Here is a 143,432-nt window from a genome sequence, read left to right as displayed (position 1 = left end):
CACAGGCCACAGAACAGCACCCACCCACTCCTAGAGTATGCCCTCAACTTTGCGGGGAGGGGATAGCTCAGTGGTTTGAGCATTAGCCTGCTAAACTCAGGGTTGTGAATTCAATTTTTGAGGGGGCCATTTAGGGATCTGGAGCAAAAATCTGTCTGGGGATTGGTCCTGCTTTGAGCAGGGGGTTGGACTAGATGACGTCCTGAGGTCTCTTCCAAACCTGATATTCTATGATTCTGGCTGAGTTACTAAAGTCCTCAAATCTTGATTTAAAGACTTCAAGTTAAAGAAACTCCACCATTTACCCTAGTTCAAACCAGCAAGTGACCTGTGTCCCATACTGCAAACAATGGTGAAAATCCCCAGGGTCTCTGCCAGCCTGACCTATAGGGAAATTCCTTCCTCCAAACATGGTGATCAGTTAGACTCTGAGTAAGATCCACCAGCCAGAGACCTGGGAAATAATTTTCTGTAGTAACTCAGGGCCCTCTAGTGCCCCATCTCTGGCTGTCAGACATATTTGCTAATAGCAGTCATGGATGGGCCATATGGCAACTTCATCATACCATTCATTCCATAAACTTTATCAAGCTCAGTCTTGAAACAAGTGAGGTTTTTTGCCTCCACTACTGCCCTTGGAAGGCTGTTCCAAAACTTCACTTGCCTGATAGTTAGAAACCTTCATCTAACTTCAAGCCTAAACTTATTGATGGCCAGTTTATATCAATTTGTTCATATGCCAGCACTGGCCCTTAATTTAAAGAAACCCTCTCCCCCACCCCCTCTGATGCGTAGGTGCCGACTTCCCCTTTTCCCGGTGAGTGCTCGACCCCTCCCTGCCCCAGGCCCGCCCTCCACCGCCTCTTTCCGCCCTTGCACCACCCTCATCCCGCCCCCATTCCACCCCTTCCCTAAAGTCCCTGCCCTCATTCCACCCCCATCCCCCAAGTCCCCGCCTTGCTCCGTCTCTTCTCCGCCTCCTCCCCTGAGTGTGCTGCATTCCCACTCCCCCTCCTCTGGAAAGTCGAAAACATTGCCAGACAGCTGTTAGGAAGCAGAAAGTGGAGAGGGTGGGGGGAACTTGGCTGCCTGTGGGTGCAGAGCACCCGCTAATTTTTCTCTGTGGGTGCTCCAGCCCCGGAGCACCCACGGAGTCAATGCCTATGCTCTGATGTATTTATAAAGATTTCATTTCACTGAGTCTCTTCAAATCATCAAAACTAGTCTGGATGATTCAGCTGAATGCATGTATTTGATGTCTAATGCTTGTATTCAGCTGAAAATAAATGTATTTGACATCCAATATGTATATTCAAACTACTCACTTTGAGATCAAATTTCAAACCTCAAACACTGAATACATCAGGAACTGTGCAGATACTTCAGAGCTATTATTTGTTAATTTCATAGATTCCCATGTTATGGGATTGATTTATAAAGAGTTTGTGAAGAAAGAAAGAAAGAAAGAAAAGCTACAATTCACTCATTTTTTTGTGTTTAGGAACTAGTGTTTGATCAGGTGAAACTGGGGCAGGTGAGAATAAAGTGGTAGGCTTATAAAAATATAAAAACAGCCATATTATTAAATTAACTATGTGGATGGTGAGATTATTCAAAACAATTAGAGTTGCAATTTCCTCCATGCTCAGTTTGGAGGTCTCGTGTTTGAGAATCTTAGGAGAAAGGCCAGGTTAACATTATGTGTAGTTTAGCCTGGCCATTTGAAGAGTGGACTCTTTTCTAAAATGGCTGTTTTTATGGATTTTTATATTGCTGAACTGGTTTTATTTTGCTGCTCTTTTGTGGTTTCATTTTACATCTGAGGATGTTGTGGAACACTTTTTTTCACTGAAGATATTAAAATTTGTGGGTGAGATCGTAACACCCAAGTCATTGGACTTGAAGTCAAAGGAGCTATGCTAATTTACATCAGCTGAAGATTGGGCCCACTCATCTTTCTGTCACTCAGTTTATTCAACTTAGGTTTTTTCTTTTTTAATTTCTTAATTATACTGATTTAATTTTTTTAAAAATGAAGCTCTACAGCTTAGGGACAAATTTTCACAAGTGTTCATCCAAGCCTAATGAATTGCCCCCACAATTTTCTGAATGTAAAAAATAATCTACTGATCTGTTTTATACTGTCACCCATTACTGTAGTATCTGAGCTCCTTCCACATGTGATTAATAGCAATGCTAAATTCCATAGTCGACTTCCTGGAGAAGTAATAGAACCTAGATGCCTGACAGTCTGATCAATTCAGGTGTTCAGGTGTCTGCATTTTATTATTTGTGTTTGTAAGTGATTGCACTTAAAATTGCAGGCACAAAACAGCAGGTGCCATTGTAGAGGCTGTTTTTGAAAATATGACCCAAATGTTTATAGGTTGAAGTAGATCTGAGCTCTCACTTTTATAGATTGAAGTAGATCTGAGCTCTCACTTAAAATATGATATGAAAGGCTTGAGACATCTCTTAGTCAATCACATTGAGCAATTTATTGCCTTATTACAAAACTAAATAATGGCCTTATTGCTAAATGGTATAACAGAATCCTCTTTTAAGAAATATCCCATTAAATTTGATATGATGGTGAAAAAAAAATCTGTAAAAACTGCATGATTAAGCTAGCAAAGTATTAACCTTTCCCAAGTAAATAATTCATTGTGTACTATTGTTGCTTTTTTCAAATGTCCCACCTACCTCTTTTTTATTTATAACTAAAATAAGCTTCTGATCTTGACAGAATTGCAGCTGGGTTCTGTTTTCTTATTTCCTGGAAGGGAAGTTAATCAGTTTTTTGCACAGCAAAATCAATTTGGGGAAATGAAGATATCTAAATAAGAATATAAGAATGGCCATACTGGGTCAGATCAAAGGTCCATGTAGCCCGGTATCCTGTCTTCCAACAGTGGCCAATGCCAGTGTCCCTGCCTGCAGGTATATGGGATCTTGGGGAGCAATTACCACACAGGTGGGGTGCCAATTAATTTCTTTATTAAAGGAAAAAGGAAGTGGTGGGAATTTAACAATGAAATACGATGGGATGAGGTGTATAGGGTCTTTACAATAGACGATGTGGGGGTTCTTATTGAACAGTGTAGGGAGTTCTAACAGTGGGGTACAGTTCTAACAGTGGGGTACAGTAAGTGGGATTCAGCACAATGGGATACAGTACAGTCAATAAGCGTATCAAAAAGAAATGCAAAATAAAATGGTAGCTTCTATATAAAATGGTCAACAATCTTAGATAGAATGTATTAAGTGGTTAGTGGCCTTATACACAATGTAACACAATGGTATCAGTGCAAATACAAAGTATATCAGAAAAGTGGAAGTAACCAATGGGGTGTTATAATTACAAGCAAAATGCGAATCACAATGCAATAATACAATATGGGTGATAAGTGAAATTATGCAATGTAACGGTATAAAAGAAAATCAATGACTTAATTTGTGAGGCTAGGATAGCAGATAATCTGCAAGAGTGTACCTAAAGGCTGGGTCAAGGAACAGGAGGGGAGAAGGGAGTGAATGATTAGTGGCAACTGATGAGAGGAGAGTGCGGCTGGAAGCAGCGAGAGACTCTGAAGCCCTGCAGGGTAAGGACAATGGAGCAGTGTGATGGTGATCTTCGGTAGGGGAGGGGCAGCGGAGATGTGTATAGAAGGGCTAGAGAGAGGTTTAAGCAACAAGCGGACACCAAAAACAAAGGAAAAAAAGCAGCAAAGGGTTTGGGAAGTTTCACAGGGGGAGAAGCAGCAAGGGGTTTGGGAAGTTCAGAGGGTGATGCAGACGCGGGGGGGGGGGGAGAGCAGCAAAGGGTTATAAGAGGGAGACACGGAGAAGCACACAGAGGGGGAGATTGCACCGGGGGAAGAACAGACACGGGAAAGTTCAGGGAGAGATCGGGACAGCGGGAAGACGAATTTAAGCAGCAAAAACCTTATCTATCTTAACCAACGACTAGGCAAAACAACGAATATCACAATTCTAAGCAAAACTATAACAAGCAACTATACGGAGCAACAAAACAGTAAACTATAACAAGGCAGGTGAACTTACAAGCTCTACAATCTTAACAAACTATGACTTATTAAACTAAAAAAACCAAAACCTACGGTGCACCTTATGCTATGGGGAAGTTACAGAAGGCAGAGTGGTATGTGCCCAGGATCCAGCTCCCAAGGAAGTCAAGGGATGGTTGCTACAGCAGTGGATACAGCTGAAAGCAGAGAGCCCCGAGGCAAAGCCCACAGGAGCAGAGCTTAGCAGGGGCACAAACTTATTTTTAGTGGCAAAGCGCCGCGGAGTTTAAGAGAGGTTTTAAGTTACAGACCAAGGTTTAGCTTGAGTCCGTGTGCTAGGGAAACAGAGCCAGCAGCTAAAATAATAAAAGTAGGGAAAGTTTCACAGAGGGATTCTTACCAGTCCCCAAGGCAGCAGCAAAGGCAGAAGCAGCAGCAACATCAGAAGAAGCAAGGAGAGCTCGGTATGGTCTCGATAATCAGGAGATCTCTCAGGCAGCAATTCGTTCTTCGTGGGGGGGGTTTCAAAAAACGGGAGTACGCTCAAAAAATAAAACGAGAGCTGAGAAGGGACCCCCCAGAACCCCTGGCTGATCAGACCAGGCAGCAATGAAGGAACCTTTCTGATGTTTGTTTCAAAAATGTCTGTTTTTAAAGGCAAACTTAGGCAGTCTCCCGCCAGTAATCCTGATAGGCTCCCTCTGTCACAGGGAAAAACTGTGACAATCTGAGCAATTGTCATAGATTGAGGTTTGGTTTTGGAACAAATTGATAAACTTAACAGTAATAAGTCACCAGGACCAGATAGAATTGGTCTTCGCAGCTGAGGATGTGAGGCAAATTCCCAAACCTGAGCCATTCTTTTTAGGTGACAATCTGAGCAATTGTCATAGATTGAGGTTTGGTTTTGGAACAAATTGATAAACTTAACAGTAATAAGTCACCAGGACCAGATAGAATTCACCCAAGACTTCTGAAGGAACTCAAATGTGAAATTGCAGAACTACTAACTGTAGTTTGCAACTTATCATTTAAATCAGCTTCTGTACCAAATGACTGGAGGATAGCTAATGTGAGGCCAATTTTTAAAAAGGGCTCCAGAGGTGATCCTGGCAATTACAAGCCAGTAAGCCTGACTTCAGTATCAGGCAAACTAATTGAAACTATAGTAAAGAACAAAATTGTCAGACACATAGATGAACATAATTTGTTGGGGAAGAGTCAATATGGTATTTGCAAAAAGAACAGGAGTACTTGTGGCACCTTAAAGACTAACAAATTTATTTGTAAAAGCTTATGCTCAAATAAATTTGTTAGTCTCTAAGGTGCCGCAAGTACCCTGTTCTTTTTGCAAATACCATATTGACTCTTCCCCAACAAATTATGTTCATCTATGTGTCTGACAATTTTGTTCCTTACTATAGTTTCAATTAGTTTGCCTGATACTGAAGTCAGGCTTACTGGCTTGTAATTGCCAGGATCACCTCTGGAGCCCTTTTTAAAAATTGGCCTCACATTAGCTATCCTCCAGTCATTTGGTACAGAAGCTGATTTAAATGATAAGTTGCAAACTACAGTTAGTAGTTCTGCAATTTCACATTTGAGTTCCTTCAGAAGTCTTGGGTGAATTCTATCTGGTCCTGGTGACTTATTACTGTTAAGTTTATCAATTTGTTCCAAAACCAAACCTCAATCTATGACAATTGCTCAGATTGTCACCTAAAAAGAATGGCTCAGGTTTGGGAATTTGCCTCACATCCTCAGCTGCGAAGACCAATGCAAAGAATTAATTTAGTTTCTCCGCAATGGCCTTATCATTCTTGATTGCTCCTTTAGCATCTCAATTGTCCAGTGGCCCCAGTAGTTGTTTAGCAGGTTTCCTGCTTCTGATATGCTTAAAAAAATTTTACTGTTACTTTTTGAGTCTTTGGCTAACTGTTCTTCAAATTTTTTTTATATTTTTACACTTCATTTGCCAGAGTTTATGCTTATTTCTATTTTCCTCAATATGATTTAATTTCCACTTTTTTAAAGGATGCCTTTTTGCCTCTCACTGCTTCTTTTATTTTGTTGTTTAGCACAGTGGCACTTTTTTTGTTCTCTTACTATTTTTTTTTAATTTGGGGTATGCATTTAAGTTGAGCTTCTATTATGGTATCTTTAAAAAGTTTCCATGCAGCTTGCAGGGATTTCACTTTTGGCACTGTACCTTTTAATTTCTGTTTAACTAACTTCCTCATTTTTGTGTAATCCCCCTTTCTGAAATTAAATGCTACTGTGTTGGGTTCCTCTGGTTAGGTGATCGGTAATATATCCCTACTGCTATATTCTTATTATTAGATCATGGAATTACTATCCATAGAAATTCTGTGGTACAGTTTGGTTCATTTAAGACTTTTACTTCATTTGATTCTAAGCTTTCTGTCACATATAGTGCCACTCCCCCACCAGCACGACCTGTTCTGTCCTTCCTATATATTTTTACCCTGGTATTACTGTGTCCCATTGATTATCCTCATTCCACCAAGTTTCTGTGATGCCTATTATATCAATATCCTCATTTAATACAAGGCACTCTAGTTCACCCATTTTATTATTTAGACTTCTAGCATTTGTATACAAGCACTTTAAAAATGTCACTTTTTAGCATTCTGCCATTACATGATGTAATTGAATGCCATTCTTTTTCATTTGACTGTTTCTCATCAGATCCTACCTGTATTTTATCATCTTCCATTCTCTCCTCTTTACTAGGACATAGAGAATCTCCATGAATAAATCCTCCCCTAAAGGATGCCTCTGTCCAATCCACCGTGCTCCTCTGCACCTATCAGCTTTCCCCCAGCCATTAGTTTAAAAACTGCTCTTTGACCTTTTTTATTTTAAGTGCCAGCAATCTGGTTCCATTTTGGTTTAGGTGGAGCCCATCCTTCCTGTATAGCAGGGGTGGCCAACCTGAGCCTGAGAAGGAGCCAGAATTTATCAATGTACATTGCCAAAAGAGCCACAGTAAGATGTCAGCAGCCCTCTATCAGTGCCTCTTTCTCCCTCCCGATCAGCTGTTTCTTGGTGTGCAGGAGACTTGGGGGGGGAGGGAAATTGAGGGCATGGCAAACTCACAGAGGGGAGGGGAAGAGGTGACATGAGGGCAAGGCCTGTGGCAGAGCCAGGGGTTGAGCAGTGAGCATCCACGGCACATTGGAAAGTTGGCGCCTGTAGCTCCAGCCCCAGGGTTGGTGCCAATACAAGGAGCCGCATATCAACTTCTGAAGAGCCACATGTGGCTCCAGAGCCACAGGTTGGCCACCTCTGCTGTATAGGCTCCCCCTTTCCCAAAAATTTCCCCAGTTTCTACTAGATCTAACCCCCTCCTCCCTACATCATTGTCTCATCCACGCATTGAGACCCTGCAGTTCTCTAACTGTCTAACTGGCCCTGCACGTGGAACTAGAAGCATTTCAGAAAATGCTACCATGGAGGTCTTGGACTTCAATCTCTTACCTGGCAACCTACATTTTGCCTCCAGAGCCTCTCTCCTATCTTTCCCTGTGTGATTGGTACCTACATGTACCACAACCACCAGATGCTCCCAAGCACTACACATAAGTCTATCTAGACGTCTTGAGAGATCTGCAACCTTTGCACAAAGCAGGTAAGTCACTACGCTGTTCTCCCAGTCATTGCAAACCCAGCTATCTATGTTTCTAATGATCAAACACCCATAAATAGTACCTTTCACCCATTCTTTGATCAGAACCTTTTCTCAGACTTAATGGGTATTCTTTTCTAGTGTAAAAAGGACCTTAGAAACTGGGAAAACAGCAGTGCCTGGAGGATAGCAGCATATAGCAGTGAGGTTTTGAATATGATCTGGTCTGCAGCTGGCACCTGAGTGTCTAGACATCTTGGACACTAAGTGCTGAGAGAATATTTGGTAAGAACACATCACAATCTGCTTTAACAATTCCCTTTCTGAGTACCCACAACTTGCTGGCAAACACAATGCAGAGCTTCCAATGGAGGCACTTTGAAATTTCCCCTGCAGGGGACTTGCCCATGGTCATACAGGAAGTCTGTAGCTTCAGCCAGGAATAGGATGCTGATCTCCAGGCTTCTAGTACTGTGCTTTAATCACAAGATCATCCTTCTCCTCTAGGTCATCTTAAATAAATACAAATACAGTCTGATAGTAGAACTACAGTGGCTATCTGGAGATGTGCATTTCTATTAATTGAACCTTTCTGTACATAAATATTGCATACTCTACCATCTATCTTCTACGTTTTATTGTTTGTTTCTCATTCAATGTATATGTACAGAAAAAGCTTGGCAAGTGTACAATTAATTAGGTATATTTTTAAAGGTAAAATGTAAATCTAAGATGAAGATATCTATTTCCCTCTAGATGCACAAGGATTATATGTAGCTTCCTGCATGTTGAGATCATGTGTATATTCCTAAAGGAGAACAATAGTATTTCTTGTACAATCCACATTTCTAAATGCACTGTTCAGGGGAGGTCTAAGGGCAACAGACATATTAGTCCAGCTCTACTGACATCAACAGAGCTTTAGTGATTTACACCGGCTGAGTATCTCTCCCTAAATGTGAAAACACATCAGGAAAGATAATTTCTTTGGGGAAAAAAACGGGTGAGCAGGGCAGATAAAGTATTCCACCAAGAATTTGTAAAATATATATTTTTAAAGTGTTTTGGCCTGGTTGCCTGAGTTCCTCCTCTCTAGTGATAAACACCCCAGATTCCCATTAACTTCAGCTGAATCTCATGGTGGTCAGCACCTTATGAAGGTGCATGATATCTTGCAGCATTGGGCCATTCTAGATTGTGCCTATAGCAACACTTACAGTTAAGGATGTCCGACAACTTCCATTATAAAACCCTGTTTTCAATTGCTTTTAATATTGCAAAACTTTACCCATTGGGGCTTAAATTTGGCATGCTAGGTGTATGTTTCCAGCTGACTTCTAGAAAACTTCTGCAATAACAATTTAGGCATTTCTCAGAATGAGGCTAGGGAAAAATACATTCTTTTGCTCATGTTAAAAAAAATTCTTATATCCTTTTAATTGAGAAGCTCTATGCATGCCCCAAACATTGGAACGAGAAGATGACCTTTGGTAGGGAGATTGCTCTGATGTTAGGGATGACCTTCTGCTTTCCCCATGGAAATCTGATGAAATTTGCTCAAGGTATGAGCTTCTGAAAATCTCAATTTGCACATGCTCGGAAATATCTTTCCAGTTTGGCAGCTAAATTCTCTGAAGATTCTGTCTAAACTGAGGATGCTCATTCTGAAGGTTGTGGGGGCTGAGCAGGATTTTCCCTGCTGTGGCACTGGGCACAGGATCTGAGTGCAGGGAGATTCTTTCTCTTATGCTCTCACTGCTTCTGCTGCTGGTGCCCAGGCAGTGAGGAGGAGAAGGAGGAAACTGCTTGACTGGAATACGAATGCTGAGGAGCCAGGATGGGGGAGACCGCTGAGGGGATGTGACGGGATCCCCGGGGTACAACCTGGAACTAGGGTACTGCTCTGCCCTCTTATCTCTCCACCCTGGGCTGTTTCTTTCAATCTTTTGCTAGTGACAAACAGCAAACCCCTCCAGGTGCTGTTATCACTCATGTGGAGCCCCACACCCAGCTAAATTACATGGATGCTCCCTGAGCCACTCATGAATCATATGGAGAAAGGTACCAGTAAATCTCCCCAGCCCTGTACCCCAGAAGCCTAGCCAGTATGAGTTCATTACCCAGTCTGCCTCTCCCTCTATGTGGAGAGGACACATGCTAGTCTTCGTAAACTGAGCAGAGATTTCCCAAGCACTTCAACCAAAACATACTGTTTTAGGTTAAATATATAATAGATTTATTAACTACAGAAAGATAGATTTTAAGTGGTTATAAGTGGTAGGCATAAAAGGTCAGAGATAGTTACCAAAGAAAATAAAAAGGTAAGCATGCAGTCTAAATCTTAAACTTTATTAGTCTAGACAGTATTTGGGCCAAGCAGTTTTTCTCACCCCACTGGATGTTTCAGGTAGTCACAGTTCCTATTACATGGGCTTCCCCTTTAAGCCTGGGACCAGTCTCCTCAGTTCAAGTCTCTGTTTTCCAGTCTTCTTGTTCCCTCCAGAGTAGGGGGGGAGGAGAAAGGTAAAAACCTGATGCCGCTGTCCCTTAGTTTATATCCTCAGTCCGTGTGCCTGGAAAACACTAGCCCAGACATAGAATCATAGAATATTAGGGTTGCTAGGGACCTCAGGAGGTCATCTAGTCCAACCCCCTGCTCAAAGAAGGACCAATCCCCAACTAAATCATCCCAGCCAGGGCTTTGTCAAGCCTGACCTTAAAAACCTCTAAGGAAGGAGATTCCACCACCTCCCTAGGTAACCCATTCCAGTGCTTCACCACCCTCCTAGTGAAAAAGTTTTTCCTAATATCCAACCCAAACCTCCCCCACTGCAACTTGAGACCATTACTCCGTGTTCTGTCATCTGCTACCACTGAGAACAGTCTAGATCCAGCCTCTTTGGAACCCCCTTTAGGTAGTTGAAAGCAGCTATCAACTCTGCCCTCATTCTTCTCTTCTGCAGACTAAATTAGCCCAGTTCCCTCAGCCTCTCCTCATAAGTCATGTGCTCCAGCCCCCTAATCGTTTTTGTTGCCCTCCGCTGGAGGTGTGCTCTGCTGAGTCACATGGTTGAGCAATCCCCCATTGTGTGGTGCTTGCACAATTCTTTTACAGCATTGTAAATCCCTTGATTACAATTCCCCTGCTGATTAATGATCATTTAACACCTTCCTGGGAGTGGGTTACTTTCTTTATTGTCACTGGAGAAGTAGCTGTGGAGACGCTCAAACTACAACATATTTCAGTAACAACCATACAACAAAATCTCATAACTTCCTACACACTAATGATGTATATATTTTGACAGAACAATGGGTTTCAGCAGATCATGACTTTTCATTTGATATCTTACATGGCATGCTTTGTATGAAATATAATTATATGATGGGTGAATAAGGGGTTTCCGACATACAGCTTTGAGGTACACAGTGCCACAGGGGGAGACTGGGATGAGGAAGTGGAAGGTAGGGTATCTGAGACAAGGAGTTGGAGAATTGTGTCAAGGCACTGCGGGGGTTGTAGACTGAGACTGGGATTTGGACATGGAGAGGAAGGACATGCCAGGGGCAGAAGAGGTCAGGCATTGAGGGTATGGGGTAGAGGATCTGTAACCAGTAGAGCACCTACCCCTAGAACCTGTAATAAAAGCCAGTATTCCTGGGCCTCAATATTCATCCATTGTCAACAAACAGTTGTGAAACCAACTGGCAAGTTGGTGCTTCATTTTCCTCTAGTGGTTGGCCCATGCACAGGATGGCAACCTACTGATATCAGTTACTCCACTACCTCAAGTGACAGAGGTCTGTGTGGTGGATCCAAAGGTACTAAACTTGCTGATGAAATGTGTGAGCATCAGTACAGTTCTACATGGTAGATTTTTTTCAGTTTGTTTTTCTAAACCTAGAAAATTACACACAAAATATGACATTTAAAGAATATTAAGGTTGCAAAGTCAAGCATTAAAAAGTTAAGAAATGGCAGAATTAAGGTTGCCTGTGCATAAACTTTACAATACAGTCTTTAATCACATGATCAAATATTATTTTTTCCGCAGAACCTTGCCTGTCATTAAGATTCCTTCTCTTTTAAATGAAAATCGATTACTGATTTGTCTATGCACCCTGAATAACCAAGTCATTCTTAAATTCCCTTCTGTATATTGGCTATCCTTCTCACTCAACAAATGCTATCCCCTTGGTGAGAATTCCATCTTCCATATCATTTAGATATGTGATAAAGTCAACTGAATAAAAACATTCTAGTTCTTATACCCTGCCTCATCCTGAGCAATTTCTTCTTTCAAAGTACATCCTGGTTTTGATATCCCAGTCAGAAACCTAAGGGAGTTAGATACTCAACTTCCACTGAATTCCAGTGAGAGTTGGGCACCGGTTTCCTTTAGTATCTTGAAAACCTCAGTCCCATTGTTCATGTTCCTCACCGTAATACTATACTTTCTGTCTCAGGTTTGTCTACACAGCAATTAAAGATGTAATTGCCATGGGGGTAGATGTGTGTGACAGATATTAAAACCGCATGCAGTATTTTTGGGGGAACATATTGTATGTAGTTTATGTATCACAGTGGGCCAGGGATTGTATGTATGGTTGTGTTCTGTTCCATGGGGGAGGGTTATCACAACTCCTTCAGGAATCAAAAACAGTAGGGGATGCTCAAGGTGAATCACTTAAGTTTTAAGCACCTCCAGACAAGTACCACCCCCGGAGAGTCTTGCATATACTTGCTCAGACTGGGTTTTTCAGAGACCAACAGACAAAGAAAGGGCTTTGGCATAAAAAAGGCTTCATTCAAATTGACTCAGCAGCTTCTTTCTGATCCAGAAAACAGACAGGACCTTCTGTCTAAGCGAAGGTCACAACCCTTGCAGAAGGATTGGAAAGACTTTGGCCTACTAGGGCCCCATAAGATTGATGGGAGACCTCTGGTAAGCTGCTTGCATGCATATAGGAACTTCTGTTTTTTTACGTTTTCTCTATAATACTTTTGCCTTAAGAATAAATGGGCTTACTTAGAAAGAGCTGTGTGGTAATTTGTGACTATGGCAATAACCTCAGAGAGAAAGCACAGCACAGGCCTGGCCTTTTGGCAGACTGGCTTGCTTGGGATATCACAGTGTAAGGCTGGGAGATGTGCAGCCTTAAAACCTACTCGGAAAGGAGGCAGATCCGGGTCTTTGCCCAAGAGAGGTGACATCTGGGAACCAGAAATCTTATGTGGGTGCCCTTCAGAGACCATATAGAAGGAAGACTTGTGCACTTAGCCTGAAACTGTGACTATAGATAGATAGATAGATATTAGTCTTGCTGGTAATACTGAATCTCAGCTGAACTCATCAATGTGGTGTAATGGGGTATCCAAACACCACACTGGGCTGAAAGAGGTTAAAGGACAGTACTGGGCCCAGGTAGCCCCACCCCTCCATCTCTGCAGACCAGGCTCGAACTGGAGAAGAGGTTGAAAAGGGAGCAACCCCATTCAGAAGGGGGAGGCTGAGGAACAGGACAGACCTATCCTGAACGCTCCTGAGAAGGGTGCTGGAGAAGCCTCCCATAGGGAGTGTGACTGTATGCTGAGTCCTTTTGGGGTAATGGTTTGGTTACCTTTTCCTTTTCTTTTCACTGTATCTGGGACTGACTGCTGAGAGAGGAAAGCAGCAGCAAGAAGTGACCCAGGGGAGGTAACTCAGAGGGCACCTTTGGGGGCCAGGCACTGTTGAACCTTTTAGGGCCCTGGGTCAGAGCCTAGTGGAGAGGGTGGGCTCAGGCTCCCCTACCACTGCCCTTACTAAAGGAGGGACTTGAACCACCTGTACTGCTCACTGTACCTCTAGTAGAAGTGAGCCAGCACTGTAAGAGCGATCCTCTGGGAGAGGGTAGTAGGTGTGCTAACCACTAGGCCATCTTAACACGCAAGGCCCCGATAACAGCTGGTGTTATGGGGCCCTGAAGGAGGGTAGATGTTTACATATAAGAGAGCAGTAAAGTCACAGCAATATGGTAAGTGACTGAGGTTAGGTTTACACTTGGAGGTGGGGGAGTTGACCTAAGATATGCAACTTCAGCTACACAAATAGCGTAGCTGAAGTCGGCGTATCTTAGGTCGATTTACCTGGCCGTGCGGACAGTGGCGAGTCGACTGCTGCCACTCCCCCATCAACTCCGCTTTCACCTCTTGCCACTTTGGAGTTCCAGAGTCGATGGCAGAGCACCTAACAAAAGAGGACATTGCTCTTCCTGTACATTGCTATCATATCATTCTAACATTGCTCTTCCTCCACGATGTCCCTAAATTCACATACCCTCACAATCACTTTCTCAACATGAATAGTAAGAGGTATAATTAAATTCTTGCAGAGTCCAGATGTATTCTGGGAAATTGTTAGGTACAGGTGCAGAGAATATGTTTACTGATGGTGAAGGGCTGTCCCATGCCATTTGTGTGGCCAACTAGTCTTTTACCTGTATAGTTATAGTTCAAACCAAGGACTTAAAAGAAATTAATTGGATACAGTTCTAGCTCAGGGACACTAGGAATATGAAGACTGGGAGCCAGATTCTGATTTTTTACATCCTTATAAATTCAGAACAAGTTCATTGACTTCAAGCGTAAATAAAATCAGAATTTGGCCCTCAGAAATGCAAAAGGAGAAACCTATGGAGAAACCCACCTTAAAGGATAAATAAAGCTCTGTGGTCCTGCTCCTGCTCACTGAAGTCGATGGGAATTTTAACACTGATATTAATGGGAGCAGAAGCATCCACTAAATGCATTGAGCTGTAACAGACTGAGAAATCTGCATATGCTTACTCGGATAATTATTCAAGGAATCAGGTAGAAGAAGAGTAGCTAATCTGAGAGTTACTATACTCAAGGAGAAAATATTTTTTTCTGCTAATCTATTGTGCCTCTTTTCACAGTGCATATTTTAGTCATGTAAGCAAGGGGCTGTATAAATGCATATTCTTACTTATGACTATGGAGTGTATGTTCTGTGATGCTGTACCCCATAATGCTTTATGGGAATATGACATAACTGGAATATGTTTTATGCTACCTGTGCCATATAACATATCTCTGTAAAGGTTATGGTCTACTATATTGATTAGACTTAGATTTGCATGTTTGATTTTATATTACTTGGTAATTCTCTTTGGTCTGTCTGTTACTATTTGGAATCACTTAAATCCTACTTTCTGTATTTAATAAAAATCACTTTTTACTTATTAATTAACTCAGAGTATGTATTAATACCTGGGTGAGGGGAGGCAAACAACTGTGCATATCTCTCTATCAGTGTTATAGAGGGCAAACAATTTATGAGTATACTCTGTATACACTTTATAAAGGGTAAAACAGATTTATTTATTTATTTATTTATTTAGACCCCATTGGGAGTTGGGCATCTGAGTTAAAGACAAGAACACTTCTGTTAGCTGCTTTCAGTCAAGCCTACAGCTGTTAGGGGACGTGGTTCAGACCTAGGGTCTGGGTTTGCAGCAGTCTAGCGAGTCTGGCTCAAAGCAGGCAGGGCACTAAGATGCCACGGCAGGAAAGCAGGGGCTTCAGGTGGCAGCTCCCAAGGGAGTTTCTGTGATCTAACCCGTCATATGTTTCACTTTGATTCTATGCATTTTGACATGTGGCAAAGGATTATCTATACTGTTTTTTTCCCCAGTATGCGTTAAACTACATTTAATCCAAATTTTCAACTGAAAACTTACCTCCATGCTTAGGAAGTGCATCCTCACAGAAAAATATTTTTAGTGGGGGAAAGCATAGTATTTCCTGACTGGCGATTATGCACAGGTCAGAAAATCTGAAACCCAATGAGAAATGCAGGAGAGAATTTTCCCACTTTGACTTCCAGTCCTCATGCCAAAGCCCATCCAGAAACACTTCTAGGACAATGTGACTTGAACCCTCGAGGATGTTAGGTGCTAAGGCACTTTAGGAAATCCCACGCAGTACCTATCTGCAGCTTTCAGCACCTACATACCCTTAAAAATCAGGCCCATAGTGGCTGCTCTTGTTCCAAAACGGACGAGGGCCCATGGAATAGAGTTTTCAAGGGAAGTGGTGGGAGCCCCATCTCTTGAGATTAAAGCCAGGAGGAAAATATTCAGCAGATAATTTTTGAAAAATAATATATTTGAGTATTTATATTCAATACATTACCTGAGGATAATGTCTTTACATTTTTTCCAGGATCCATAGATTTTAAGGACAGTAGGAAAGGACTATTATGATCATCTAGTCCAGTGGTTTTTAACCTGTGATCCATTGATCCCTAGAGGTACGCAGACTATGTCTAGGGGGTCCGTGAAAGGTTGGCATTACCATAGAACAGTGGTATTCAACCCATGCTCAGCAGACCCCTGGGGATCTGCAGACTATGTCTAAGATTTCTAAAGGGCCACAGATCCATTGAAAATTTTTTAGGCGTGTGCAAATGAAAAAAGGTTGAAAACCACTGATCTAGTCTGACTTATATAATTCATTTGCCTAGATTTACTTTAGACACAAAGAGCTTTACTTTAGACACATGATTAGACTAGACAAAACACTAGATATTGCATTAGAGGCCAATCCTGCCTTGAGTATGGGATAGACTTTCTATCGTAACTCCATTGACACAGAAGACTTCATAGATTGTAGGGCTGGAAGGGACCTCGAGAGGTCATCTAATCCAGTCCCTTGCCCTCATGGCAGGACCAAATACTGCCTAGACCATCCCTGATAGACATTTATTTAACCTACTCTTAAATATCTCCAGAGATGGAGATTCCACAACCTCCCTAGGCAATTTATTCCAGTGTTTAACTACCCTGACAGTTAGGAACATTTTCCTAATGTCCAACCTAAAGCTCCCTTGCTGCAGTTTAAGCCCATTGCTTCTTGTTCTATCCTTAGAGGCTAAGATGAACAAGTTTTCTCCCTCCTCCTTATAACACCCTTTTAGATACTTGAAAACTGCTATCATGTCCCCTCTCAGTCTTCTCTTTTCCAAACTAAACAAACCCAATTCTTTCAGCCTTCCTTCATAGATCATGTTCTCTAGACTTTTAATCATTCTTATTGCTCTTCTCTGGACCCTCTCTAATTTCTCCACATCTTTCTTGAAATGCGGTACCCAGAACTGGACACAATATTCCAGTGGAGGCCTAACCACCGCAGAGTAGAGCAGAAGAATGACTTCTTGTGTCTTGTTCACAACACACCTGTTAATGCATCCCAGAATCATGTTTGCTTTTTTTGCAATAGCATCATACTGTTGACTCATATTAAGCTTGTGGTCCACTATAACCCCTAGATCCCTTTCTGCCATACTCTTTCCTAGACAGTCTCTTCCCATTCTGTATGTGTGAAATTGATTGTTCCTTCCTAAGTGGAGCACTTTGCATTTGTCTTTATTAAACTTCATCCTGTTTACCTCAGACCATTTCTCCAATTTGTCCAGATCATTTTGAATTATGACCCTATCCTCCAAAGCAGTTGCAATCCCTCCCAGTTTGGTATCATCTGCAAACTTAATAGGTGTACTTTCTATGCCAATATCTAAGTCGTTGATGAAGATATTGAACAGAGCCGGTCCCAAAACAGACCCCTGCGGAACCCCACTTGTTATACCTTTCCAGCAGGATTGGGAACCATTAATAACTACTCTCTGAGTACAGTTATCCAGCCAGTTATGCACCCACCTTATAGTAGCCCCATCTAAGTTGTATTTGCCTAGTTTATTGATAAGAATAGCATGCGAGACCGTATTAAATGCCTTGCTAAAGTCTAGGTATATCACATCCACCGCTTCTCCCTTATCCACAAGACTCCTTATCCTATCAAAGAAAGCTATCAGATTGGTTTGACACGACTTGTTCTTTACAAATCCATGCTGGCTATTCCCTATCATCTTACCACCTTCCAAGTGTTTGCAGATGATTTCCTTAATTACTCGCTCCATTATCTTCCCTGGCACAGAAATTAAACTAACTGGTCTGTAGTTTCCTGGGTTGTTTTGATTTCCCTTTTCATAGCTGGGCACTACATCTGCCCTTTTCCAGTCTTCTGGGATCTCTCCTGTCTCCCATGATTTTCCAAAGGTAATAGCTAGAGGCTCAGATACATCCTCTATTAGCTCCTTGAGTATTCTAGGATGCATTTCATCAGGCCCTGGTGACTTGCAGGCATCTAACTTTTCTAAGTGATTTTTAACTTCTTCTTTTCTTATTTTATCTTCCAAACCTACCTCTTCCCATTAGCATTCACTATGTTTGGCGTTCCTTCAGACTTCTCGGTGAAGACCGAAACAAAGAAGTCATTGAGCATCTCTGCCATTTCCAAGTTTTCCTGTTACTGTTTCTCCCCCCTCACTGAGAAGTGAGCTTACCCTGTCCTTGGTCTTCCTCTTGCTTCTAATATATTGATAAAAAGTCTTCTTGTTTCCCTTTATTCCTGTAGCTAGTTTGAGCTTGGGTGCAGTGTTCTTCTTACAGTCTGCCTTTATCATTATTAACACCTAAATGGAAACCTCTCTGTAATTTTGTGTGAATCTTATTTATTTGTACTCTTTCATGAAGGAAATGCATGACATATAATGCTTAATGGAAAGCATGACTCTTGTGTACTGTGATGCCCTTTTCAGCTTAGCTTTGGTGTCTGGATAATGAGGAAATCATGTGAATGATCAACACTGAAGACATAACAGGAAAGGAATTTGAAATGAAATCAATACAAGAGAGCAATTTTGAGGAACAGGAAACTGATAATAGAAGCAAGTTGAAGGAGCAGAATTATTTATTTCTGTTCCAAATTAACTTTTCTAATTACACTGTTGTCATATTAGAATAAAATAATAATTATTAAATATTTTTCTGTAGCACCTTTCAGTTAAGCATTTTAAAGTGTTTTACAACATCAAATAATTACACCATCCATTCCATTCCCCTGGGAGTGCAGGATCCCTACAATAAAAGTTACCCACCTATACAAGGTGTCATAAATATAGAGAGAAAGATAGCATAAAATTCCTCCTTAGGAGCTGTACTGATTCACTTTTCCTGTAAGGGATCAAAAAGCTCAAATAACCTAATTGGCACCTGACCAGAAGGACCAATGAGGAAAAAAGATACTTTCAAATATGAGGGGGGGAGGGGGAGAGGAGGATTTGTTTGTGCTGTCTCTTTGTTGTTCCCTTTCTGGATGGAGGGAGAGACCTTGCAGGTACAACATCTCCTGAAAATATACCTGGAAATAGATCTAAAACCACAGGAATTGTAAGTAAGCAAGGAAATGCGTTAGGTTATCTTTTGTTTTAGCTTGTGAATTTTCCTATGCTATAGAGGTAGTTTTATTCCTGTTTTTGTAACTGTGAAGCTGACCCTAGAGAGGAATCCTCTGTGTTTAAAATCTTTTTATTGCCCTATAAAGTTACCTTTCATCCTGATTTTGCAGGTGTGATTCTTTTACTTTTTCTTTATAATAAAGTTCTTCTTTTAAGAACCTGATTGATTTTCAGTGTCCTGAAGACAAAAGGTCTGGTCTGTGCTCACATTGCTAACCAATTGGTTGGTATATTATTCTCAAGCCTCCCCAGGAAAGGGAGTGAAAGGGCTGGGAGGGATATATTGGTGGGGACAGGGATTCCAAGTGACCCTTCCCTGAATTTGTATGTAAATCACTTGGTGGTAGCAGCAATACTCTCCAAGGACAAGAAAAGGAATTTGTGCCTTGGGAAAGTTTCAGCCTAAGTTGGTAAAATATAAGCTTAGGGGGTCTTTCGTGTGGGTCCCCACATCTGTATCCCAGAGTTCAGAGTGGGGGGAGGGACCCTGACACAAGGTAAAAGCTTGAGAGTAACATTTAGGCATCCTGAAATTTTTCTAAACTAGAGAAAAATTGTAGTTAAGCTGTGTTTTCAGTACTTGTATTTGCAAATGTAATACAGAGGCCTGGAGAATTTCCATGGATGAATATTATTATTAGCTGGCCAATGCATTGATAGGGATCAGGACAGAGCTATGGGAAGTCAGAGCTGCTCTCTGTATCTCTCCTTCTGGGGGGAAAGAGAAAAAGAGCACCTCTCCCAAATGTCTCCCAGTTATGTAAAACAAAACATATTGCTCTCAATTCTGACCGACACCCTGTGCAATTCCATGGGGGAACAATGAGTAAGTCAGCAGAAGCTGGCTCATGTTCTGTTAGATATTGCTGTGCAGCTTAGCCACAAAGAGATCATTAGTCAAACAGTATGATTGTTAACTTTTATTTTCTTTTATTGTTGTGTAAGGATTTTTAGGGGCCTATCTGACCAGAAGACTTCAGGGAGCCTTACAGTATACCTTCCATTGGGTCCTCCCTTAAGCCCATCTATCAGAGCTGGAACAAAAGAAACCACCACATGGATGTAAACTCACAACCACACTTTATTTACTAAAGGAGAGGGAAGGAAGGGGAGGGGGATGGATTAAAGACTCTGGAGATTTGGAATAGAAACACATGCACACACACTTGATAAGGCAAAGGTGTTCTTCTACCTTCTTCAGGTGCTGTTGATGGAGAGGCTGCAGAATCTGGATTGGCAAGGTCAGCGATGGATACCAACAGTGCATCACAGGTGTAGAAGACAGGTATGTAACCCTATCTCAGACCCCTCGCTGTGTCATTTATGGGTGTAAGTCTGAACTAACTAATCAGACCGAGTCCGCACATGCAGGTCTGCTTCCCAAAAGAAAATAAGAAACAAACCGCAAAACAACAGCTCTGTTTAGTGAGTGGCTACTGCAGGCCAGTAACCAGTGGAAAAGGATGTACCACACCACAGAGGGAGAGTGTTGGACACCTGAGCCCCCAAAGACTCAAGATCCCCTGGCCTCTCCCCTCATCTGCCTTTATAGGAACCAGTTGCTTAGCAACAACAGATTCCTGCTCTTTCTACTTTCTCGTCTTTTGCTCTGTGTAGGGGAACAAGAACCTGGAGGTCACCTTGTTTTTATCCCAGATCAAGATGGCCACCTAATAAACAATTCATTAAAATCCAACTTTGGTATGTGTGCCTTTCCCAGTAATTTGGAAGGGGCGAAGCTGCGACTAACAGTTAGACTTCATATCATGGACTGAGCATCTGTGAATTACCAACAGGAAATCAATTTGAGTCCTATGAAAATAATAATTCTGATATGAAAGTAAACTTGTGCTCATTGAAGCTGAGGATCTTAACTTCACATGAATCATTATGAATTGCTAATTAAGCTACAATGAGCTTCCATACTTTTGTATCAGTGTTTTCTACAAGAGCTTCAGGTCCTATTGTTTCCATAATGTTACAAGTTCTGAATAGATTTTGTAAGCTTGAAGTTGCTGTATGCAATTAGAATTCCTTGACTGGTATTCATTCAATGCTTTGTTTTTAGCCTATTGTATCTGCTTTATAAATTATTATATTGATCTCTGAAAAATTACTAACAATTAAACTAGTTTGAGTGTGAGTGCTCAGAAGATGCGGTAGTTCACTGTTCTCAGAGGATGGACGGTGAGGTCCTAACATTGGTTACAGAAGTATGGCAATTCTTTCTGATTGTTCTGTTTTGCATTAGGGGATTTACCAGTGTTTCCTCTGGAATGTGGAAGTTCACTCATTATGTAAAGCTGCTACTAATGCAAGCTGGGCTAATGCAATCTTTGACTTTCTCTGCAAAGAACCTTGAAATCCCACTTTGAAAACTTTTTTATTTTGTGCAACAGCATGATTACCTAATATCCTGTGCTATTATTGTCTAGTGGTTAGAGCAGAGGAATGGAATCTAGCATTTCTGCTTTTCATTGCCAGATTTGCACATGACACTCTGCAACCCTGGACAGTTTTTTTATTTAACCTCTTTGCACCTCAGTTTAGAGCCTCCTATACAATGGATCTAAAATTACCTGCCTCTCAGTGGCGTGGAGAGACTTAGTAGTGTTGGAGGTGCGCTTTGAAAACCTCAGGTAAAAGGTGTGTAATGAGGGGGTGAGGTCTCCCTCCCTGATGGAGCGGAAGAGAGCTGCGATTGCCCTCTGGTGAGCAGAGTCGGGACACCCATGACCGCCCTGCTGGAAGCAGAGGGGTGGGACAGGTACTGGAAATATAAAAGTCAGGCCCTCCAGCTCAGTTGGGGCAGAATTACCAGAGGAGCAGGATGTCTCCTCTCTGTTGCTGGAGCTCAGATCCGATGGAGGCCACTACAGTGCCGGAGACCTGGAGGGACTGCTGGAGCTGCCAGGCACCGGGGACAGCGAGGAGCTGTTGGGCTGCCACTAGCCGTTTACCCCAGCAAGATGAACGATGACTCCGGAACGCAGGTACCCCCTGACTGAGAGTGTAGGAAGGAGCCCAGGGAAGTTGAATAGGGTTTGGCTGTATTACTGACTGCAAGCTGCCCAGCGTGTTGCGGCCGGATTCCCTGCTGACCCAATGGTGGACCACTCCGCCGCTGTTAGGGCCCTGGGCTGGGATGCAGTGGAATCAGGTGAGCCTGCATCTGCGTACCTCCCTGCCTCTGGGGGTGGCAGCCTCCCCAAGAGGCCTGCATTGGTTTGTGGTCCATATCAGATGGTTTTGCCATCTGCCCTGCCAGAAAGCTCATCCCTCTAAACTGCTGTGTTGCTCTGTCTGACTGCAGGCCGGAGCCATTAACTATTTGCTGTCCTGTCCTGATTGAAGTTCCTGGGCCTATAGCAGGGGTAGGCAACCTACGGCACCTATGCCGAAGGTGGCATGTGAGCTGATTTTCAGTGGCACTCACACTGCCCAGGTCCTGACCACTGGTCTGGGGGGTTTTGCATTTTAATTTAATTTTAAATGAAGCTTCTTAAACATTTTGAAAACCTTATTTACTTTACATAAAACAATAGTTTAGTTATATATTATAGACTTATAGAAAGAGACCTTCTAAAAATGTTAAAATGCATTACCGGCACACAAAACCTTAAATTTTGAGTGAATAAATGAAGACTTAGCACACCACTTCTGAAAGGTTGCTGACCCCTGGCCTATAGACTCATTGTTTCTCAGCCTGACTGCAGGCCAGAGCCCTTCATTGTTGGCTGCCCCACTGTGGTTGAGGGCCGGGGCTCACAGACCCAATTGCTGCCTGGCCTGGACTGCAGGCTTGGGCCTTCTAACTGTTGGCTATTTGCCCCCTGAACTAAGTCGCTCCAGAGGCATTGTAGCGAGGGGTCATGGTCTCCTCCCTGATGGACAGGGAGAGAGCCGTGACCACCTTTCAGGTGCCATATAATTGTTACTGTGATGGGGTTAGCTTCCCTCAGGCAAGAGCTTGATCATGGGCAAAGTTACGGTGTTAATAGTCATCCCTAAGGTAGTAAGCTAAGGGGGTGAGGTGCCTCTGGCTTTCTGAATGACCATTCACTCATTCTGTGTTTCTTTCTACATCTCCTTTTCTGAGCCTGCCAAACCATCATCTTGATTTCTCTAGGTCCAAGTCACTATTGTGCTGCACTTTGTGTAGTTATTCACAGCAGTTGCAGAGTGGGCGTAAAATGCTACCAGAGTAGAATGAGAGAGTTTTACACCTACTTTGCACTCAATTGCAATGGTGTAAATGATACACTCAGGGCAGGTCTACACTTACAACGCTGCAGCCTCATGGCTGCACCTGCTGTAGTGCTTTAATGGAGACACTCTATGCCAATAGGAGAGAGCTTCTCCAGTCACTGTAGTTAATCCACCTCCCTGAGAGACACTCTCCCACTGACATAGCACTGTCTACAGCAGGGGTTAGGTGAGTGTAACTGTGTAGCTCAGGGGTATGGATTTTCCACACCCCTGAGCAATGCTGTTATACTGATATAAGCCTATAGTGTAGACCAGACCTAGATGTTGGGCAATTGTGATTCAAAAACCACACATGCATCCGATGAAGTGGGTATTCACCCACAAAAGCTCATGCTCCAATACGTCTGTTAGTCTATAAGCTGCCACAGGACTCTTTGCTGCTTTTACAGATCCAGACTAACACGGCTACCCCTCTGATACTCAAAAACCTCTGTTTCTCCTTTTTGTGCCATCTTCTTTCTCTGGTAAAGTTTTACTGGTTATAACAGTATAGTTATGGTTTATTCAAGTATAAGGGAGCTTTTTTTATTTTAGCTTAAACCCCTTCCTAAGCGTCATAAGCTAAAAAAAGGCCATTCTGATACTGGAATATGAGTATCCACATGGAAGTTATATCGGTATAACATACCAGTTTAAATTCACACCTTAGCTTATCCTGATATAACTTTCCGGTGTAAACAAACCCTGAGTTCTTTCTTATGTAAGCACGATCTGAATGAATGCTTCCATGACAGCTTGCTGGGAGGGGAAGAGACTATGGGTGTTATGTAAATATTAGGGCTATCAAACGATTAAAAAAATTAATTGTGATTAATCACACTGTTAATAATAGAATACCATTTATGTAAATATTTTTGGATGCTTTCTACATTTTCAAATATATTAATTTCAATTACAACACATAAAACAAAATATACAGGGCTCACTTTATATTTATTTTTTATTACAAATATTTGCACTGTAAAAAACAAATATTATATTTCAATTCACCTAATACAAGTACTGTAGTGCAATCTCTTTATAATGAAAGTTGAACTTAGAAATGTAGAATTATGTACCAAAAATAACTGCATTCAAAAATTTAAACAATGTAAAACTTTAGAACCCACAAGTCCACTCAATCCTACTTCAGCCAATCACTCAGACAAACAAGTTTGGTTACAATTTGCAGGAGATAATGCTGCCCACATAATGTTTACAATGTTACTTGAAAGTAAAACAGGCGTTCGCATGGCAGTGTTGTAGCCAGCATTGCAAAATATTTACATGCCAGATGTGCTAAAGATTCATATGTCTCTTCATGCTTCAACCACCATTCCAGAAGATATGCTTCCATGCTGATGACAGGTTCTGCTCAATAACGATCCAAAGCAGAGCAGACCAATACATGTTCATTTTCAGCATCTGAGTCAGATGCCACCAGCAGAAGGTTGATTTTCTTTTTTAGTGGTTCACATTCTGTAGTTTCCGCATCGGAGTGTTGCTCTTTTAAGACGCCTGAAAGCATGCTCCACACCTTGTCCCTCTCAGATTTTGGAAGGCACTTCAGATTCTTAAACCTTGGGTTGAGTGCTGTATCTATCCTTTGAAACCTCACATTGGTACCTTCTTTGTGTTTTGACAAATCTACTGTGAAAGTGTTCTTAAAATGAACATGTACTGGGTCATCATCTGAGACTGCTATAACATGAAATATATGGCAGAATGTGTGTAAAACAGAACAGGAGACATACTAGTCTCCCCCAAGGAGTTTAGTCACAAATTTAATTAACACATTTTTTTAACGAGCATCATCAGCATGGAAGCATGTCCTCTGGAATGGTGGCCAAAGCATGAAGGGGCATATGAATGTTTAGCATATCCGGCACGTAAATACCTTGCAATGCTGGCTACAAAGTGCTATGCGAACACCTGTTCTCACTTTCAGGTGACATTGACATAAGAAGCAGTCAGTAGTATCTCCTGTAAATGTAAACAAACTTGTTTGTCTTAGCAATTGGCTGAACAAGAAGTAGGACTGAGTTGACTTGTAGGCTCTAAAGTTTTACATTGTTTCATTTTTGAGTGCAGTTATGTAAACAAAACAAATCTACATTTGTAAGTTACACTTTCATGATAAAGAGATTGCACTACAGTACTTGAATGAGGTGAATTGAAAAATACTATTTATTTTGTTTATCATTTTTACAGTGCAAATATTTGCAATAAAAATAATAATATAAAATGAGCAGTGTGCACTTTGTATTCTGTGTTGTAATAGAAATCAATATATTTGAAAATGTAGAAAAACATCCAAAAATATTTAATAATTTTCAATTAGTATTTTATTATTTAACAGTGCAATTAATTGTGATTAATGTTTTTAATCACAATTAGTTTTTTTGAGTTAATTGCGATTAATCGACAGCTCTAGTAAATACAGTTTGCTCCTGCTCTGTTTATATATTCATCATTTACAGCTGTGTCAAAGGATCAACTTTGGCTAGTGTTGGGTACAAATGACCTTAGTACTGGTTGCAGAGGTAGTGAAATATGGTGACCAATGTTGTAATTATTGTAGCAATACAGGAAAGCAGGACTGTGCTTAACCTGTCCCAAATGAGGATGGACACCCTCAACTGAAATAATATCTTTAAGCAGGGGCTTGAATGTCAGAGGCCTGTGAAAGTAAGAAGGGTGGGGACAGGAGTCCTGGTGCCCTGGTCAGGAGGCTGCACAACCTTTGGGTGGGGGGGGGAGGGGTCCTCTCTAGACTGACTTACCCTGTTCTTCCCCACTGTTCAAAGAATAGAGCTAAGTAGGCTTCATTAGGAGCCTCTTTTGTTATTTTAAATGCTCAATCAGAGCTGAAACCAGTTGCTGTAAGACTGTGTTTATGCCCTGCCTGCAAAATAGCTGAAAATCAATGAGACTGATGTGCAGAGGTCACAGCAGAGAGGCAGAAGGTGACTGACAGCCAGCAGGGCAGCAGCAGAGAGGTGTGACGAGCGGCCAGCAGGGTGGCGGTGGAGAGGCGCGACAAGTGACCAGCAGGACGGCAGCGAAGAGGTGTGATGAGCAGCCATTAGGGCAGCGGTGGAGAGGCGTGATGAGCAGCAAGCAGGATGGCTGGTGGAAGGACATGGTGAGAGCGGTGAGCAGGTGGCAGTGAGCGGCCAGTGGAGCAAGTAAGATGTCTCTTTACCCCCCATCCTTGATGGGATGTGAACTCTGCAGATGCACCTCTGAATTCTGGGTCTTCACTGACCAAGGACAGCAACTGGGAGTGGGGTGCAGAGAAGGGTCGGGCATGTGAAAGGGACTTTTGGATTGCTAGACTTAAGAACCTGAGAGGAAAAGGGCACTGCCCAACCTACTTGGCAGTGGGTCTTTTACTCATGGTTTATGTTTATGAACCCTGTTTGCAGTGTTTTCCCAATTTAACTCTGAATTATTTCCCTCCTTTTATTAAAAGTTTCCTTGCCATACTCAGACTCTGTGCTTGCAAGTGGGGAAGTATTGCCTCTCAGAGGCACCCAGCACTGGTGTGTAATTTTCCCAGGCTACTGGGTGGGTGCTTGAGCTGGTTCTGTATTGAATCGATGGAAAGGACCCCCTAGATATTGAACCCAGCCCTGGTTCCTGCTGGCTCCACCTGGCAGAAGGGTTACACCTACATAGGAAGAATAGGGAGAGGGGAAAGGCAAAATCAGTTGCCACTCATCTACATTTTTGTAGATACTAAGTAGAATACAGCTGAGTCCATTTTCTAGTTTCAAAAAGAACAAAACTTGTAGTACTTATTAGAGATTGACAAATACCATAAACAAATTTCTATAAATTTAAATGAATTCATTTGGCCATTTTTGTGCCACTTTCCTGTTTGCTGGATCAAGCAATCAAGTTTTACTAGCATGAAAGTTCATGAAGTGTAAACTTCACAGTCAGATGTGCAAAAATTGCAGACACTGAATTTTAAGTTCATATGCAGGAATATTTTCACAGGAAGAGTTTGCATGTTCAGTCAAGGAGCAGAGACAAAACTATGTTTCTTACCTAACCAATCACAGCTAATTAGCTCAGCTCAATGTCTGAAAATCAAATACAGAGAACTGTTCACCATAAACCCTCAGAGCTCACGCACAGTTTGCCAACAAATTTGTTGAATCCATGTATGTAATGAATAAATTCTAGGGAGTTGCCATCTGCTCATGGTTAATCCACAAAAAGTGGCTACATTAATCAGATATAATAAATGCAAACCAATCACTCTCTTGCAGTACATACCTGTTCCAAATCAGATTCCATTGCAGCACAGGATCTTGCTCTAAGATAATCCGGTTGCAGAAAAGTACAGTAAGTCCTGCATGGTTTTGTGAATAAGCCAGAATCCCAAAATTACTGTGAAATAGACTAAGTACAGACTCTTGAACCTTTTAATTACTTTAAAAAGTAGAAAACATTTTTGTCCTGCAAGTACCCACAAGAGTATGAAACTTCAAATGATCTTTTAAATGCCTGTGAATCACTTACCAGATGTAACTATTATGGTCCGATTCTATGGTTCACTTACATCAGTGTTTCTCAAACTGGGGCCGCCGCTTGTGTAGGGAAAGCCCCTGGTGGGCTGGGCCAATTTGTTTACCTGCCCCGTTGGCAGGTCTGGCCGATCGCAGCTCCCACTGTCTGCAGTTTGCTGTTCCAGGCCAATGGGAGCTTCTGGAAGTGGCAGCCAGTACGTCCCTTGGCCTGTGCCGCTTCTAGCAGCCCTTATTGGCCTGGAGCGGCGAACTGCAGCCAGTAGGAGCCATGATCGGGCGGACCTGTGGACGGGGCAGGTAAACAAACTGGCCCGGCCCACCAGGGGCCTTCCCTACACAAGCAGTGGCCTCAGTTTGAGAAACACTGACTTACATTATAGTTCAAAACCCACTGATGACAACAGGAGTTTTTCCACTGACTACAGGAGCTTTGGCTCCAGTCATCTGTCTTTCTAACTTAACAACCATTGGCATCTCACTTCATTTCATCTGGTGTCAAGTCCTGTCTTTCTCTACTTTCCAAGCTGTGTGTGTCTATTTTCCTTGCCAGCTTGGGACTTCAGTACCTTGCCTTGTTTGAGCCAGACACGCTTGCCTGCTGCAAACACAGATCCAAGTCTGAACCATGTCCCCTACAAGCTACAGGCTTAACTGAAAACAGCTTAAGAAGTGCTCCTGTCTCCAGCACCCAGACACCCAGCTCCCAATGGGGTCAAAACTCCAAATAAATCCGTTTTACCCTGTATAAAGCTTATACAGGGTAAACTCATAAATTGTTCGCCCTCTATAACACTGATAGAGAGATATGCACAGCTGTTATCCCCCTCAGGTATTAATACTTACTCTGGGTTAATTAATAAGTAAAAAGTGATTTTATTAAATACAAAAAGAAGGATTTCAGTGGTTCCAAGTAATAACAGACAGAACAAAGTAAATTACCAAACAAAATAAAATAAAACACACAAGTCTAAGCCTAATACAGTAGGAAACTAAATGCAGGTAAATCTCACCCTTACGATATTCCAGTAAGCTTTTTTGAGAGACTAGCCTCCTTCTAGTCTGGGCCTAATCCTTTCCCCTGGTATAGCTCTTGTTCCAGATCAGATGGTAGCTAGGGGATTCTTCATGATGGCTCCTCTCTCCTTTGTTCTGTTCCACCTCTTTATATATCTTTTGCATAAGGCGGGAATCCTTTGTCCCTCTCTGGATTCCCACCCCCTCCTTCTCAATGGAAAGACACCAGGTTAAAGATGGATTCCAGTTCAGGTGACATGATCACATGTCACTGTAAGACTTCATTGCCCACTTGCCAGCACACAGGTGTACAGGAAGACTTACAAGTAAACAGAGCCATTTACAACCAGTTGTCTTAGTTAATGGGAACCACCAGGATTCCAAGCCACCATTAATTGCCCACACTTTGCATAATTACAATAGGACCTCAGAGTTATACTTCATATTTCTAGTTTCAGATATAAGAATGATACATTTATACAAATAGGATAAACACATTCAGTAGATTATAAGCTTTGTAATGATAACTTTTGCATGAAGCATATTCCAGTTACATTATATTCACATTCATTAGCATATTTTCATAACATCATATGGAGTGCACCGTCGCCCCCCCACCCCCCTTCATTTATCACAGGCACACAGCGGCTGCTCTCTCCCGATCAGCCTCCGGCCACGCTGCCTGCCTGGGCTGCCCCTGGCAAGCAGGGTGGCCAGAGGCTGCCTGAGAGAGTGCAGCTGCTGCTTGTCATGCCAGGCAGTATGACCAGAAGAGGAGGCTGGAAGAGGAGAGGCTCTGGCTCCGCCTCTTCCCTTCTGGCTCTGGCCCTGCCCCTTCATCTCCCCAGCTGCAGGCCTTGCCACCACCCCTGCATTTTGGAGAGGGTCATGTACCTCCCCCCTCATTGCCATTGCGAGTCAGCATCTGTTAGCCAACAGTTACAGGCAAGTGAAAAGTTATGTTATAAAAGCAATAATGCATCAAACTGTATTAATGTACTCGTACTTCTCACTGGTTTGAGCCCTATCTCCCCTACAGTGCACCCAGACATGACTGCTAGCAGTGCTTATTGACTTCCACATTAACAGTGCTATTCTAAAGCAAGATAATATCCCCCAAGTGCATTACTTTCCATATTTGTTTGCTCTTGTTAAAATGATTATGGCACATAATTGGGTTCAAAGTTAGAAGGGATGGTTTACCTTGTTGAAAACATAACTAATTGTTTATGCATCCACACAAGCAAGTCCCTTAAAGTTATAATGAACAGAGGAACAGACTACACTGGTAAATGAATAGTGTTAATTTTACTACCAGTTGCAATGCATTTCGCCTGAGATAAATAATTAGTGCTTTGAAACTCTAGAGGGCAGCAGACACAGCAAACTAGCTCCAATACAGTTCATACTCAGCTTGAGGTTGAGCTTGCAGTTTCATCGGTATCTTTGCCTGGTCCAGTGTGTAGCATTCACAGTGTTGTATAAAGAGACCTGATATGGGGGCATAGGCAGGCATCAGCTAAAGTGATGAAACAAAGGGGACTACAATGGTAGTTCAGTGAAGTCCCTTCTCTGCTATTTTGGGCCTCTATCTGTAATATGTAGAAAGAAAAAGAGTCAGTGGTTTGCTGAAGTCACAAGAAGCTTTTGGACTGATTTAAGAGGAAAGGACATTTGTATTAAACCTAGCTGTATTTCTAAGGGATGTCAACTGAAGCATTATTTGGATGAATTTAGGGACCTTTGGGTAATGTGATCATTTAAAAAAAGAGATGGAGTGGGGGAGGGGAGGAAGAAATGCCTTCATATTTTTAGGAGATAGGCATCATTCTTACCAGAACACCATGAATTTCAAAATATTCCATTTGCAATTGCTGCAAATTGTCAGAGGTGTTTCAAAGAACTCAAGCTATGGGGTTTAAGTGACATACAAATATTTTTGAGACTCATACATAGATATGTGACAAGAGAGTTTGCTTATTTGTCATTTTACTGAAGCTGCACTTATGTTCTTCTCTAGAGATAATGATGAAGAACAAATATTAGAGGCCATTTGCAAATCATTTGAATGACTGCTCGGTGTGTACGAGTTGGTTGCTGAGAAATATACAACACCACAGAGGTCAGGCCCACAATTATTAAAATGTACTCAGCCTGTATTTGTTCTTTAGAAATTCTTTAAAACAGTACTAATTGGGTGGCTGTTAAATGTAAAGTTGTGACACAGCCAGCCTGAATGACTGTACTGTCAGAACTGCTGCTTAGGAACATAACCAGACAGGTGTATTCAGAAAAGCATGGGATACTAGGCAGGAAGAAGGTTTAGAAGCAAGTAATTCATTACATTTCAGATCTCTCTGTAATACTTGGCTCTCCAAATTCCTGAAAAGTAAAATCAGTTGTTAACAACAGGTATAATTCTCATGTTGTTAATATATGTAGAAATGGTCCCTAAAGTCTGCACAGAGCAGAGTATAAAATCTGCACCACTTTCAGATTGTCAGAGAATTTTGGGATATAGATCATGTACGTCTCCTCTTGATTTATTTTTTTCTTTGCTCATTTCTTGTTAACATGTCTGTAGTTTGCTCAGTGTAATTTTGCATTAGTCCAAATTCTTTGTACATGTGGGTTGTCAAATGAAGCCACTGTGGATTAATGAACATGTACAGGTTTATCCTCCCACGAGATCCACAGGGAGCATATGAGATCAGCAGCAGACAAATTAATTTAGCTCAGCTGCAATGTGGACATGGCTTCTCTGCATTCACTTGGCATTGACCAGAAGGACAGCACTGAGGGCTTCTATAGGCTGGGAGGCAACAGGACATTTCATTCTTGGAGGCTGGGGATGGCCGGGGCTGGGACTGTAGTGTCCTCATCAGAGATCACCAGCCAGCAGGGATGGTATAAGTCTTAGGATGGCCTGAATGGGATTCACTTTGGAGATGGATGCAGCATGTGTGCATTCAATACAAGTTTGGGCACAATGGTGCCTGGTTTCAAAAGCCAGCAAGGCACACACAAGATAACATCTTTCACTTGGGAAAGGATTTAAAAAAAATAATATTTTATAAAGCAGCAACACAATGGTGTTAAAACAAAATCTTTTATTCAGAGCTCTATAGTTGGGGATTGCATGGGCTTATGTTGTCTCCTATATTTTTATGCTGTTGTTAATAAGTAAAAATCATGTTTAAAAATCAACACTGTGGAGGTTGATATGTTACAGTGACTTTATTTTTGCAAAACACACCTGTTCGCAAAACACAGGCAAAGCATAAGGAGCTTTTGTTTTGCTGCTTTACTTTAGCACTTCTGGCTTGAGAGACAGATGGCGCATTTCCCAGTTACAAATGCATTCTGGACCCAGCATAACAGAAAGAACCAATTTAAGTGAAAACAGAAGCCATGTATTTGACTTCTGTCAGCTACTGTAAACATAACTACCTCAATGGAGGGTAGCATTTCTCCATTTGAGCAATAAGGCCCAGATCCAAAAAAGTACACAAGCATGTGCTGAACTATAAGCATGTGAGTAATTCCATTGATTTCAGTGGCCCTGCTCATGTGCTTAAAATTAAGCACATGCTTAAGTGCTTTGCTGGATCAGGGTCTGAATGCCTTGGAAAGACCTTTTGGGAGCATAGGTAAGCACATTATTGATGAATCATTTCCATGTATAATGTATCTGCTTCGCTCAGAATTATATGATGAATGAATTTCCGTAGCTGATGTAAATTATAGTGTAGCATAGATTATTTGGGTTTCATCACATGATGTGTCCTATACATAGCGAAGATTAGAAGTTATGACTTATACGCCCAGCTGCGCCTAATACTGAACCTATCAATGCCAGAACAGCAGAACTAAGAGCCAGAAGGGATAAAATCCCCACCCCCCCATTCTTTTCTTTACTGTAAAAGTATGGAGCAAGAAGTTGGCACTAATGACGTTAAGGAGTATCATATAGGACCTGTTAAAATGATTAACTTAATTCAATAATTTAATCGCATGATCCCAGATTCTGTTAACCTTTCTCATATTAAATAATACTTTACTCTTCTAGTAATGCCATTTCATTTCAGTGAGGCTGCCTGTGGAGCAAGGGCACAGGCCCATGAGTAAGGGAATTGAATCTGGCCCTAGAACCCTATGAATATGGGGAAAGAATATGACATCAGAAAAAGTAAAAGCACATCAATAAACATATGACCAAATGGTACTCCCATTAAAAAGTGGTTCAATATGGTTCAATACTATTAAAACAAGCTACATACTGCAGGCTTTAGAAAAAAATTTGACTTTGACTTTACAGATAAATGAATCCACAATAAAAGGTGATGATTGAATAGTTAAATTCTTGAGGGAATTAGTAGATTGATTTGTGTCAAACTTCAGAATAGAGCCGTTCAAAAATAAAAATACATCAGCTTAATGAAATGCTAAAACAAGTTCTAAGGCTCACAAAGGACCACTAAGATCGCACCCAAAATTAGACGTTATGAAGACCCTTTCATTATGTCTCTAGATACACTGGCAAAGTAAATGAGTGATTAGGCTGAGGATATCAATGGGAAAAGTTGAGCGCATGTGTCAGTCTTTGCAGGATCAGGGCCTAATTGCACACAGAAGCCTCAAGGCTGCAGTTCCTGGAGTTGGGACTTCATGTGGGCACAGGGCTCCACCTGCTTGGAATTCGTTGCAGGATCAGGGCCATGATCACAGAAGTCTGAGAATACAAGTGAAGCAAATTCATTCAAAACTCCAACAGATATTGGCAAAAAATGTTTCACATTCTTTTCTCAGATATGATTATTTCCCATAGTACACTTTGTGTTATTCAGACAGGCAGTTTTTTTGTGCAGTTTAGGTAATGCTGCATGTATGAGTTGTCATGAAATCGCACTTGCAATTTTTGCACACAACTCAAGCTTCTGGTTTTAAGCATTTGTCCTAAATTTTTTTTTTTATTTTTAAGTAGCCACATGAAGCAAATTTTAACATTATTTCGCTCTTCTCTTCGCTCCACACCTTCCCTCTTCTAACTCCTATTTTTCTTTGTTGCAATTGATTAATGGGCATTGATTTGTCTGGTAAAACATTTTGCAGCAAGCAGTATTGAGCTCTGCCCTCTGCTGTGATGCAAACCTTTCTGGTTTTGCTTAGGATGAACATGGGTGAAAATGAACTGGAAAAAATGACTCTTGCATTTTCCCAGAAGTAGCAAAAAACAAACTGATCCTTTTGTGTCACAAAGCTTAATTACCTGGCTCACCAAAAACAGAGCAAGTCTTCCAAACCTAAATTTCATAACCAGAATGTTCTCCTGGGTAGAGATTACCTCATAAGGAAAAGCATCACCTGAGGTCAAGTCTGCTTGTTCTGTTCCTAGCTCTGCCACTGACTTACTGGGTCGCTTTGGGTGTTTCATCTTATCATCTGTGCCTCAGTTTACTCTTCTGTAAAAGGAGTAGAATTAATAATTATGCAGGTCTGTTGTGAGAATTAATCTTTGTAAACCTAGAGATCTTTGGTGAAAAATGGAACTGTGTTGATTACGCTTTGCCATTGTTATGGTTGGCATAGAAAAACCCTCAAGTCAAGAGCGGTCCGGGGAGATGAAAACTCTATGGCGTTTCCCTCAAGGGCTTTTCCCCATATTGATCTGCCAGAGGGAGAAGGTGTTGCCCTGTCACAAATGGCAGAATTTTGGCGCCCCGCAGCCACAGATCAGCCGAGATCTATCGTGTGCTTCCCTTGGGGGATGTGTCAAAGTAATGGCTCTACATGTGGAGGTCTGTGTCTGCCCTGACTCTTAGCTCCCTTGGGCCCTTGGCTGTCTCTGCAGTTATTGCTGTATTGCAGGATCTCCTGACTCTAAGAAGATGCCCCCAGGATCCTGGGCTGTGCTACAGGAGCACTCAGCACAGCTCAGGAGGAAGGAGTGAAGGGATGCAAAGGGGGCTTTTGACAACCTTTGTGCTTCCATAATCCTAAGGCTGGTGAGTGCTAGGCCAGTCCAAGACTAAGTTGCACTGAGTGTCAAATGGCCTGCAGCAGTCCACTTACAAGCTCTATCCCCTTACTCTCAGCCATGCCACCGGCACTCACAGCCAGGATAGGGATCGAGGTAATAGTGAGTATAGTGTCTTTGAGCCACCCGGGGATTCCCTATGCAGAGGGAAACTTCCACTGGCTAGCTTAGGGAAGTTTTGCACTACCATAGTGATATCAAACTCCAGTAGAGTCTCAGGGGCTCAAGCCCCTTTTGGGTACCATGGGCACTTGGGCACCAAACTTTGAGTTTGTAATGGCAAGTGCTGTATTTGAGAGGGAACCCCAATCAAAAGAGACTGCAAACACCCTGACCTGAGTTAATGTGATAATTAAAAGGGAACTGTGAGTGCCTCTGTTATTTCCCTAGCACAGAAATCAAGAGATGCACATTTGATTTTTTTTGTTATTATTTTTTTTTAAAACAATGAAGGTCTCAATCATCCCCTAAGATACCCATGCAGACAGGGACCCATCCCTGCCCAAAGAGGAGTGACCAGGGCAATCATCCATCTCTGCAGCACCATTTCCTTTTTCTCACACCTTATAGAGGGGATGGTTCTTGCACATGGGGAGAAAGTGGGCAGAATGTCAGAGAGATGGACCTCATCCTTTCCAGATCTGCAGGGAATCTACTCAAAACTTCATGCATTCTGGGACATTAACTTTTCCATGGCCTTTTCCCTGTGGAAGAACCTAACTTTGTGAGAAGAGGTCCAGTGGAAGACGTCTAGGAATCAGAGAGAGGACTCCTGGCTGGTGCAGATGGTCCTGGCCTCCTACGTAGGGCAACCATACCAGTTTTGGCTGGGACAGTCCCCTTTTAAGCCCTGTCCAGGACGTCCTGACATTTTTTGGCAAAAATGGGGATTTGTCCAATTTGGTCTTGACAACTGATGATCAGCTGGCAAGAGCATATGGAACAAATGCCCAATTTTCTCCCAAAATTAGAGTGCAGACCCCCAGGGGGTGCAGATGAACATTTTTTGGGGGGGGCGGGGGGATCGAATGGCAACACAAGGCTGGGTGGCAGGGCTCAGACTGTTAGCCCTGGGCAGCATGGGATTTGGGCAGTCAGCCCCAGCCTCAGGCTGCACAGGGCTCAGCCCCAGCCCTGAGAGGCCCGGGGCTCAGGTGAGTGGCAACAGCAGGTGGCTCAAGCCACCCCACACGGTATCGCATTTTTACTTTGGGAAATATGGTCACCCTACTCCTAGAGTTATCCCAGAATCTGTGGATTCTGGAGGCAGAACGCTCTGGTAAGTGATCACAGAGTCACTTTTTTCTGACACTGAATAAGGAAATTTATTAGCATGTTCTCAAGACTCTTCTGCCTCTTTATTAGTTTCACTGTAAAGCTTCTGCCCAGATCACTTCAGCCCCCTGCCACCAAACTTCCTGTTTAATATTTAAAGGAACAGTGCACATATGCTTAACCCCCATTTGTTCCAAACTGTGAGGGGCCTTGTTCCCTACCCCAAGGAATGATTATGGAGAAATGCATAAAGGGAACCCTGTAGGATTTCCTTCCCCCAGGATTCCCTCCTGTCATTTTTTTCCACACAAAAGGAGAATTTTTTTGCCAAAACTCTTGAAATCTCAGTGTACCCAGAAGTCAAGACAGCATTTTTTCTAGTCCAGGTAGACATTTCTGTTAAAGGCACAGTATAAAAGCAGATAAACAATGTTAAACGGGGATGGGGGAGAGTGAGATTTTCAGAATGTACCACTGCTTCCCAAGGTTCCTGTTTATTTTTATGACCTACAAAATAATATCAGACACTGGGACAGGGTGTGCTATTGACAAACAAGAGTACATAGGTATGTGATTTTGGTCTCCCATTTAGCTCCCCATTACAGAAAAAATGGATCACCAATATGTCATTAGCAGCTCAGGTTTGGTGTCCTTTGGGCATCTGAATCCAAAAATGGGTCATCGATTAGTCCAGCAGCAGCCTGGGGCCCTCATATTTTAATTGCTTGTGCTGTATGTGCTAAATTCATCCCTCGTGAAACATCACTGCTTCTAGTGAAACTAAATCATGGAGGAATTTGGCCTTCTGCGTTTTGCCCTCCATTTTATTAATGTATCAAACAAATACCCTGCTTCCCAAAATGAGTGCGAGCGTAGCCCCTAAAGTCAGTGGATACCTATCCCTGAACCTTCCCAACGGCCACACCGGCCACTGCAGTGGAAGGAACTGTTCTGAGAAGAAATGCCCAAGTAAAAAATCAAAACCCCCTGCAGTTCAGAGATGGTAGTTAATGACATCTCTCTCTCTCTCCATTTTATATTCCCCTCCCCACCCCGCTCCCTGTGGTAGCTGAGTGCCTAGCATGAAAAGTAAACACAGAAATAGCTCTCTCTTCTGCTTCTGACCGCAGGAGAAGACGACAAGCTATTGCTGGAATTTATTATTGAGATGCCCTCCATCCTACACCCTCCAGTTGCATGCTTTGTTAAATGATTGCATTAGCTGGTTGTAGTTATATTTGGTGGATACTCTGCTTTGCATTTGGTTTACCAAAGGGAAGCAAAGGTATTATCTATACTAGTTCTCTGTGTAAGCACTAGAATTGGGGGGCTGGGGCCCGAAACAAGGTACCTTCAGCAGTGCTGGAGGATCCAGGTTTTACTGTTGCCTCTGGGTCTGGGGCTCAGGGGCGGCTCAGGCACCAGGGCTCCAAGCACGTGCCTGGGGCGGCAAGCCATGGGGGGCGCTCTGCTGGTCACCGCTAGGGCAACAGGCAGGGTGCCTTAGGCGGCTTGCATGCGGAGGGTCCACTGGTTCTGCGGCTTTGGTGGACCTACCGCAGGCATGCCTGCGGAGGGTCTGCTGGTCCCGTGGCTTCAGCGGACCTCTCGCAGGTGTCGCCGAAGCCACGGGACCAGCGGACCCTCCAGACTTGGGGCGGCAAAATGTCTGGAGTTGCCCCTGCTAGGGCTTGGAGGTGCAGAAGGAGCAGTTACACTTGTTCTCCATTTAGGCAATGAAATTTGGGTGGCTGAGGCCCAAAGCGGAAAGGATCCTGCTTTTTTCTCTACCCTTCCCCCATATACACACAGAATCACACACACACACATTAAGGGTTTGTGAGGCTTTCCTGTAAGCAAACACTAAGCACTTTGTGGCTGAGTGCAGACATTTCCTGTGTGCAAACCTGGCCCTGCTCCCCAGCTCTCTGGGGGTTGGGATTCGCAAGGATGCTCAGTGGCTCCTGCTTTCACACCCATCCACGCAAGTAGGGCAGGCTGCATTCTGCAGGGCCTGTTAGGCATAAGCCCTGCCCAGCCATTCAGGGTCAGAGCAGCCGCAGCAGCATCAGCAGCAGCCAGGAGCTGGGAAGCAGCCAGCCATCAACTTTCCAGGGTGGACGGCTCCCAGGGCACATGGAGAGGCAGAGGCTGGGATGGGAGGCTGCAGCAGGATGGATGCTGGGGCCCTGCCTTTCTTTGCTGCTGGTTGCTCCTGTGGTCAGTGCACTCCAGGGACCATCACTGCTGCTGCCCCTCGAGGACAGTGGCCCAGAGAATCCCAGCTGGGGGTCCCAGAAAGCCCAGGATAATGAATCTTCTGTGCACACAGTCTTCTTCTCCCTGGATTATCAGCATGTGCAGGTCCCCTTTGAAATAACACTCTGGATCATGCTAGCTTCTCTGGCCAAAATAGGTAAGAAGCCATGTTTCTTCTGGGCTGCAGCGGGAGGAAGAGGAGAAGGGCAGAGCTCAGACATGGGAGGGATACTCTGAAAACTTCCTTGCATTGGGCATCTGTTTGCCAAACCCCAGCTAGAGTGGAAAGTCCTTGCCTAAAACCCTCCCAACCCCTAAATCAGTCTGTGAAGTTTCCAAAGTCTCTGAGTGCCCATCCTGCCCAGTGCCTGACTGAATTGCCCTTGGCTGGGAAAGATAGGCAACACATGCACTTCCCAGCCAGCTTTTCCTAACCTGGGGAAGCTCAGGTGGGAAGTGAGTTATCAATAATATTTTTAAATCTTGGGCTAGATAGAAGAGAACAACTTTCCTTTATGGTACTGTGCTGCTCAAACTGACTGCATTTCACCTCTGCAGCATCAGGTAGGGCTGCTTGTAGACAGGTTATCAAACTAGATAGCCCTCTGGGCTCATTGTTTCTTTATCTCTTCCTTTCCCCCATACAAACACAGAGATACACACAGACACACAGAGTTTGTGAGGCTTTCTTGTAAGCAAACGATAAGCATCTTGCAGCTGAGAGTGAGACTTTCCCTGTGTGTGAACCCGGCCCTGCTTCCCGGCTTTCTGGGGCTGGGTTTCAATAGAATACTGTACATTAAATTACCATATTTGCAAATGGAAAAAACCCCCACACAATTGCTTGTCAGCTTGTAATACTGCAGCTGCAAAGGACAGTGACATTTCCAAAGCCATGTGTAAGTTTATACATGCAAAACTTAAGAACTGCACACGTGTATCCAGGGGAGAGGAGAGTCCAGAAAGGATAATGGGAGTAATTGTGTAATTATATAACTGAAGTGACAAATTACAAATGTGAATAATAATCCTGAACTGTGTGCCTGCTTTCACAACTTTTCTGCACAAAGGTCTCTACTCATGTCAGCGAGAGTTAAGAATGAGGAGTGGGTTGGATCAGGCCCATCACAATGAATAATTTGGGCCTAAGAGTAATATGGTATAAGAAGAGAAATGATAAATACAGGCTATGAACTCCATTAGTACTGCAGAAGCCCCTTAACCTTAATTTAGTTATTCAAAAATATGAAATATCTGATGCTTATTTACCCTGTAAGGTCTTTGGAGCAGACATAGTCTTTTGTTTGAAGTCTTTATAGCACCTAGTACCCTAGGGGCCCAGTTCTGGTAATACAAACAAACAATAATTAATATGATTTTTTTCTAATTTTTCCATTTCAGTTTGGTTTATTTCAGTTTATGTCTTTTCATGACTTATGTTGTATGAATTTTTCTTTAAAGTCTAGATCTGTGCAAAGTAGCTGGATGTACTACTTGTCTGGAGATGCTGAGCTCACTTTTTACAACATTGTATTCTAACTGTTTAAAGAGCTAATGATTAGTGAATATTAAGATGGCCTCCTGTATAATTAATAAAAAGGCCTTCTCTGACAAAGAACATTCGTGGGAAACATGGAACACAATTTGTAACAAAAAAGAACTGTTGCTCTCCACTTTTGTAGTGCTGGAAAGTATGCTATTTAGACCCTCTGCCATCTGTTATCCTGAATTCCTTCATGTAAACTTATCTTAGGTAGATTATTTTCAGGGCCTACTGTACTGTTGTCTAAAATATATAGCTTTTAACCATTTGTTGTAATGAATTGAGGAATATGCCAAGTGTAGTTATTAAAAATCTCCTGGCACTTTTGGCAAAATTAGAGGCGTGCTAGCCAAATTCCAACATAGGTAACTATACTCCACCTATCTAAATTTTCCCTCATATTTTGAATCCTATATGCTATTCTTCAGCTTCTCTTTAAACAAATGTTGTCTACTGATGTGGTGTAGCAAAATGGCTGTGTTTCACCCTAGGTGTGGCTGTGTTTCAACAGAGTATATAAAACTGTAAAGCGCTTTGGGATCTTCCTGGATGAAAGGTGCTATAGGATGCTATTTATTTATTAACTTTTCATTTTATCAACATTTACAACAAATTTTTTTAAATTCACTTCATGCTCACCTAAAGAATCCTACTGGTATTAAGTTGGAAAATTATTATTTATGATAAACAGCATCAGTTCACACCCCACAATGCTCTATGCTAAAAATGACAATGTGGAGAAATTCCTCTTTTGTATTATAAAAAAGTGTGATGAAATGATGATGTCAACATATTATGCTGATTCTGGATAATGATGTCATCTCTTTACTGTTCACCAGCATTTCATCTGTTTAACAAACTACCGTCAGTTGTGCCTGAAAGCTGCTTATTGATATTTGTGGGGCTCATCATGGGAGGAATCATCTATGGCTTAAATGACAAGTCCCCACCCGTCATGGACAGTGATATCTTTTTCCTCTATTTACTGCCACCTATAGTCCTTGATGCAGGGTACTTCATGCCCAGCCGTCCATTTTTTGAGAACATTGGGACTATTCTTCTGTATGCTGTAGTGGGAACGATATGGAATGTGTTTGGGATTGGCTTCTCACTGTATGGGATATGCCAAGTGAAATCCTTTCACCTGCAGGATATATCGTTGCTCCATAATCTCTGGTTTGGCAGTCTGATTGCTGCAGTGGATCCTGTAGCCGTGTTATCTGTGTTTGAAGAGATACATGTCAATGAAAAGCTTCACATTTTGGTTTTTGGAGAATCACTTCTAAATGATGCGGTTTCAGTGGTAAGTACTGTCCCTTATGTTGGTATTTAGTGTACAGAGGAACGATGATCCTGTGGCTAGTGCTGGCCTGGCACTCAGGAGACTCACATCAATTCCCTGTCCTGCCAAAGACTTCCTGTATGACCGTGGGCAAGTCCCTTGGTGTCTCCCTGTTCCTTAGTTCCCCAGCTGTATAATGGGAACAACAGTACTTCCCTGCCTTACAGGGATGTCGTGGAGCTGCAAGCAGTGGTGATTACAGTAGTGTAAGTTTTTTTTAGAGTGGAATTGTACATATACAACTGTGTAGTATCTACAGTCTTTTCTCAGTAACATTCCCCTAGAGTCAATATGTGCACATGAAGACACTAAGATATGAAGAGAAAAAGTAAATTTGCAGAGAAGCCTAACAGGTTTTGTTTCAGAAAAATCAATATTAGAATTAAACTGGCAAAATGGGGGTGGGGGGAGAAGGAGGCGGCTGGGAGAGGGAGGGGAACTTTTCCGGTGAACAAACTATAATTAAAAAGTAAAACAAAAATATCTTGTTGCTACTATTATTGGCTACAAGAAAGTATGACTCTGGGGCTGAGCTGCCTCATCTTCCATTGAAATCAGCTGCTGTCAGGGATGAGTCATGCAGGAGGTCAGACTAAATTATCATAATGGTGCCTCTGGCCTTAAAACCTGAGAGTCTATAAAGTGTTCTTTGGAGCCAGCTCAGCATCCTGCAGGATCAGGCCTAAAATTGTTATTTATTTAAAAAGTTTTTATTGACACTTACTGCATTGTCATAATAGCAGGAGACGTGTTTTGAGAGGACAATCTGTTACTATTGTACCTTCTTCGTCTTTCTACTATGAAATAAACCCCAGTCCTCTTAATAGTTACTTTATTTAAAATAACAAGAGTGACTTTCCTTTGTGTCCATCTTCAGAGGAGGAAAATCCAAGCCTGGTCCCTGATTTAAAAAATTTCTTATTTAATATAAAAATTAATATAAACTGCAGAATCCCATTCCGAACTCATTTAGGGCCTGATCCAGAGCCCACTGACTTCAATGGGGGACTTTCCATGATGCCAAAAGACTGTGGATCAAGGTCGTAGAGTCCACAGAACAGTGAACATGTCTGCAGTGGTGAGCTTTTACACAAGAGCAGTCCCACTGACTTCAGTGTTCACTAGGGTGGGTAAAGACTGCACAATTTAGCCCTTGAATGGTGAGATCCCTGAGGTGGGAAACATCCTCACATTTGTACAATGCTGAGCAGACTATCAGCACTCAATACATTATAGTAATAAATAAAGCTTATCAGATAAAGTGTCTCTATTGTTATCTAATGTGCTCACTCCTTTGTTTCTTGTGACGTTTGGGCATGGAGAAATACAGGATTGGATCTAATATGCTGACTCAGTAATGCCAATTTTCATCAGGTGGGTTCAAAATAAGATTCTGCAGCTGGAGTCAGGCACTGCCTTTCATATTACACAGTGTCTTTTATGCTGCATAGGGTACTCTTTTATACTGAAGAATTCTAGACAGGAAAACACTAATTTAAGGTCTATTTCTCAACAATTTAATTTCCTTGTAAATAAAAGGGAGAATAAAAAATCAGGACCTGTAACCCCCAATACTTCTACATCAAATTTGGGTTATAGAAATAGTTTAGCATGAAATTGTCCATTTTAATCAACAGCCAATACTTGCAGGAAGATATTTAGGTCCAACATCTCTGCAAGCTCCCCACTTCAGGAATATTCAGGGTCTGTTGCAAAGCCCATTGATGTCGATGGAATAATTTGCCTTGACTTAAGCAGGCATTGGGTCAGGTCCTATCTGCATGCCAGTAGGGTGATGCACCAGATTCACCACTCATGGTAGTGCACTTATTGCCTTCAGTGATTGATTTAAAACTGCAGGTATCATTGGCTGCATCAACAGTCTGATGTACAACTAAAATTTGACTTGATGGAGTTACGGTTAATATTTAGGATTTTAACTGCACTGGCACGTGAGTAGAAGGAAGATAGTGAGAAATAGTATGTATTTAAAAATTTTGATTAAAGATACACAATATCAGTGTGTTTGGATTTATAATCCTTCATGGAGGGGCAGCAAAGGTAGGAGTTCACCTCTCCCTCCGTTCATTTACATGAATGAGGGGCGAATTTCATAGTCTAAGTGGAACCATTACATTCAGATGTTCTATCCCACAGGCAAATTCTTATTGCTAGTTTCTTTCATATAACAAATCTCCAGTGGAGTCTTAGAGGGAGAAAATCTCCATGCAGATCTCCTTCCAGAGCACCTCTCCTATATCATTCTATGGGGATGGTGGGGTTTGTCTCCCATGTGATAGGCCATGGAGAAAGCCTGTTGTTCCCCGGGAGATCTAGGGCAGCCCGTCAGGAAACTGTATGCCTTTACACCTGACCAAGCTCCTGGTAGGGCCTTCCACATCCACTGAATCCCCAAGAGCCAAGGCTTAGGATGTTTTATCTTTTCTTGGAAATCCTTGCAGGGCCATAGGGTAGATGATGTACTTATGAGGCAAAACCAATTGGTAAAAAGAACACAGTGTCATTGTCACAACTCTAGGGAAGCATTTCACCACATTGACAGAAGTGTGTCAGACATTTAATGGTGTGTCTGTTGCCTGTGGTCATCTCTAGCTAATGTTTGTTTTTCTCTCTCTTTTTCCTTTTATTTTTCTTCTAGGTGCTGTACAAGCTGTTTAGATCCTTTTGCGAAATGTCAACAATCAAAACTGTGGATGTGTTTGCAGGAATTGGGAAATTTTTTGTGGTTGGAATAGGAGGGGTCTTGGTAGGCCTTTTATTCGGGATGATTGCTGCCTTTACCACACGATTTACCAAGAATATCCGTGTAATTGAGCCGCTCTTTGTCTTCCTGTACAGTTACCTATCCTATCTTACTGCAGAAATGTTTCACCTCTCTGGTATTGTGGCGTAAGTATATACATGGGTTTTCTTATTCTTGCAATTAATGCTTTTGGCTATATTCAGAAAAGAATCAGTCATGATTACATCAGCGTTGCTTAGTCTGAGATGTATGATAAACATTTATGAACTAAGTGAAACAAAAAAATGTAAAAGCCTTTGAAATAGTACTGGGACATAACTATATCACATGCATTATACAATTCCACATAAATGGTGATATGCATTCTTCAAATACGCTCACATTTTTTGAGGATTTAAAAAACAAAGAAATGGCCTTAGCAGTGTTTCACAGAACAGATGACATCTAATTTTAAATTATTTGAAATGCTAAAGGACTTAAGTTAAACAATACATTTCAGGGTGTAGAGATTGGAGCCAGCTTGTGTATTTTAAAACTGGAAATCATAAATAGTCCTGATTATTAGAGATGGACAAACTTCAAATGGTTCATCAGTTCAGTGAGGCATCCAAATGTTTGGATACTTATTCAAGCTTGGTTTAGTGTCTTTGGTCTGGAAAAATTGCACGGTTAGTATGTCTGAGACTTCGTGTGCTTTGTGATTTTGGCTGGGCCAGAACAGGCTTTCTAGTAGTCTTTTGAGTTCCAGTCAATACCAGGATGTGAAGAGGTGCACTAAGTGGTTGATTGGATTCTTTGAACATCAGAAAAGCTGGGTTTGATCTGGGTTTTGGGCAAGACTTGAGTCCATTCTAATTTTATCTCCAGTGATTTGCCCATCCTTACTGATTAGCTTATTTAGGTCTATATCCTGCCTTTACTTTCTGATGGTATGATTGGGCAGGCAGGATTGCTCATGGTGACTGGGATGACTTTGTGGTAGGTTGCACACTGCTTCTTCTTTAAAAAAAGGACAATATTGCACACCTTCTCCAGCATATGTGGTATCTGGCCAAGACCTAGATGCATCCCTGACCAGCAGCCCTTGGGGCTGTAGCACTTCAATGCACAGTAGCCAGTCCCGTAGCACTCTGTTGAGTGTTCAGTATCCTGCCATACTGTTGTAAGGTGATCAGCTCAGGTCCCACCACCATCTTCTCCCCGCAGCATGCCCCTGCTCAGGCCAGGGCAAGAACTGGCTCTTTGTGTTTTAGCTTAGTTTTTCTAGATCAACTCAATTCACAGGTATACTTTCACAGACGGTGAGTGTCACAGAACAGCATCATCAATAGCTAGCAGACAATGCTATCCACGATCACCAGTTTCCCCCTACACTTAGATGATGAAGTGGCAATGTACGCAATGACTCTTTGATTGTAGGTAGACAGATAGACAGGCGCACACCCAGTGACCTTGATGCTATCATGCATGGTCAGGGGCTGGATTTTTCTTTCAGTTAAATGTAAATTCAGAATAACTCCACTAACCTCAGTGGAATTATACCTGATTTTGGTGGTGTAACTGAGAGCAAAATCTGGCTTGTAGCTCAGTGTGTATGGACTAGAATGAGTGTGTAACTTGTCTAGCTGGTGCGGTGATGCGTTCTATGGGGATGTGATTTGTTACATGCAATGTCTTACTGCACATTAAGTGGTTCGTGTAGACTCGTGGCTCTCAATCTTTCCAGACTACTGTACTCCCTTCAAGAGTCTGATTTGTCTTGTGTACCCCCAAGTTTCACCTCACCTAAAAACTTACACAATCAGACATAAAAATACTAAAGTGTCACAGCACACTATTACTGAAAAATTGCTTACCTTCCAATTTATACCGTATAGGTATAAAATAACTCAATTGGAATATGAATACTGTACTTACACTTCAGTGTGTAGTATACAGAGCAGTATAAACAAATCATTATCTATGAAATTTTAGTTTGTACTGACTTTGCTAGTGCTTTTTATGTAGTCTGTTGTAAAACTAGGCAAATATCTAGCTGAGTTGATGTACCTCCTTCACTGGTGCTTCTGCTGCTTCCCTTGACTGTCATTCTATGTTGCATTCCTGACTTTGGCCCTGATCCCTCAGTAGGCTCCATATGATCAGACCACTGTGCCAATGTGAAGCCCTGCAGCCACTGGGACTCCATGCAGTCTCAGGGGTCAATCCATGCAGGATGTTTGCAGATTCCCAACTCTTGTGATTTCATCACAAGTCTCTTGATATTCAGTCGTTTTTGTAAAGTTCCAGCACCTGGAGTCATAGGATTACTGACTGTCGGTAGAAAACCGAGGGATAAATAAATGCATGTTGTTCAACTTGCAGTTGATCAGCCCAGAGCAGGGAGCACTGAAGATGCCTTCTTTAGAAGTGGAGAAGGCTGTACATTTGACTGTACAGAAAGAAATTATCTTTTCCATAACTGAAAGTGCATGGGAAAGTGGCAGCACTGAAAGGTCACAAGGCTATTCAAGAGGAACATGGTATTTGTTGAACTATCTATATCTACATTTTGTTTCTGAAAATATTGGAGGTTGATAGCCAAGAAGATAAATGCAAAATATTGATGTCTGATCTACAGTTAAAATATGTGGATCCTTTAATAAAGATTTTTAAAACTCGAAAATTATTTTTGTTTAAATGTTGCAAAATCATTTCTGTACGTTCTTTTCAGCATCAGTCTAACAAAGAATTCAAGAGACTGACTCATCTCAGGAATGGAGACACTTTCCTTTACAAAACTCCCCTCCAAGTCTCCAGGGAAGCTAACTGGAGCTATCATGGTTCTTTAAGTACAGCCTTATACAGTAATTGTGAGATACTAGTTTTTAATTTGAAGAAGTTGACTTTAGCCTTTAAGAACATGATTAATTGTGGGCTAAATCCTTTAATCTTGAATCAGACACCAAAACTCCCACTAACATCAATGAGAATTGTGCCTGAGGAAGAAATGATTTAGCCCTGCAAAACTGGATCCAATATTTCTAATGGACAAAGAGATCTTACTTTAGAATCAAAGACAGAATAGATGGAAAAGACTCAGGAGGTCATCCAGTCCATCTCCCTGGCAGTGGTTGCAATCTGCTAGCTCTGACCCTGACTCAGGAAACGGACTCATCTAGTGCTGACAATTGCAAAAGTAAAGATATTTAGTATTTCCCTAACGACTGTAAAATGCACCTAGACTCCAGTGATATTTGTCTTATAGACAACTCCAATATTGATAATACTGATGATGAGAAGAAAATGAACAATTAAACATCCAGTCAAATACAACAGTGTCTGGATGATCTATTTTGAAACCAATGATACTATGTTGTATATAAATAGGAATCTTCTATACTTTGCAGACTTTTGTTTCCTAGAATGGCCCATACAAAGCAATGTTTCAGTATTGTTGAAAACAATTATAGTTCATGGGAAAATGTAAACTAAGGATCTGTTATAGTATCATGAGACTGAATAGTGAAATAAATGTGCTGCATAATCAGCATGAAAGGAGAAGGCATTCAGACTTAATGGTGTTTCCTTCTGTCACAGTGTACTGTACCCGTTATAGAACCTATTTTCTTTTCTTTTTAATAATGCATTGGTTCTGGATCAAAATGATGGCGTGGACAGCTAATTCCTTATCATAAGAAATTGAGATTACAGATAGTGGTATATTTTAAGATTTAAATATAAGTACAAAGACTCTTATGGCTCATTTGTGTTTTCTAAGCCTTTTACATTTTTTTGTATTGTTCTCTTGTTTTTGATACCAGCTTAATATGCTGAAAATATTTTCTCCATACTAACAGTATTTTTATTTTGTGCTTTGAAATGAACATCACTGTTGTAGTTAACTTCATTGTTTTCCTCTGTAAATATCTGCACAGCTGGGTCAATAAGAGTTTGTTAATTACCTGCTGCTTAGCCAATAGAGGGGGGAAGATCACAAGAAGAGGAGCCACATTTTGCTCTTGCTAACAGCAGTACAAACCAGGAATAACTGTGTTGAAATTAATGGTGTTTTACTAGTAGAAGAGGACAGAGGAGGCTGGTGAGAGGAGAATCAGGCTCATTGGTTTTCCATGGGTTGCAGAAAAATAGTCAGGTGAGATCTCATCTCATGGAAACCTTGGCCATTGCTGCTGTTGTCATCCTTCTGTTCAGTTGTTGAAACACGCTATTTGCTGCCCTTACAGATAGTGCTCCCTTCCCATGTTATTAATACTCAGTACAGAATCTTCACATCCAGGCTTCCCAGTGGCCACATATTTCCCCTACTTAGAAAAATTGACAGTTTCCAACAGAAAATGATCACATTTATTCCTGAGGCCCTCTCTAGTCCCACAGTGCGCTAGGATGTGCTTTGCTCAATGTTTTGGCAGTGAACACAGAAAGGACAGATGAGCTCCTCTCCCTATCTCATTTCACTGCAGAGAGTTGCAGTTTAGAAGTGGAGGCAAAAAAGTGGTGGGTTTTTTTTGTCAGTTTCCTGGGACTCACATATGAAATAAGAAAGGGTGCAAATTACAGGTAAAATAAGACTTAAAAATGATGAGATTAAAATCAAGGGAGGGAGGAGAAAGTTGGACAGAAACATTCTCATTCTCTTTCTTTTTCATGCCCATAGCTGCACTGTATATTCACTGGGAGCTGGCACACAGTTGTGACTTTGCCAATAAGGCCCAAACACCCAGTCAGTGTATACCTCTTTCCACACATAAATTTGTCATTCTGTGGTCCCTGTATTATATGCTGCATGACCACCAGCTGAGAGCATGTACTATGAATAGAATGGACCAGCAGTAGCCTATGGCTCTTTGGAAAACTATGGAGTGGCAGTCACCAGTAAAGTAAAATTTAAAGTCAATAGGCTAGATCCTATGTAGATCACACCAATTTATCTCAGTGTAATGAGCTTCAGGGGAGTTACTCCTGGTGTACACGGATGTAGATTAGAAGAAAACGAGGCCCTTTGCTTCAGAGAGTTGTTGTCAAAATAGCAATGGTGACCAGAATTCAGAAACTGATATTTCCCTTGCCTTCAGGAGTTAAACCGGTCCTTTAGTACAATGTGTTTCAGTCAAAGTAACATATGCCCCTCTCCCCAGTGCTTTGACTCTTTGATTTCAATTGCTTTGACCTTCTGAGATTGCTAGGCTGAAATTATGCTGATTTGAAAAGCTGATGAATTAGGCTAACCACATGTATCCTGTAGTTTAAATAACCAATTATCCATGAACAGTTAAAGGATAAAAGTTTTAATTGTTGCTTCACACTTCTAAAATGATCTTGTATGTACAATACACCAAGAGGTAAAATGTTACTGCTGTAGTGATATTCTCTAATTTCCTCAGAAGCACAGTGGTCCAGTTGAAGGCCTGTTCTGTGTTCATCGCCCAGCCTAGTGAATGTTCAGTAAGATTTCTTTGATATCAGTTGAGCTCTCTGTAGTCCTTCAGCTGATTTAAGGGGTCAGCTCCTCAGCTGTGGCCAAAGAACATAGCAGCTCAGGATGCGGATAGGAATGTAAAATGTGCTTCCCTCATCTTGGGTCAGTCCCTAGTGTTAGTTAGAGTTAGGCTACTCGTATGCTATGCTGGCTGCCCGTGGCCCCAAGAGTCTGATACAGCAGCCACAGATCAGCCAGATTTGAAGAAGCCCTTTTCACACCCCTCATGCCAGCAGCACAGGAGCTGCTACGTCAGGTCTCTGTATTCTGAAGGTCCCTCCATACTGGGATGATCTTCCTGTGGCTGATTATGATGGTTTTAGGGCCAGAATTCTCCAGATAGGCTTCCCAAAGCATGAGAGAGCAGTGCAGAATCTGGACAAACGTCTTTGTGTGTGACGTTCTCCTCATCACAGGCTACTTCTCAGTGCAACCCTCAATGTATGGAAGCTGTGAAAGGGCAATAAATGCTCAGCTCATCAGCATTTTCCTATGTGCCATACTGATCTGTGGGCACATGGGGTGGTGCGGGAGTGGAGTTATAAAAAGACATGATATACAGAAAAACACTGGGAAAGCTCTGAAGATTTTTTTTTTAAATGAGTTCACTATTATACTTTTAAGAGATCAAAATTTTATGGGCCAGATTCTGGCCTCATAGTGGTGTAAACTCCATTGAATGAGCTGAATTACTTCAGATTTACACTGGTGTAACTTATGATGGAATTTGCTCCTATTCCTTTTCTGTAATTCTTGTCTCTTCAGTATTGTCTCATGATTTCCTTATGCTCCGTACTGCCAGTTTGCTGCATTCACCCACTGTCTCTGATCTTGCACTTGGGCTGCAAACTCTTCAGGGCACGGACTGTCTCGTTGTTATGTGCTTCTACAGAACCTAGAACAGTGGGGCATGATCCATAACTGGGACACTAGGGCATCATGGTAATACAAATAACAGTGTGTACTGCAGAGAGCAATTTGTATTGTGTATAGGGAACAGTCCTGCTATGACAGGGAGATGAACTTGGTTATTATCTAACAAGCCTTTTGCATTTCTAATATTTATGAGTCTTTGATTCCAAAAATTGAGATTAAATCTTGATTAGAATCTGTCAGTGTTGCACTGCTGATGGCAAACAGATGACAGGAAGTGGATACATGCAATATATTAATAATGATATATAAAACTACATTAAAAGAATGTTACAAAGTTGCAAAGTAAAACACTCAAAAGTTAGGAAATGCTAGAAATAAGGTGGCACATGGAGGAGGTGCTAGATCTTCTCAATGAAATGTGTATAAGAATATTTTAACATAAGCAAACAAATGTATTTTTTCCCCTAACCTCATTCTGAGAAACAGCTGAAACTTTTTTGCTGAAATTTTCCAGAAAACATCAGCCTGAGGCAAACACCCAGGATTGAAAATTTCAGCCCAAATGGTTAAAGTTTGGCAAACTTACAAGGAACTGAAAACAGGGTCTTATAATGGAAAGCGTTGGGCAACATTAACTATAGGTGTCGCTACCTCCCTACAATAAATGTAATACCATAGCATTTATTTATTAAGGGCCAGATCCAAATACCCTTACTCACACAGAGTAGCCTCTCTCTGCACAAGTGGTCTCATTGATTTTTAATAGAATTACTTGGGGAGTAAGGTACTACTTAGTGAGTCAGCGTACCAGAATCTGACCCTAAACTAAGTCTTACGTTGTCTTGGAAAGGCTATGATATAATTTTTGCCTATCTAGCATGTTCCTCCAACCACCCTATGTACCATATGTAATTGCTTTATTTTCTTTCTTCAGTATTATTGCTTGTGCCATGGGCATGAAACGTTATGTGGAGGCGAATATCTCTCTAAAGTCTCACACTACAATCAAATACTTTATGAAGATGTGGAGCAGTGTTAGTGATACCCTTATCTTCATCTTTCTTGGGGTCTCTACCATTGGAGACAACCATGAATGGAGTTGGTCTTATATTTGCTTTACCGTCATTTTCTGTCTTATTTGGAGAGCACTAGGTATGGTGAAAAAAATGGTTTTTCTTTGCGGCAATGAAATGTACAGTCTTGGAGTTTATTATGTATCTCATTTAAGTGTAGGAGGGGAGTGACTCTTTGAAAAGTACTGGTTGCCTAACATTCAGAACATAACCTTTAATTCTAACTGCTGGTTCATTTAGTACTTCCCTTTGTATTTCTATCGTGTTTCCAGTTCACTTTATCACATCCTTCAATGGAAAATGTGATTGACTCCCTTTGTTCCTGTACTGGATAAGATAAACTGGTTCTCGAGCTAATAGGGGGGATCTTGTTTTTGGAGCTGATCGTTTTGGGCATGAATCGTTGTCTCTTCTTAACATGGTTGCAGGATTGGCTTGGACTTAGGGTGACCAGATAGCAAGTGTGAAAAATTGGGACAGGGGTGTGTATGTGTGTGTGGGGGTAATAGGAACCTCTATAAGAAAAAAACCCAAAAATAGGGGCTGTCCCTATGAAATCGGGCCATCTGGTCACCCTAAACTCCTGATAACTCAGCTCCTCTAGAGTGTATTCAAGGGCAAATGCTGTCTTAACTGGAAGAAATAAGTCATATATTGGCTTGGTTGCATGTGAATCATTTCCCTTGGCTGGGAAGGTGATGGACTGGATGTTATGTGTAACCAGTTCTCTCTGCTGGCTGAGCTAATGAGCTGTATTATTAGCTGGAGAAGCAGAGGCCTGTGTTTTGTAGTGAAATGTGGATCCCCATGCACATCTATACAGCTGGGCGATCAATTCAGAGTCCTTATACACAATGTGTAGTCATCTCTTACAGTAGATGTGGGATGGAAGTATTTTAAAATGACAGCAGTAACTGTACTTAAACCCAGGCCAGATTCTGCCTGGCCCTTACCTGGGTACAGTGGGCAGAGAGCATGTGAGAAGCCCATCACTTGCTTGTTTGGTAACAAGAATTCCAGTTCCTGCACTCACAGTAGCACAGGGACTGCACCCTCCTACTGCCCTGGGACTTGCTCTGTGTCCCAAAGAGGATAGGGAGGATGGAGATCCATAACTGTATCTGTCTGTGCACTGTCCAGCAGAGCTGGCTACCTATGCAGGAGGAGCAAGCTGTATCCCATAAAGAGACGTCACAGCTGGCACACAGGATCTCTCTGTCCTGGAACTCCTGGGTCATTCTGCTTCCCTGTGGAAGAATGTCTTCCACTGAGCTGGTATAGAAGATTACTGGGGCTTTGAAATGGAGGTGGGCAGCAAAAATGTGAGAAGCCTGGGGTTTGGTAAAGTTTTGAGTTAACATGTCTAAGAACATAAGCAAACAAGGGAGCTGCAGTTACATCAAGATATTTTTTGGAGAGGATAATCCACACTCTCTGCAGCACGGGAGGGAAATGATATGAACCAAGACCTCAGCAGCTGTAAATTCTCCTGTAGGAACAGCTGGGAAATGTTAGTGGGCAAATGGTATCCTGGAAACAGAGCAAAAGTGGAGATTAATCTAGGCTTCAGAGCTGAGCACAGCAGTGTTCAGAATAAGAGTCTGTGAATAACAAATAGTGGATGAACACTTCCCTTGATGGTGATATGGAAGCCCCATGATTACTTTTTCTCTCATCTTATATTTTTAAAGCAGAGGGCTAGACCTCTCCTTTACTCAGCAACCGTAGGATACTCCCAACATTACTTTTTTAGGGATTCTTCCTTGCCGTAAAGGCACACAACACATGCTCCTAGCCCAGAGTTCGGAGACGATATATAAACAAATAATATGCAAATATAGAAACTTAACATATAGCCTAGTATTGTGCCCTATTGTTCTATGTCTTTGTTCTTTTTTCTTTACCTACCTGGGCACAATTTGTGGGAACACAGGGATTTTCCCTCTCACTATGGCCACTCTTTGCTCCGTAAAAGCCCCTTGGCCAGCAATAGGAGAATTCCCCCCGTGCAGTTATGGGAAACACAGAGTCCCTTGCTAGTCCCAGTATGTTGGGGTGCACCATGCACCATGCTACAGCAATTCTGAGCAGCTCTGGCTGTCTGTAACTTAGAGCAGCTCCTTCAGACACCTAAATAATGCTGGGTACTCACCAGCCCAGAATTCTAATGATGTAAATGTGGCTTAAAGCCTTAAAGTGAGGAAGTTTACACTGCTGCTGCCCAGGCATTTCCTAAGCTGTAGCTAATAAGAGGACTTCCGTCTGTGGGTTTGTCAGTCAGGCACCTTTCGCAACCACTTCAATTCAGACAGACAGTTTGTCAGAGAAACAACACACCTTTTTTCATATAGAGGCATGACAGTTATAACTCAGGCATGCTAGGGAAAGGTTAGCCATTTAAATGGGCAAGTTAAACAAGATCCAGGGCTAACTTGCTCTCCCTGTCACTAGCTTATAAACACACACCTGAGAATACAGAGTCACTCATGGGTGGAGAGACCAAGACTAAGTTCTAAATGAGAGGGTAGGGGTAGGCCCAAAATCCTTTCCTAACACACTTGGAGTTGAAAATTATCATATAAAATCCTGAAAAAAGGCGTGCCCTAGATATTTGCTGACTTTTACAATAACCAGACAAAAATCAGACCACATGTAAGCAGTGCAACCCCCAAAGACATTTTCCAGTGTTTGTAAATGGTCAGGAAAATGGGTGAAAGTAGTAAAAAAGTGTAACTTGCACTGATTTGACATTCAGGGAGCATGATTCTCCACTGCCCTGCACCACACGAAGTCACTGACACCTGTGCAAAGTCGAGGAGGGGTATCTGATAACCACTTTGCACAGGTGGAAAGGAATCCACAATGGAGTGGAGAATCAGGCCTCTTGATACTGGGATTTAACCCTGGAGCCCATAGCTACCGTGCAGTCTCTTTTCTCTTCTAGGGATGTCTTTTATAACTTAATCTTAAATTAATGTACAAAGTTGTCATAAGCATAGTATATTTTTGAGAAGAAAGATGGCACCTAGAATTGTGAAAGCTGCTTCATAAGGTGTCTGTTTACAAACCACTAAAGCAACCAGAAATACCTTTGTGGTTAAAACTTGACCTGAAGTTAAATAGGCTCATCAAACAAATTACTTAAATTGGATTCTCAGTGATTAACAACAAGACATGGCAGGATGTGCTTTATTAGCTATTAACACATGACTAGATTTGCTGTTAATGACTAAGTGCCATAAATGTGCCTGAAAGCACATTTATTGGTTAATTATGCACACCCTCGAGTGTTTTACTATGAGAAAAAATGGTTTCCTTTGTTTAAAATGTTTGTTTTCAATGAAATGAAAAAAGCATTCTGAATTATTTGGGTTCTCCTTGTTTGAAAATATCTGATGGCAGGAGGGTAACAAACAATGTCAGTAACAATCATTAAAGCGCCTAACAAACTATTCTGGTGTTCCAAGAATAGGCAGTAAACCTCAAATTCTCTATTTACTTTTATCACATTACCGGAAAGGGTTTAATATTGTAAACAGAAAGAGCAAAGAAAAGATGACATCAAAATCAGCCCTGGAATAATTAGGTGTAATTCCCATTGATTTCAAAGGATGCTAGGCCTACATTCATCCAGGGCTGAATTTCATTCAACATTTTGGTCTCTGGCTCACCTATTTACAATATTTAGGGTATTGCTGTGCTTGGAGCTGAAGGAGACATAACTTACACTAGCTCTCATCAAGCTAGCATACTAAAAATAGTAGTGTAGTTATGGTAACTCGGGCAGGGGCTCGGGCTAGCACCCCTGAGTGCGTATCCATGGGGGCCTGGTGGATTTGTACTCAGAATGGCGAGCCCCTCCTGCCACTTACCACTACTCATGCTTCTTTTCTTTTCTGTAAGAACCTTTGTTGCTGTTTTTTCTTGCAACCTGAGGACCCTAAACCTGAGAATAAAGCTATTGTGAAAAGGTCTTTGTGGTGAGAAGTTTTTGATGTTATTGGAGCAGCTGGGCCAATTCAACCAGATTCCAGGACCTCATCCCACTAGTGGAGCCACTCTGATTCTCTCGCTTATGCTGCATTAAATCAGGAAGGCAGCTGAGTGGAGTCACACTGGCATAAGTTGGAGGAGGTCTGAAAAGTGCAGAAAAATGAAGCAACTATGTGGGTGACAGCAGCTCCCAGGGCACCAATATTTTGCCATTCTTTAAACAAGTTAGAAATTTTCTGCTGTCTGTTTGTTATGGTGCTTCTCCAAAAGGAGAAATATTTTGGCCCAAGTAGTTAATGATATTCTACGTCTTTAACCATATGACTATGTAAATGTATTCATTACTAACCACTCCTACTTAAAGATGGCACTTGAAATTAATTCGAGTGTGAATTACTGGCTGTGTTTGGCTCTGGTCTAGTTGTGAAATACATTTCTATGTAGTATTTTTTCAAACTAAAAGTGTTATTGTCAGTTAGATAGAACGTTGAAAATGAAAACTGGAGTTTTTATCATCTGCTCCTCTTGGCCTTATTTCCCGGGCGCTCCTGGATCTGGGAATACATCATTGCCACAGTTCCCGTTAATCATGTTCTCTGTTACTGAATATTCCAAGATTTCTTGTCTTCTCCAAATTGTTCCTCTGTATGATAGAAATTGGTTATTCCAAGTTATCGGAAGTGTGTGGGGAAGTGTTTGTATAATGTTGTTTTTAAAGTTTATTTCCCAACAAATGAGGTGGATGATGTCTTTAAAACATTAAAAAATAAAAAGCTGTAGTGATGTGAGGGGGCAGGGGAGAAATTCATGACCCTCTTATGTCATCAATTCTCAAACTAGCCATTAATCTTAAAGATTAATCTTCAAGAAATGAAATGTCTAGGGTCCCTGTTGTTATTGCTTAATTATAGTCACTGTTTCAGAGTTTAAGGACCTGATTCTGATCTCATCTGTATAGGTTCCATTGGTGTAAATGGAGTAAGGCCTGATTTACACAGATGTTAAAGAGGTCAGAATCAGGCCCTAGAAGTTTAGAGCCACGTACATGTTTCTTTCTCAGTTTCTGTAACAGGATATTGTCAGATTAATAGACCCACAATGTGACCTACTGCAACTTTTTGCTTCTGTTTAATTGCAAATGATTATCAATTGCATTAATTGCTGTGGCACCTTTCATTAACTTAAAGTTCACACAGTATTACTGTCTATGAATTAGAGACTGCCAAATACACAAGTTTAATGCAATTACAAAACATAAAATATTTTGTGTACCCTGGCAGTTGCTTAAAACCAAATGCAGTTCAAAAGGTAACCTGTAACTAAATTATTAAAATAAACCAAATTGCCAGTTTGCCCTTGAGAGAGTATGTATCACCCAGAAAATCCAATCATTAATTACCAATTAGAATGAATCAACTACTCTTTAAGTCAATTCCCAGGGTCAGTTCCCATATTATTATACTAATGAATATGAATTCTTGGACCTGTGCATTACTGTTAATATGAAACAAAGAGTGAATTTTAAAATATTTTTTTAACTGCCATCAAAACAAATATGTTAATACACTGTATTGTATTATAATATGTTTGTTTATTACTCAGTTAATACTTAGCACTTATTCACTAACCTAACTGGTGTATTTTAGGAACACCTCAGTGATGGCTATGTACATAAACTAAAACTCTGGGTCAAACCTCATTCTTGTTCTAAAAGGAGCCCCAATTTCAAGACTAGATCTTGAGGACACACAAGGATGATGGTATCCAACATGGGATATTACCAAAAGATCAGTCTAACATCTTATAGGTCTTACGAGACCTACCAAACTGTGGCCATTCAACACTATTTCCTGTCTCTTCCAAGTCAGACGTAACTGGGTCTGCATTCTTAGCTTTTCTGGGGCTAGTACCAGACAGATAGAAACCCAGTGGATCTGGCCAGTGAAGGAGTGTAATATATTACCAAATTCTTCCCTGCTCTATTCTTGCTGGTGTGTAATTTGTTCACAGTGTAATAGCCACTTATTTTAATGCTGTGTAAGTTCTCTTCTTGCTTGCTAATTTTCCATCTTCTTTCCTACTTTAATAGGGGTTCTTGTATTGACTTTCTTCGTGAACAGATTACATGTGAACACTGTTACCAGCAAGGATCAGTTTATTATAGCATATGGGGGTCTTAGAGGTGCCATCTGTTTCTCTCTGGTTTTCTTGCTCCCTGACTTCCCTAGAAAGAAGCTCTTCATTGCAGCCACGACTGTACTTATTCTCTTCACTGTGTTTGTACAGGTAAGAATACTATCAATATGGTAGAATGCCTACATCAGTCCAGTTATGACATAGTGTGTGACAGTGTTTTTGTTTCAGATACATGGCTGATGCTGACACTCTTTAGATTTAGTGTGGACTCTAATTGGACAAAAGAATTGAACATAAAACTATCACACCTTTCCTTGTATCTGGTGTACATAGGTTAGAATTCTTACTGAACGAGGCAGGAGTTGGGAGAATGTGTCTTATATTTGTGTGGTTGACAACGGTTGCTGAGTAACACTGTTAGGTCTTGTCTACGTGAGTCTTTTTCATGTTGACAAACCCCATCTTTGCACTGGTGTAGTTCTACTAGGGGTAATAAAGGTGAAGAGGTAGTAGGAAAAAGCTAATGTAGATATCCCTTTAAAGCAAGGCCCTTAAGTATTTTACCAGGAACAGAATGAGCACCAAAGTAAAATGCACTCTAGGATTTGATACCCGATTAAGGAGAAAAACAGGTGTTATGTTGGGTATTGTCACAGGGCTGCCATCTCAGAGCATGCCCTCCTGGCATGGGATGACCCTGCAGGAGCTTTTACCTCAGTTTCCTCTTCAAAGGGCTCCTCAAGAATACTTCTCCAACACACTCTGGACTATGAGATGGGTTAATTTATTAATATCATATCACAAAATTAACATCAATGCCATAACTCAAAAGGTTCTGGCTTCATTGTCTCTGATGACCTGAGGCTCTTTGTGAGTCTCAGTTGTGCTTTAGGCTGGAGGACTCTCATGCTTGCCCCCCTGAAGTCACCCACTAGAATTCAAAAGCTCAAATGAAGCAGTAACACAGATACTGCCCATCCAACCTGGGCTTAGTAAAAGCCTCACGTTCCTCCTGGGCTTTTCCCAGTTCCCTGCTTGTTGTACAGGACAGAGGCCACAGTGGCACTCCCCAGTGCTCCTTCTTGCTCCAGCGGCTCCTTCTCCCATTCCCCAGGCCACCCAGCTAGTGGCCTGTTTCCCTATTCTCATGGACTGCCTGCAGAGCTTTCTGCTCTCTGCATTCATTCTCTGAGGCAGTGAAAGCCCCACATCTGCTCTTTCTGCCCTGACTCATCCAGATTCCCCTGCTCTAGGGTCCAGCTGCCCTCTCCTAAGCCCTCTGAGCATCAGCTGACCATCACAGGTGCACCAGCCTCTTCCCTCTTAAAAGGCCAATGCTGTCCTGTGACAGGCATATTTGGATTTTGTAGTAAGATGGAACTTCAGTTAAACACTGCTCCAGACAAGGTAAATTCTCACTACACCAGGGGAGAGAGCAAAGAAATGGAAGCATTCTAAACCCACTTAACACTAAGGGCAAGATTTTTAAAAGTAACTAGTGATTTTGAATATCTCAGTTTTGAGCATGAGACAACTTAAAGGGGCCTGATTTTGAGTGTGTGGTACCGATTTTGAGAGGCTCAGTACCTTCTGAAAGGCAGGTCTCTTTATGATGCGCACGACAACTGGGGCAATCAAAATCACTAGTCACTGGAAAATCTTGGTGTTAGTATTTATGTCAGAGATAGCTTCACATACATACTAAAGGCAAGTGTTAGCACTTTATGATGTTTCATTGAAAGAAGGCCCTGCCCTTGCGATAGTTTTAAATTGGCATATTGTCTAGTGTTTATATCTGTAAATATCTGCATTCGTGGACCAGGTTTGTGGATCGTGGATTGGTGCAGATCCAAATTTTATATCTAGAGCTCTGCAGATCCGTGGATATCCCCTTTATGATGTGGATGTGGATATCCACGGACCATGTTTGCAGATTGTGGATTGGATGTGGATACAAATTTTGTATCCAGGCAGTACTCTACCAATTTAAATCAATGGAGCTTTCGTTATAGACTGCAAGAGAATGGGGATCAGGTCCCTTGAATTTTAAGAGTAATTAAATGGCCCTTCTGTTAAACAGGGGTGCTGGAAAAATTTGTATAGTGGGGGTGCTGAGAGCCATTGAATCAAACTGTAAAGCCTGTATATAATGAAAACCACTTCAATCCAGGGGGTGTGGCAGCACTCCCCTCATCCCAAGTTCCAGCACCTATTCTGTGAAATGATCTAATTTGACATTGGGATTCTAATGGCAATCTTTTTTAAAACGTTAGTTTCAAAATTCTTCTATCTATATGCAAAAATAATGAGTCCTTGTGACACCTTAGAGGACTTCTCGATGTTTTAGCTGATACAGACTAACACGGCTACCTCTCTGAATTCTATCTATATGAAATTTCTTGCTTATATGTTTCTGTTTCACTATATCTTGTTCTCCCTTGTTTACAATATCCCACTTTTAGTTTAAAATGATTCCTAATTCCCCTTTCTTATATGTAAATAAAGGTCAAAGATTTCCCATCATTTTAGTGTATGCTAATACTGAAGGTTATTAAGACCTACTTTGATTGTGGGGTCCGTTTATAACTTGTGTGCTTCCCTTTAAGGAAAAATGCGCATTGAGAATATCTCTTGGCATTCAAGTGCCATCTAGTGGTTAAAATATTCCTAGACACTTGTAGTTTGCTAAAGATTTTGGCCCCAATTCTCTGCTGCCCTGCACCCTGTGTTGTCATCAGGTTGCAGCAGCAGTGACTCTATGGTTGCAGCATGGTTCCTGATTAAAGCCCAGATTTCATAATTCTCTAAAATGCACTTGCACAGTTAGTTCATCTTGAAAACTGGTATGTCAGGTCAGGGCCCAAAGTGAGTTTGTGGTGCAAATTTGGGATTATCTGGTCAAGGAACTCCCTAAATTGTCCTGTTTTTAAAAGTACAGGGTTAGGTTCAGGGCCTTTTTTTCTGCATAACTGCTTGTGGGAAGCACATGATGCTGATACTCTTGCTTCCTGGAATGAACATAGCCTTATCTTCCCACCTTCCCCCATTCTCTTGGCAGAGTTGGATGAGCAAAGCAGCACAATAGATCCTAGGACAGTTTTTCTGCATGTATCTATATGGGGCAAGATTCAGGAGGTCAGTGAAAGAGGTGGCACCATTTAGTACAGCTCCATGGGGGCTTCTTGCACCTGTGTGCACAAGCTCCATACAGATTCACCAATCCAATGCCTGCCCTCCTCCCTCCACCCACTCCCCACCCTATAGAAGATTTAAAGCAGCTGTCGAGGCTTCTGAAGCCACATTTAGAGGTGCAGAGTGGCTTCACTGCTGATCCACACCCGGTGGGAGAGAATTTCTTCCACATGGACCCTGCTGAACTCTCCAGCACACTGCTCATGCTCAGGCTGCATAAGAAGTGAAGATTCACACTGGTATGTTTTACAATTGACCCTACGCAGCAAAGCTTCCGTGCCTCCTCATATTTGAAAAGATCAATTGGGCAAAACCAGTAATGATCTTGATATGCCAGTGTGACTGGGCCTGGACCTGAGTCGGACAGGCAGCTGGATCTCTATTGTGGAGCATAATTTTCAATCCTATCTGGCAGACTGAATGGAGTGAGTGGAGGCCAGGGGTGGGAAAAGGGGAGTTGGGTTCCGGTTGACAGGTTTTAAGATGCAAATGTGGGTCAGAAATTGAAAAGATCCGGTCACTTGGCAGGACCGCTCCTGCAGAGAGACTGTGAGTCCCTGACAAAGGTTGCTCTAAGGCAGCAGTTTCATTTTGCAGAAGCTTCGTAAAATAATTCTCAGGATGGTGGAAGGGCTTTTGTGTAATCTCAGAGCTCAAATGGTGATGTCATCTCCATGCGAAAGGGTGGGACTCCCCTGTGGGTATGTGTCAATAGAATGACCCTTTGACCGTGAGTCATTCAGCAGACACTTAGTATTCATGAAGACTAGCTTGATTCAAATTCTGGGTACCTGTGGCATCATGTAGCAGAGACAGTTAAAAGAATCAGAAAATTAAAGCTTGGTTAAAGAAACAACAATCTCGACATGCCTCAATGTAAAAAAAAATATAAAAATGATAGATCAGATATTAAAGAAAATCTTTAAAAAACCACCAAGTGTAAATTGATCCCACACCTTATGAAGTCAACGGGAGTGTTTCCAGTTACATCTGTGGATGCAGAGCTGGGCCTGGAACGATTACTTCAGTGTCCCAGCATTCTTCATAATGCATTTCACCTTGGATGGAAGGGGGAAGAAATAAATTATTTAAAAAAATAACATTCAAGTCGCTGTAATTTTTAAAGCTTTTTCTTTATTGATGTACATCAGCAGCTTGTATTAACAATGCTGCAAATCCTGACCTCAGGCAGAGCTTTTGTGTGAGTAAAGACTGAGTAAAAACTTCAGGGCATAGTGTAGTTAGCCTTGATGCTGGTGCAGAGGGGTAAAGGGATGTGCAAGAAATCTTGAGGGAACACAAATTGCTTCTTTCTCTTGGAAGGCCCCAGTTCATTATTTGGCAATGCCTTTACTAGACCTAAAACATGATCTGTAAGCAGTTAGGTGTGGCCATGCATGGCTATATTCATGCAGTATATAACCCAGTCACAATGTCTATTTTGGTCTATCTGAACCTATGGCAAAAGTATCTTCATCATTCCTGAATTTACACAGCAGGAGTGATCAGTAATTTTGTGAAATTTTGGGGGCAATTGACAGATGCTCAGTGCTCCCAGGCTGGCCTGATGTATGCCACTTGCACCATAAAGTCCTCAAAAAAGCCTTTGGTTTGTCTTGAATGCCACAAAGGAATTTCATTGTTTTTTTCTCTCAGTGTCCTTAAAAACTAAATGCCATGTTCTCCATTTATAGTTCACTCTCTCTGCCTATTCAGACCATGACCTCCATGGTGAAATTGCTAAGAAGGAACTGTTAAATTGTGAAGGGTTTGGGGTTTTTTGTGTGATGTGGACACTTATCCATTAGCAACTGGATTGACACCAATAATACATTTCACACAGGTTATATACAGCCAGCAATCCGTACTAAGGCCACGATCCAGCAAGTTTATCCATGTGGCTGCAGGAGTCTACCCCAGCCCCATCCCTCCACCAGAACTCTGTTGAAGTTAATGGGGCTCTGCACAAGCACAGGGGCCTGCTCATATAAAACAACACTCAGGATCAGAGCCATAGAAATCTCTTTCTGTTTATATGAGAAGTTGGGAGTTGTGGTCACAGAACTCAGTACTGTCAGTTTAAAATGAAAACAAACCCAGCTGATTATCCAGCAAAAGACAAGAGGCCAAATTACATAGGCGCTGCTTAATTTGCAATATGTGTTATTTCTAAATTTGTAAGATTTATATTATTTACACTGAATGTTGATGAATTCTGTATTGACATTAGTGGTTAAAATGACACATTAATTGTTCTTGCAATTAAAGCTGTCCTCCGTGCCAACTCTTGTGACATTCAAGAGAGTCATGAGCATCAGCTACTGTATCATTTTTGCTGCAGGCATAGCATAGGAAAGTAATTTCTTAAAGTGGCAAACGTAAGAGATATAATGGATTGTAATCACAGCCATGGGCAGCTCCAGGGCGCCATGCTGCAGGGGGGGCTCTGCTGGTCGCCGGGAGGGCGGCAGGCAGGGTGCCTTCGCCAGCATGCCTGCGGAGGGTCTGCTGGTCCTGTGGGACCAACGGACCCTCCGCAGGCATGCCTGTGGGAGGTCCACCGGAGCAGTGGGACCAGCGACAGGCAGAGCGCCCCCTGTGGCATGCCGCCATACTTGGGGCGGCGAAATGTCTAGAGCCACCCCTGATCACAGCAGAACTTCAGAGTTTCTCATTCATGAGTTCCATGGAAAGATTTTTTTAAACTTTTTTCCCCATCCCTCACCAGTTAGTCATAGATAAATCACAGATGCTGACAGTAAGACTCCTGCAAGGTGCTCAGAACTGTCATCAGTTATGTTTACATTTCAACTAGACCGCTTTCTACAAGACATGCTAGTTCTCAAGCAGGAGTTATAGGCTTTACAGCTGGGTGAAATTTGTCACTGGAATACTTTATTCACCAAAACAGGAAGCTTCAGGGTGACCAAAACTGTTTAATGGATTCAGGTTGAATTTGGCAAATAGTTTTGGCTGAATGAAAAATGAAAAAATGTGGTTTTTTTTTTAAAAATCATAATGAACTGTTTTGACATTTTTGAAATATCATGCTTTGACTTTTCATTTGGAAATGACATTTTCTTTCTAAATTTAACAAGATTTGTTTTATTTTTTTTGCAAAGGGGGAAAAAAAAACCCACCTGAAAATGTAACACAGTAGAATGAACAAAAATATTTTTGGAGTGAACAATATTTTTTATCCTGAGATGTTTTTTTAAAAAAATCCTTAGGTGAGAAAAAAATAAAAAATTCAGTTTCAATTACACTCCAAATGTTCTCCGCCCCTAGATTTTTTCAGTTTGGCCACCAAACTGAAAAAATCAATCAATTGTGCAGTTTTCGTAGACTTGAGGCAGAAATTACTGGGATAGAAATTATTACTCTGTATAATACAAGAGGTAATGCAAGTCCCTTTAGCCTTAAAATCTATGAATGTGTGAGAGGACTGGGATCATTAACATAGCTTGTCTGTTGGTAAATAAAGTTTTTCGGTTGCAAACAGGTACAGAGTTTTTCACAGACAATGGCTTCACATATTGAAAAGAGCAAAAAAGCTGAGGAGAGAGACTGGCCCAAAGAACTCTTCTCACTGGAAACAAGTCAGGATTTAGCAGCAGGAAGTGGTTTGCTATGCTAATTTTCTGTTGACGTTGGTGATGCTGTTCAACAGCAAATTTTCAGCACAGGCTAAAAGATATTTAACTAGAAAACACGCTGGTCCTTTGAAAAGTTGCTGTGTTGTTAAGAGACCCTTATTTGTGTGTCTGTCATTATGTGCAGGGAATGACCATCCGTCCTCTCGTTGACTTATTAGATGTGAAGAAGAAAAGAGAAAGTGCTCCCACAGTGGGGGAACAGATTCACATCCGGGTAAGTGGCTCAGCAATTTGTGCCTAGCCAAAGGGTGGGTGTGATTACAGCATTTCAATTTGCTTTGCTAATAGGCCTGATCCTGCCAAGCAATTTGCCTGTGAAGACCCTTGAGTCCTTGCCGAGTCCTATCAGTTCAGTGGGGATTTCTGAATGCAGATTCCTTTTCAGGCTCAGGGTCATACGAAGGTAATATGCTCTGCTATTCTTATTGCAGTAGCACACAAGCACCTGATCAGGATGCCATTGTGCTAGGTGCTGTATCTGCCCCAAAGAGTTTATAGTCTAACCTAACCCCGTCCTTTCTGCCTATCTGGAAGAATCAAGGAGGCAACGGGGGGGGGGGGGGGGGCTTTCCTAGTTGGGGGAATGATCCAGCATTGGTGCCCTGTGTACCAGGCACTAGCCCCAGCTCTGGACCTAGTGGTAAGAAGTTAGCATATAGGTTTAGCTGTAGTTCTGTTTTTTGTGTTTCTGTGGGGGTTCTGGCTGGCCACTAATAATCACCAAATGCTAGAAGGACACCCTCCAAAAGAAAAGAGCTGACACCAAAGGAAAACACAGCCCCAAACGTGGGCAGAGCTCTGAGTTGCAGGAGCTGGCTGGGACATGATAGCAAGTCTAGTGGTCATGTATTTGGATATATTCATATACATGGCAATCAGGGCCGGCTCTAGCAATTTCGCCGCCCCAAGCACGGCGGCATGCCGCGGGGGGCCCTCTGCAGCTTGCCGGCTCCCATGGCTCCGCATGCCTGCGGATGCTCCACCGGAGCCGCGGGACCAGCGGACCCTCCACAGGCACGCCTGCGGGAGGTCCACCGGAGCCGCCTGCCACCCTCCCGGAAACCGGCAGAGTGCCCCCTGCTGCATGCCACCCCAAGCACGCGCTTGGTGCACTGTGGCCTGGAGCCGGCCCTGATGGCAATTACATCTCTCAGCTTCGGTCCCTCAGCAGCAGCCTGCTCCAGAGCCCACTGAAGTCACTGAAAACACTGTAATTTGATTCATGCTACAGAAGTAAGAGCAATTGATCCTATAATTGGGATGAAGATGCTCCTGACACAAAGAAGGGCTGCTGTGTAGTAGTTTTCCATGTCTATGTAAGTTGGCTTTAGCCCACATAAGCACAGATAGAACACACACAAACATATACATTGGAAATGCCCACGTTGCAGGCTTTGCAAACATAGAGTGGGCAGTGGCTGAGAAATCCCTTCACCTGGTTTATGCAGAACAGCTACCACGCTATTTGCTACCCTGCTTGTATGCACAAGTAGCCTGCAAAGAGTTGTCATGTGAGCCCCAGAGCAAGACTGGGCCCCAAGGAAGTGGTAAATTTAATTGGATGTTAATTTGTAGCTTCAAATTGCAAGGGATTATCACACTCAAAAAATCAAACATACATTGTTTCCCTAACACAGTGGTACAGAGTTCTAAACTAATTTAATTTGGTGGACTTGGCTCACTTCCTACTTGAGGTTAAATATTAGGGTGGGGGAAGGGATAGCTCAGTGGTTGGAGCACTGGCCTGCTAAGCGCAAGGTTGTGAGGTCAATCCTTGAGGAGACCATTTAGGGATCTGGGGCAAAACAAAATAGTTGGGCATTGGTCCTGCTTTGAGCAGGGGGTTAGACTAGATGCTCTCCCAACCCTAATATTCTACAATCAGCCATTTCTATAAGCCTTCATGTAATTAGAAAACTTAATTTAGTGTGTTTCAGCATTGGTAGAGCTGATTTGGTGTAATATTAACAGTTTCTAGAAGGGGAGAAGTGAAAGCACTGCAATTACAAACATACACTACCTGAGGTCACCTTTAGACAGCTATACAAGAGAGAAGCACGCACAGTGAGGCTAAGTGACTAGCCCATAGTCATGCAGCAGCTCAGTGACAGAGTCCTCAGTAGACCCCATATGTTTACGCTCCCAGGCCAGTTCCTTTATCTATTCCTCTAGGACAAAATGGGCTACATCCTCAGCTATGACAAATTGCAGCCCAGAACAGCTGTAGGGAATTGTGGAGAGACTATGGTGGCTTTACACTTGGCCCAGTCTCAGGGCTGGTCTAAGTTCCCATGGGGTTGTTATGCCACCTGGGGATTGCTGGAATGCAGCATTGCTTGGACAAGTTTCCTTCCACCTCTGATATGCCCTTATGCTAAGGGGCCAGATAGGGGTGATGTAGAGCTGGCTACACCAGCTACGCAGACAGAGGATTCCAGCTTGCCAGGGGACTCCTCAGCTGCCCGTTCAGCATAGTTTAGCATACCTTGGTACCACTGCAGCAGCCAGAGGGATTGCAGTGTGGGCCAGAATCTAGCGCAGTGTGTCTTACATATCCCAGCAAATAGGATGTTTAAACATCATTTAGAATCTAGTCAGTTTAAAAACTTGAGTTAGTAGTAATTCCAGGTAATACCCTTGTTTCTGAATCTCACTGCCAATACTGATGGTATTACAAATACAAATCAAACAAATAGGTGAACTGGTATGCAAAGAAAACAGCTAGTGAAAGTACAGAAAATCCAAACTTGCCCATGAAACAAACTGGAGAGGCTTTGTTTTTTTGTCTGGTCAGCCAAAGTGTTAGTATCGTGGCAGTGGGATTTTTTACTAGGCAGTGTCCTTGAAGCGTTTTGTCAAAGGTGAAGTATTAGTTATGAATAGAATTTTTTGAAGGCAAATCATTTTTACCTGAGCACTAATTGCTAAGGAATAATTCTTTTCTCTTTTTGACAATAACAACAAAGAAAAAGAAAACACAGGTGTTTGCTCTGAAAGCACTTGTAGGAAACAGGCTTGGCATTCTCTCAATTAGTATGTATTATGGGGCTTTGTCTAAGGTTAATGGAACAGTTCAATAGGCTGAAGAGGCTTTTCCTATAGCAAACAGGAACCACTTCCTTCTTTTGTGAGAGCATGAATGGTAAATCATCTCTTAAGATGTGTTTATTGGGTAATGTGAGCTGAAAACAGCTATGTACTAATTAAGTAGACATGGTAACAATACAGGTAGCTAGAAAGCAGGCACTCAGGAACCCAGAGGAAGCTTTCTTCCTTTAATTGATTTCTTCAGAGAGGATAATTGTAATGCTCCGTCTGGGATCCCTTTTTACCATTTTGACTGAAAGACACAATTTAGGATTTTTTAAAACTAAATATTTGCAGTGTTAGTGTTACAACGAGTGGGCCTAATTCTGCAGTCCTTAGACAGCCTAAACTTTTGCCTAGGCAAGAATGAAAATGGATATCCATAAATATGAATAGATGTGCCGATCTGCTGCCTTGGTGGATCAGTGACTCTCTGTGACAGTGGCTTAGTGTGAACTTCACCCCATCAGCGATGGTGATGCACAGTCACAAACGGAGAGCTCCATACTCCTGCCTTGCTGGCTTGGCCTGGCTGCCCCGGCATCTTCCCATTGTTCACCTTTTTCACTTAAAGCTTCCCCTGCGGGTTGTTCATCCTTCATTCTGTAGCATGTTCTCCCCTAGCTCCACTTTTCCTGCCCCACCAATCCCTATTTCTTGCTGTTTCCTAGCTGCCAGCTCCCCCTAGTTCTAACTCCTCACAGATCAGCACACTTTGAGTAAGAACTGCCTCTCCCTCTTGACAGTCTGGCCGCTCCTCCCCTCCCAGCACCTTTCCAGCCAATGTACAGAATGTCTGGTAGCCACCCTACACTGGGAATCAGTTGCCTGGCAGCACCATTCTGCTGGTGCTGTACAAATAATAATAATTAATAATTAATACCTTCCTGTCAGTGATTCTGGCTTCTGATCTTTGCTGATTTGAAGGCAGAAAGTGTAAAGACGGGACAGAGATGTAGTATTTGTAGACATCCCTTAAGATTTAAAGGGTATATGCAGGGCTGGCTCTAGCCATTTTGCCGCCCCACGCCCGGCGGCATGCCGCGGGGAGTGCTCTGCTGCTCGCTGGTCCCGCGGCTCCAGTGGACCTTCCGCAGGTGTGCCTGCGGAGCGTCCGGTGGTCCCGCGACTCCGGTGGACCTCCCGCAGGTGTGCCTGCGGATGCTCCATCGGAGCGGTGGGACCAGCGGACCCTCCGCAGGCACGCCTGCGGGAGGTCCACCGGAGCTGCCGGCCGCCCTCCCGGCAACTGGCGGAGTGCTCCCCGTGGCATGCCACCCCAAGCACGCGCTTGGCGCGCTGGGGCCTGGAGCCGGCCCTGGGTATATGATTCACCTCTTTCACTTACTTATCCAAAAAGCCAGGGGTGGGGGCTCAAACTAAACTCAGCCTGGGAGACCAAGTATTGTCTCAGTAGCATTTATTACCACTAGCTAAAGGAAAAATGAAGACCTATCTAAATGTAATAGGAGAGAAATGAGAAGGAAAACTTCTGTGGCATCAAATGTCATGGACTCCCCCTCCCAAACCACCTTTTAAAGGTTCTGGTTTGATGGGCAAAAAAAATGTGCTTTTCAGTTGTGTTAGCTCACTCGAGTTAGTTTAATGTGACAGGGTATGTCTAGAATTACCAGGGGATTGAAGCATGGCGATTGATCCACCGGTGGTTGATTTAGCAGGTCTAGTGAAGACCTGCTGAATTGACTGCCGATCACTCTCCCGTCAACTCTGGCACTCCACCTGAACGAGAAAATATAAGGTAAATCAATGGGAGAGTTTCTCCAGCTATGTCAGTGGTGGACAACCTGAAGGCTGCATGCAGCCCATCAGGGTAATCTAATTGCAGGCCGCAAGACATTTTGCTAATGTTGACTGTCCGCAGCCACGGCCCCCTGCAGCTCCCAGTGGCTGTGATTCGCCATTCCTGGTCAATGGGAGCAGTGGTAAGCCGCAGTCCCCAGGGACTTATGGGCTGCCACTTCCCGCAGCTCTCATTGGCTGGGAACAGAGAACCGCAGCCACTGGGAGCTGTGGGGGGGCAGTACCTGCGGGTGGTCAACATCAGCAAAATGTCTCATGGTCCGCAATTGGATTACCCCAATGGGCCACATGCGGCTCACAGGCTGCAGGTTTATCCACCATTGAGCTATGTTAGTCATGTAGCTGGAATTGTGTAACTTAGCTCTACTTAGCCCCGTAGTGTAGACCTGCCCTGAGAAGCCCCAGTAAGGTGCAGTCTAGCACATCTGAAGCCATATTAGGTTGCTGTGTGTAGCCTCAGGGGAAGTCAAAGAATGGAGGAGGCTGGTTTAGTGAGCACTGTCACATGATTAACACCTACTTGCTGAAAGCTTAGTATATCTCTGTGTGCAAAAGGAGATTTCTCTAATTAGAGCTGGTTGAAGCTGCACAGGAACAATTGTATGATGGAGGTAATGAACAGTGGCATAGCAGAATCTGCTGCTGGTTGTTCTGGTAACAACATCTGGGGAGGCAATTTGAGAAATTCAGGAGACTTTTTAAGGTTGAAATTTTTCCTGTTCAGAATTTTTAACATGGAAATAAACTGCTTGTGTTTAAGATGATTTTATTTAGTAGCATGGGGGTATTTATTATTCCAGGAGAAGCTCCAGCCCTATGTAATCAGCACCTATCCACCAAATATATCTTTCTCATGAAACACATTGCTCTCCAAACATTCAGTATGAGCTTCCAGTTTTTGTCAAGTCACATTATGCAGGGCATGCAAGGCATTGGCCAACTTGCATGTTTCATAAAAAACAAATCCATGTCCCTCGGTGATTATACCCCTGAAAGAAAGAAGCCTCATTGCATTTTAGAACCAAGGAATAAGCATGGATGATTGAATGGGGAATTATGCAGACAGATCCTGTTCTTGTTTACTGCACCTACCTGAAAATGTCCTGCATTTTGTCTGCTGGCTTTTGATGTTATCCAACAGAGTTCATCATATATGCAATAATACACTGGTGTATTGCATAATCCTCTCTTCTGTTTAGTTCTTGGATCATTTGCTCGCTGGCATAGAAGATATATCGGGACACTGGGGACAATATTACTGGAAAGACAAGTAAGGATTTGCCAGAAATACAACTGTGTACATGTTTGAAAAAAAGAGTCTGGTTTCTGTTTCCATAGGGTTCCACTGGGGATAGCTGAGCTTCATTCATCTGTGTGTCATAAAGCAGATGACAACCACAAACAAAGAGGGACAGTTTTTCTTTTCTTTCCTTAAGCTCAAAAGGTGAGACCAGGTTGTCTGGGCACCAAATCAGAACAGACTGTCCATGTTCCTCTTTCTGTCTTCCCCCCATTTGGATGTCATTTATGGTGGTACTTCACTGACAGAGGACTCCTTTCTTCTCTTCCCAAAACCTTTCCCCTCAGTCAAAACAAAAACATGGAGATGTTGTACATGAAGGTCCAAGGTGTCATGTCAACACCCTACATAACACTGGTTGCTTCAAGGATTGGTCTGTTGGCACATTCCTGTGTTGTGCTGGTTAGAGCTCTGGTCCTACAAACACACACATACATTGAAGGGGTTACTCACATGTGTAACATTAAGCACATGTGTAACAATTTGCATGGCAGGAGCTATAGACCTTCCTTTTCAGGGAACCAGGGCTTCCTGATAGGGTGTGCTGGTTTGATATAGCATGGACACTACCAAAGGGCCGTCACCATTTGGGCTCTTTCATATCCTGGTGGGACAAGTCACAAAAAATCATATTGCTCATTTACTTTGGTTTTAATGGTCCAAATAACAAAGAGGGACTAGTGTGCACCAAAAGTAAAGACTAAAATACCTTCCTGAACCAGGGTTTATCTCCCTAGAAATAGCTAAACCTTAGAATATTGATGTCTTTCCAGTGTGTTCAGTATCTCTTGGTTTGGCTATTTGTATTATTTTTTTTCTGCTTTATTTTAGCTTTGTATGTATGAGTATTTCCTGGCCACTTTTTTTGCTATTTTATGGATAACTGGGAATGGGGGGACACAGACTAGCTTATTTTTCATTCTTTAAAGAGTTTTAGTTTTGGTTTTAATGGAACATGCATTTCCTTTAAAAATAAAAACTGAAGATAAAGACAGAAAAGATGGGATGCCTATCCACTTTTGGTGATCCAGTATTTGACCTACCCAAGTGCAATATGAAAGAATTAACCATAGCAGAGTCACTACTATACTGTTTTATCACCGCTAGTGAGGTGATAAAATGTAAAAATATGTATTTTAATGAGTAGGTACAAAAACAGTGGTATTATTAGTAGGGCTGTTAAGCGATTGAAAAAATTAATCTTGATTAATCGCACTTTTAAAAAAATAAATCTCGATTAATTGCATGATTAATTGCCTTGTTAATAATAGAATACAATTTATTTAAACATTTTTGGATTATTTTCTACATTTTCAAATATATTGATTTCAGTTACAACACAGGATACAGAGTGTACAATGCTCACTTTATATTTATTTTTTATTACAAATATTTGTACTGTAAAAAACAAAAGAAATAGTATTTTTCAATTCATCCAGTACAGGTACTGTAGTGCAATCTCTTAATCATGAAAGTTGAACTTACAAATGTAGAATTTTTTCCAAAAAAAACTGCATTCAAAAAAGAAAAACTTTAGCTCCTACAAGACCACTCAGTCCTACTTCAGCCAATTGCTCAGATAAATGAGTTTGGTTACAGTTTGCAGGAGATAATGCTGCCCACTTCTCATTTACTGTGTCACCTGAAAGTGAGAACAGGCATGTGCATGGCACTGTTGTAACCGACGTCTAAAGGTATTTAAGTGCCAGATGCGCTAAAGATTCAGATGACCCTTCATGCTTCAACTGCCATTCCAGAGGACACGCATCCTTGCTGATGATGTTTTCTGCAAGATAGCGATCCAAAGCAGAATGGACTGACACATGTTCATTTTCATCATCTGAGTGAGATGCTACCGGAAGAAAGTTGATTTTCTTTTTTGGTGGTTCAGGTTCTGTAATTTCTGCTTCAGAGTGTTGCTCTTTTAAGATTTCTGAAGATTCCTCCACACCTCATCTCTCTCAGATTTTTGAAGGCACTTCAGATTCTTAAACCTTGGGTACCTTTTTTGTGTTTTGTCAAATCTGCTGTGAAAGTGTTCTTAAAACAAACGTACTGGGTCATCATCTGACACTGCTATAGCATGACATATATGGCAGAATGCAGATAAAATAGAACTGGAGACATACAGTTCTCCCCTCAAGGAGTTCAGTCACAAATTTATTTAATGCATTATTTTTTTAACAAGCATCATCAGCATGGAAGCATGTCTTCTGGAATGGTGGCCGAAGCATGAAGGGGCATACAAATGTTTAGTATATCTGGCATGTAAATACCTTGCAACACTGGCTAAAAAAGTGCCATGCGAATACTTATTCTCACTTTCAGGTGACATTGTAAATAAGAAGCAGGCAGCAGTATCTCCCATAAATGTAAACAAATTGTTTGTTTTAGGGATTGGCTGAACAAGATATAGGACTGAGTGGACTTGTAGGCTCTAAAGTTTACATTGTTTTGGTTTTGAGTGCAGTTATGTAACAAAAAAAATTCTACATTTGTAAATTGCACTTTCACAACAGTACTTGTATTAGTTGAATTGAAAAATACTATTTTTTGTTTATCATTTTACAGTGCAAATATTTGCAATAAAAATAATAATATAAAGTGAGCACTGTATACTTTGTACTCTGTGTTGTAATAGAAATCAATATATATGAAAATATAGAAAAACATCCAAAAATATTGAATAAATTTCAATTGATATTCTGTTGTTTAACAATGCAATGGATCGTGATTTATTGTTTTGAGTTAATCATGTGAGTTAACTGCCATTAATAAACAGCCCTAATTTTTAGCACTGTTTGTTATTTGTTATCGCTTATCTTTTATCACTTCGTATTAGGAATCTGTATATTTGTTTGAACCTACGGCTGTTCTTTACACTTAAGGTTTAATTATATTTACTCCTCCTTCCTTTCACTTGTCCAGCTCTCCTCTATCCTGCCAGTGCTTCTGCTTTCATCCTTGTATTTAGATCAGTGAAGAGCTATGAATCTGAAAATGTAGCTTTTCCTTGTTTTTCTTGTAAATAACATAAGATCAATGCTGGTTGAAACAGTGATTGAAGACTGTTGTGTTACGTTAAGGTACTGAAAAAAAATGGACCATCCACTGAGATTTTCATAACAAAACGCCAAATTTTCATTAGATATGAGGTAGATTGTATTTTCATGTCAATTTTGTTGTTGTAAAGAAAAAGACCTTTAAAGTACACTGATAATAATCTACCATCTTTTACTATTTGCTCTACAAACATGCACACTTGATTTCATGGTAAGGATTCTTGTATGTGTAATCTGACAGATACTTCTTTTCTGAAGAATGACTGTTTTTGGAATGACCACTAGATGGTGTTGAAAACACTGTCTACTAAGCAACTGAGGACTGGATCCTTCTGAGTGTAGCACCTAGGTTAAATTGCTGGCTAGAGAGAGACACATGGGGCCAAACAATGGCCAAACTTGAGTATCTGTACTGGTATGTGAAGTGAACTAAATCTCCTTCAACCACTGAGCTGGGATCTGCTTTGAAACGGGATTCTGAAAGTTGCTGGTTTGATCCCAGTCGCTTCTGTTTGATCTAATGTAATAAGCAAAGGTAATGGAGTTCATGGTCATTTTGGCCCTTTGGAGGCATTTTATTGCATTACAAATTGCATTCTGAGAAGCTCTAACTTGCTTCATGTGCCACATTATAGAATTATTATAGAACACAACCCTGTTTTCTTTGCACACCCACAAAGCAAGACGTCTAAAGGAACAACATCTAAACTTGCTGAAAAGCAGACATCTAAAGGAACAACAGCCAATCTGCCAGAACCAGTTCTGGGTCCTGGGGAGGAAAGAACGAGACAGTGCAATTTTGTTCAAAGAAAGAGCATTACCGGTTCAGCACAGCAGTGTTTTATTTTTGTTTTCTTCAAGTCATGAGCATTACAATATCAGTACAGCAGTGTTTGTTTGTTTTTTGTTCCTGAACAGACTGGAATATTTCAACAGCAAGTATCTTCAGAAGTTCTTACTCCGGGAGTATGACCAGCCAAAATCAAGTATTGTGCTGCTCTACGAAAAGCTAGAGAGAAAACATGCCATTGAGTTAGTAGAAGCAGGGCAGTTTATTCATGAGCCGTCCCATTCATCTTTGCTGTAAGTGTTTTCCTAGCCTGGTGTAATGACACAAAGTACTTCAGAAAAGCTGATGGTAGGTTGATTCCCTGCTTGGGAATCCTGACTGCAGGCTCACTGTATCCCTGCTTGTAACGCAGACATTAGCATGTTTGTGGCATTAGCTAAAATATAAATGACTAAAAGAAATATTTTTTAAAATTGTTGAATTTTGTTGATGTTTTCTTGTTTAACCATTTGAACCAGGTTCAGTCAATCCATGTTTGGTTTGTCCAAGCTGTGTGACTGGGCCCTTAAAAGATTAGAGTGCTAGCCAATCCCCTGGCACGTAATGGTTGTATAATAACTTTATACCAGACCCCTTTAACATCTTAATTGAATGGAATGGGATGTGGGCAAGGAACCCTCACACATATCAAATTCAGGGGTGAAAGTAACTTAAGGACTTGCCGGTACTCCAGAGTCCTGCAGAGGGGGAGGGGCCTCAACCGGAAGAGGCGTGGCCTCTATCAGAAGAAGTGGGGCCTTTAAATCCCAGGGCTTTTAAATCAGGATTTAGAGGGCTCAGAGATTCAGCTGAAGCTAGGAGCCGGGCCCTTTAAATCATCCCCAGAGCTACCAGCAGCAGAGGTGGCTGAGAGCCCTGGGGTTTGGGTAGAGGTGAAAGTAATTTACATTTCTTACCCATATGGTCCAATCGCAAGCAACCCACCTCTCCTACATACTTCATGGATCCCTCCTATTGCATGACATAGATAGAGAAAATAAAGCTACTATTACCAGGGCCAGCTTTAGGAAGTGCAGGGCCCAATTCAAACAGTTTCGAAGGGGCCCTGTCAGGGATGACTTAAAAAAAAACACGTGTAAAAAAACACCTGGGGCTTGTATTCACCGAGCGGTGCTCTGAGTCTTTGGAGGCACTTCAGCGGTGGGTCCTTCACTCGCTCCAAGTCTTCAGCGGCACTGAAGGACCCGCTGCCGAAGTGTCGCCGAAAACCCAGAGTAAGCGAAGGATCCACCACTGAAGTGCTGCTGAAGACCCAAAGCGCCGCCAGGTGAGTAAAAATTAAAAAGGCATCTCTAGCCAGGGAAGGGATTCTCATTGGGCGCGGGGCCCTCTTAGGCACGGGGCCCGATTCGGCAGAACTGGTGGAATAGGCCTAAAGCCAGCCCTGCGTAAGGGTAGGGCACTTGGAGCTAGAGTTAGGGTTCCTGTGGGTAGGGCACTTGGAGCTAGGGTTAGGGTTCCCATGGATAGAGCTTCCCGCCCTAGAGTTAGAGTTCCTAAGGGTAGGGCACATGGAGCTAGAGTTAGGATTCCTATGGGTAGGGCTTCCCGCCCTAGGGTTAGGGTTCCTAAGGGTAGGGTACTTGGAGCTAGGGTGAAGGTTCCTATGTAGTGCTTCCCGCCTTAGGGTTAGGGTTCCTAAGGGTAGGGCACTTGGAGCTAGAGTTAGGGTTCCTATGGGTAGGGCACGCCGTCCTAGGGTTAGAGTTCCTATGGGTAGAGCACTTGGAGCTAGGGTTAGGGTTCCTAAGGGTAGGGCACTTGGAGCTAGAGTTAGGGTTCCTATGGGTAGGGCACGCCGTCCTAGGGTTAGGGTTCCTATGGGTAGGGCACTTGGAGCTAGGGTTAGGGTTCCTAAGGATAGGGCACTTTGAGCTAGGGTTAGGGTTCCTATGGGTAGGGATTCCCACCTAGGGTTAGGGTTCCTAAGGCCTTATTACTACTACCAGTACTGTCTGTAATAAAATTTTACTATTGGAATAAGCTTGAAAAAGTGAAAACTCATTGTCACATTTTTCTCCGTGTCTTCCCTCCTCCTCCAGCCAGGCTGCGGACACTAGGCTCCATGCTTCTCCCTGCCTGGCACTGAGCAGCAGCTGCAGGGGCTTCCTTCTAGCTTGCAGCAGGGAGACTGGCTAAGGGAGGGAGAAGGCTGCCTCCTGCATAAGAACAGTTTAAACTCAGCTGTTCCCTGTGTGGTTCAGTAACATTTCAAAGAGGATCGGCAAGCACTTTGGACATCACACCCATGATCCTCTGCTGAGGAGGGAATGGGATAGATTTGAACTTGGAAATGGTTCCTGATTTTGATTGTGTTTTTTGTGTATAGGAGATCCCCTCATCTCGGGAGCAGAAAAGAACTGTCCCTGCACCTTCCTCCCCTCCCCACCAACAACTGGGAGTGAAATTAACAAGGATGCAAGAAATGGCTTCTAACCCTGGGGGCTGAACTGCGCAGGGAACAGCTGAGTTTAAACTGTTCTTATGCAGGCAGCAGCAGCAGGCATCTCAGCCAGTGTCCCTACTGCAAGCTAGAGCCTAGAGGAGAACCCCTGCAGGGGGGGGGCGGGGGGGGGCAGGGGAATGCAGAGCCTTGTCTGCAGCCTGGCTGGAAGAGGGGGAGGGAGGAGATGAGAAACCAATGTGACAGTGAGTTTTCCCCTTCCACCTCTTTTATTAGCTCTGGATTTAAGCTGTGCAGCCAAATGGTTGTATTTGTTGTGTATATTAGTATTGGAGACAAGATCCCCTCATTCCGGGGGCAGACAAGGACTGCCCCTGTCATGGTCAAACACACCTTCCCCACTCCCCCCAGCTACTGTGAGTGAAATTAACAAGGGTGCCAGAAATCGCTCCTAACCCCCAAGGGCTGAACTGGTCAGGGAACAGCTGAGTTTTATCTATTCTTATGCAGGGGGCAGGCTCTCCCTCCCTCAGGCAGTCTCCTTTTCTTACCGGTCCTCCATACCAGCCCGTACCCACTTACTTTCACCTCTGATCAAATCTTAAAGCAGCATTGCTTGCATCTCAACCTTTTGCAGCTGCAGCAGCTGCACAGAGACTAAGCAGTGCAGCTAGTGGGCAGTTGATAAGGGGACCAGGTTGACCATGTTTCCATGCAGATGCCTCTGCATCCATTGGACGAGGGCTGACCTTCCCTTCCCAGTGGATTCTCAGGATCTGTGGGGTTGGGAGTCTGCAGCCGCACAGCCCAGCCCAGCCCCCCTGGATGGAACAGTTACTTGGAAACCTGGCAGAGATCCCTGACCCCTTCGCCCCTCCTTGCTGGCTGCTCCTGAGAAGAGCTGGTGTAGCCCAGACAGATGTAAAGAAAATAAAAGAAAATGCTTTTGGTGAAAAACCCCACTGCAGTGCCAGAGGAGCTAAGCTGTCAGTCTCTGCTCCTGGCAGCAGTATGTATGTAACTCCCAGCGAGTTGTGTTGAGGCTGTACCTGAACAGTCAACACTTACACGCATTTGGTGGCAAACTTAAAAATCATTCAAAAATTATGGAGAAAATAATGGCAAGATTGGGCAATTATGTCAAAAATTAAAGTAACAAGACTCTAATCCCATCTCCCCCTGACATTTCTGCTCTTCTGTGGTTCTTGCTGTTCACAATCCAATCTCCTTGTATTAGTCTATCTACTCAGCAAACAAGCTGCTTATTGTAACTTCTGCTTCATTAAGTGTCTTTGCAATTGATCTCATGCACTATGCATTGATGAAGAACCCAGGTGTTTTCTTTGCAGAGACAGCCACAGATCTGCCGAAATCGCCAAAGAATCGGACTCTCTGAATCCAGATGTGCTGGATAATATACAGAAAATATTGGCAAGGAGCCTATACAAAATAAGGAGAACAGTAAGGTTTTTCCACTCAAGCTACAGTATAGAAGTTACATGAATTGTAAAATAATATTAGTCTAATTCTGAGCAGCATGCACAGATATTGGGATTATTTAGATGTGCTCCTGGACATCTCCCTCTATGTAGAGCAAATAGTTGGCTAAGCAAAGTGAAGACTAACACTCAACTTGTTGGCATTCCTCTGTCTGTATGTAACGTGGTAACTTTAGCTCTGTCCATCCTCCCCATACAATTGTAAAATGTTGACACCCTGAAAGAGAGAGAGAGAATGGTTGTGGGGGGAAGAGAGATTGTGTGTGCATGCAGAACTCTGTCAGGAGACTGTGGTATGGGGGAAGGAGGGCATGGGGGACACATAGCCCTTGGCATGTGGCAAAGGGGGCAATGGACGAGCACACAGAGCTCCTGGCATAGGGGGAGGGGAAAATAGGGGGGCACACAGAACCCCTGGTTAGGGAAGACGGCAATGGAGGGAGAAGGTGGCGAGATTCAGGGAGTCCCTGAAAGAGAAGGGGATGGGAGGATGATACACATTGTTGTTGGGGGAGAGGGAACTGGAGTGATGCAGGGAGCCCCTGATGAGTGCAAAGAGCTTGGCCAATAGCAGCAGCAGATGTGTGACCCTATAGTAATAATTAAAGGAAAAAAGGTTTTAAAGCCATTCAACAGTTTTGCCATGAAACATTTACCATTGGGTGTATAGGAAATCCTGTTGTTTGCAGAACAGTTGCAACATACTATACTATACTATACTATACTATACTATACTATACTATACTATACTATACTAAGCACTGTTTATATGGTGGTATGTGGAGTCTTATCTCTTAGATGCAACTAAAACCTTTGCTTTCTTGGCTTAGGCATGAAATGCCAAATCATTAGGAATGTGGCTAATATGGGCATCTTGGCACAGAGCTACCACCTTTTGTCTTGCTGCTGTGCTGAGAGAGGCAACAAGATAAGACTTTTGGGGAAACTCTTTAAAAAGTGGGCGCAAAAGAATCAAGGTCTGGTTATTGCTACCAGTCTGAAGCTGGAGTATGTCCAGTGTAGCCAATTGAAATACTCCAGGTCTACACCAGGGGAAGTGAGAGCAGAATTTGCCCATAAAACTTGACACCTGGAAAATTTATTTTTGTGATGCTGCATATAGGGCTAATCCAAAGCCCATTAAATAGAAAAACTCCCATTGACTTCAGTGGGAGCTGGATCTGTATGATTTATGATTTATGTGAACAGGTGCCAGCATATAACAGGCATACGCTTCCTGGAGAGAGTGGGACAGCAGAGCAGGCAAAGGAGATCTTGATTCTCAGACACAGGAGCCTTCGAATCCATATGAACAGAAGTGACTCTGGTCACTCTAGAAAGGAGGTATGGAGGGCTGGGAAATCTTTTAATTGTAAAGAGGCATGATGCATGATTCCTTTTCACTCTCTTGTCTATTCAGTGGTGAAGAGTCTCATACTAATGCATATACGTGTTATCACCAAACTCCAGAGAGTTGTTATTTTAAAGAAAAGAGATTCTGGTACCTTTGAATAAAATTGTCTATTAACCTTCATCTGAATATTAGAGAATACGAAACTCTTAGGGTTACCTGAAAAATTCAGATCCCTGGCAAATAAATGAGCAGTAGTCCTTCATACAACACAGTTCAGCTCACAGTTATCAGATATTCTATCAGTGTTAGGGCAGTTATTTACTTAGCAGTTTTAATGAATTGACACTTGGCTTTTCTGTTATAAGGGCCTGTGTTTCATGCGGGGAGGAGTTCTGACAGAATTTCATAACAGGCAGAAACTTGAGGTAGCACTTCAGTGTTCAAAGTTGTCATCAATCCAGATATATTGTAAATATATATATATATTTTTACAACTTTTCCAGAAAGACAGAGCCATTTTTGTAAGGCTTTTATATCACAACTTTGACATTATTTTTTAAACTAGTTACAGTTTTGAGAAGTCTTCAAGAAACAAAAGCAAATCAAAAGAACTATAGTATACCTATAAAAGCAGCAAAGATCCAGACTAACACAGCTACCCCTCTGACATTATAATTCACCTAATTTCTAAGAGGCCCACTTTAGGGCCAGATTTACTGTTGGCATAACTTAATGACCCATCATGTTCTGAATTAACAAAGAAACTGACAAACTATTTCACTTTGACTATTAATTACTGTGCATGATTCAAACACCTGTGACTACTTGATGGCATCCATTACTTATATTGACTTCAAGCAAGCGAGCAAGATCAGGCCCAAAATATTTAGCTTTCAAATCCCCAATTCAGCAGTCCATATTTTCTGAACAAACCACTTTAGTGTGTGCTCAGTGAGACTTAAGCACATGCTTAAATGCTTTGCAGAATTGCTGTAAAATGTCCAAGGGCAAACCGTGGCTCTTAATGTGTATAAGAATAAAATTACGTAAGAGAGGAGAAAAATATAGTATTTAAATGATTAATGTTTATTTAGCTAGTGATTTCCCATACAACATAGGAAGCTCTAAGCCACCATGAGCTTTATTCCCCTCAGATTTCTTTGTTGAAAATCCAGTCATTGAAGAGCCAATCAAGATATCAAGTAATGTAACAAATGCCTCTACTTCCAGTCCTTCATTCACCGAAAGGTGTTTCAGCTGTAGACGCAAACAACTGAAAAGATTTAATTTGATCATTTACATGCTGATTGATACTTATAATTCAAAATAGATAGAAGACAACATGGCATGTTCTTGTAGAACATTTGGTATAATTAAATTTAAAAAGAGCTACATTAAACTAATGCTAATGTTGTGAGCAAGATTGCATTTTTTAAGTAAGGACATTCAGGGATTAACCCTTTCACACCATCATAGACATCCTCTATTGTGCCTGTTAGATATTGCAGTGCACATGATATTAAACATGGGAAGATTCTGTCCTTAAATAATTCTGTTGGGCCTTTAAGGTGACTGAACTCTTATGTCCTTTAGAACAGGGAGCAAAAGCCAGACCATTTGTGTTGTATCTGGTGAGTAAACGATGGGTAGAGTCAGCAAAATAGCTTGTGCTGTATTCATGCTCACTTTGCAAACTTGTGAAGGAAATAGGTACTCCACACAGTCAATGGAGGCACTGATCCTGCAATGGGATTTATGCGGGTACAGTTTATTACTGGACAGGGAACATAGTTAGCACACTTCAGTGTAGCCTGTAGCACTGCAACATGTATCTTTACATTATGTTAATTGTAATATGAAACTGTCTTAAAGTGAACTGGTATTTAAGAAAGTTAAAGTTAACAAAATGTTAATTTTATGCTTAAAGTGACTGTCATGTCACCATGTTTTGGTGCTACAAATGTAAATACTTAGACCCTGATCCTAGAAACACACATTTGAGTAACTTTACACACTAGAGAAATCCTTTGCAGTCAGTGGGACTACTTATCTAGGTGTTTGCACAATCAGGACCTTTTCTTGGTAGTTTTCTGATGTCATTTTTACAGCAAACAGAAATGAAATAAATCTGATTAATGTCTGAAAATTCTAGGAATATGTCTCATACGTGTTCTAAAAGAGTCTCCGTGTATAACTCGTAATGATATGGAGTGACAAATTATAGCAGTTGAGTGCATACAAATGCAGATTTTTTTGTTGGATTAAATTAAAAATTCATTGATAAAATAGATTTAAAAAGCCAAATATTTTCATATTACGTCTTTAGGCATAGAGTTTTATGCCAAGTCTAAGTTGATACACACAGTCCATATTCCTGCAGAAAGGATTCATTACTGAAAACCCCACAGAACTCTAACTAGGAACTTTTGAGCACTAAAGTGTAATTAAGGGTCACATACTCTGCTTTATGTGGATTCCAGGGAAGAATTTGACCCTCAGGATTTTATCTGAGACAGATATAGACCATTATACCAGAGAAAAGTATGTACTCTTGTTCCAGGCAGTATTCTATTCTGCATTTTACCACAAGATGGAACTATTACAATTATACTCACCGACCAAACCTGAAATAAACGAAACCTGAAACAAACTTGCTTTGTGTATACCCTCTGACTGATAGCAAGAATCTGAAGAATTAAGAAGGAAGCAGGAGCCAAGGTACAAGGGATCATGCTAACACATCCAGTGCTGCTGGAATTTGCATGTCGTCTTCCATTTATAGACTAGTAGAAAAATGGTGCCTTATGTAGCAGAGGAATCCAACTGGGGATAATTAACTTTGAATCCTATCTCAATGCTTTTAACAACTTAGAGGCCTGATTCTTCAACCACTTAGCACCTTTTTCAGGAAAAAATAAAAGGCAGATGCATTTAAAAGTTATTACTCATTAGAACTGGATAAAAACAGGTGACTGATATAATGAAAATTTGCTAAGATGTCTATTTCACAGGGTTCAAAATTCCATTTTCTGTTTTTTTTGTAATATTTTTATGACAATAGTATTTGAAATCTTTTTCAAAAATTTTCATTGACCAAAATCCCAGTTTTCAATAACAAAATGTGGATTTCAGTAAACGAAAATGTCTGTATAGATTTCATTAAAAATTTCTCCAGAAACATTTTGATTTAAAATATCATGGAAATTTTCATGTAAAATGTCAGTAATATTGACATATTTTTTGTAAAGGCCATTTTTTCCCCCTGCAAAACACTTTTCATGCAAAAAGTTTTTACCAGCTCTGCTTTTTAATTCAAGTAGTTCTACAGTAACAGCTAATGAGCCAGGCCCCATTGAGCTGGTCCTCTACTTATATTATAGACATATACATAAGAGTCCCTTCCCTGGAGAGCTTACAGTCTAAATAGGCCAGTCAGATGAAGAAAGGAAATGTAACTACCCCATTTTCACAGGTGAGGAACTGAGGCACAGAGAGATTAACTGATTTACCCGAGGTTACATAGGACATCTGTGGCAGAGCTAAGAATTTAACCCAGATTTCCTGTGGGCTAGTTTAGAGGCTTAATCCCAAGACCATCCTTCTTCTCAAAAGAGTTCAATTTCAGGTCTTAGTTTCCCCCCCCCCCGCCCCTCTCAGGGGAAAGAATCATTGAAGAGGGCTACCATTCACGGATAAGGTTTCCTATTACCATTTGCTGTAGATATTTATCACAATGCATGCTATATATTACTGTGCATGTTTTGGGTTTCTTTGTACTGCACATCTGGGATATGATCCAACCCAAAATCTCATAGGTGTTGTAGTTTCAGAGCCTTAGTACACCTAATTATTATTCAGTACCCAGAAAACACTTGCACCTGTAGCCCTGGAAATTTGTACTAGTTCTTCCCTCTGTTCTTTTGCCAACACACTACATACATATAGTCCCCTCTCCCCTTTAAATGGCTCATTTGGAGCTGCCTGTAAGCCATGGCCATAAATTACATATTTCCTTTAGTAATTGTGTCAGAGGACTGCATGGAATACGCTCTGAGAGTCCTTGGATGCCCTTGGGGATGGCTTTCCAGGGAGCTAGGCCACTGCTGCTCAACCCTGGAAGCCATTGTTACTAAAATAGTCAACAAAACTGCAAACAATGGATTGAGGGCATCAGTTCCCCTGGTTAAAGGGAAAAAAGAAAGAAAACAAAACAGAACATTGGTCTGGGAGGTGGCCAGAAGTGATTTGGCAGCATGGGTTTCTGGACCTACAAGACAAATCATGGCTGTGTAAAGGACTCATTTCCTGTTAAAACAATACTAAAGAATTCTAGCTGCACTGTGGTAATAGAAATTCCTGAGCAGTGCAGATTAGTGCTGAAGCAAAAGGAGAGAGCACTCATTAGCATGAGCTTGCTACCTAGCAAGCTTTCCACTGGCTACTTGGCATAAAGCCAGGGAATAAATGTATGTGGCCGTGCCAAGTTTCTGCTCAGTCACTTGGCTGGGTCCTCATCGCTCCAGATCTGCTGCTTTCAAATCGTATCTGCTAAATCACTCCCTGAGAGTTCAGACTGCTTTCATCAACATGAAACAAATAAGTGTCGGTAAACTTTTCCTCCCAGAAATCTATGCTGGGTATTTAATCTATTTTTAGAAACATTTCTTTTTGTTTTTCTTGTGTTCTCCTGGCAAAATTAAAACAAATGGAAACAGAGTGCATGGGGATCATGAATGGCTTGAGTATGAAATATGAGAGTCATTTATAGACTTACAGGCTATCTCCATAAAAGTCTTAACCTACTTTCTTTCATAATCACAGAAGGATGACTCCTGTTCTGCACATCATGGACCTGACACGAAGCCTAAACTGCAGCGGTCCTTAACTGGTAAGTGGGAAATCATAGAGTGACCATGCTGATGTTTTCCCCTATGATATATTCAAGAAGAATACATTGTGTTACATCAGTGATTCATTAGTTGGGTTGTTGGGATTCACTGGAGCACTGGTGGCAAAATTTTCATTTTTGCACACTCTCTTTCCTCTGAGGAACTGATTTCAGTTAATAAAGTGGGTGGGCAGCTATTTTACACAAACACAGTCAGTTATTAGTGCATAGATATGAGGCTGTCAGTCAATCACCTATCCAATTTGTATATGCCAATCTGGGTTTTTCACAGGTAAATTAGGAACATGTCCACTTTTTTGGTCATAGTCTGTAGCATACACAAACAGAATTTGGGGCTGTAAATATAGTAAAAATATTTAGTAAATATGTATAGTAAAATAGTCCTACTGTGTAGAGATTGGAAAATAAAATATGCACCCTTAACATGTGCACTACCGCTAAAATACACCGACACTAGATATCTAGCTTTCCATTGTCTCTGAGTTACAGGAGAAGGGTTTGAGAATAAAGATGGGGCAACACTGCTTCTGATGTCCACAGCTAGGGCGGATATGAAAGGGTGGGACACCACGTATTCACTCACAGCTAAGTGTTCAGGTTGTACCTACTGCTGTTTGTATTGTCCCCTCCATTGTGGAACAGAAGTCTAGAGGCAAGGAGTGAGAATGTGCCCTGGCCCGAGTGAAGAATAGTAGGTGAACAAAAGCCTCTTTTGCGAATCTGTAGGAGAATAACATGAAGACTTGGATTTGGAAAGTTACTGGGAACCCAAGTTTTGAATGTGGGCATCAAAATGAGACTCCCAGTCCTTGTGCAGGGATTCTCAGATCAGTACCTAGGCACTTAAATGTCAATGAATGAACATGCTAAGTAAAACAGAAGATGTGTCCTTCTGTGACATTTAACCAGTGATATGAGGGCTGCTGAAGTCACCCATTATTATCATTTTATTCAATTTTCTTGCCTTTTTATCCTCATCAGCATGGTGTACTAAATGTCCTTTTCATAACCAAAGAATGGTAGACTATTACCTTGCTAGTATGCTTGTATTCTGTTACACAGCTTTCCCCCTCATTCATTACTGATGGGTCAATACCCTCATCTATGGATCTGTGGATGTCAGAGACAGCCCAGGGCTATCGTTGGAGGCTCCAGGACTAAGCTAGACTGGCTTGTCGGGTCCCCAGCCTTCTCTGAAGAGCTCCAACTCCAACATTGAAAAGCCCAATGAGGAACTTCTGAACTTTCAGGAAGAGTCTAAAGACAGGGAGGAAACTTTCATAAAAGGACAGCTCATAAAAGATGCAGAAAAATGGAAAGGAGAGAGTTTAAGTCCTTCTTGTCCTCCACTAGCCTAGAGGACATTTTGGACTTGCTAGATAGCCACAGTCCTCACATTGTACCTGCAGAAAATACCAGACTTCCTGAAGCAGGGACTCCTTCACTCAAACTGGGAACACCTACAGTTAACAACCTGGACATCGGAAGAGATCTGTAGTTCAGTATGAATTCTCTATTAACCTCTGATATAGTTTGGTACCCAAACAAAACTCAATCAGGATATTTCATTCATGGATCTGCTCAAACTTACATTTCTGGTGTGAAGGGACACAGGCAGCTGTTTGGGGGCACATATTGCATTTTGTTTATGCAGTACCCAGCCCAGTGGGGCCTCTAGGTGGTATTGTAATATAATTGTAATAATAATCCCAAAGTTCTGATGATCTCATTCACATTAGAGTTTCTCCAGGAGGCTTGTTTGGAGTCCTACGTCTGTGCACCTTTTAAATGTGAGTACTAGCCACAGTGACATTTTGTAGACAGGCACATTGGATTCTCTATTTGAGTATCAAATGCCAGGTTTAATCAGAGTGACAGATTAGACAAGTCTGTGGCTGGCCTTTCTCATCACCGTTACCTCCAAAAAGGCAACTTTTGGAATTAGTTCCTGTCTCATTACAAGAAGCACTCTGTCTTTGTCATGAGGAAAAAGTTATTCTTATAGCTTCAGAAACCTTTCTGTTGTTCAAGGTCAGATCCTCTTTCCACAATTCCTGGGAAATAGTTCTCTCATAATATGGTTCTAACCCTTGGAAGGTTGTGCCATAAATGGGAATTCCTAGAGCTCTGAAGATATATCATACATACCCCAGTTGTACTCTATTCATTTCATTCAATCCAAAATGCCAAAGCCTTAGAGCCTCAATGTTGCTGCAGGCACGATGTAAAAATCCTACACCAGTTGGCATGTTAGGCACCTGGGAAATTATTCACAGTAGTCTGTAGAGTCACTATGGGGAATGTGTATGAGCCTCATCTAAGGAAGATTTGCAAAGCAAGTTTCTGTTTCTCTGCAGCGGCATCCGTTGGTAAGAAGGTGCTACTGGGTTGGTTCCCACATAATTCTTTAGTTTATAAAACTCTTGCTTTATATGGGGGAAAACTTATATTCCTGCCTACTATTTTGCTATAATAATTTATCTCTGCTTATCCTTTCCCCGCCGCCCCACTGTGACTCAGTGCTCACTATTCCCCATTAGTGATGAATGAGGAGAGAAACTGTGCAACAGAATGAGAAATTTCTTATCTGATAATTTTCTCTGTTAGCAGCTTCTCTCCAAATTCAATCCACACCGGTAGCCTATAAAGACCAGTACAGACACTGACATTTTTCTCTAAAGGGAGACTTAGACTTATATTGTTTTTAAGGTTAGTTTCATATCTTATATCGATTTATCTTAGGGCTAATAATTGGTTGCTGCAGTGTTCCTACAGCTGTGGAAAGACTCTTTTAGTGGCCAGAACTTAGTCCTTGGCTCTCCAGCAACATTAGATCACCTCCAAATTCCATAGGTAGAGAAATTAACCCATTAGTAATGAACTGAGAGAGACACTGCTAATAGAAAGAAAGAAAATATTCAGGTAAGAAACCTGTCATTCTTATGAACTTGGACTTGTCTGCATGTAGATTTACTTTCAGCATGTTTTCTGTGTGGTCCTCTCCATCTGGAATGCTATGAAATTTGGTTCTATGAAATATTTTTAAAACAGTCCTATTCCCCTACCTCTGTGACTTATTGTGTCACCTCTATGACCTAATCTGCCTTCTGTACAATGTTAATAATGCATTTATAATGAGTACAGGAAATGCCCAGTCTCAAAGATAGCCTTATCAGTGTCACCCAAGTTAATTGATCCATTACCCTGAAAAAAGAGCCCAACATGATAACTAAATTACAGCTCCTTTGGGAACACTTTTACTAACACAAAAACTCGAGTTAACACTTCCTGGCAATGGCACAGCTAACTGTGTCATTACAGCAACTTTCTCCCTTCATAAGAATTTTTTTTAAAAAAAAAATCCTTATTAGTTATGGTCTTGAATCAGGAAACCATCCCTATTTATAGGGTGACCAGACAGCAAGTGTGAAAAATCGGGACAAGGCATGGAGTGTAATAGGCACGTATATAAGACAAAGCCCCAAATATTGGGACTGTCCCTATAAAATCGGGACATCTGATCACCCTACCTATTCAGCAAAGCACTCATATTTGTGCTTGATTTTAAGCACAAGTCCTATTGAAATCAGTGGGACTTAAATATAAGCTTAAAGTTAAGTAGCTGCTTAAGTGCTTTCATGTATTGTTGTTTAATTTTGCTAAGTGCCAACAATGTGCTCTTTACAAGTTACCAATACGAAGACAGTCCATGTCTTGATGAGCTAGTTTAGAACGCAAACATAGAAAGACCAGAAGCACCTGGCTTTGTGTGTTCTCACAATCACACTTGTAGCCCTCAGGGAGCGGAAACCTGATTTTTCTCACTTTTTAAATGTTTTAATGTTAATGAAGAATCAAAGAAATCTACATTGCTATATGAAGAAGCTCAGGTTTATTGTATCTGAAGGAAGTATAAAATAAATCCTTAAGGATGCAGAGAAGCAGTATCCTTTCATGCTTTGAACCACCATGTAATGTTCAGTTCCTAGGCCTACTACAGATACAGTGTGTGAGATATTGAACACTATGAGTTTTCACTGTGCTTTGCACAAAAGTATTTAGCACTAATGTTTCTGTACAATTCTGTGGAACATTCTGTGTTTATTGACCGCTTCTTCCAGGTCAATGAGTGTGTGCTGTGGGGAGGGAGTGGGTCTAGTTTTAGTATACGGAGTATTTCTTGTACAAAATATCTACTGTAAGAATATAAGCAAAATAAGGATATTTCCTTATACTCTTTGCTTCTCTCCTTATCCTACTGTTTTTCTCCCCCTTCATTTAAAATTTTGAAGCAACTTAGTTTACTAAAACAAGCTGATGATATGGTTAGCATATTAGCACTGTGTTCTGGAATGTTGCAATTGAGGCTGAAAGAAATGCAGTCAGTTGTGTGACATTTGCGAGTCCATAATGTATTCATCAAAATGTGCACTCATTATATCCTGTAGGCATTTTAACTTGTAGTTTATTTTAGTTACCCAAGCAGCATTGTTGTTCCCCAGAAAAAACGTGGATGTGGTCTAGTGATCAGAGCAGAGAGGTGGGAGCTAGAATTCCTAGGTTCTGTTCCCATCTCCGTCATTGAGTCAAGTATATGCACAGTAGGTGGCAATATTTGAGAAACGCTGTCATGCAATTGCTGACAGACCTGGAAGAGAATGTAATCCATCCAGTCCATTAGTTGTACATCTAAATGCCTATATTAACATGGCTTGTTTTGGAGGTTCTTCTGCTATCTGATTTGTAGAGAACATCTGTTTCTTTAAAATGTTATTAAAAATTGCTCATTGGCATGAATGACGGGTCTTACAACACTCTAAGTATTCAGTGGTTACCAGTGGGGACTGACAAAAGAATTACAGTATTTGATTCCTGGTTAAATAACATATTTCAAAATTCAAAGCAGCTTTAAGGTTGTATTTTTCCTTCTATCAAAACAGTACTGCTTGCCTGCTAATTGTTTTTGTAGCTAAAAGATAATCATTGTAACTGGATAGTTCAGCCCAGTGTACAGGTAATAATTTAAACTAGCTTTAAATATTTCTTCATTACCATTGACTGACAAATGGAAAAAATTCTCAGCAGAGTCTGTATTTTCCTCCTCTCACAGTAGGAGATGCAGAAAAAGTACCAGGTATGAAATGCAACCGATCAAAGTCTATGATCTTCAGCTCCCCTCTACAGCCTGGCAGCACTGAACTGGTTAATGAAGAAGGAACCGGAAAAGGGTCACATGCAGAAATGTAAGAGTACATGCTTCTGGCCTCTGTTCCCTGGCTGTGTAGAAGAAAATCTGTTCACCTTAGTTTAGAAAGGAGTCAGCAACGTGATGCTGTTGTAAATAAGACTATGTGTACAGTGGGCTGTAATAATAAGTATATTACATATAGGGGAAGCAACCTGCTCTATGTCAGTTAGATCTCTGTTAGAACATTGATTTCGTTGCAGGACACCCCATTTTTAAAGAGACATAAAGAAACAGCAGAGAATTCAGAGGAGAGCAGCAGCAATGAAGGATAAAAGTCAGAGGGAAGCTTAAGAGAAATTAGCATGTTTAGTCTGAAAAAGGCAGAGGGAAAAATGCTGTAAGTGCAAGTACAAAAACGGATATTTAAAAAAAGAATAGGGATCAATTATTCTCTGGAGTCAGTGGGGACACAATGAGCAGCAGGGAAGATTTAGATTAAATGTTAAGAAAAACTTTATAACTATAGGCAGAGTTTCATTAGGCAGTGGAACAAGCTGGCAAGCGAGGCAGTGGAATCACTATTAGTGGTGCGATATGTGATTGCACTTCTCACTCATCGGTAATGACTGGTTCAGGAATAAGGAAATCAGTCCTGGAACATTTGAAAACTAGCTGTGTCCTGAAGGTCAGGTGCTATGTCTTACTGGACTGGCATGTCTCACAACCATAAAACTATTAAGGGGAATTTAACACAGCAGTGTTGAAATGAGTTATTCTTACTGTTTTTCTAATGTATTTGGGGCAAGGGGGGGGGACTTTACTGTATCAAATGTAATATTTCCTGCAGAAAAACCTGGTGATATTTGCTTCTGATAATTTTTAATACAAAATTTGTTGCAGAGAAATATACACAAAGGAGCAATAGAGAGCGAAAGAAGTTTGCTGGACTGAGGTTCTCTTGCCCACAGCCACTGCACATCTGCTAAGAACAGACTCAAAAACCTGCTCAAGGTGAAATGAGAACTAATCCAAGTGTTCGTCCATGCCATGAAGCAAACCTGGACTATTCCCCTGAGAGACGTCTCCCACCTCTTCCTTTTTGGTCCTGGTAACCTCATGATAATAGTCTCAGGTTTCCCAGGGATGATTCATAGCACCTGGGAAGCTCCAAATCCCGCATCAGTAACAGGAGAATACCAGCACACAATCACTTACATAGATGGAACTAGGCTAGCACTGTTTCTGCTGGAGAAAAGGCGGCAAAGCCTTCCTCAGAAGATTTCCCTCCTGCTGCTGCTCTTGGGGCCTAGGGATAAAGAAAGCCTGAGTGAGGAGGCTCTTCTCAAAATATTTTTGGAAGAGAAAAGTCCTCAGAGGCTCTGCTAAAAAGTGCTTCAGTCAGGGAAGGAAGGAGGATATCCTCCTCATAGCACAGGCAGAGGTTAAGGGGAAAGTTTAAGGGCAGGGTGTGAATATAGAGGAAGTGGGAAACCTCAATATTTTGGGCAATTCTTAGATACTCCAGATATGCATCCAAACCTTTGAGTTTTGCTTTGCCAAATCAAACCAAACCTCCAAATGTATTAGATTCACCCATCACTAACATCAATCCTTTTCCTTCTCTGCCTATTAATCTGCATAATAGAAGGTATGGGGAGTTTAACAAAACACAAGTAAATAAATAGATCCTTTGTGAAAAAAATATAAAGAATGTACCAAAGACCTCAGTCCTCTTCTACATGGCACAATTGGACTTTCACAGTCTTTATCCTCTACATACAGTAATATTCCACTGGGAAACACTCTACCGCTAAACCAGATGCATAATTCATTTTTTAGTTAATCACACCTTACTGATTATAATTATTTTTCAAAGATTTGGGGCCTGTTTCTCATTACACTAAGGCCCTTTCACAGTGATCTGGCAGTGAAAAAGGCTTGAAAGCAGACATAAATAGACTTAATTTACTTCCTTTTTAAGGCCCCTTTTTTACACTACCCAATCTGTATAAAATGGTCTTAATGCAAATAAGAATCTGACACTTTAGCTTTAATTTAATTAGGATCTGCATTATATTTTATTTTATATATATGGTGTGTGTCTATATAGCTGGAGTATGCAGTCACAGGAGAAAAAGAAGGGGTTAGTGGGTTACAGATTGTTGTATGGAGTGTTAACGGGCCACTCTACCTTGAATGGTCCCTTATATGTGCTAACTACTTATGCTAAACAAACTGTTCCACCTTGCATTCTGTTGTGATGACCTGAAGAAGATCTCTGTGTGCCTCCAAAGCTTATCTCTCTCACCAACAGAAGTCGGTTCAGTAAAAGATAGTACCTTGCCCACCTTGTCTCTCTAATATCCTAGGACTGACATGGCTACAACTACACTGCTTTGTTTATTGACATTAATAATCATGTATATGTGCACGTGAGATGAGAAGAATCAGAAAGCTAACATTTTAAAAGAGGCATGTTCATTTACAACTGATATCTCTGTTTTGATTCATTAGTGATTGAATTTTAATAAGTAGTGAGTTCTGCCTTATTATTTACCAATAGTTTAATTTTTGCATTGTTTAAATTACTGTTTACATTTTACATTGTATGTATAATTATATAAAGATTTACCAAGGTGGACATTTTCCAGTTCTTTATCTGGAGAGCAGAAAAGCAGAGAATTCGGTGTTTGAGCCAAAAAATGTTGGAACTGAAGAATGGAAACTTTTGGAACCCCTTGGCTGATTGATTGGTATCTGTAGTGGTGACCGTATCATCTTTATGTCTTGTGAGGTACCTAGCACATTTTTGGGTACTGGATAAAAAAAAAAAAGAAAGATTTTTTTCTTTTAAATTATGATTTCCATGTCTTGTCAAATAAATTATCTGTGGCAGTATTATTGGACAAAAAGCCTATCAAATGGGGTGATTTTTCACCAGTTTTGGATTTCTTTGCAAAACTGCAATATGTAGTTAATAGAACTAGTCAGGAATTTTCTGTCGGAATGATTTCCTGACAGAAAATTCAATTTTTACAAAATTTGAATTTTCCATGGAAGACAATCAATTTTGCTCCCAAAATTTAATTTGCCATCAGGAATATCTAAATAAAATACTTTGTTTTGGGTTGGTTAAGAACATCAGAATGGCCATACTGATTGAGACTAATGGTCTGTTTAGCCCAATAGCTTGTCTTCCAACAGTAGCCAGTACCAGATGTTTGAGGGTGTGAATCTAAGCACTCCTGTATTCACACCTACCCACTACTGTAATGATGTCTGCAGAAAATATGCCTTGTAAGGTATCATTTGAAAACTAATAGCATGCTTGTCATTAATATAATGTAAAATGCATGTGTTAACCTTATATGAGAAGTAATGAATTACTTATCTATTTAAGAATATCCTAGGTAAAGGTGATAAACAGACAGAGGGATGTGGATTTACCTTAATTTACATATTAGCTGTAAACAAAGCTATCAAAAAACCATTGGAGGTGTCTTGCATCTGTACTCGAGAGACAGAGAATTAATATGGCTCCTGCACCCCAGAGAGAGACAGGTGATGGAACCCCCCAGGGGCCTTCCTGACTTTGAGAACAAAGACAATTCTTTGGGAATATAAGGTCCAGAGAGAGACTCCATCTTTGTCTTTCGCCTAAGAAGACAAGGAAAACCAGTACCATGTAGTTCTGTGGAAGGTACTGACAGAGAGACGGTCAGGCATGCTGGAAAAAGAATAAATGGTGAGAAAAACCATCTTAACTAAGACTGCACCTTGCTAGATTAAGTTTTAGAATTTTAGATGTGTGTTTTCACTTTTATTTGCTTTTGATGATCTCTGCCTTTATTTCCTTTACTTGGCATCACTTATCCTATGTCCTTCTGTTAATAAATTTGTTTTATTTTAATCTAAACCAACCCAATGCTGTGTTTTAAATTGAAGTAATTGTTAATGCCAGTTAATGTGGCCAGCTGCTGGTATTGTGTCTTTAAAGGAGCAAACGAATCTTATTATTTCTCCAGTATTTGCCAACCCCAAATGTTGAAAAATTATGAGTCAGATGCACCAAAAATAACGAGACTGGCTTTAAAATCATTAGAATATGTAAAATAATAGATTTGATGTTCTGTTTGCCTTCTATTTTGAGCCTATAGAGTGCACTGGGGTCACATTTTGAAGCTTTTCCCACAACCACGAGGACTAGAAACTTTTGCAGGAGTGGGGTTGTAAAATAGATCTCTGTCATATTAACATTTTGCGTGATCTGCAGAAAAGACAATATTTTATACAGTGCATATTTTCCCAGTGATTCACTCGGCCCCAAATTTAACCTTCCAGAAAGTATGGAATATTTTTTAAGCTTCTTTAAGCAAACTATAATAGCTCAGCCAAAGCTTCCATGAAGTATTTTCCAGTTGCTCAGTGGCCCTAGCCTGATGACCAATACAAATTCCAGCCTAGAATACACTTGGTAATCTTTGCCCGTATCCAGTGTTGGTGGTCTTGAAATCCCACAATTGACTGGAAAACTGTTAAATGCTTGGGCTTCAGTGCATGGCTAATTAATTCTTTGCAGAATTTTAGTCCTTTAAAAAGTGTTTAAAATATTGATTCACTGTATCATTGAATATTGCATGGTTTTGTTGAAATAAATTGTAACAGTTTGATTCCCTAAGCAGTTCATAGAGTTATTTCTCTTTGGCTTACATAGAAAGTGTAGAGCAGTCTTCTAAATGTTAAGGTCAAAATATTCAAAAGTGGCCACTGATATTGGGTGCCTTCCTTCTTGGGTGGACAAGACACCTTATGTGACACTCAAAACACAGAAGCACACAATGGCAGTGGTTGCTTTTAAAAGTACGGCTATACATCTTTTTCACACTAATGCCTCTAGGAGTTGGGCACAAATTTCATAATTCATAAAGATGTCTCTGAAAGGTGGCTTCTTTTTTTTTATTGGCCTCTTGTTCTTTGGAGACAGCGTGATTATTACAAGGATGCATAATATTACAACTAGGGTGGTCAATTAATCGCAGTTAACTCACATGAATAACTACAAAAATTAATGAGATGAATCGCAGTTTTAATGCATTGTTAAACAATAGAATACCAATTGAAATTTATTAAATATTTTTGATGTTTTTCTACCTTTTCAAATATATTGATTTCAATTACAAACCAGAATACAAAGTGTACACTGCTCACTTTATAATATTATATTAGATTACAAATATTTGCACTGTAAAAATGATAAACAAAAGAAATAATATTTTTCAATTCACCTCATACAAGTACGATAGTGCAATCTCTTTATTGAGAAAGTTCAACTTACGAATGTAGATTTTTTTTGTTACATAACTGCATTCAAAAACAAAACATTGTAAAACTTTAGAGCCTACAAGTCCACTCAGTCCTATTTCTCCTTCAGCCAATTGCTAAGACAAACAAGTTTGTTTTAACTTGTGGGAGATAATGCTGCCCACTTCTTATTTACAATGCCACCAGAAAGTGAGAACTGGCATTCGCATGGGACTTTTGTAGCCAGCATTGCAAGGTATTTACATGCCAGATATGTTAAACATTCTTATGTCCCTTCATACTTTGGCCACCATTCCAGAGGACATGCTTCCATGCTGATGCTGCTCATTGAAAAAATAACATGTTAATTAAATTTGTGATTGAACTCTTTGGGGAAGAATTATATGTCTACAGCTCTGTTTTACCCACATTCTTCCTGCATTTCATGTTATTGCAGTCTTGGATGATGACCCAGCACCTGTTGTTCATTTTAAGAACACTTTCACTGCAGATTTGACAAATGCAAAGAAGGTCCCAATGTGAGATTTCTAAAGATAGCTACAGCTCTCAACCTAAGATTTGAGAATCTGAAGTGCCTTCCAAAATCTGAGAGGAATGAAGTGTGGAGCATACTTTCAGAAGTCTTAAAAGAGCAACACTTTGATGCGGAAACTACAGAACCCAAACCACCAAAAAAGAAAATCAACCTTCTGCTGGTGACATCTGACTCAGATGCTGAAAATGAACATGCATTGGTCCGCACTGCTTTAGAATATTGTCAGTCAGAACCCATCCTCAGCATGGACTCAAGTCTCCTGGAGTGGTGGTTGAAGCATGAAGGGACATATGAATCTTTAGCGCATCTGGCATGTAAATAACTTGTGACGCCGGCTACAACAGTGTCATGAGAACACCTGTTCTCACTTTCATTATGACATTGTGAACAAGAAGCAGGCAGCATTATCTTCTACAAATGTAAACAAACTTATTTGTCTGAGCGATTGGCTGAAAAAGAAGTAGGACTGAGTGGACTTGTAGGCTCTACATTTTACATTTTTGTTTTTGAATGTAGTTTTTTTGTACATAATACTTTTATCATGAAAGTTGAACATACAAATGTAGAGATTACACTACAATGCTTGTATTAGGTGAATTGAAGAACAGTATTTCTTTTGTTTATTACAGTGCAAATATTTGCATTGAAAAATAAATATAAAGTGAGCACTGTACACTTTATATTCTGTGTTGTAAGTGAAATCAATATATTTGAAAATGTAGAAAACATCCAAAATATTTAAATAGAGGGTGTTCTATTATTGTTTAACAGTGCGGTTAATTGTGGTTCATTTTTTAAATCGCTTGACAGCCCTCATTACAACTTTAACTTCTTCTATCAGCTCTGCAGAGCACTTACCAATAAGGAGACAATCCCTTTAATACAGGATTGGCAACCTTTGTCACGCAGCTTCCTGCAGCCCCCATTGTCCTGAAATAGCGAACCGCAGCCGGGGGAGCTGTGATTGGCCGAACCTGTGAACGCTGCAGGTAAACAAAACCATCTCAGCCCACCAGGGGATTTTCCTGATGGGCTGCATGCCAAAGGTTGCTGATCCCTGCTTTAATATAAGGGAAGAAAATGAATTCAAACACCAAAATTATCATAGCTAATTATGAGTAAATTTATATAGATAAAGAGATGGGGGTTTCAGATATGCCTAAGTGAGTTAGGAACAGAAGTTAATCACAAAATTACAAACAAGAGTAACATTTTAGCATGTTGAATTGGACTCCATTTATACAGAATGCCATTGACTTCAGGCCTTTATCTGCCTCCCCCTCTCTCTGGTCAAATCAGTGGGAGCTGTGCTTAGTTTATCTCAGACAGAAGTTACCCTTTGTCTATATCAGTCTCCTCACTTTGGCACATTTGAAAATCCTACCCTTTATGTATATGAATGCTTGATGTGCCCTTCTTCTAATACAGTATTTCTAATTATCCCATGGATAAATGAAAACAATTAAATTAAAGTCCTAAGCATGAATGATGGGTCATATTTTGAAAACATAAGACTATCTTTTCTATTAAGATGAATGCTAGGTGTAAATGAGGGTCTGAGGCCTAGCACACATTTTTGTTGTCTGTCAGGTTCAGGATTATTTCCAGATTCTAATGCTGAAGAATGTATGTATGGTGCATGCTGAGGAGAAAGGGAAGCTAATTAAATTGAGAGACATTCTGACATTCTAAACATAAATCATATTCTGTCGTTAAGAATTTGGAAAATATTTTGCTGTATGCATTAACAGTCTAACTAGAGCAAGGAATGGGTGATTACAATACTTTACCTCAAATACACACAGTTTTCCTGCCAAAGAGATTGAGTTTCAATCAGGAAACTTTCCAAATAGAAGAAAGAAGAAGATTGCAACTATATATTAGCATTAATATAAAAAATTCAAAGCCACATGCAGCTGATTAGAAAGCATACAGAGCACTATGGAAAAAATGCATTAACACCTTTTTTAAAAAAAGGAACAAATGCCGATATTGTGCTTTAACTTAAGGATCTTAGATAATTATTTTAATAAGATCCAGTGAATTTCTGTCAAAAGGATCTCACATCTGCAATGCAAACCCATGTCTTAACTGAGCATTTTAAAACATCCCCAAGGTTTCCAACTCCAGTTATGTTCAACTTTAAGATATAAGTCACCAGTACAGAGGGGAACTGATTTTCCTTGTCATTTAAGACAGGTTTAACCAGTATTACATGTTAGTTAAATGGAAACTGATTTAAATTACATTATTGAGGATTAATTGATGGATACTTGCCATTTTGTATTTAATTAAACATTTTCTATTCAATCTAAAGAGGTAATCTAGTTGCAATAGTTGTTGCGTACAAACTAATCAGGTGATTCTAAGATGAGTATCTATTACTGAGATTCACAACTATGTAAAAGTGTGCATGTGTATGATGGATGACTAGGAATTGGCAGGAACAGGGTTAATAGTAAAGAAAAGGCTACAGCTGTGTTGCTTAGGTGCAGAATTGCAAGAGTAGCAGCGCGGGCTAGCTGTTATGAATTAAATGATCCCTCCCAGCCCTTTATAAGGAGCAGGTGAGCAGCAGGGAGTTGGTTTGCTGGTAGTTGGGACAGGTTCATTTTGGGTCTGAAAAGAAAGGAAGATATCAGCTCTATTCCACTCCACTCATTTCTCTACATTCTTTCTTCTTCAAAGCAGACTCATGCTTTGGCTGCCCAGAGCCTTACTGAGCTCTCAGTTGAGAACTTAGCTGTAGGAATTTTGCTTGGTTTGATCAGAGATCTAAAACTAGGCTGAAGATAGCTTTTTCTCATAAGCTGAATCCAGCCCTGTATTTGGATACATGCATGTAGTTCTTGTTGAAATGAATGGGAATGTCCTAAATGCATCTCAAGGCAGAACAAAAACCTTAGTTTAAACTCTATGGGAAAGCTATTTAGGGTGGGTCCAAAAAGCTCTGATATTATGCATTTGCTGGGATTGAGAGTGCCTGGTGTGTGGGTCCCAATCCTGTTGGTGTCTCACCTGACTGATTCTAGGACTATATGAGACTAATAATCTTTAGTGAATATGATGTAAGTGGCCCACAAACATTGCTATCCATGGATGAATGTGCTGAGGGAGAGAAATTACACTGAACAGATATGGCTTTTGAAAACAGGGCCACCAAATGTGCAAACAGAGAATCATTGAGCAAAATGGGTGTAAAAAAACAGATCATGTGGGAATATCTTTTGTGCCGTTCCAGAATCCTCCTCTCCAGCACTGTCAGAACAGCTAACTCTCTGCCATCCTACTACTGATTCCCCTAATGGCAGTGGTTCATGTGACCTCATAGGGCATGCAAGGCACATAGCTGATTTTAACTTCTGCAGCAAACTGCAATGTAAATTCTGTGGGTTTAGGAGGGATCATGTAGGGTGGTGGGTCCCTGACTCTTTTCCCCTTTGACTGGCATGTTGGGAGGGAGGTACTGTGAAAGAGCAGGGGACAGCAACCCAGTGCAATGGTCTGAGACATGTCTCACCTCTCTTGAAGCAACTTTTCCAGACTTTCTGTATGTAACTTAGGCTCATCTTCCTCTCACCCCCAATGTCCAGAACTGTGTGGTAGAAGGGATGACTTAAGGCTTTATCTAGTTGCAAAATATTGTCATGCATTTGGGGACATCTAATGCTGCTTCTCTGCACTTGGTGATCACATCTTGCTGTCTCTTATGTTAGTGACTCTCACATCATCATACCACTATCAAAAGATGTTCAACCATCTTAGAGACTTGACAAGATATAAAACTAATGTTCACAACCATCAGTCAGCTCCAGCCTATAGCTCAGGCCACATTGCTAACCTACTCGTTCTGCTCCGCCAACAATGCCAGCCTCAACACCACTCTTTGGCCTTCTTGCACATCTCCATGCCCTTTCCAGCCCTCCTCCCGCCCCCTGCTGTGAAACATTCTTCCAATACCTGTTTGTCTCTTTCATACCCTTCCTAAAATCTTATTTCTGTAGCATTGCTTCCACAGACTAGCCTGGGGAGAATTAATGATGGGGATGTGGAGTACATGGCTATTCTAATGTCTGTATTATCTCATTCCTGTAACCCTGCCCTACTTTCCTATTATGTTTGTAGCCTGCCATGTCTTTAGCTAGAACATGGGGTCTTCTGAGCAAGGTCCTATCTTGCTTTTGGTTTCTATAATGGGCCTAGTGCACATGTGGACATAAATAATTATAATGAGACACCGCTCTTGACATTTTACATCTGGGAACCTGATATCCAATATGGGATATAAGAGCTACTCCTGCATGAAATATTTAAGGAATAACCATGCAGATGACACAACCTATCATTGTCATTTCAAAGTTACCATGTTCCTAAAACAAGACAGAATAGATGGCCTCACTTGCCCATATACCTCATTGGATGGCTAAATCTAGTAAAAAAGAACGTACTTACTAAGGGTACATCTACACTACAGGATTATTCTGATTTTACATAAACCGGTTTTGTAAAACAGATTGTATAAAGTCGAATGCCTGTGGCCACACAAAGCACAATAATTCAGTGATGTGCGTCCATGTACCGAGGCTAGCGTTGATTTCTGGAGCGTTGTACTGTGGGTAGCTATCCCATAGCTATCCCATAGTTCCCGCAGTTGCCCCCGCCCATTGGAATTCTGGGTTGAGATCCCAATGCATGATGGTGCAAAAACAGTGTTGCGGGTGATTCTGGGTAAATGTCGTCACTCATTCCTTCCTCCGTGAAAGCAACGGCCGACAATCATTTCACTCCCTTTTTCCCTGGATTGCCCTGGCAGACGCCATAGCATGGCAACCATGGAGCCTGTTTTGCCTTTTGTTGCTGTCACCATATGTGTACTGGATGCCACTGACGGAGGCGGTACTGCAGCGCTACACAGCAGCATTCATTTGCCTTTGCAAGGTAGCAGAGACGATTATCAGTTGTTCTGTACCGTCTGCTGTGCCATTGTAAATTGGTGATGAGATGACGGTTATCAGTCGTTCTGTACCGTCTGCTGCTGTCATGGGTGCTCCTGGCTGGCCTTCACTGAGGTTGGCCGGGAGCACAAAGACAAAAATGGGAACGACCCCCAGGGTCATTCCCTCCTTTATGTTGTATCTAAAAATAGAGTCAGTCCTGCCTAGAATCTGGGGCAAGTGTACTAGAGAACCAGTGTATCAGAGAACCAGAGAGCACAGCCGCTCCGTGTCAGATCCCACAGAAATGATGAGCTGCATTCCATTCTAGGGGGTGTCCATGCAACAACTCCACCCGTTGCTTCCCTTCTCCCCCAACCTTTCTGGGCTACCACTGCAGGGTCCCCCCATTTGTGTGATGAAGTAATAAAGAATGCAGGAATAAGCAACACTGACTTTTTAGTGAGATAAAATGAGGGGGAGGCAACCTTCAGCTGCTATGATAGTCCAGGCAGGACATTAAACGGTGGAGGGGAGAGGAGTGCAGCATCCCACTGCTATGATAATCCAGGCAGTACAGAATCTTTTCTTTAGACATGGAAGGGGGGGAGCTGATGGAGTTCAGCCCCCAGTTGCTATGATGAGGATGGTTACCAGCCATTTTGTACCATCTACTGGGAATGACTGGAAGTCATTCCTACTTTTACCCAGGCGCTCCTGGCTGACCTCACCTGAGGCCAGCCAGGAGCACTCACGGGCTGATGACGAGGATGGTTACCAGTCCAACTACACTGTACCGTCTGCCACTGGGGAAGAGAGGGGAGAGGATGCTGCTGTTCATTGCCCCAGCACCGTGTCTACCAGCAGCATGCAGTAGACATAGGATGACATTGAAAAAAGTCAAGAAACGATTTTTTCCCCTCTTCTTTCATGGGCGGGGGAGGGGGAGTAAACTGACGAGATATACCCTGAACCATCCCGGACAACGTGTTTGACCCTACAGGCATTGGGAGCTCAGCCAAGAATGCAAATGCTTTTCAGAGACTGCAGGGATTGTGGGATAGCTGAAGTCCTCAGTCCCCCCTCCCTTCCTCCATGAGTGTCCATTTGATTCTTTGGCTTTCCGTTACGCTTGTCACACAGCACTGTGCTGTGGACTCTGCATCATAGCCTGGAGATTTTTTTTCAAATGCTTTGGCATTTCATCTTCTGTAATGGAGCTCTGATAGAACAGATTTGTCTCCCCATACAGCGATCGGATCCAGTATCTTCCTTACAATCCATGCTGGAGCTCTTTTTGGATTTGGGACTGCATCGCCACTAGTGCTGATCAGAGCTCCAGGCTGGGCAAACAGGAAATGCAATTCAAAAGTTCGCAGGGCCTTTCCTGTCTACCTGGCCAGTGCATCCAAGTTCAGATTGCTTTCCAGAGCAGTCAAAGTGGTGTACTGTGGGATACCGCCCAGAGGCCAATACCGTCGATTTGCGGCCACACTAACCCTAATCCGATATAGAAATACCGATTTCAGCGCTACTCCTCTCGTCGGGGAGGAGTACAGAAATCCGTTTAAAGAGCCCCTTATATCGATATAAAGGCCTCGTTGTGTGGACGGGTGCAGCGTTAAATCGGTTTAACGCTGCTAAAATCGGTATAAAAGCGTAGTGTAGACCAGGCCTAAGAAATCCCCAGATTCTTACTGTGAGTTCAGGTTCTCCTTTAGCACTTAATTTTAATGACTAAATAAACAGATTCACAAATTAATCTGACAGGACAAATTATTTTAAGTATAAAGAAATTGCTTTCTTCTGTATGAAGATGGGTGTCTGTTCTACTACTGAGCGTCAGGCAGAAGACTGTGAACTAGTTTTGATATACTCGAAAGATATGATAGCTTGCATTTTTCTCAGTAACATGAATTTCTGTACCTGTACCAGCACTGTTGGCACGTCACAGGAATACTGAAATTGCCATCCTGAAATTATTATTCTCTTACTTTGGCATCCTGTCCCTGGCAGTAATCTATAACAGATGCTTCAGAAGAAGACAAAAGACATTAGCATCCAAATGAGAATGAACTCTCTATTCATTAAGGATTTCCCCATTTCTGAGGGGACATTTCCCTTCTGGTCCAGTTAGATGTTGGTGGGACAAATTAACACCATAGTTGTACTCCTTTATGCGAGGAAAGTAGAGAAGAGAATGTCTTTTCAAGATCACCTAAAGGGATGGCTCAGTGTTGCTAGCTGTCCATTTGCACCTGATTTAAACGTCTATTTATGATTTGACTTAACATGGCATGATTAACTATGCTTGCAACAAGAGGTAGTACTGTACAAGCAGCATCGCCTCTTAAACACAGAGACTTTAAAAGAGATATTGGCCAAATTTTAAATATTGCTTCTTGAATCTCTGCTTTTTTTCATTTGAAACCAAGACTTGTGTTTTCTTTTAATGGGAAGGTGAGAGCAGAAGGAAGAAAGGAATAGTTCGGGGATGGTGGATGTGCCACCTTCATACCACAGTTGTGGCAGTGCAGCTAAAGATGTGCTTTAGAAGTGGCTATGAAACTTTCAGCTTTGACTGTGCAGTTCACAGCCTCTCTGCCACACAGACACAGAGGAAATATAAAAATAACCTGTTCACGCAGTAGGTATTACTTGGACAATTTTACGTAATCAGTCCATAGAAGCTGCTTGACACCAGTCCAATAACTGTTTTTCATGATAAGCGCTCCGCATTGCTTTTGTAAAATGAACTCCCATATGTTTATTTGGAAATCTTCATACCTTAGCTCTATAGATAGTTATAATGTTCCTTTAATACAACAGCTGTTTAGTCGTGCCAGCTCATTTGCTTTTATTAGTCCTTTTGCCACTGCAACTCAAACCAGTCATGAAATGATGTTAATCTATGTCCAAAAATAGCAGCATCTCTGCATACCCCTCCTCTCTGTCTCCCTTTCAAAGGTTGGACATCAGTACTTTCCTTCTTTTCTGAGTTTCAAGCTTACTACCTATTGTTGTTCCACCATGAAGGCTGGAATACCAGCCTTTATAGCAGGAATTCTTGGTGGCATTGGTGTTCTACTGTTTCTCATAGCTTTTGGGACAGATTATTGGCTCCTAGCAACAGAGACCTGTGGAATCTTTGAACCTGAAAATAAAACTCTTCACACTCCAGAGGTAAAAACTAGAAATCTTGTGATATTCTGCAAGTTAAAAAATACACTTTTAAAATACACCTCTACCTCAATATAATGCTGTCCTCAGGAGCCAAAAAATCTTACCACGTTATAGGTGAAACCGTGTTGTATCGAACTTGATTTGATCCGCCAGAATGTGCAGCCCTGCCCCCCCGGAGTGCTGCTTTATGGCATTATATCCAAATTTGTGTTATATCGGGTGGCATTATAATGGGGTAAAGATGTAACTTGCTATAGAAATGTTTTAAAACCAACATGAATGCTCTAAGTGTTGGTGCTGGTTGTTTTAAGCCAATGGTAATATTTGCTTATTGTATACACATTCAATGTATAAAAACTCAACTCAGCCTTATCTATAAAGTCACAATCTGCATCTCAATAAAGTGTATAATTGTTAAAGACTTCAAGCAAATTATGCATAGGAAGCCATTACAGGAAACGCTTCTGTATTCTGATAGCTATGAAGCAGAAAGTTAAAATGTGAAAATGTAATACATTTGTTTGCTGATACTAGCATTAGCCACTAAAGAGAAACTGTATTATACCGAGCTTCATATAATAAAATTATATTTTATTGCTAACTTCTAATATGGCTCTTTAGAAACCCTGATTTTAGCTGAATTTGCTTATGGTGAAACTGTTCAATAAATGCTATGAAATAACAGCTGGATCAGCTCTCTGATTTTTTAAATTCTTCTTAAATTTTCATGCTGATCAATGTGTGTAGTATTTTCAGAAATTTTCAGTATTTTTCAGAAATATCCCTCTGTTATGCAGAATTTCTTTAATGTACAAACCAATTACGTTTGGTTTTTCTGTTGAATGATTCACCACTGGAAAACTTTATGGTGTCAACAATAAGTGTCTTCCGTTCCAGGGTTTCCTAATAAAGTGTAGGTTTTTGGCTGCATCAGCCATATTTCCAAATGACTCTTCATATAGAAAGCAGGCATCCCAGAAGAAGTCATCATTGTATAAAACAGCATAATAAAGCTGAAGAGGGCAGAGAGCAAAAGTTTCTCAGGCATAAAAGTCCAGCTCCATTTTGTTTCACTTAGAAATGAAACATCAACATGAGAGGTTTCAGAATATTTTAAAATGACTCTGTTATCACTAATGTGAAAAAGATTCCAGGCTAGAAGTGTTGCACTGTCTTAAATAAAATAGACATCCCAAACATTCAAGATATGTGATTAGGCCCACTGTTTGTTTGGCATAGGAAACTGGTCAAGGGATCCCAAACGTGCCTGTCGAAGCAGCATTCATTATTGTTTCTGAGGTTATCATTTTTTATTTTAATCAATGGTTTTATACTTTAATTATTGCTCCCTACTCTATGCTCCATGCTATTCGCCCCCATAAACACACCCTCTATCCCTTTTTAAACTGGCAGGCTCTACTTATGTCCATTGAGTGTCTTGATTGTATCTTAGATATCAACCAGTCATCAAAACTAGCGTAGATTTAACAAGTCAGTAGAGTCACCCTCTTGCACATCATTGCAGTCAAGGCTCATGCCTGATCCTGAAAGAAGCAGCTCTTCCAGATGAGCCAAGGGAGTGTGTCTCTGGTCAACCCAATAGGGCCTACGTATTGGTATTTGATATGTAAGGACTCCAGGGCTTGGAAAGCTTTTGTGATGTCTCTCTGCTGGACCCCAAGTACCTTTCTCTCCTTTGAAATAAGCGGGGGGGGGGGGGCTAAACTTGAGAGATGCTGAGTGCCTCAAATCCCATTTAACACAATATTTTCCAGGAGGTGTTCTGTCCATCATAGGATCAAGCTTTATAGCAGTAATGTTGATGCTCCACCAAACTGTACTGGATAAAGATAAGCATTTCTAATTACAGCTGTAATTATTTTCCTAACAAGTTAACTCACAGTGTAGACAGTACAGTCCTCCTGACATGACTTGTGTGTCATTTTTGCAGAACTTTCATGCGAGTTACAATAAATGAGAAATTGATGCAAATTAATCAAGATAAGTGTGTGTCAGCAGTCATAGCTGAACTCATGAGGAGACTGATATAGACAAAGAGTAACTTCTGTCTGAGATAAACTAAGCACAGCTCCCACTGATTTGACCAGAGAGAGGGGGAGGCCTTTTTCGATCATCCAGTAGAAGGAGTTAATGAGCGGTTTAGAGATGGCAGTAATTTTGATGCATAAAGACTGCAAGACGGGATCTGCACAGGATAAAGAATATCCTTCTTTCTTAGTGATCTGAAGAAATGTTTCACTTATCAGAAAGTTAGGAAAGCCGCAGATAAAGGCCTGAAGTCAATCGCATTCTGTATATCCAAGGAGGTCTGTATTAATGGAGTCTAATTCAACATGCTAAAATGTTACTCTCGTTTGTAATTTTGACAATGTAACCCCCTCCATCCCAAACCACTCCCTCTAGAGTGAACAGATGTCCCGATTTTATAGGGACAGTCCTGATTTTTGGGTCTTTTTCTTATATAGGCGTCTATTACCCTCCACCCTCCGTCCCAATTTTTCACATTTGCTGTCTGGTCACCCTAATTCCCTCCCTCAAAAAGTGACTTGCCAGTCTAGTAACTAAGCTAACAGTCAAGATGAATTCCATATTATTTGTAGTTAATACAGTTTCATAGGCTTGTGCTTCATTCTCTTGCAGGATGTGGTTTTGAGAGAGGTCAGACAAGAGATCCTCACTTTTCACCACGAAGGTTTCTTTTGGAGATGCTGGTTCTATGGCGAGGATTATGAGGAGACCATATGGAACTTCTGGTTCAGTGAGTGTTACTGATACATTTTCTGGCTTTGTTTAGAAATATTTTAAGGGTCTGGATCTGATTCAGTGATAGTTTACTATACTGTCCATGTTGCTGTGATTAGGGCTGTGTCAGCCCTTCTTTTATAAAGCTCTAATTCTACCAGATTATAATTGAGCTATAAAAATACAATCTGGACTGCAAGTCAGTGAGGCAGGTCTCTCCCAACTGAGAAGCAAGCTGTCTTTACATTTAATTTATTTTCCACAGGATCTGCGTGGCCATTTTAAAATAGGACAAAACCCAAAGCTATCCCCAAATTCCCCCTGATCAGGACACTTTAGCTGTGCTCCATTTAACTCTGAAATTTTTGGTCTTAGATGGTCTTTTACAGTCTTCTAGGAGCATAGAAACTCACCCATTTTCTCCCTTTTTAAATAAAATCTTCTCCAACAGGAACAGAGCTCTCACTCATACCCCTATTGCTCATACCCCTATTCATGTAGTCACCAGAGGGGCTTGCTAGACTAGAACCCTGTGACTTTCTGCCCTTTTATCTTTACTGTTCTATTAATGTCTTTATCCTGTGAGGTGTCCAGTGCCCTCAGTTCTCATTGACTACAATTTGTGGGACACTCCAGCCAATGCAGGAGATGCTAAGCACCAGGTAGGCTCAGACCCATATAAATTTGTGTGTAAATGCAATCAAGACACTTATCTTACAGCATTGTCTATTTCCCTTTTTTCATGGAAACTATGAGAATCAGAGCACCCACTATGAGTAAACACAGATTATAGCAAAATCCATCTTTCTTGGAATTGAAAGTACGCTAATTAGTTGGAAAACAACTTTAAGCAGAATGGAGAAGTCTAATTTTGCAAACCTCAGATTTGCCAGCTGGAATCCAGCTCATCTGATAGCTGTTAGGTGGTCCATGTGAAGTGAATTTGGTGGTCTCAGTAAGACAGGTGTTCACGTATAAAATAACTGCCAACACAGTTGACACTAACTAATACCCTTTGTTGACAGTAGACAAGCTAAGCACTGAATGGAACATGAAGACTGAGCTGTCTTTTCTTCCTAGAGGTGGTTGGGTTCACTGGTGTGGCAGTACTTGTACTGCTGATGCCCCACTTATATCTGCTCTATAGATAATTAGAGGGCTTCAGTGTCGCAGTCTACCAAAACCTTAGATAAACACTAAAAAGAATTCACTCAGTTTTTGTAAAGCTTTGAAGTACTGTATAAACCTAGGCTTCTAAAGGTCTCCCAGTCATACAGTTAACTGTCATTCACACAGCCACCATTTTCTGTGCCATCTCTCCTGGGAGGGCAAGTCCTCAGGCAGCGATGTCACCAGACCTTAATTTGTGCTGGAGCTCAGCCCCAGGAAATGGCTGAGATGAGCAGTTATGAGGGTTTGACTCCTGGAGGGCCTTTTTTCTTGCCGGGCACAGCCCTAGCACTTCTTCTGTCAGTTGTGCAAGGTGCGACCTGCTATGTACAGTGTGTGAGAGGTCATGCTGTGTGCTGGAAGCCATTTTCAGTCCTGGAACCTCTTTCTTTACAAATTAAGGACTGAATGTCACCAAGATCTGCCTATCCCTGTTTCTGAGTCAGCAGTATCACTTTCAGGAGTACTGCATTAGGGTGGGGTATGGAACTTTATGGAATAACATCAGAGAAAATGAAACTTTTGGGCATTCAAAGGCTGAGAAGAGTCAACAAAACAGACAACCAACTCTCAGATAGTTGAGTTATTCAATGTTCATCTGTGCCTGATGTTTCCTAAAGTGGTTAAGTCCCTCTTTAAACTACATGTAGTGGGGTCACCACAAAATGTGATCAAGTCATAGCAAATTTACCATATGATCATAAAGTTAACAGTGCAGTTCTGTCAGGAACTGACGGTTAATTTACTACATGATGATCAACATTTCAGGTGATTCCTACTCTTTGCAAATTACTGTGTATTTTAGGATATGGTTGTCTCCATTATAAAATTAGTATTTGCTAGAGCTGGTTGAAAGTTTTCTTACAGAAAGTGTTTCTGTCAAAAAAATGTCCCGAGAAGATTTACTACCCAATTGCATTACATAGGAATCCATGATATAATATAATGTTACATGAAGTAAAATGATGAAATAAATCATCACTTGGAATCCTTTTGATAACACTTTTATTAGATAACTGGCAAATCTGTATTATTTCTTTAGGTATTTATTGTAATAGGATTGATCATAGCAAATTAGTTTGCTGCTATTGTGGATGTAATAATTAATTCAATAAGTATTCCATAATTAATTTAGTATGAACTAATGTCCACCTATTAGAACTGTTCCTCTGAGCTGGGGAACATTTAAAAATAAGTGGCTAATCATTAATTAATTCATTTAACATTAATTCTATCACCATTAAGCACGATAAGCCTCAGTGGTATTAATATTGATGGGACACTACCATTGTAATTGTGCTTTCCTTTCCCACAAATTGGAGATGCTATATGGTAGCTAGCTCTAGTATCCAAACATTTTAATCACTTCTAGACAAAATGGAAAAAAAAACTAGACATGGAGAGAATTATTCTAATTTGAACAAATCCATATTCCTATGATTTTGTCTGGCTCAAGTTAATTTTTTGAGGGAATTAAAACTGGCTGTGTAATGTTCTCAAATCCTATTGCATCCTATCTATCTCATTTTGCATTTAGAACATGTTCAACTTATACTTTACTCGTATCCCCTTTAATACCAATGAGTGTTTGGCAGGTTTTGCAGGATTGGACATTTTATCTGAGTATAAAGGTTGTTATTTTGTATATAATAAAAGTGAAATGCTATTTTACTCCATTTCTTTTTCAGCTAGCCAAGCACATCCCAAGTATTGCATGCATGGCTACCTGTTTCCTATGCCCATTGCTCTTGGACCTTTCCCACATCCTTCCTATGATGCAACCGCAGGTTGGTACTTAACCGGCTGTGTTCACCTCTTCTTTTCACAGGGATCCAATAGAGTGCTCAGATGTGTGGATCTGTACTGTAATTACCTCGGTGGCCTTGACCTTGTTTTCTACCAAACTTGCATGGGGGCACAAGAGAAAGGGGGGGCACACTCCCCTTTTCAGAGGCTATATAAGTCCTGACCACAGCTGCAGCCCCACAATTTAAGGAAGCAAAGGGGGCTGTGCTCCAGATGCTTCCCTCTCAGAGCAATCATATGGAGGGTATGCAGGGAGTAAATGGTGCCAGGACTCCAGCCCCTCAATGCATGCCAGCCAGCACAGCTATCCTACACCCTTCTAATGTATCTAGTAAATTACTTCTCTCCAGTACAACTGTGGCATCCTGGATACACACCCACTAATGCAACAGCCTTACTTGGACTACATGACAAAATCATGCTCTAGCGCTCCTTTGTGAAGGGTGTTTTCATAGGATCTTACCTCCCTTGCTATTAATCCCTCAACTCTTACCTCCCTTGCTATTAATCCCTCAACTCTACCAGGGATAAACTAACACATCATGGTAGGAAGCACACTAGGAACTCACACTTGGAAGGTCACTGGAAACTGTCTTTTGTGCTTTATTAGAAACTCATGATGACAGAGGTGCAACTGAATGCTGTCAACAAAAGAGCAATTTGTTGTTTTGTTGAGACCCCAGAAGCAAACTGCTCATCAACAGGAACCTGTTATAGACCTGGATCACACTGGTCTCCTTAGAATGAAGGCTCTGAATATAGACTTAGGGCTAGATCATGACTTTATGATCCACCCTGAGTGAGGGGCAGCTGCACTGTACAGGAGCAGACCTGGGAACTGAATTGTGACAGAACCTGTTCCCCACTTGCTGCCCATCCCTAGGGAAAATTATTTCATCTCTTTATGCAGAGCAGTTTTCTCCCCCTTTATGGCAGATGGGGCAATTTCCTGCAATATTCTTGAAAAATCATGTTGAATTAAGTTTAGGTATATCTAGAATCCATCATATTAAATGCAAAGGTTATTTGTTATTGTGAGTACAGAATTATATCTGACTGTCTAGGAGAGAAGTAGGGTGTGAGCCCTGGGAAGTGTTATGAACTTCAAAGGACTATACTGAACAATGGGCCAGTCAAGAAAGGACTGTTGGACAAAGGGTCAAGTGGTTTGCCTGGGGAATCTCAAGGGGGAGGTGAATGCAAATTCCCCACCTCCAGTTATGCAAAAAAGCAGCTTTTGAAAGCTTCATCTTACCTGTTCATGAAGATTCAAGGTCCAAGCTATATAAAGGCAAGATTAATCTATGTATAACTGTGCTTGTTCTGAGCTAAGGCTGCTATAAATTTGTAACCACAGAAAACCCCTTTGTGGGGTTTGAAAAATTGACTCCTACCAGATCCCTTGTGGAGATGGGGGGTGATCTCTTGTTAAGCTGATTGGCAGGAGTGTAAGATCCATTTTTATTGTTTTAACATGTTTTCTCTGTAATGCTTTTACTTTAAGAATAAATGTGTTTTCTTAGAAATGAGGCTCTTCATAGCTCTGAAGAGAGAGAGCAAAGCACAGAAGCTGGATTAGTTAGGCAGTCTGACTTGTTGGGAGTATCACAGTGCAGGCAAGGAACTGTGCAGCCTGGAAAACCCCCAGTCAGAAGAGAGAGAGACATGGGGCTCTGTCCAAGAGAGTTGACAGCTGGGGGGAGCTGGAAGCCTAACAGTGGGTACCCTTGATGGACTATGGAGAGGGATATAGGTGCAGTTGCCCTGAACTGTGACGCCCCCTTCCCCTGCTTTGTTCATCAGCTTACTCCAGCCAGCAAGTGTGGTGGAACCAAAGTATTCATGCTTCTCTCTGCTCTCCCAACCCCTCCTTGCCCTCTTCCTCCCAGGGAGGAGCATTGGGCAAGTAGCTCCTGCTCTCCCCAGTGCAACTGGATTTATGATCTGAGCAAGGAGTAATGAGAGTTATATTTACCCGTATTCCCCTGCATGGCTGAGTGCTGGTGTGTGCCAGTCTAGCACTGAGTGATTCCCATAATGTCTGACTTAACACTGAATGAACTGTAGTGTTGTTGGATTGATTTTGTTAAAAGAAAAAGCACTGAACACTATTCTTAAAAGACCTACAATGGCAAAGCAAAATGAGTCAGTTACTAAAATAGAGAAAATCAGTTAAATCAACACATTCACATTGATTCTCCCCCAGTGTTTTCTGTGGATTTCCATCCTCATATATTTTTGGATTTCGGCAATGAATTAGCTGCTGTTTGGAATTTGAATTTAATTGGTGGCATAGGACAGAATTAATCCGCTAGTCTTTTTAAAATTAATTGATTTCTTTAAATAGTACACATCCCTCTGCTTTACCTCCTGGGACCTGGGGCAGGTGTACTGTACAAACAAACATCTTGACCTTTTCCTTAGCCTTTAGCAATAGCGTTTTTTTATGGGGAATTCATTAAAAAAAATTGTCTGTTTTTTTTCTGTGCTGTGTATGATTTCTGCCCCAGGGAGCACATGGCAGTATAAAATGGATATGATGTGTTTGTTGTCAGTAAAGTGAGTAGCACATTTCAGGCTCCTTTGTAGACTCTATAAAAACACCACTGAGAGTTAGTTAAGCAGTAGTGTTTTTTTTTCTTTTTTTTCTTACAAGAGACAGTCAGAGTTACCAGTTTCTGAATGATTTTACTAATAAACAGACTAACTTTTCTGAGCTAAATAAAGGGCCCTCAAACCATCTGTTCCTGTCTGTCAGTCCTTGCTATGAAACAAACCCTTCAGCTGCCTCTTAGGAATCTTTTCTGAGACTGACTTCTGAAAGGCTGTTAGATTACTTAAAGTGCCATGTGTGAGCAAAAATTTATACAAAGAACTATCTTCCCCTGTAACCCTGTCCCTCAGTCTATCTGAAAGGAATGTGTTACTCACCCCAGGGCCTGTTATATCATGTTGTTCTGTAGGAGACATAGTGATAACACTAGAGTGGTGGTATGGGGATGTTCTCTGCATAGATTGTTAGCTGGCACTGTGTAGTTCTTGCATTCAGTCCTTACTGTGTCCCTGTCTGTAGAGTTAGTCTTAATTATATAACCACTCACATCCAGGTTTACAACGCTATTCCTCACCTATAACATCAGGATGTAATAATGCTTATGTACACAAAGGGTGTTGGGAAGCTAACTTAATTCACTCTAAAATATTTGAGATCTGCAGACAGGAAATGGTAGTTAAGAGTACAATATTGCTTTCTTTCTTTCAAGTAAGAAAGTGTTTATATGTAAAATACCATAGAGGGGAGGATGCCCAAGGAAAGAATGACTGACTATGGGTCATATCTTAGCCCACGTCCAGACTAACCCGCCGTATCGGCGGGTTAAAATCGATTGCTCGGGGATCGATATATCGTGTCTAGTCTAGACACGATATATCGATCCCCGAGCACGCTTACATCGATTCCGGAACTCCATCAACCCGAACAGAGTTCCGGAATCGACACGGAGAGCCACAGACATCGATCCCGTGCCATCTGGACGGGTGAGTAATTCGATCTTAGATATTCGACTTCAGCTACGTTATTCACGTAGCTGAAGTTGCGTATCTAAGATCGATTTTCCTCCCCTAGTCTGGACGAGGCTTTAGTGAATAGGATGTAACTCAGGGCAGAATTTGGGGTGATGTGTTGTTAAGGTATATACGTGAATCATGGGATTTCTTTAAAGGTTCAAGATTCTTTTACTAAATGGATTCCTTATCAGATTTGTTTAAAATGAGTAAAATGTGTCTGCTATATATCAATTTTCTTTCATACGTGAATCATGACAGAATTGCCCATTTTATCCTGCTTAAGAGATTGGCGGTGGGCTATGGAGCCTTTTCACCTGTTTGAATCTAGCCTGGGATTGTGGTATTCACTGGAAGTTATTCCCATCAGATGGTGTTCAGTGAAATAAGTTGGTGATCAGGCCTGTTCTTAGTGGGAAAGTGCCCACTGCACAAAAACACTACGGTTGGCACAAACTAGCACTGTTGCTTGAAGTTATAGCAGAAATTCAAGACTCAATGGGTCAAAGAATCTGAATCCCCTCCACTAGTTGTGATCCTTCTGGCTCAGGAGGAACGGCAAACTAGAGGGCTGAAAAGTTTGCACTGCTGCTTTCTGTGTTTCACCTGCTCTGTGGGCAAATATGGCTCAGTTCTCCAGGATCATGAACCTGGCATCTTTAATTATTGCTATGTAAAGGGAGGGGATGGGGAGAGAAAAGAGGAGATGATTCTATGTCTTTGAGTTTAGTTTCCATTTCTTTCTTTCCTACCCCAAGCTTGTTGCTCTCCCAAAAAGCTTGTACCACATTTTACCCTGGCAATCAAAACCTTTTGTGCCAGGCCTTCCTGACACACCCATTGGAGTTCTGCTATTCATCCTAGGCCCATTATTTATGGTATGAAGTACATGACAAATAAGCTAAACCTTTACAAGTGCTGGCCATACGCTGTATAACTGAGGACACTAGGGAGTTAGTAACATGCCTGATACAACTCTTCTCAACAAGAACAACTCAATAAATCTAATAAAATATTTAAAAATTGTTCATAATCCTGATATTCATTACAACAAGTTTATTATTTTTATGGTTGCTGAAACTGGACTTATATGCATCAGTTTCACACAGACTTCTGAAAACTGATCTGATTATGTGGGTTTCCTTTCCTTTCCTATAACTTTATTCTTTCCCATTGTACAGTGTACAGGGGTTTCTGGACTGCATTCATCATACTAGCTGTCGCTGCCAGTCTGGCGGGAGGATTCCTGTTGGTGTGTGGTGTGCCCTTTTACAATGATAGATTCTATAAAGTGGGAGGTGGATTCCTCATCACATCTGGTAAGCTACCAAGTCATGGTAATTGGATATACTAGAGTCTGGAATGCTGAAACCAAGTTTCTCTTTGTGTGTGATATATGTGTGTGTGTGCGTGTGTGTATGAAAAGGGTAGGAACTCTAATAATGAGGAATGACAGTAGAAAGATATGAGCTCTAGTAAATTATGTATGAAAATTTAAGCACTGACTTTGGAGAAACTGTATTTCCCCTCCACTCTAAAAGATGAATTTTGTTCAATGAAGCTTTAGAAAGATACTGCTTTTCCATAAAAGACTTTACTTTTCAGAAATGCACTTTTTTTCTTCTTGTGTAAGGCTCTGATTTTGTTATGCAATCCACTGAGAAAGACCTCTGAGCTTAGGTGGAATCTATGGCCATTATATTTTTGGACAGTAATTAGCTAGGCCCCAGTCCTGCAATGCAATCTCCTAATTTGGACCATTGTTGTATATTGCCCTCAACAGTGGACAGAAATAAACATTTATACACTATTAATAAAAATCTACAGTGAAATAAAACTTGAGGGACACATTTAAATAAAATCTAAAAATCATATAAAGCAGCATCAAGTCAGGAAAATGAACTAGAAACATTCATTTATTCACCCTTCATTGTAACCTTATTAATCACTCCACTGTAGTGTTATTAGCACCTAGAATTACAAGACATTTTTTCTCTTTCTCTTTTGGGGATTGGTGGGATTATTTTGGGGAGATTTCTTGGGATTGGTGAATTTGTTTAACTAAAACAAATCATTGTTTTAAACCTTTGACCAAAAATCATAAACCTTGTAACCAGACAAAAGTTTGGTTAACTTTTCTTTATATATATGACACTCTTTGTGGGATCAGGGAAAACCAATGGAATTGTCTTAATTTTTTTAAGACCATAATTCATTAAAACATTTAAGCGCATACATAATTTGAAGGGTGCAAGTAACCATTTGAAGTCTTTGGGAAATACTCTGTGAAATAGGCCACTCTTTCAAAAAAAGTTGAAAAGATTTTAAAGGAAGTAAAATTCTGTACTTAAAAAAGAAGAATAAAACCAGCTCACTACATTTCACTGTTGGTGTTTTATTTTAATCTTTAGCTGACAACTTTTTCATTAAAAACCAGGGCATAGAATTTCAAAGTTCTTAAAAAACCTGATTGTGCACCACATAACCTCTTGGCTTTAGCCAAAGATATTTCTATTAAATAAAATTGTGCTACTGTTGTCTTGATTTAAGCAGCAGTCGTTATTATTACCTATCATTAGACTAAACCAGTTCCTTGGGAGCTGGCCTAGGTAAGCAGATTTCTTGTTAAGCGATTTATCACTATATTTTTTATGCAAATGAGAACCGAAAGAAGGGACAACTTTGTAAAAGTGATCATTCTTGTGACATTTCCAGCAAGAGGTTCATCCGATGATTTTTTATAAACATCCAAATGTCTGGATTCATACTGAAATTGAGTCTCTAAAATATTTGGAACGCATTGCTTAGTAGTTGTTTTCTTTGTTTCCATAAAATATAATCTGTACTGAAAATATCTCGGTTCTTGACTCTCTATCGTTTGGATGGCAGGATTTGGTCTGATGGTACAACAGGAAGCAGGCATTGCCTTCTGCTAGTGACCTGAAGCTCAATTTTAATTAACCTTCTTCACAAAATGCTCCGTCTTCTCAGAAGTGTGGAAACATTTGTATATTATAGAGAGGAGCGTAGTCTAGTGATTAGATTTTGAGATTAGAAATCAGGACTCCTCAGTTCTACTCCTGCCTCTGCCTCTGCCACTGATTCACTGTGTCCTAAGGAAAGTTATTATTTAATCCTTAACCTCTGTGTGCTTCAGTTTACTCTGATAAGACTTCCCTGCCTCAGAGGTATGTTAGGAGGCTTAGTTAATGCTCGTAAAGCAATGTGAGATTCTTTCCTGGAAGACTCCTAATCTAACATAGATGTAAATATGCTGCAAAGCACATTTTTTTTTAAAATCAGATATTTCTAAATTTCTCTTGGAAAGCAGACATTTTACCATGTTCATTTATTATTTATTTATATTGACAGGACCATAAGGGGTGACTGTCTCACACTCTAGATACCCCTAACAACTACCGGTAATTAAAAATGCAATCTATACCATCGATATCACCTATAGAACTGAAAGCTATACTTTAAAACACACACTGTAGGAAAGAGAACCTAAAGATTGGCTGTTTTCCTCGAGGGCAGTACTGGCTCTGAAGATGAAGCCCCATCTCTAAATGATTCCATTGGCACCAGCAGATTGTGTGTCTCTACCCTGCAGGAGAAATTCAGTGTTTCACGGTGAAGTTTTTATCATCCCATTGGATTCCTTGGGTTTGCTTTCCAAGAAATGGCTCTCATTATTCACTGTACTTTCAGAGGATGAGTCTGATAGCCTGCCAGCTACCATAACAAATCTTGTGCTCTGTGGGTGGTATTCTTGAGAGCACTTTCAGAAGAACCAGCTCATTTTGCTTGATTTATTCTGAAAGATAACTCAGAAGATAGAACCGGAAACTGTTTGACATTTATTGTTAGTTTCATTTGTAGATCTTCCCCGCACCCCTAGTTTAACAGTTGACCTTGCCAACCTGCTTCCAAAAATGACTCAACCACACAAGCAGCTAACCAGGATATCATCTTTCTTTCTCATGCATCCGACGAAGTGGGTATTCACCCATGGAAGCTCATGCTCCAATATGTCTGTTAGTCTATAAGGTGCCAAAGGACTCTTTGCTGATCTTTCTTTCTAGAATCTGACATGCTGTCAATAGTTTAAAGGCATCCTATGGGAAGAAAGACACTAAACAATGGCTAGTTTTCACTTGTTTCAGTAGTCAGACAATGATGTACTTAATTATAATTACTGTGTCACCACTAGGGCTGGGTGAATACTGCAAAATATTTTGTGAAAACATTGTTTGTATTTTGAAATAAATTTACGTTGACTGTATTTGTGCCCCATTCTCTTTCAGTTCTCATGGATAATTTAGCAAGCAAGTTTAATGGTAAGAACGTATGGGTCTGATCCAAAGCCACTGAAGTCAATGGGAGGCTTTCCATTGACTCTAGTGGGCTTTGGATCAGGCTCCAAAATGGTAGGGTTAAGAGAACACTTGACCTATTGCCCATGTGCTGAGTTGAGGAGAGGCAGGTAAGGGATTGTTGGGGGAATAGCAAAAACCTGTTGCAGGCAATAGAGCTGTGAGACCTTCTCAAAGAAAAGGTCAAGAATACTTGATAATGGAAAGTGTTAGGCAACCTAAATATAGGGGTTGGTACCAACTCCCCCATAACAAAACACACAAATACACAATAATCCAATACGTCTATATTTTTTGCTCAGCCATTCAGAACAGAATGTTACTATACAGGGTTCCAAATATTGTTGTGTGATTCCAGCCTGTTATATTTTTACACAAACGACCTGACTATTTTAAAAGTGGAACATTTCTAATAACAACTCTGCAATTGAGAGGAATCATTCTAATGTTATAAGGTAATTCTACTGTGAGCAGGATGTCTGAGGTTTTGTGTGTGTGTTTGTATTAATCTGTTCTGTAATACTAGCTTATTGCAAAATTAAAGACGAACTCTATGCCAGTCTTATGGCTGGAATTCTTTGTAGTTTATATTCTAATTCCTTTTTTCCAAAACGAGAGCTCCACATTCAGCAATCACCAGGTATTTTGTATATAATGCATGTACTGTGTAAGACAGGTGAAAGTCAGCAGTCCATTTTCTTACCATAACATTCTTTAAGAAACTAGTAGTCTAGAAGGTGAATGAGACACTGATAGTTAAAGTTCAGTTTTCCTATAACTAGCAGATGGTATGAAAACTCTTTAGTTTCCAAGGAATAAGAGTTAGAGATTGAGTTCTTTCATCTCTCCCTACAGTTAGCTGCTAGAAAGGTGTCACAAGCATATAAAACAAGAAAAAGAAAGAGACAGATTTAGACTTCAATTTACTCACAAAGTGCTACCATTCCTTTAGAGTGGGAAGACACAGAGTCAGGGGTTAGTTGTCTTGCAGTTAGCCCCCAGCTAGTGTCATCAGGGTATGAAGGAGAAAGATTTAATGCCACAAGTTCAATTTTCTTGCAATTAGCCACTCCCCAGAAGATGCCATTGACCTCATCAGCACTGCGACTGAGTTTCACAGTTAATTTTTTCCATACCAGCCTAATGAATAAAGGCAGAGAGAGAAAAAGAAAGAGATCACTCTGCTAATTTTCTAGCCAGCAGAAACCACAGAGCTATTAAGAGGAGTATATGGACTGTCTCATTTGACATGCCTGTCGCTTATACTTACCAGAATCCAACACACAGCAGCAGAGGCAACACTGCTGCATGTGTAAGTAGAAAGCTTGTCTGGTTTAGTAATCTCTTACCACTGCACTCTGCCATCTTGTCCCCACATTCTGAATACTGTATTAACGAAAAGCCTAACTGCAGCAAAACAATCCCCAATCCTTAACTTGACCCCCAAAGTGGCTCTTTTGCTCACTCCAGTACATAGCCAGGCTCCTCGTTTCATCTTTATTATGCAAGTGGCAAAAAGTGTTTTACAGGCACTTGCGTAAATGTCAAGGGTCTAAGGGTCTGATCAATTTTTATTCATCCCCGTTTGATTTCTGCAGTTAAAATCTTAGGACTTCAATGTCCCAGTGACCTTTCTGTTCCTTCGGATGCATCCTGAGGCAGGGCTGTTAACTCCAGCTTCAGTTCTCTGCACTTCCTCTTCTGTTTCCCTGTTCCATTTGTCCTCTTCATGTTGTCTTCTCATTACTGTGACTGTGTAAATCCTAGGGACTCTTCTCCACCTCATTTCTAATTATTCTGACGGAGAAATTGCTTATTTGACTCTCTTTTTTTGTCATGTTCAAAGAGTATGAAATTGTTCTTAATTTAGATTCCATTGTTACTCTGGTGCCATCATCTCCAATACTTTGTTTAATAACGAATCCTGAAGTGTGAAGAGCTAGTGCTTTTTCTAGTGAGGACTAGGAAGACATTTTCCTATTCAGCACTCTGGGAACCTGAATGTTGGATGTCATTCCTCTTCACTGGCCTCTCATGCTTTCCTTTGTTGGTTATCCAGTCATCATCCAATGATAGTTATTTTCTTTCATCTTTATAGTGAAGGTATGAAATTTTCTTCAGAATATGTATATATATATTAAAAGAGAGTAGATACAAACTAGCTCTAAATATGGATGTTAGCATATCACTGTCCCACGCCCCACAGGAATATATTTTTTTATTTAGGTCTATTAAGGTAGATATTGTATTTTAATAAGATATGAATTGATTTTAAGAAGGATGCTTACTGAGGTTCAGTTACTATCCAATTAATTTAATTTTAAATTACATTAACAATAAAAACTTAATTACATTCTTATCAATATATTGTATTTTGTGAAGAAAGTGTGACTATTAATTTATACATACAGCAATTTCCTTATAGCAAGATAATTGGTATTTTAAGCATATAACTGTCATATTCCATGTAAATTACTTATTTGCGATGCTTAATTTAAAGTGCTACCAAAAATTCTAATGAACATATGGGTATTAGAACAGATAGCATTTAACTCCTTGACAGCCAGTCCCAGTAGGCATAGGGCCTTTCCTTATAAGTCTAAAACGTTAGAAAAATATAGCACTCCCCCAGTATGTTCATAGGTTATAATTCTAAGGTAGTGGAGAGATGCCCTGCAATTTTAAAAAAAGTAAGATAAATCTAACGACTTAGCATTCATTCATACATACACACACATTTTGTATATAACACAGTGTGACTTAGCTGAAGATTATTTTGAATCCTATATATCTTCATATAGACCTTCTGTTAGGCTTTGATGCAGGAAAGCACTGAAGCATAATCTGACTCATTACATTTCTTTATGAAATGCTAACTATCATTGGCTTTACCATTGAAAAGACACCTCTTACCTACTGTTAGAATACAACAGTATTTGAGGTGATGTAGGTTATTTCAAATCTGTGGTATTTTACAAAACTCTGTGTGATAATGTTGACTGTCTAATGGGGACCACTGCACTAATTGTAACATAATAAATAATATGTTTCTATGATATTTTGGAGCATGACATGGCCCTGGGCTAAACTAGAGTTTTGTGATAGGGGAAGGGTCTCCTCTTTTTCAAATAATCCACCTACATGGGCCATATTTTGGAATCTTAAGTCTCCATCTTTTGAATTTGGGGAAGGAAGTTTCTGATTAGGATACCTGGATGTGAACCCATTCTGGGTTGGATCCAGATCTGGTAGGCAACTATTCTCCAATTCTGTTTCAGATGCAGCTGGAATCTCACGAAACACCTGACCTGGTGGTGTTTTCTCCATTTATGAATGTGGAAAGCTAATGAGATCACTAGGTCTCATCTGACATTTTGAGCAAAAGTATTTTAAAAACACCTTGCAAGATTTTTGTGGCAACAAATAGGAGCACAATTTCAAAATCTTCTCCTGATGTGGCACTGAAGCTGAATACTACCTTTACCCAATATTCAGATCTGACTGTAATCTCAGTCCATTTCTGGCATGTGGCTGGGGGGGAGTCTTATCAATGTATTGCTTGAGGATACAGGTGATACTCTCCTAAAACTGTACCATCCCCCAAGAATTCCTACCTTCATAGACATTTCTAGCTGTGGTGTAAATTACTTATTTATTATTATTATTAAACAATCTACCTGAGATTATGTAGAGGGCTTTCCTTGACTTTTCTACATTCTTAAATTGTATTTCATAGTGAAATATTATCTTCTAGGCCAAGTGTCATGTGGGTTTTTTTTGATACTTTGTTCCAATGCTTAAGAAAACATCATACAAGATGAAAAAAGACAGTTCACCAGAGCTTGCAGCAGCCACTGCACTTGGTCTATTCATCATGGATTCTGTTTTCTCTGTCTGACCACGGAAGTAACTATAGAGCAATGTTAAGCAAGATTATTCTCACCATCAGCACATTCATATCCCCAAATTTTTGCATTTTTTGCGGAAAGCAGAGCCAATTCTGTCTGGAATGTCTGATTTGTTCTTTTCGAGAAGATAAAAAGAAGTTTTTGTTTTCATCTTGGCCCATGTTTCTTCCACTCTTGCCAGGCAAAAAAGCCTCTGATGAAAATGGAAATGTTACATATTTTTCCAAATTTGGATCAAATATTGAAAAATTTATCCATTTTTCAAAATTAATATGGCTTTAGATTCTGTTCCCACTGAAATCAATGGGAGCCTTGCAATGTCAATGAGTGAGCCAAAATGGGAAGACCATATTAAGCGTCACTTGTAAAGATGCACTGCACAGAGGCGAATTTCACCCTGTGAGAGTAGGCTGAGACCCCACACAGTGCCATCCTAGGGGTAATTTTCTAAATAATATCCAGCACTAGACTCTAATATAAGGAAGCCAAAAAGTGTGGCTTGAATGACCAAAACTGAGTGGTGAGTGTGGTTTTATGTAAATATTCCATTGATTCAGTGTAAAATTTTTTTGGGGAATTTATATTTATTATAAAATGTAATTGGATGTTATAATTATAAATAATCTTATATAAAATTCTGCACTGTTTTAAAGAAAAGAAACTCTTTACAAAGCTTGCTGCATGATTTGAAAAGCTCAAATGCCAGTTTTTCATATTCTCTATTCAGTGAATGACAAGCAGCTTTAAAAACAAATACTGACCTATCGCCAGTACAGATTCATAAACAACATTTTGTTAATTTTATTAATGATTTCATATGCTGATCATATTTTGAAAATAATCAATCTCTGTGTCTTTTCAGGAGGCTTATTTTTCCTGCTCATATTTCTCTTTGTGATGTGGAAGGAGTTTGTAGCTGATCTCCAGAAATACATACTTCTGGAAAGAAGTGAAAAATGCATGGACGATGTCCCTGTAAATGTGTATTATGGATGGTCATTTATGTTTGCTGCAGCTGGGATTCCCTTGGTTTTACTTTCTGGACTTCTCTTTTATCTCGTTGGCCGAAGCATTCTGCCGGCCGTGGAGTAAACAAGCTGTGTGACTGAAAAACCTCTGAGAAGATCTTTGAAATCACCTGAAAATGAGGACATAACTGTTTGGGGGACTAGACAATTTTTATAGCTTAGATGCTTGATCAGTGTTAAATGATGCTAAGGAACACTGGAAATATAAACCCAGTCATTTCAAATAGAGCTGATTCTGAACCAAAAAACCCCAGTGCCAAAATATCCAAGTAGCTTTCCCGGCCTTATCATGGGAAAGACCAAAGGTCCAGATACAAACGTGTAGACCTGTAAAAACATAAATGTTCAGATTCAGACCCAAATTTTGCAGCTCTGGTTCAATTCTCACTTCAAAATCAATGTAATACTCTTCATTTTATAATAGACTGGGCATATCTAAAACCTAGTTGTGGACTTCAATATTTATAAATATTCAGAGGGATAGGGATAGTATTTTGAAATTTCTAGCACCCTCATTTCTTGTTAAATGTAATCAAATCTGGCTGTGATGTCTATTTCTGAAAACCAATTAGGATGATTTTTTGAGCCAGCAAGTTCTCACTGACATTAAAGGACAACTATTACATGACTTTTAAATACAACAGGAAAATGATTTGTAAGGAGGTACAAGAATTTTTTGGCACCTTTAAGGTCCCAGATCTGCATATATAAATGCACATGCCTAACTTTAAATATGTGAACAGCCGTCCACCAGTTACATGCATAATAAAACATATGATTACTATCATTTATCAGTTATTTACAGTATTACCCACTGTGTGTGTGGTGTTTTCCAAACACTCAAGAAATATTGTCATTGTGAAGAGTTCACAGTCCCAGGACGGAGAAGTAGACAGAATTTAAAGAAATGGGAATGAGCACAACAATATTACTATTAGTGTTTGTTTGTTTCAGTAGTGCCTTGAGACTGAGAACAGGCTCCCATTGTGCTAGGCACTGTATGAACACAGAATAAGAAATGGTCCCAAATAAGCAGATAAAAGATTTAAGTGTCTGGATTTACTCAAGAGCATAAGATTTGCCTGTTAGTTACAGTAAAACATGCTAATTTGAATGCAACGTATACAAGACAATTGAGATCCAAAAGGCAAATTAGTTTCTATTTCTACTATACATGAGGACTTGTAAAAATATTGGAGTAATGACAAGATTTCATGCTGTCACTATGTGTTTTGGGTTTGATCTCAATGCTTTGAAGTCATTTTTGCTAGACCCTTGCTTGTTTTAACAATTTGCATAACTTTTGAATCAAACTTACAAAATTGTGTGCTGAATTAATGAATGCCATTATTTGTACTAAAAATATATCTTTAAGCTATATGCCAAGCTATGGACAATATGTAGTTAATTAATAATGTGGTGTAAATCTATTGCAGAATGCAGTGAAAATTGTTGGAGGTATAAATTATTTATTATTATTCTTCCTAAAATATTATGAAAGTCACAGGAGCAAGTTCTAATTACTCATTTACAAAATCCATGGTATGTATAGAATGATCATTTGTAATTCCAATGTAAAAAATAATGAACAACAGACTTGGTTTGTAGTTCTCGCTTAAGTAAAACTCTCATTGATCCCCATTAATGGGAGCTTTGTTTGAATAAGGATGGATATAAACAATGTCTCTTATACTACTCCAGCAAATAGATATTTCATGACATTTAGAAATACACAGATATTTAAATGTTTTGTTTGTCAATTTTAAAGGTTTTTTTAATTATATCCATTCGAGTTATGCTTGTGCCCCATCCGGTTCTTCAGGTGATAATTTCTCACTATAAATTGTCTCTCTTTGGATAATTTTTGTCATTTAATTATCTATTCAATGTGAAGCTGAACACTTATGGCCACAAAGAATAAAAGTATGTAATCTGGGAGCAGAAGAGGTCAAGATTTACAGTCACTTGCCTTTTGCTGATCCCATAAAACCATCCAAGCATGCAGAAATGATGAGCCCATAAGAGACACCAGGGCAGAAGTAGGAGAATGCAGCAAGAAATCCATCAGACTTATTGATATCTATGAAATGAAGGATCCCTGAAGTTTTGAATAGAGAAGTGAATTTTATAATATAGAATGAAATATTTATTAACTTTCTCCATCTGTTCTTTAAAAAATTTAGTTTAATGTCATCAAGGCATTTATGGAATACATTTAGTTTAATCACGCATTCATGCCTTGGGGAGAAACCGTCCCTTGGAGACCTACTCATTCTGGATCAGTCTAGAACAACAATGGTTTAAAACTCAATCATTCTTTTAGAAAAAACATGACTTAGACTCATGTCACAATAGCTGGAGTTTTAAAACTTTTTGTATTGCAGGCATCGTGAATCATGAAGCCACAGCAATAGATGCTATATACACTAGAGTATCACAATAAAATAATGCATTAAATCCTATGTTAAAATACATCATTAATGGCTGGCTTATATGTTGACCAAACATGTCATTCTTTTGAGCTACAGAAAGGATTAGTTTATTTCTCATCTCTTGTGTTGCCTAAGCGCTGGATAAGTTGTCTGGACAAAATTGTCCTTCTGAGGAATCGTTTTTTCTGAAGAGGAATTTTCAGAGAACCTCATGGGCTCAGCGACATAGTTTGGAAATTATAGGTGCCTCTATCTCCTTTATCTGTTGGGTTTGAAGGTGGTTGACGAAAAGCTTAAGTGGTGTAGTGACAAGATTATGGATTTGATTCTGATCTGATATGCACCAGTGCAATTCCAGTGAAATCAATGGACTGTATAAAACTGGTATAATTGGATCAGAATCAGGCCTAATAAATACATTTTCAAAAATGCATAATTAAACTGGTGATTTCATATCACTCTAATGAATTTTAGTCAAGGTTCTCTTCAAGGATGCTTTTCTCACATTAGCATTTGACATTAGTAAGCAATGAATAATTCCATTTTTTCTTTCTAACATCTGGGATATTTCCTGCTTTATTTGCTAGTCACTCAACAGTCTGCAGGAAATATTAATGAGTCCTAAGTGTTCAAATACAGGCCCTATTGATCATAGTCAGGAGGCAAGGTTACATCTGAGAGGTTGTAAGCGTTCCGATTAAGAGGCTTGTTTTGGGGGAAATGAAAGGTCAATCAGTGTAAGGAAAGGGCTAGTATTAGTGTACTGAAATGGCCAGTGAGGTGCCCAAAAATCATTAGAACACTCCTGAAGAGACCACCAGTGGACTTCTATCTTGAAGTCTGTGGCATCTTTCATGCATACAGTGTATTAGAGCTGAATGCATGCGATATAGTTCAAATATATTTCTGGTCCTCCTCTGGATAGCCAAGGTAAGGTTATTGCCTTGCACACCACTAGACAGAGCTCCTTCCTACATTGGCCTGTGTCCACACTAGACAACTGAACCATTGATGTCTGAAGTGGCAGAATTCATAGAATCATAGAATATCTGGGTTGGAAGGGACCTCAGGAGGTCATCTAGTCCAACCCACTACTCAAAGCAGGACCAATCCCCGACTAAATCATCCCAGCCAGGGCTTCCTCAATCCTGACCTTAAAAACCAATAAGAAGGAGATTCCACAGCCTCCCTAGGTAACCCGTTCCAGTGCTTCACCACCCTCCTAGAGAAAAGGATTGCCCCATTGCAAGTGCCATGGGGCATTGCATCTACACTAGTCATTCTGTTTCAGGTGCAGATCCCTCCAATGTTCACATATAACACTGTAATGCACCATTATATTTGCACTGTGCTCTGGGTACCTATCTCATAGTGCTGCCCCAATTCCTTGACACATTATCTTGTGGGAGATTTTGGAGGCCACCCAGGAGTCAAAGGCCCATAACAGCTCATCTCAGTGATTTCTTCCATATCAGTTTCTTAAAATGAAGGCATGGATGAATGATAAAATTGTGCTGATAAATGTCTGTTGGCATCTCTAAAAAGTAGTCTCCAAGTTCCTCAGGTAGCCCAGGAGAGCTGATTGAGTGTGTGCCAGCAGTGCCTGCAGGGACCTAGATCAGGAGACCAGCAGCTAATATAATATGTGTTGCAAGGCTTGATCCCCCTCCTCACAACCTCTGTAGTAACTGGCTCTATGTATAGCTTCTGGATGAAGTCACAGAATAAAGCATCACATTAAATCAGGAGTAAAGACTAATGGGACCAAGTTGTTGTTCTGACTTGAAGTGAGCAACAGTGGCTAGAGCTTCAGAATGAGGAAGGAGACTCCTCTGGAAAGCTAAGCCCAACACTGCAGCAGCAAACCAAAAGGATGAAAATACTGTTGAATGTGGGAGAGTGATGGTTGGCTCATGTGCAAACTGGCACTAACCTTAGATAGTTACCCAGTGGAGAGCCACTAGTTTGGGTTGGGAAGCCCATGGTACACGCTTCTGTGGTGAGTGTTTTTGTATCACTGACAGACCCCGGTCGGCAGGATTGAACCTGGGACCAGGGGTGGCTCCAGGCACCAGTGCAGCAAGTGCGTGCCTGGGATGGCAAGCTGCGGGGGGCTGCCTGCCTGTTACTGTGAGGGCGGCAGTCAGTCAGCCTTCAGCAGCATGCCTGCGGGAGGTCCTCCAGTCCCGCAGCTTTGGTGGTAATTTGGTGGTGGGTACACCGAAGGCAAGGGACCAGCAGATCACCCGCAGAAACACTGCCAAATCCGCGTGACCAGCGGACCACGCACAGGCATGCCACCGAAGGCATCCTGACTGCCGTGCTTGAGGCGGCGAAAAACATAGAGCTGCCCCTGCCTGGGACCTCAGTGCATGAGCCTCGACCACATGAGCTAAAAGCCAGCTGGCTGTTAGTTAAGGCTGTAGAGCAGATTCATAAATCTCTCTCTAAGTGGTCTCGGTGCCACTAGATGGGACAGAGCACCACACCCTGAAGGTGTGTGGGTTACACATAGCAATATCTGCTATGTTACAGTGGTATGTGAAGTAGGTAGCAAATGTGCCAGAGATTGCTGAATAACTGGGCTTTGTCTTTGCAGGGGCTACAGAGGAAACTCATATGCCCATTCTGGGTTCTCTAATCTAACCCAGGAATATCTTAACAGAAAAGACGCTGGCTCCTTTTTCCCCACATCTAAGGTGAGGAAGCCTAGTGGCCATCATGGCAAGTGCCTGCATGTGCAAGCAAAATCCACAATGTCAGACTTCTTAAAAACTCTGGATTTTTCCCATACCACAACATCGACATTAATGGTGTCTCCATCCCTATCATGATTTGCTGTGATCCACCACACTTGTTGCTGCTTGGCATATAGAGCCCTATCTCAGTTATGTGAAACCAGTCAAGACCATAATCTAGCTACATGGTTCACCGTTGCAGGCTGGTGGCTGAGTATGCTTTCAACTGGCATAAAGTGAAGTGGAAATGTCTATTGGTACATGTGACAATTGGAGGGGGGGATGGGTTCTGTTTAATAACTACTAATACTGTTTCTGCATCTTGTATAGGGGATGTGCACTTCCCTCTAGTCTAGAGGTCTGCCTGGATAGCAGATCCAAGGTCGAAATCAAGGGGAGGCCCTTTATAAGAGCTGTATAACAGCTGACATTTAAGAATCACGGAGAGATAATCCCAGATCCAGCTGCTTACTAGCTTTAGCCCATTCCGTTAGGCAGTTTGAATTGGGAAAACCAGCCCAAGAGACCCAAAGAGACATAGAAGGATTTTGTTGTTAAAGACAATTCAAGTCTGTTCAGGTCTATTCCTATAACTTACATGGAAAGCCTGTCTTGCTTAGCTGGTGGTGAAACATAGGATTAGATGAGACTATATATGCAGTCAGGCTGGTTGCTGTTTTAAAATCTGCTAAATGAAACTTTTAAATAAAAGTCATTTGTTTTAAAGAGGATCTTGCTCAAGCTCACTGGTCACAGGTTCCTGAAGGGAGGAAACACAGGTGCCTAAATCCCACTCAGACCTGCAGGACAAGAAGTAGCATGCTCAGGTCTTGGAAGACTGGAGAGATTCTGTCCTAAGACAGATAAGGGCAAAAGGCTTACAATCTGAGGGGACGTGCACTCCGTGAGACCAGAAAGGGGACAGAGGTGTCGCTACCCCCATAACTGTGACCATACATGACAATGTCATCAGCAATGTGGCTCTGTCAGTATCTGTATGTTGTAGTCTGCATAAAATCTATTCAAGCAAGGAAGAAAAGTGTTCAATAAACTGTGGAGTGAGGAGGCTGCAAGACTTGTACAAATTATGCACTGCCGGGCATGCAGGCTGCAGCACCTGATGTCGTGACTTGTGACAGCAGACCTTGTAGTGAGCATGAGAACCAAGTCAGGTGTGCCTTGTGTGTCTAGTTTGCAATTAAAAGGCAACTGCAAGAGTTTGCAGATGGATGTTGAAGATGTAGATGCATATTTGTTGGTACTGCACTTCTTAATAATCGCATATCAGAAGTTGTCTTATGCCCTCTAATAATAGTGGAAACTAAGGAAGCATAGTCCAGTCTATTTAGGAGTGCTCCTGGCTGCCTCGTTGATGCTGAGCTCACACGGAGCAACATGGGCAAGTTATTCTTGCTACCATCTCTGGTTGGCTAGGAGACTTCCCCACATCCTGGAGGACAATGACTTGGCCTGGTATTTATGCCTTCATCACCTCCTGGCTGGACTACCGTGATGCAATACATCTGGGCATGAAGCCATCAACCCACAAGAAACTCCATCTAACACAGAACACCGCAGTGCTTCTCAGCAACACAGCTACCACAAGTGCATCAGACCTGTTCACCGTTGATTTCTCATAGAACACTGTGTCACGTGCAAGATCTTGGTCCTTGTCATCAAGACACGCCAAAGCCTGGGACCAGGATATCTAAAGGATCACCCAAAGCTGGGGAATGAGGCCCATAGTCAACAACTCCACACCAGGCACATTGGAATTTATTATCACAAGGGTAAAGCTTGTCTGTGCAGGTGCCAGAGCCCCCTCGGATCAGCTCAAGTCTGTGGAGCCAACTCCCACAGGAATGAAAAGCTGTCACAAACCTCACCACCTTCTGCTCTACATGCAAGGCACACTTCTTCATTGTAGCCTTCTTTAATACAAGCACAGAGCTGTATTCACATTTAAAAAGAGAGAACACCTACCAAAACAAAACCCTACACTGTGCACCCCTTGGGAATTTTTTCCCCTTGCTCTGCAGCATGTCGGTGCAGGTCAATGGCCAGAATTATCTGGGTGTACCTCATTCAATCATTTCGCTGCCATGGCGGGGGCCTAGGGCATGGGTGCACCTCAGCTCCTCCTAATCTCTGCTTGTGGAAAGGAATAGTCTAATCTCGTGTGGGCTGGAATACTTCGGTCTCCTTTTGGTTGTCAAGTTTCGTGTGCGGGTGCTGGGTGGCGTTGATGACTTGTCATATAAAGGAGGCCAAACGTGTTGATCTAGTGGTTCCTTTTGGCTTTAAATGCTCTGACACAATTTTACCCTGGGGACAGAATGGGAGAAAGAACAAAACACATGTGACAGGGGTGTAGTCCCAGGCCTTAATATGCTGGTGTTCATATACTACAGTGATAAGGGGAATGTAAGAACCCACATAGAACAGAATTTAGTAAGAAACCAGTATCTCTTTAATTATTACATCAGCAGGAACGCATATGTATGGTTTTGATAGAACGATGCCAATCCTTCAGCCCTCCCATTATCAAACTCAAAGGAAAATAGAGGTATTATCTGTCTATTGAGGCTAAGTCAACTAGTTAAGATTTACATGGCTCGCATCCCACTTGATCCCATTTGGCAACCTACCCCTTGTCCTGCTGAATCAACATCTTTTGAAGTACATCTTGTCAGTCACAGAGAGGAAATGCTGCCTCGTGAAGTGCTGATGAGGCAATGGGAAGCAGCCATGTAGCAGGTGGACAAGGGGACAGACACAATTCAGAAAATTAAGGCACAAACAAAACTACAATAAAAAAGTCAATATAAACTAGCACCATGCATCCCGCACCAGGCTGTATATTATTCCCAGATTAAGACACATTGTCTAGAGTACATTTTACAAGAATGCACAGCACCTCAATCTTATAATCAATAAGCAGTACCTGCTACAGCACAAAGAACTCTTACCTAGAATACTACTTTGAATTAGTGAATTTATTTAATCCCTGGTGCCTGCGGAGCATCAATCCTGTCTTCTGGGTAAATTTATTTATTCCAGTGATCTATTTTTAGTCTTTCAAGTGCTTGCCATTTGAGAAGCAGATTTATTTTCCTTCTATTAAAAAAAATCTGAGTTGATGAAAAATAGTGTTTAGAGAAATTATTTGTTCCATAGTTTATTTCTCACTTTTTCTCCTGAGCCACAGTCTTACTGTCAATTCTCATTGCCTGTCCATGCCCATTCCTAAATCAGCAGCTGATGATCTGTGGATCTTCTCTTCTTCTCCCGATCTCTTTCCCCAAAAATATTCTCTGCTCCTGTCCAAAGAATTACTTCCCTTTGAGATATATTCAAGATGCTGCAAAATTTGGGAGCTGTAATGAATATACATGATGCTCGTATCTTATGGGGCTAGAAATATTGACATTATTGTAACATGAACAATAGAGTGAAACCAAAGGAAAACCGTGGTTTGAATGATGTGAATATGGACATTTGTTGTTTTAAAGGAAAAACAATATGAAAAAATGTTTTTACAGCTGATGCACTGACGATGTAGTAGCAATTATTATCAGAGCAGTAAAGAATGCATCCTAATGAACCCACAAGGTTGGTACTAAACATTTGATTATGGGAGAGTTGATGGAAGCTGTCTGAGCTTTAGGGACTGGCAAAAAGAAAAAAAATCTTATCTGACCTTGATTAGACTAAAGATAGCTGCATAAAAGATGTGGGAGGGGGCATGAAAATAAAATAAAATAAAAGCCAATTGTGTGAGAAACAGAGGGTTAATGATATTTTCTCTTTTCAGCTTCCAATATTTCTCTGCATGGCTTTAATTACAAATGCAACAAACATTGACTTAATGAACCTTCCATAGGATGGGGTATTCCCCAGATAAAATGTATTACCTGTCCTCAGAAATATTTTTTTTAAAGGCACAGAGTGCAATTGTTTTTTCTATTTCTGATTTTTAAAAAAAAATCTTCAATTTCTTCTGTGTAAAAATTATTCTGTATGAGAAGCCATCCGTCGAACTGATCAGAAATGCTGTAGAAATGTTACACAATGAAATTAATGCTCTAAGTTCTGAAACATTTATTACTGGTGAAATCTTATCCTTTACACGCTAAAGTGACTGCCATGCACAGTGAATAAGATTCAGTTCATACTGAAATAAAGACATCAATTGAATTTATTCCCACCAAATAAAAGATAGGAAAATTTAACGAATCAGACAAATCAGCCACTGAATTAGACCCATTACTTATAAAGGTGGATACACGCACTGACTAAAATATATCAGATAATTTCTTAATCTCGATAAGCTATTAAATCAAGTACATCATTTTCAGAATCCAGGTCAATACCTAGTGAATCAAATAATTTTTTCTGAAATCCTATCAATAATGAATCAAATATATTGCACAATTCTTGCAACGTGTCCTGAAATAAATACATATGTATAAATATATTGGCTATTAAAATGGATACAGCTCACAGTAGACTTTGTTTGCTTTTAAAAGTTTTCTCGAGGAGGAGGCTTAAGTCTTGTTCAGCTTCAGAGCTTTTTTCTTGTGCCATATGGCCTGACAGAAGATACCTTCTGAAGAGCATTGATGTAAATGCTTCCGATTCGTAGCAATTTCCCTAATGTGACTCTCCTGCTTTCACACCAAAGTGATTTGCTTAAAGTTTTTACAGAAAAAAATGATGATGACAAAGAAAGTGTTAAGAAAACCTAGAGACAAAAGTAAATGAACAGTTCTAATCTCTCACTTTCATTAGCAATACATTTGTCATAACATTTTTTCCCAGATCTGGACCTTAGCGTCCAAAATATGGGTGTTAGCATGAAAACCTCCAAGCTTAGTTACCAGCTTGGACCTGATAATGCTGCCACCAGCCAGGGATTTATACAGTGCCTAGCTCACTGTGGTCTCCCCAAAACCTTCCCTGGGGGACCCCAAGACTCAGATTCCTTGAGTCTCACAACAAAGGGGAATAAACCATTTCCCTTCCCCCTCCTCCCCTCCAGGTGTTCCCTCCCTGGGTTCCTGGAGAGATATACAGAAGCAAGCTCCTTGAATTTAAACAGAGGGACTCCACCCTCCCTGTTTCCAGTCCTGGAAAACACAAGTACCGAGAGGGCCAATCTCTCTTCCCCCCTCTTCACCCAGAGGGTATGCAAAGTCAGGCTAGTAAATCTAACACAAAGAGATTTTCCCCCGACTTCTTCCTCCCACCAATTCCCTGGTGAGATGCAGACTCAATTCCCTGGAATCCCCACTAAAGAAAAACTCCAACAGGTCTTAAAAAGAAAGCTTTATATAAAAAGAAAGAAAAGGACATAAAAATGGTCTCTCTGTATTAAGGTGACAAATACAGGGTCATTTGCTTAAAAGAAAAAAATGAATAACCAGTCTTATCCAAAAAGAATACAATTTAAACATTCCAGCAACTACACACATGTAAATACAAAAAAAACCCAATATAAACTTATTGTCTCACTACCCTTGTACTTACAATTTGGAAACAGAAGATTAGAAAGCCAGGAGATAGAAAAATCACTCTCAGAGGCGAGAGGGCACAGACACAAAACAAAGGACAAAGAACTCACACCCAAAACTTCCCTCCACCCAGATTTGAAAAAGTCTTGTTTCCTGATTGGTCCTCTGGTCAGGTATTTCAGGTTACTGGTGTTACCCCTTTACAGGTGAAAGAGACATTAACCCTTAGCTATCTGTTTATGACAACATTAATCTATAAAATTAATACCAGGAGTCTCAATCCTGCAGTCTTCATGTTATCCTTTCTCAGTTTAAAAGCTACATCTCACCTCAGGCAGACATTGGGCTTGATTCACTGGTTTATCTCAGCTTCTGGTAGGGTTCCCAATGGTGGAAAATATACTGGGGGGATTTTGAGGTAGCACAAATCAGCCAAACTTCCCATTGTCCCCTCTCTTGGGGTCTGTGCAGGCTCCAGGTACTCAGAGTACTTAAAAATAGGCAGTGCTTGCAACAAGGACACAGTATGGCTCCTGTGTAACAGGATTACTAGAAAGAGACTTCATTGGCTCTTTGTTAGCCAAAGTCACCTGGCATTGGTCAGGGTTACAAAGGTTAATAAACCTGTCACTTGATGTGGGTCACTATCTGCTAACTCCAGTGGCTACTGTTCCAGTGCTGATCGGATGGGATATGGCCAGGACACTAAGGAGCGGCAGTGATTCAGTACATCCAGGCTGAGTCCTTCACTCTTATGGACCCTAAACAGATTAACACTGCTCTCCCCACTGAATGCCTTCTGGGCCTCCCCAGGGAAGGAAGGGCAAGCAGCATTGCCCTTTACTCGTGAGGATGATTTGAGCCCCCCAGCATTCATCTCACCCTTCGCATTGTGATGTGAGATACTGAACACCCTCCTCAAATCATCTCCCTAGTTTATATCTGAAGAGTACTGCAAGCTACAGTAACATAACTTCCCATGCATTTCTAATAGTCCTGCCACATATTCTGGCAACCCAGCCACGGGCTTTGCAGTATTCAATACAGTATCATCTGCAGTACAGGTGATCTGAGTGGACAAACACACTGGAGAGCTCAAATAACATCTTTGAATATCCTGTCCAGTTGGGAGTTAGGATCACCAGTACCTGTATCAGTCACTCATGTAGATAATGGTCTTAAGGTATTATTGTCTAACTCTGATGTGAAAACCAGAGCCTGGGTTTTATGTTCAATAAGTGACACACTAAGAATTTGTAAGAAGCTTTTTCAGAGATTTAATTTGAAGGAGAGGGGAAAGCCTTAGCTCAGATGATTCTGAGATCAAAAAATAGCTAGGTTTGAGAGAGAAGAAAGCATGAGAAAATAGAGAGGCAACACTGCAGGCCAGTGGAGTTTAAAAATTCCTCTAACAAAATCCATTCATTAGCTTTTGGTACTTTTAGGTGCAGTGGGATTATGGAGTTTTGAAGCACAGATCTAGAGCAATTATGTAATATGTAGATTGCAACTGTCTCTTAACACTTCATGCGGTGGGAACTTACTTTTCCAAGGGAGACATTATATAACTATTTCCATTCTTTTTTTCTTTTCCTACTAATTTCTCAGCAGGATCATTTGGCAGTTGGGTAGTCTGATGAGATAGATAAATGGACAGGAAGCCTAGTTCTGTCTGTGTCAAAGAAAATATATGGCATAGCCCCTCAGATAGCTATCTCAGAAAGGCTAAGAACAATGAAGATATTGACCATCTCTGCCACTGTCCAGGAATTTGTCAGAGTGTAATTCCCTTCACTGGCCCAAAGCCAGAGTTACCAGACTTTATGCTGGTGAAATACATGGCAACAGAGGACCAAAATTCTCACCCTCTCCTCAGAGTTACCATGAGGGGACTTATTTCATTCCCCATAAAAGCAGTTTTCTCAGTCTACAGGTCTTACCTCAGCTCACCCAAATCCATGACCACTGCTGCACAAGGCACACAGCCAATGGACATTTTCAATTTCAGATTCATTTTAAGTCTCTGGTCCCCTGCTTGTGAAGTATCCATGACTCAGGCTGTAGCCAATCTCAGAGCACGGAAGCCAGTGGCTTTTTTTGTAAGTAAGATTCAAGAACATGGGTATATTTAAAGCCACTGCTTTTGCTCTGTAGGGGCCCTCAGCCCATGCCACAAACATTTCAAAGGCAGGAGATGCCCACAGCTAGGGTTGAAGACAAGACTAGAAGTGCTGGCTTCAGCTGACACAAGAGGTTTCAGGATTTTAGGGCATGAAGCACTTTTCATTCACTTTTAGTGACTTAAAATGGAAAAGATAGATGGAGAAATAGCATCAGATTCATTTTCTGAAAGTCTCTTTTACTTAAAAGTGCCAATTTAAGACTAAACAACCCTTTAAATAAGCTATTTATAAATATTCAGTGTTTTAAAGTGGTTGTAGAAACCCATTCACAGCAGCCATTTTGGAGTGTGGATGCATCTCTCTCATTGACAACAATAATATAGTTACCAGCATGTTCTCCAGTTTCACAGCAGATGATGGACTATCCTCATTTGTTAACTTTAATGTGCCACTGCAGCTCACTGAGTGGAATTGTAGCCACTTGTATCAGGTTCTAACTGTGGCCCGAGGCCTCTGAGTTTGACAGTATAATATATGCCCCAGGCAAATAAAGAAATGTTCTTGGACTGCATAAAGCCAGAGGGCTTGATTCTTTATACTAAGGCCCTTCCTGATGCTCTGGCAATGGAAAGGGGACAGAAAGTGGATGTAAATGTAACAAATTAAGTTTCAGTAGGACTTAAGCATGTGATTAAAGTTAAGTACATACTTAACAGCCCACCCTTGAGGAATAATGGGGTTGCTTTCTCACCTTTCTCTCCCCCTGCCACTCTGTTTGGGGCCTCTCTGCCAATGTGTTTCTCTTCTTCCTGGCTTTCAGCTCAGAGCTAGAGTGGGCTGACAAGCGCTGCCTGCTGACAGTAGAGTATTCCTTGCTCTGTTTCTTTGTGAGCAGTCCTCTCACTGGTACTCTGTTCCCTCCTCTGGATGGGGCAGGGATGGATTGACTGAGGTGGCCAATTGTATCTGAGTTACAATGCCCCTCTGTCATAACATAATCCCAGATTTGGACCTTAGTGTCCAAAATATGGATGTTAGCATGAAAACCTCCAAGCTTAGTTACCAGCTTGGACCTGGTAAAGCTGCCACCACCCAAAAAATTAGAGTGTTTTGGGGCACTCTGGTCCCCCCAACAACCTTCCCTGGGGACCCCAAGACCCAAATTCCTTGAGTCTCACAACAAAGGGGAATAAACCATTTCCCTTCTTCCCTCCCGGTGTTCCCTCCCTGGGTTCCTGGAGAGATATACAGAAGCAAGCTCAGTGAATCTAAACAGAGGGATTCCACCCTCCCTATTTCCAGTCCTGGAAATAGGTACCAAGAGAGAGCTAATCTCTCCTCTCCCTCCCTCACCCAGAGGGAATGCAAAGTCAGGCTAGTAAATCTAACACACACAGATATCCCCCTGACTTCTTCCTCCCACCAATTCCCTGGTGAGCTACAGACTCAATTCCCTGGAGTTCCCCACTAAAGAAAAACTCCAACAGGTCTTAAAAAGAAAGCTTTATGTAAAAAGAAAGAAAAATACATAAAAATGGTCTCTCCGTATTAAGGTGACAAATACAGGGTCAATTGCTTAAAAGAAATATGAATAAACAGCCTTATTCAAAAGAATACAATTTAACACATTCCAGCAAGTACACACATGTAAATACAAAATAAAAACCCTATAAATCACTATTTTATCTTTTGTACTTACAACTGGGAAACAGAAGATTAGAAGAGCAGGAGGCAGAAAAAAATCCTCTCATAGCCGAGAGAGTACAGGCAGAAGACAAAAACAAAGAACTCAGACACAAACTTCCCTCCACCCAGATTTGAAAAAGTCTTGTTTCCTGATTGGTCCGCTGGTCAGGTGTTTCAGGTTACTCCTTTCCAGGTGTAAGAGACATTAACCCTTAGCTATCTGTTTATGACACCCTCACAATGCAATCCTGTAGTCACGCACTGGGAGTGTTGGCTGCCGAAGGGGGATGTACTTTAGTTTTCTACATAGGCAGCCCATATTCAGGCAACCTGATTTCCTATGGAAGCATTGGAGCTGGAAATGACAAAAAAGGGTGATGCTCAGAATGCCTTGCTCTTAATGACAGCCTTTCCTCAATATTTACAGTGTGTGTATGTCTTTAAAAATCTGCCTGGGTGTGTTTTTACCGTTATTAGAAGTATTTACAGTATTTGTGCTATTTCCTGGGCTTATAATGGAATAATTGCTTAAACATTTCAGTGAGATAAATGCATGTCTCTCATTTCAGTCTGTTGGACAGCCATTGGAACTGTGTGTTACTTCAGAATGAAATCATAAGACATCCTTGCTCAGCTGCACAGGGACAAGCAAGAAGCTTGCCACTTTGCATGGCTGCACAAGGACCTCATTGATGGCAGTCTCTGTGCTGTGGAGAACAGATACCACTTGCCTCTGCTACCCACCCATGGAATAAGCCACACAAAGGGAGTGGGAGGGCTAAGGAGAGGACAGAGACCATAAACTAAACATACATTTATTTTCCCTCTTTGGTACCCTGCTGTTAATTGATTTGTCTCGTTAGACTGACCTCACACTTTGTAAGACAACCCCCATCCTTTCATGTAATTATACCTGCGCCTGTATTTTCCACTCCATGCATCTGATGAAGTGGGTTCTAGCCCATGAAAGCTTATGCCCAAATAAATTTGTTAGTCTCTAAGGTGCCACAACCACTTCTCGTTCTTTTTGCTGATAAGGACTAACACGGCTACCACTCTGGAACGTAGACTCCTCTTGCAATCCTGCAAGGACCATGCACTAGGGATGGGGGAAGAGAGCAATCTGGTCAGTAAGCAGCCCCCAAAAGATTGTACTCTGTCTGCAGGTCTTGAAAGCCACAACCTTGCCCTAAATGTAGACATCAAGATGAGCTCACTTGAACACAAAAATGTAAAAGCTGCATGAAAGAGCGAGCGAGAGAGACCTGATGGGTTATTACAAGCAACCTGGTTCTGTCTCACTCTGCCATTTGCAAGGGGAAGTTAAAACTGGAACATGCCATTAGTACTTTTCCCCCAGTTTGACCACTAAATATATTACCTTCCAGGGTTATATGTAACACTACATACTGTGCATTTGAGGCCAGATCCTCAGCTGATGTAAACAAGCAGATTTCCATGCTTACACCAATTAACACTAACTAAGCATCCGGTCTAGCACCTGCAACAACAACTCTTCTGAGCTGTTAGGTACAACCTACTGATAAGTACAAAAGACAACAGTGAATTCTAATTGCAGAAAGACTGACAGGACTTTCTTCTGTATGATCACTCCTAAGCATGCCCTCAGAAAAGAAAAAATTGTTACTGTGTATTTTTCCTCTCTCTGTGACTGTTTGCCAGCAGGCTCTAAACAGACCTTGCAAAGTTCCCTCTGGGATTCCTGACCTTAGAGAACTATCAAGGAAAGTGGCAGAGTTCAACTGGGCACAGCTGGCTTGCTCCTGATTGTCAGAACAGAATAGATTTGGGTTTTATATAGCAACTTTCATTTTACAGGTATCTCAAAGTACTGTACAAAGAAAAGAACAAAATACTGGTAGTTCAGTGCATGTGGAAGCAAATGGCGCAGCCATTATATGCTGAACAATAGCTTACACACAGACTTGGACATTAGAACCTTTTTCATTACCAGGGGAAATGTTGGCCAGGCCTCTGGGGTTATCCTCGCAGTTTTCAAACAGTGCCATTTGATCTTTAGCTTCCACTTAGACATATCCCTTAACCTTCCCTGGCTCCCCACAATCTCCTCTCACGGGCTTGTCAATTAGAACACAGTGCAAACTCTCAACTGCCTAACAGAGCTCAGGAATCTGCATACTATGAAACTCCAGGGTCTACATCCAATGCAAATCACAAGGACCACATCCAGGGACATTCACGGAAAAACAGTAAAGGCACAAACTGCACATTACTGACTTTTTGACTAAAAAACATTCCTTCCCCTTTTTAAATTATGACATTCCTGTCAGGTTTTCTACATTCCGTCCTATTGGAAGTCAAATACCTGCTTAAGGAAGAGTTATTGCTGCAAAGGCCATCAGGGCCAGTTATCCGATAATTAGCAAATTATCATTATGGGGTTAGATTGTGACTTTAAAGACAGCCCTTAGCAAAGCATGATGCATAAACTGCGCCACCTCAAGAGAAGCAGTGGAACACAATTGGAGATATACCTGAGTCACAATTCTTCCCCTGCTTCCTTCTTGCCCCTGGAACTGGAGTGTGTGTGTGTGTGATGGGTGGGTAGCAGCACTGTCAAGAGATAAAAAAAATTAATTGCAATTAATTGCACTGTTAAACAATAATAGAATACCATTTATTTAAATATGTTGGATGTTTTCTACATTTTCAAATATATTGATTTCACTTACAACACAAAATACAAAGTGTACAGTGCTTATATTTATTTTTGTTTATAAGTATTTGCACTGTAATAAACAAAATAAATAGTATTTTTCAATTAACCCAGTACAAGAATTATAGAGCAATCTCTTTATCATGAAAGCTGAACTTACAAATGTAAAATTATGTACAAAAAATGACATTCAAAAATAAAACAATGTAAAACGTACAGCCTACAAGTCCATTCAGTCCTACTTCTTGTTCAGTCAATCGCTCAGAAAAACAAGCTCTTTTACATTTGCAGGAGATAATGCTGCCCACTTCTTGTTCACAATGTCACGTGAAACTGAAAACATGTGTTCTCATGACAATATTGTAGCTGGCGTCACAAGATATTTCCGTGCCAGATGCGCTAAAGATTCATATGTCCCTTCATGCTTCAACCATCATTCCAGAGGAAATGTGTCCATGTTGATGATGGGTTCTGCTTGATAACGATTCAAAGAAGTGCGGACCGATGCATGTTCTTTTTCATCATCTGAGTCAGATGCCACCAGCAGAAGGCTGATTTTCTTTTTTGATGGTTTGAGTTCTGTAATTTCTATATTGGAGTGTTGCTCTTTAAAGACTTCTGAAAGCATGCTCCACACCTCATCCCTCTCAGATTTTGGAAGGCACTTCAGATTCTTAAACCCTGGGTTGAGTGCTGTAGCTATCTTTAGAAATCTCACATTGGTACATGATTTGCTTTTTGTCAAATCTGCAGTGAAAGTGTTCTTAAAATAAATATGTGCTGGGTCATCATCCAAGGCTGTTATAACAAGAAATATATGGCAACATGTGGGTAAAACAGAGCAGGGAATGTATAATTCTCCCCCAAGAAGTTCAGTCACAAATTTAATTAATGCATTACTTTTTTAACAAGAGTCATCAGCATGGAAGCATGTCCTCTGGAATGGTGGCTGAAACTTGAATGGGCATACAAATGTTTAGCATACCTGGCACATAAATACCTTGCAGTGCAGGTGAGAAAAGTGCCTTGTGAATGCCTGGTGACATTGTAAATAAGAAGCGACCAGCATTATTGCCTGTAAATTTAAACTAACTTGTTTGTATTAGCAATTGGTTGAGGAAGAAATAGGACTGAGTGGACTTGTAGGCTCTTAAGTTTTACATTGTTTTGTTTTTGTGTGCAGTTATGTAACAAAAACCCCTATGTTTGTAAGTTGCACTTTTACGACAAAAATATTGTACTACAGTACTTGTATGAGGTGAATTGAAAACTATTATTTCTTTTATCATTTTTACAGTACAAATATTTGTAATCAGAAATTAATATACACTTTGTATTCTGTGTTGTAATTGAAGTCAGTATATATGAAAATGTAGAAAACATCCAAAATATTCAAATAAATGGTGTTCTATTATTGTTTAACAATGCGATTAATTTTTTTGAGTTAATCAGGTGAGGTAATGGCAATTAATCGAAAGCTCTCGTGGGTAGGCATTTACTTTGAGTTTATACCTACAGTAAATTGGTACTCAGTACACAAAACACACACTGGCTTAGTTACTGTGACCAGAGAGAGCACTGTAGCCAAGGCTCTCCACCCATTCCCTACCCACTCCTCACTCTTTGCCAGCCACTGGCTCTGGAGATTGAGTAAATAGGCAAGTAGCCCCACTTATTCCTATGTCCTAGTCCCAAGGTTTTGGTAGCTGGTGTAGCTATATAAGAGAAGCTCTTACTCCCTCTTATTCTCTCACATGGGAGCACAGTCCAAGTCACAATTTAGCCCATGGAGAAGCTATTGTAAGATTGTTGGTATTTACATTCACAGAAGCTGTATGACTTGTGCCCTGCTTTTCTGAATCTAGTTGTGGCTTAAATGAAATGCAGAAGCAAAACCTGAATCATTCATTTAATTTAGTACAGAAATCATAAACAAAGCACTACAGTACCTGGTGAAGGATGCAGTGATTTCTAATTATGGATTATACAACTAATCAGTACCAATCAACATTTTATGATCTTCACTTAATATTTAATATAATGTTAATTATAATTGCTTTTCCCATAAATTGTGCAAAATACTTGATATCATTTCTGTTCGGAGTGTGTCTCATATAACATGTAAAACTCATAGGGTATAAATTGTATGTGTCGTTTGGGCTACAGCTATAATTGATGGCTGATAACATGCACTACAAAGGCTGTTTCTGGCACACAGGTGTTCTGCCACCAGGGGGAGCTTTCGTCTCTAAATTTCTTTGCACTCTCTTGTTTGATTCTTCATTTTGAACAGCGATGTTAATTAAGTAGCGGTGAGTCTGAACATTATTAGAATGGAGTTTTGATCATGCATAAGTACTTTCCAGCTACAAACAAGGAAAGTTCATTTAATTAAAGACAAGTTTAGTGTAAATTAATATGACTGCAATCTAAAAGTGTAGCAAGAGGCTGCAGGAAAAACCAAAATAATCTGGATGAAACATACAATCCATTTCTTTATATTCAGAGCTTCAAGTTTGCTAGTCCTGGCTTTTGCGGGGGAGCAATTTGTAGAGGTCAGTTAACTCAGAATCTGAAAGATTTCGATTACCTCACTGAAACAGTGCCACTTGAGAACATTTTACCTACTTGGCTCTCTTCTCCTCTCTTGCGTACCAAAGCTCTTTAACCAGACAGATTTGGAACTCTTTCCCCAAGTGTCCACCACCTTTAAGATTTTCAGTTTCCCAGTGAGTGATTTTTCTTGTAGGAGGTAGGGCTCCCCCAAAACTTTTTAGTGCAGTACTCAGGCATATCATAAAATATACAACCTGCTAGATCATAAGATTCCCTGCAATCCTGTTTGTTGAGATTTTGAAGCCTATATTGCAATTCCAGGTAATTTACAAACAGTTCTGAATTTCTGAATCTCTGACCAGTGTAACCTAGAGAGAGAGCATGAGGAAAATAGAATAGGACATTTTACTATCTATCAGAGTCTGGATACAGGGACATAGTTTTAAAAACAGTATCTGTTTTAATTAACGTTAATTAATCATGATGTTTGGACTCAGCACTTATCCTCTTTTAGCATCTAGAACATCTAAAATATACATAGAAAATCTGGATGAGTGTTATCCTGCTAAGAAGTAATTTTACTTTTCTTTTGTTTAAGATGATAGAGGTGTTTATACAATATACACTTACTGAGTTTCTTCATTTGTTACATGCTTTGTCAGTTTCAGCAGTCTTACAAACTGTGTACAGACTCCTAATAGACAGGTGAATCTACCATTTTAGTCTTCAGAGTGCCTGGGTTTTTATAAAGAAAAGTGATGCATAAAGTAAAACATCCTTATAACATTATGGATCTAGCCTGGGAGTATATACAATGGTAACAATTAAGATGCTGCACAAAATTTTGTATATGAATTATGTTTCCCCTCTACTGTATATTGTAGTCTAACTTTTCAGAGCTGAGAACCTAAAGTTAGGCCTAAATACATATTTAAGGACCTAAATAAAATTACCTGATTTTCAGAGCTATTGAGCCCTCACAGGTGCCACTGGCCTCTGAAAGATCTGTGGGTGCTCCATACCTGTAAAAATCAAGCCACTATTATTTTTATGTCTAAGTATGGATGCAGTCTTGGGGCCCATTGCAGTCAATGGCAAAACTCCCACTGTTTCTCATGGTCAAGAATTTGGCCCTTTTGAAAACCCTCTCTTACAATG

At 41.0% G+C, this 143,432-nt stretch overlaps 2 protein-coding genes across 2 annotated transcripts; both read left to right on the top strand.

The window, feature by feature from the left end:
• Positions 1-21,875: 21,875 nt before the first annotated feature.
• Positions 21,876-92,143, top strand: LOC115658035 (sodium/hydrogen exchanger 2-like). Its single transcript, XM_030576495.1, has 13 exons — positions 21,876-22,030; positions 41,105-41,257; positions 43,956-44,206; positions 51,350-51,567; positions 57,571-57,767; positions 64,590-64,679; positions 70,573-70,643; positions 74,654-74,818; positions 78,339-78,450; positions 79,698-79,832; positions 84,664-84,730; positions 89,862-89,994; positions 90,840-92,143. Exons 1-13 carry the CDS (start codon positions 22,007-22,009, stop codon positions 90,862-90,864), a joined length of 1,641 nt encoding a protein of 546 aa, XP_030432355.1. The 5' UTR covers positions 21,876-22,006; the 3' UTR covers positions 90,865-92,143.
• Positions 92,144-103,679: 11,536 nt separating this feature from the next.
• On the top strand, positions 103,680-124,985 carry LOC115658041 (transmembrane protein 182-like). The gene is made up of 5 exons (XM_030576505.1): positions 103,680-103,913; positions 106,575-106,692; positions 109,535-109,633; positions 114,398-114,535; positions 122,363-124,985. Exons 1-5 carry the CDS (start codon positions 103,761-103,763, stop codon positions 122,590-122,592), a joined length of 738 nt encoding a protein of 245 aa, XP_030432365.1. The 5' UTR covers positions 103,680-103,760; the 3' UTR covers positions 122,593-124,985.
• The last annotated feature ends 18,447 nt before the right edge of the window (positions 124,986-143,432 follow it).

Source organism: Gopherus evgoodei, chromosome 9 (genome assembly GCF_007399415.2).
Source record: "Gopherus evgoodei ecotype Sinaloan lineage chromosome 9, rGopEvg1_v1.p, whole genome shotgun sequence".
Lineage (NCBI taxonomy): Eukaryota > Metazoa > Chordata > Testudines > Testudinidae > Gopherus > Gopherus evgoodei.
This window is presented reverse-complemented; position numbering and strand designations above follow the sequence as displayed.

Coding starts and splice junctions, on each gene's coding strand:
- LOC115658035 (XM_030576495.1), top strand. CDS start 22,007: ATGAACGATGACTCCGGAACGCAG. Junction 22,031..41,104: donor ACGATGACTCCGGAACGCAG/GTACCCCCTGAC, acceptor TTTCACCTGCAG/GATATATCGTTGCTCCATAA. Junction 74,819..78,338: donor CCGTCCCATTCATCTTTGCT/GTAAGTGTTTTC, acceptor TTTTCTTTGCAG/AGACAGCCACAGATCTGCCG.
- LOC115658041 (XM_030576505.1), top strand. CDS start 103,761: ATGAAGGCTGGAATACCAGCCTTTATAGCAGGAATTCTTGGTGGCATT. Junction 106,693..109,534: donor CATATGGAACTTCTGGTTCA/GTGAGTGTTACT, acceptor TTTCTTTTTCAG/CTAGCCAAGCACATCCCAAG. Junction 109,634..114,397: donor TTCCTATGATGCAACCGCAG/GTTGGTACTTAA, acceptor CCCATTGTACAG/TGTACAGGGGTTTCTGGACT.